The 110,517-nt window shown below is 41.1% G+C and overlaps 2 protein-coding genes across 2 annotated transcripts; both read left to right on the top strand.

Annotated features, from left to right (window-relative positions):
- The first annotated feature begins 8,494 nt into the window (after positions 1-8,494).
- On the top strand, positions 8,495-11,745 carry txnipa (thioredoxin interacting protein a). Its single transcript, XM_047604764.1, has 6 exons — positions 8,495-8,902; positions 9,255-9,330; positions 9,451-9,598; positions 9,761-10,120; positions 10,211-10,513; positions 10,672-11,745. Exons 1-6 carry the CDS (start codon positions 8,647-8,649, stop codon positions 10,717-10,719), a joined length of 1,191 nt encoding a protein of 396 aa, XP_047460720.1. The 5' UTR covers positions 8,495-8,646; the 3' UTR covers positions 10,720-11,745.
- Positions 11,746-19,305: 7,560 nt separating this feature from the next.
- On the top strand, positions 19,306-97,326 carry LOC125019835 (rho guanine nucleotide exchange factor 2-like). The gene is made up of 22 exons (XM_047604818.1): positions 19,306-19,512; positions 31,302-31,464; positions 34,965-35,032; positions 54,859-54,904; positions 54,985-55,117; positions 56,023-56,126; positions 68,256-68,399; positions 68,653-68,903; positions 69,127-69,252; positions 70,387-70,504; positions 70,941-71,017; positions 71,144-71,315; positions 74,748-74,824; positions 74,970-75,142; positions 80,254-80,321; positions 81,114-81,302; positions 84,053-84,139; positions 84,434-84,480; positions 86,382-86,432; positions 87,353-87,670; positions 90,079-90,250; positions 94,810-97,326. Exons 1-22 carry the CDS (start codon positions 19,450-19,452, stop codon positions 94,833-94,835), a joined length of 2,673 nt encoding a protein of 890 aa, XP_047460774.1. The 5' UTR covers positions 19,306-19,449; the 3' UTR covers positions 94,836-97,326.
- Positions 97,327-110,517: the final 13,191 nt, after the last annotated feature.

Genomic DNA, 110,517 nt, shown 5'->3' with positions numbered 1-110,517 from the left:
CCATCCACTTTAATCATCTAAGGAGGGAATTGAATCAATTAAGGAGAGAAAGGGATTCCAAGTTTTATAAAATTTGTCGGCACACCCCCTAATACTGTATTTGATTTTTTCTAAGTGTAGGAATGACATTAGATCCTTCAGCCAAGAGTTAGGAGAGGGGGGATTCTTATCCTTCCACTGGAGTAAAATATGTCTGCGTGCAACCAGAGATGTGAAAGCAATAACATTATTTTCCCTGTTGGTGAAGTGTGTGAATTCTTCAGGCACACCAAAGATAGAGGTTAACGGACTCCTGAGCACTGGTTTGTTTAGAGCTTTTGAAAGAGTATTGTAGAAAGAGGACCAGAATGAGTTTAATTTCGGACAGGAGAAAAACATGTGCGTGTGACTGGCTGGGACCAGAGAACATCTATCACATGAATCACTTGTATTAAAAAGTTTTTTAAGTTTAGCTTTGGAATAATGTATCCTGTGTAGGACCTTAAACTGAATTAATGTCAGACCGGTACAAGATGAGGTGGAGTTAACCCTGTCAAGGGCCCTCACCCACCATTCGTCTGACATGGAACAACCTAGCTCCCTTTCCCATGAATGTCTAGTCGCCAGTGGGGATGATAGTGATGACATGATCAATTTCACCACAACTGAGATAAATCCACGAGCCTTGGGGAGAGAAAGAATTACATCAAAGAGGGTGCAAGGTGGTTTATGGGGGAAATTGGGAAAATTACAACGAACAAAATCTCTGGCTTGAAAATATCTAAATAGATGAGCTTGTGGAAGGGTAAACTTAGTTCGGAGGTTATCAAAGGAGATAAAAATGTCCTTGTCATAAAGTTGATCAAAATTCACCAGCCCTTTGTCTTTCCACAGAGAGAAAGTTGAATCAAGTGCTGCGGGTGGAAATAAATAGTTTTCCCAGAAGGGCATTAGTGGGGAAAGAGAGGTGATTTTGAAGTGCCGTTTAAACTGCTTCAGGATTTTCATAGTAGACAGTACAATCGGGTTGGAAGTGACTTTAGTAGGGTATGCATTTAGAGGGGCACATATAAGCTGGTAAAGAGACAGGTTGCATGAGTAAGCTTCCATCTGGACACCAGTCTGTATTGGGGAAATTGTACCAGGTATAGACTTTTTGAATATTGGCTGCCCAATAGTATGCCCTGAAATCCGGCAGAGCGAGGCCTCCCTCCTCCTTGGATCTTTGCAAAACTGAGTACCTTGCCCTTGGAGTCTTTCCCGCCCAGATGAAATGTGAAACAATTTTATCCGATTCGTTGAAAAACGCTTTGGGCAAGTAAATAGGTAAACACTGAAAAAGAAATAGAAATTTTGGTAGAACATTCATTTTGATAGAGTTGATTCTACCTAGAAGCGACAATGGGAGGTTATTCCAGCGTAATAAATCCAATTTCACCTTTCTGACCAGTTCCACAATGTTATTTTTATGTAATAAAGGGAGACTATTCAAGATATTAATGCCTAAATATTGAAATCTAGAAAAGGCTAAGCGAAACGGTAGTGTTTGAGCCGGAATCTGTCTTGCTGTATTATTAAGAGGGAAGCATTCACTTTTTGTAATGTTCAATTTATAACCAGAAAAGGGGCCAAAAGTATGTAAAATGTCCAGAATTCTGTCCATGCAGACAGTGGGATTTGAGACATAGAGTAAAAGGTCATCGGCATAAAGTGATACTCTGTGCTCAGTCCCGTTCCTATATACACCGGTAAAGAGCGGTGAGCTCCTAAGGGCAATAGAAAGCGGTTCAATCGCAACGGCAAACAACAATGGTGATAGCGGACAACCTTGGCGGCAGCCACGTGTTAAAGGAAAGAAGTTGGACTGTGTTGAATTAGTTCTTACACTGGCAATTGGGGCATTGTATAGCAATTTAATCCACAAGATAAAATTTTGGCCAAAACCGAACCTATTTAAAACTGAAAATAAATAATTCCACTCGACTCTGTCAAAAGCTTTTTCCGCATCCATAGAGATTACCATTTCAGGGTCTTGTGTTTCAGGTTTGGACAGTATTATGTTGAGCAGACGGCGTACATTTGAGGATAGTTGCCTGCCCCTTATAAAACCGGTTTGGTCTTTTGAGATGACATCTGGTAGACAGGGGTTGAGGCGGCCGGCGAGGGTCTTAGCCAATAGCTTAACGTCACTATTGAGTAAACTAACAGGTCGCCAGCTGCTGCAATCTTTGAGGTCTTTATTTTTCTTGGGGATGAGTGATATTGATGTCTGAGTTAAAGTCAAAGGAAGGGTGCCAAGTTCAAAGGAGTCATTAAACATGTCCAATAATAAGGGAGCAAGTTGGTCAGAAAATTTCTTGTAAAATTCGGAAGGAAAGCCGTCTGGGCCTGGTGCCTTGCCGCTTTGCATTAATTTAAGATTGGCTTTCACCTCCTCCAAGCTGAGAGGGGCTTCTAGAGTGTTTTTGGAATTAATATCAACTGAGGGGAAGACTAAATTATCTAAGAATCGGTTCATTGAGGTAGTGTCTGATGGGGCTTCTGATTTATATAAATCAGAGTAATATGAAGCAAAAATATCGTTTATCTCGGTTGGGTCTGTAACTAAAGTCTGGGGGTTCTTATGAATTTGAGCAATGAATTGGGAAGAGGATTGCTGTTTTAGTTGCCTTGCTAGTAACCGGCTAGCCTTGTTTCCATATTCATAACAAGTGCCCTTTGTATGCCTTAAAAGGAACTCTGCCTTGTTTGTGGAAATAAGGTCAAATTCGGTCTGTAATTTGAGTCTCTCCAACTGGAGAGTAGGATTGGCTGAGGTGGAGTGTTGTCTATCAATTTGAAGAACTGCTTCCATCAGTTCAAGTTGCCTTTGCTTTTCACCCTTTCGAATCCTGCCGCTATATGAGATAATCTCTCCTCGAATTACTGCTTTGAGGGTTTCCCACAGAAGAGAGGGTCAGAGAGTCAGATTTATTGTTTTCGAGAAGACGTGAAATCTTGTCAGATATAAATTCACAGAATTTGTTGGACGATAAAAGCCCAGTGTTTAATCTCCAGGTTGAATGGCATTTGGTTTTAGGGGCTAGTTCCGAGTCTAATAGAAGGGGGGCATGGTCTGAAATAACTATCGATGAGTATTCACATTGTTTCACTGAGGGTAGTAAAATCTTATCAAGAAAAAAGTAATCTATTCGAGAGTATGTTTGATGAACTTGGGAATAAAATGAAAACTCCTTTGTTGTTGGGTGGTAAAAACGCCACACGTCTACACTGCCAATTTGATCTGTGAATACAGACAAACACTTAGCTGCTTTGGATTGAATTAATTTTCTTGAACAGGATCTGTCAAGCGTGGGATTGATAGATAAGTTAAGATCCCCTCCAAAAATGAGATGGTGTGTATCTAGGCACGGAATGGATGAGAATAGGGAAGACATGAAATTAGGGCAGTCCCAGTTGGGGGCATAAACACAAACCATAATGACAGGAGTTTGAAACAGCATACCAACAACAATAATATACCGGCCATTGGATCAGATATGACCTGTTCTGATGAGAATTGTACTCGCTTGTGCAGTAAAATAGCTGTGCCTCTCGAGCGACTATTGAAGTTGGAGTGGAAAACCTGTCCAACCCAGGGTTTTCGTAGTCTGGTGTGGTCGCAAAGACGAAGATGGGTTTCTTGTAGGAACGCAATGTCTGTTTTCATACCCTTAAGGTGTGAAAGTACTTTTGTCCTTTTAACAGGTCCACCAAGTCCCCTAACGTTCCAGCTTGTGAGCCTGATGGTTTGTAGCATGTCTCTCTGGGTCATGTCAATCATGAAATCAGTGATAAACTATCAATCCTGTAAGTGCTCTGATGAGATGGTGCCCCAGCCAGGTCAGCTTAGTAATGTAAAGCAAAGTAGCAACAACATATACAATGCCACCGTACAAGTCTGTGAAAAAAATGAACGCTCCTCTATCAAAGTCAAAAAGAAAAAAAGAGAAAATCCCCAATACAACAACAGAAGATGTCCTCAATGACACCCTCAAGTTTAAAACATACTTACATACTTGTCCTAACCTCATCTTTAACACAGATGAGCATGCAGGAACTACTACTTTACACAACCGATTGATTGGTAGGAGTTTGCCTCCTTTTCAATTGTGGAAATGTGTACACCTCTGACATTTACCATTTGACAGCGTAACAACCTCAGTGTTCCAATTTTTCAACACTTAGCAAAACTATGCTCTATATAAGAAATATTTTAACAAATGTTTAACAACAGCACAACCGAGTCTGTAATGAACATAACTGGATCTTACATATTAGGAGCTTAGTTGTGAATTTGTAAATAATCCCAGCTCGGGGCAAAGTCCTTTAATATCTACAGTCCAGTTTTCATAAAGAAAAGTTAAAGGAGATGTGTAAAGAGACGTCATGTCTTCACTTACTGCTGAGATCGCGGTAGAACCGCTCCGCTTCATCCGCGGAGTCAAACATGCGAGACTGTCCGTCAATAGTGACCCGCAAGCGCGCCGGGTAGATCAGCCCGAAGCGTATCCCATCCTTGTAGAGGAGAGACTTCACTTTGTTGAATGATGCCCGTTTCTTGGCGAGGGAAGCGCTGAAGTCCTCAAAGAACCTTATGGGATAACCCTGGTATGAGATGCCCCGTGTTTTCTTCGCCCATAGCAGCACTCGCTCTTTCTGGATGTATCTGTGAAAGCGCAGAAGAATGGGCCGGGAGCCCTGCGCCGGTTTCGGCCCCAGGCTGCGGTGAGCTCGGTCCAGTTCAAAGCTCGTATCTGGTAAAGAGTCTCCGATCACGTCCTTAAACAGCGTAGTCATAAAGAGACGGATATCAGTCCCCTCCGCTCCCTCGGGGATGCCAATCACACGGAGATTTTGCCGTTTGGATCGTGAAACCAGGTCCTCAACAGCCAGCTGCAGCTTTTCATTCATCTGGGTGGTGGTCTCCACCTTGGACTTCAATGTGGCCACTTCGTGCTGCAGAGTCGACAGGTCATCTGAGTGGGAAGAGAGGGCTGTTTCCATTGCGGAGATGGTAGCTGTGTGCGAGGCTACAGTATCGGCGATCTTTTGCAGAGAAGCTTGGATAGGAGCCGTGGCAGTATTCAGGGAGGTGGTGAGTTCACCTGTTACATCTTTGCGCAGTTTCTCGAGTTCACCGATGAGCATGTCCAGAGTTAGCGGTTGAGCTCCACCTGTTGCTACATTGCTAGCGCCTGCCTTGCTAGCGTCTTTATCGTGCGGGCTGAAGTGTTGAGTCAACTGAGGCTGACCTTTTCCCTGGCGGGTCCCGTGGGATTTACTCATTTCAGTTTTGGAAGTATTACGCTGACATGAAAATAAGTCAAAAAGTCTGAGTGTAGATATGTTAAAGTTATAAATGGTCAGGGAGCAAACGCCAGGCGTGTGATCACTCTGCCGCCATTACCGGAAGTCGATTTTGTTTATTTCTATGATGATTTCCTTTTTAAAATGATGATTTTTATTGTTTATCTTGTCAAAAAGTTGGTACTTTTTTTTGTCCTTTTATCTGTTATGTCCTTCACTTCTTGCCAATCTGTTCTAATTCTCGCTCTGTCTGTTGCATGTATCTTGCATTCCCTACAGTAGATGTAGCATGAAGTTATGTTTGTGTCATCTACATATTATCCAAAGTGCTATAAAAATATAAGACCATTTACTTACAGTGCATGCTTTTATCTGGATGCATGTATAATTTCGTCTGCTTGCTTGCTTAATTGGTCACCCCTTATGAGGGGGTTGTGGTGGGTTTGTTTTATCTGAAGGGAGATTTTCCTTGCTACAGACATCTCAGTACTTTAACAATGTATATACTACTGTGGAATATCATTTGCAGAAAACATGTCCTGCATGATTTACATAATATTGTGATATGTTTATTTTAGCATATATTGTGCTTTCATTGTGCACTTCTTAGGATCAATTGGTAATAACAAGAATAATACAGTTCATTTTTGCCTTGAGTCCAAGTTAATTCATCGTTGGTCAACATGAAATTATCATTAGAAAATACATTTACCCAAATACACTGCCTAGTAAAAAAAAAAGAAAAAAAAGTTGCATCTACTGCATGGCGCGTCTGGATTTCACTTAAGCCAGATTTCCATAGATGGCCTACCTCTACACCACATCTCTACCTCCCCAGGTTTTTTTTAAGTACCTTTTCCATTGCTTAGGAGTGACCCCCACACCCCCTCATTTAGAGATACATTCCACATGTTCATAGCAGTTAAATAATATAAAACTTCTTCTCACTTGTGAAATGGTATTCCCTGTCTTTCATGGGAACATCCGTAAACAATACAAAAATCTGTTATTTTAGTGTCAGTCAGATGCATTGACTACAGTCCGACCGCTGGTAAGAACCCCTGCCCAAGACGGCGGCCACGCTGAACATGTCTGACCAGCCAGAATGCGGCATCTAGTGTATATCTATGATCTGGTAGGGCGAGCACATCTGGCACCGGCTCTACGGACTGAATTGTGGGAAACCTGACAGCATTGATAGGGGCAGGGCAGGGCTTACTACGTGCAGGAGGCTTAGGCCCAATCCCAATTCTCCCACTTAGCCCTACCCCTTAGCCCATCCCCTTAATTTTGCGCTTTCATGTGAGGTGTAGTGGTGTCCCAATTGTACTTCTGATCTAAGGGGAAGGGCTACATAGCCCTAGAAATCAAGATTATCTGGGAGCTGACTTGAAACGAAGGGGTACAACAGATTTCCCATCATACACAGCTTTTGTTTATTCAACCTGCTTTTGTTTTGTCTTGTTCCATTTATTCCACTAATATCGCTAGTTATGTAGTCACCTAATGTTAGTTAACATTAATAGTGTACGTTAGATGTCGCTTCTATTTGCTGTTACATTACAATTATATGTTTTTTTCCCCCACACATATGTTGCAGACCAAGCCATTTAGAAACCATGAGTTCCATATTGTCCTATGTCTTCATGTAGATCCATGGTCAGATGGGAAAATTACATGTTTTCAGCCACGGTTCACATTCACACACGTTTGTTTTCACTCCGGTCCAAACGCCGGTAACTTACAGCTATGCATTAACGGGATTGTTTCCATTGCAGGTTCCTCAGATACCGTCGTCTTCTCGTACGTCTTCGGCTACATTTTGGGGCCAATTAACTTTTATTCAAAAGTGATAACATCCAGGGGGACAGTCCTGAAACTGAACTGCAGAGAGCAAATGCCTCTGCAATGGTAACAGGAACTGGGTCCTCATCAACATCATCTGGAAACAAATCACATTGATGTACACTGAGGAAGAAAAAACAACCATCCACAAGTACATAGCTCAACACAGGAGGGCCAGATCTTCAGGTCAGGAACTTCAGGGGGCACCTCGCGGCTGGACAAACTGATAAGGATGGCTGGCTCTGTTGTAGAGGCAGAGATAGAGTCCCTGACGTCTATGCAAGAGGCCAGGACGCTGACGAAACTCAAGTGGTATTGATTATGGTACCTCTACAAAGCACCATAATCAGGCAGAGATGCCTGAGGTATGGATCTGGGTAATTGTAATGGATTGTGAGCATTTCTCAGCAAATCTAGCACATATTAAGGATGGCTTTTGGAGCAGCACATGCTTATGTCAAGAACTGAATATCAGACATCAGCCTTAGGTCATGTGTCAGGCTAAGCTCCAGCATTAAGTTCAGTCCTCTTTTTCAGTCTCCCCAAACAAGGAACCATAAACATCTGTCTTGAGACAGTTTTTTTTTTTTTTTTAGCCATTTAGAAAACATGAGTTCCATATTGTCCTATGTCTTCATGTAGATCCATGGTCCTGGAGGAATGTCCTCTCATCTCAATATGTAATGCACATGCTATATATGTTTGAAATGACATTTAAAAACTCCTTTGACCTTTGACCTATTTAGGAAAAACAGAGTCCCCAGAATCCTGTCAATGCCATTTTCACTCTCATATATTCTAAGTAAGAGAAAATAATGTCAGACAGGTATCTTGAGAGTTTTAGGCATTTTTTTGTATCTAACATGAGGTCTGGCATGAACTATTTAAGAATAGCAAGACCTGTCTCCACAGTGATGTGTCAGGCTACACTCTTTCTAAACAGGATTTATTTATAATATATGGTTTTGCTATATGTGTATCCTATCTCCAGCTCAACTCGTACTGATACTACACTGTAAACCACTCCGGGGTGATTTCCAGGATCACTGAATGTGAAACTGTTGACTCATTCGCCAGGTCTTTCTTAAGTTCCAATGTGTTTACAACAAATGTGTGCTCTCTGAGTCTGTCTCAGACTTCCTGTACTCACATCTGCTTAGCACGCTCGACATTCTCACAGCCATGCAGTGTCCACGCGTCTGCTTTGTGTGCTGATTGGCTAGAGCACACACAAACAAAGGTTTTCCACCAATGGGAGCCGTGTGCACGCGCCAAGCCATGTTGTTCATTCTGGCTCCTCATGCCTGGCGGAGGCACGTCATATAAAACCAAGCCTAGAGTCTTTGTTTACAGCAGAGTACGCTGGAAGTTGGTGCTTCTGTTACCACCGGTCGCTTCAAGCGGTTTAGGCCTATAGAAGAAGTTTCGTTATATATTACGGTTCTTTTGGGTTCTGAGTGTTGGTGATCAGTCATGGTGGCGATGACGAAGAGAATGAAAACCTTCCAAATTATTCTGTCTGATCCGACCAAGAGTTTTTATTGCGGCGGGGATAAGGTGTCTGGGCGGATAGAAGTTGAAGTGAACGAGGTGACCCGTGTGTCCGCGGTTAAAGTTTTAGGTCTGGGCTGTGCCAAGGTGGAGTATGCAAAAGGAAAGCAGCGGTGCAGACAGGAGACGGAATACCTCAGATATGAAGAGGAACTGCGACTACAGGACCAGCCCTCAGGTAGGCTACTGACATTTTTTTTCAAGGTCGTATCGGCAGTCATCTTGTTACATTTTATTACAGATCTATTAGGCAGCGGTGTATTTATCAGTGCTAAGAGTTTTAATGAAACAGGAAATGGGAATAACAGCCCATGGATAGCTTTTCCATGAGGACCAAAAAGTTAACTCGCTAGAGCAGATTCAGAAAGTCCCCCACACTTGACGCAGCTATAGGTTAATTTCCATGTTGAATCAAACAGCTGTCACTCCCATCCAGTCCGAGAAGAGATAATACTCATACCTGCTTAAAGTCTACTTAAATTACATTGTGAAAAAGCCTGACATTGACAAATTACACATTTCTCTCTTAGACTCTGATGGGTCAGTCATCTTGAGGCCTGGCAACAAATATGAATACATGTTTGGATTTGAGCTCCCTCAGCAAGGGTAAGATAGCATTTTACATGCTACATATACACACATATATATATTATATATTATTGGTGCTTGTCTTTTGTGAGTTGTATTTTACTTTTACTTATACTTTATTGGCATATGTTCTCACAGGCAGCTGGTGTCATCATACAAAGGGAAGTTTGGCTACGTTCACTACTATGTGAAGGCCCAGATAGAGAGGCCTCAGCAGGCCACACTGGAGTGCAAAAAATCCTTTGAGGTAGAGGAACCTCTGGATGTCAACACTCCAGACCTTCTGGTAGGTTAACTGACACTGAAAATTTAGAGACAATTATCTATTGGAATATTTAGTAACACATCATCTACAGTGTTACGGCTTAAGCAGCCAAAGCATATCTCACATCTTAGTTTGTTTCCTTATCTGCTTGAGTATGACAGAAACCTTTCTGCATTTCCTCAGTCTCCCACAGGTGGCATGAAGGAGAAGAAAGTTACTTGCATGTTCATCCCCGATGGCCAAGTGTCACTGAATGCAAAAATTGACCGCCGTGGATTTTGTGAAGGGGAAGACATCTGCATTAATGCAAAGTTTGAGAATACTTGTTCCCGCATTGTGGTGCCCAAGGCTGCCATCATTGCCAAACATACTTACCAAGCTAATGGTCGCACCAAAGTCTTTCGCCAGAAGCTGTCCTCTGTGCGTGGAAATCACATTATATCAGGCATGTGTGACGCCTGGCAGGGAAAGACTATCAGGGTGCCGAAAATCAAACCATCCATGCTGGGCTGCAGCATCATTCGTGTGGAGTATGCATTGATGGTAAGATTTCAGTTTTTGCATGCAATTTGTGGCCATTAGAATTGAAGAATTGAAAATCAGGATTCTATGTGCTCATGATTTTTCTGCCAGATTTACGTCCACATTCCTGGCAGTGAAAAGCTGATCCTGGAACTTCCCCTGGTTATTGGGACTGCTGGTCTAGGAAGCCGCACCAACAGTGTGAGCAGCCAGGAGGGATCAGTCAGCAATGCCTCCCAGAGTTGGGTATCTCTCAGGATGCCCTCTGAGCTTCCAAGCTATTGTGATGTCACACGTGATTGCCGCCTGGACCAACCCCTCACGCCTTTGCTGGATGACTTTGACGGTGAAGACAGTCCCATCTTCATGAACACACCAACCTTCCAGTTCCCACCACCTCCAGCATACACTGAGGTAGGTATTTCACAAGTTGTTTCACTTAATAGCCATAACACTTTCTGTTAGCTAATAGCTAACCATAAGTAAACTAATGAGAAATTGCTTAAACTAATAAAAGAAGAAATAATGTATATTTTGACAATAGGTAATTTAAATGATATATATTCTTCCAGGCTGAGGAGGAGTACAATGGAAATGCTCGAATGTTGCCAGTCTGCTGAAGTCCAGCTGCTGAAATATTTGAACTGTGGTCCAGCTCTCAATGATCATTCATCAGAGGCACTTGGGAAAAAGCAGAGGATACAAACTCCAGAGGAGTTATGCCAGTGGAAGTGGACAGAAGTGTGCTTGTCAATTACATTTAACTGTCTATAATATGCTTCATAATCTATTCTGATTGTGATTCCTCCTCCTGGCCCTCTCCAGGAACAGAGAATTAGAGGTCAAGACACAAAGCTTAACCACATCACAGACTCTACGATGTGATTTATTCCTGGGTTTTTGAATAAGCTGTCCCAGACAGTAGTTCAGGGTCTCACTGTCCATTCACAGCCACTTTTTCATTCGGGCCAAACACTGTATAAGTCAGCCCCAAGCCTGCTGTGACATACTTGCTTCTCAGGGGGAATTTACCTTTTCCTCATAATGATTTGTCATTCCAGTCAAACCCTGTCTTTTTATGAGACTTCAAAAGAGGAACCATCCTGTTGGTAGGTTCAGTCCATGTGTAGAATGATTTTCCTTTGATGGGAACAGAACCTTATACAGCCTTGGTATGTTCATGTGCCACAGTGTCTGGTTTATTCCTTAATTTTATTGCACTTTTCATTTGCATTTTGCTCTACTGCTGCCTATGTGAGTTTATATTTGTTCATTTTTGTTTAAGATAGGTTTTGATGACTAGAGTGAATACTATAGGTAAAAATTATTGGAACATCACTTTTGATTTTTAAGTCCTGGATTGGTGACATTGATATTAATCCAGGTATTACTCTACACACGCTCCGATGTTATAGAACGCACCTTATGTAATCATTGTTTCTGACCTGAGGTTGTCCTAGACAACATTTCATTGTGAGATCTCTGCTGTGGTGGTTTCACAGCTTATTTTCTTTCAGAGTGCAAGGAAATCACTGTCAAAGCTTATTTTTGGGAAAGTATTTTTGCAACATGTCCTTGATACGGAAGTATTTTTGTATGAAACCTTAGGGTTTAGTTTTTTAATAAAGAAATACTGGAAAAATATACACCATGCTTACTCTTTCTTTTGTAATTTCAGTTTGATGGTATGGCCACAAAGCATACGTAGACCCTGTCTAGACCCTTCATAGACCACTGCAACAGGCAGCGACACAGACTGCAAGAGCTGTGATTGGTCCTTTTAGAAACAAAAATTAATGTGACTTGAAAAAAAAGACAATGCAGACAAGTTTTAACGGAGCAAGACAGACTTAAAAGCACAGAAGTATAAATGGCTTGCGCAGACTACGTGTGTAAGTTACTGCGTCTATTCAGTTCAATTCAGTTCTTTGTTTGAAAAGGAACACATTAACCCTTTAAGACCTGAACATTCACCTGCGCATAAAAAATAATTTACAGTATTTTAATTACAGTAACTCACAGATGGACAAAATTCAAAGTGTTCTTCTGGGAAAAGAAAAATTTGCCATAACAGTAATGACGCAAGACCGGGGAGCCCCAGGAAGAGAGAGTTGTTCGGAGGAATTTGATGGTAAAAATTAAGTTAGTTAAACCCTTGAGATGTGACGAAGGTCTTCCAGACAAAAGCAGAACTTCTTAGTGTTGAGCCACAGGAGAGCAAACAGTAATGCAAAAACCGAATGCTTCAACATATCACCAGCGATACATTAAGGCTTTAGAGTTATGCACAAAGTTAGCCCCAAGGCTAATCACATCGGCAGTCTATTTTCCAGGTGTTTTATGGCAGTTCAGAAACAACAAAAATGGCAAAAACAACATATACATAGTCCCTCTAAAGGAGAGCCATTAATTGTGTGAATATCTGTCTGTCTTTCTGTATCATCTCAGGATTATTCATGTAACATGTTAATGAAAGCAGATGACTAATATTGTGACAAATTCAGTTCAGTCATTGTGTTTACATTGTGCCCTGTCATTGCTTATATTTACATGCACAATATGTAGAGAAATGTTTCAAGCTAAAAGGCAGTATGCCTACTGAGTTTCTTACATGACTACTCCTTTAATATTCCCATTAAGATTGTTAATTTTCTTTTGGCTTACTTGTTTGACCTTAGCCACAGAGCTAAAAAGGTCAACATCTGTGGGAATACAGTTTCTATGGTTCCATAGTTTTCTATAGTTTGCTCCTCAGTGTAGCTGGAAGGGAAAATCCAGTTAAGTTACTTGGGTTCTGATATGTGGCTTTAGAACTGATTTGTTATATGAGGAAATGGCTAACCAGATTTTGTTTTGCAGATTGAAGTAGCTTTTGATTAAGTATGGCCTACTCAAGAATATATAGAAAGAGAGAAGCTGATATAAATAAGCTCCTCTTGTTTGACAGTGCTGAAAAGCCAAAACTAATAACAAAAGGGACCTCACTGATGATGACAAATGTGCAAAGTTGATAACCACACACCACTAGCATTATCAGTTGTAGTGGTAATCTGCTTGAAAAAACCTGAATTATTAGCAGAGACTGATAACATTCAACAGGTCTTCCTGTAGAGAAGGTATGGATACCCTCCACATCTGCGCCATTACCATGCCAACTGGGTTTCATTCCTCTTACCACACTAAAAGTACCCTGTGCTCCATGTGTCGTACCTGTCTCTCCAAAGCACCAGCCTGGCCTTCCCTGTGAACCATTCATCCAGTTGCCAGCCAGGTATTCAGGAGCATTAGGTACAACAAGTCAGTTTACTAAGCAGTGCTCACAGATTTTTGATCAGCATTTTTTAACTTATACGACTGATAAATTTAATTTAATATTATATGAAAAAAAAAAAAAAATTATTTGGGCTTTGCCCGCATTGAAAAGGAAGTCATCAATGTGTATTTCTATCAAGTGTCCTATTACTTGTTTTTCAGTTTCTTCATGTAGACTGTTGTAATATTGTAGGTCTACAGTCATAGGGCTAGGGAGATACAAATATGAGAAAGTATGACCTAAGTGATGAAGAGATTCTTTGTGGAGAAAAATGGTCTCATGGAGATCATAAATAGAATCAAGGCAAAGACTGGATATTCAAAGTACTATTGGAGGAACTGGCATCTGAGTATGGCAATCTGTTACTAAACACAAAATATGATGGCTCATTAGGGGATCATTTTCTGGCACTTTTTGTTGAAATGAAGAAGTACATGCAATCCAAAGGGAAAGAGTGAATATTTGACATTGTATTATCAACTGATATCACTGGGAAACTGAACCATTTGAACTGTGAGTTGCAAGGCAAATGTAAGACTGTCACTGACATAAGTTCTGTAAATACATTATAAGCTAAGATGAACATTTCCTCTATTTACAGAGAAAAAAAGTCCTGCACTTCCCCTTCTGTGCAGTCAGCGATAAATGCCAATGTCTCTGCATATCTGCAAAAAATTGCTCTCAAGTCACAAATAGTCTTGGGTAAGAGTTCGGACATGTGGACATGACATACATTGCTAAGCAACTAAGTACAACTTGGATGCTAGACAGGTGGAGATTACACTACTTCCAACACAGTAGCTTAGCAACAAGGGTATCAAAGATGTTGGTACTGTCTGGCAAGTGTTATCTGTCCTACCAGACCCCTCGAAGCTTTCCCTGCATAATTTTCCATCTTTAAACATGTGGTAATTAATTGCATCTTCTGCACAATGAACATCAGCTTCCTAGCACTCCAAGAACCTTTCTTTAAATGATCTGCATGTACCTAAATTCCAACACAAACAAAAATATGTGTTAAGTTCTAGAAGATGTGATTCACACTCTCACGCCCAGCCAACTACGTTACGTTAGTAAGCGTATTGCGTCACTTCTTGATTCTGCACCGCTGCTGTGTGCTTGCACTGTTTTAGCTCTGTTAAAATCACATAAACATTTTCTGTACAAGTGGTGAAACACGTGTTTTGAGTTTACCCAACCACCTGTCCTTTGTAGCTTCTTGTTAATTTCACATTTCATCTCAATTTAATCAGCTTTGGTGTATTTTGCGGTTAACTATGGCCACTCTCTCTCCCTCTCTTCTCTCTCCTGCTCGTCATGCCACATGTTTACCTACTCCTCTGCCTCCTTTAGTGTTAATGGTACCTACAATAATGTAGTTTATTTGTAGCTTTGGAGGCGAGGCTCTCTGAGTTGGAAGCACGGCTCTGCACCATTCAAAACCTAATAGCTAGCCAGCGCCCTGTAGCCGGTGCGGGTCGACCAAGCGCAGCTCTCGTTAGCATAGCTCCTGCTAGCTGTCCCCCTGTAGTTCCGGAGTAGCTGGGAAACCAGGGCGGCTGGGTAACGGTACAAAGGAAGCATAGTCTTACCCGGCCCACGGAGCACCACCAACCGCTTTACCGCTTTCCCCACTCAACCAATTCTGGTAATTGGCAACTCTATTTTTTTGGAACGTGAAGTTAGAAAAACCAGCGACCATAGTTTTAATGCATTTCAGGAGCCAGAGTGGGTGACACCAAATCTTACCTGAAACTGCTGGCTAAGGCTAATGCTAAGTATGGTATGATGACCAGTGAGGATATGTTTAGTCACATGTCGTCATTCCACCGCTGGTTATCTAGGTGGTGTCCAGCCAACAACGTGGCCTATGTTGATCATTGGAACTCTTCCTGGGGAAAGCCTGGTCTGATTAGACTAGATGGAGTTCACCCAACCTTGGCGGGTGCTTCTGTTATCTCTGGGAATTTATCCAATTTTATTAACCCCCAAAACCATCACAACCCAGAGTTCAGCCCAGGTGGCAGAGTTGCAGTCTTACATGCTTCTCTGCTGCTTCTCTAGTACTGTCTCACACCCATAACTCCCCAAACTCCATAGAGTTGCTGTCTGCTCCCAGATTTTTTAAATTGAAAAATAACCATAGGGGTTATTCATAGGAACCTTATACAAATCAACACAAATTCACTAGCAAAACAGAAAGATAAGAAAATTAAATGTGGTATTTTAAATGTCAGATCTCTCTCATCTAAATCTCTTTTAGTGACTGATTTGATAACTGATCATCAGATTGATCTATTTAGTTTGACTGAAACGTGGCTGCAGGATGATGAGTATGTCAGTTTAAATGAGTCCACGCCACCCAGTCATAGTAACTATCACAGGCCGAGGAGGAGTAGTGGCAGCAATCTTCCACTTTGATTTATTTATTTATCCTCGACCCAAACACAGCTTTAATTTGTTTGAAAGCCTTACTCTTTAGTCTTGCTCATCCAGACTAGAAAACACAAAAAAACAATTCTCTTTGTTGAGGTGCATCACCCACCTGCTCCTTACTCTGAATTTTTAGCTGAATTCTTTGAGTTTCTATGTGATTTAGTGCTTAGAACAGATAAAGTCATTATAGTAGGTGACTTTAACATCCATGCTGATGTTAGCAGTCTCAGCTCTTCATTTATGTCATTACTAGATTCAATTGGCTTTTCTCAGAATGTAAATGGTTCAACTCACTGTTTCAATCACACCCTAGATGTTATACTTACATACCACATAGAAACTGAAGGTCTAACAATATATTCTCATAATCCTCTTTCTTCTTATCATTTCCTTTAACATTTGAATTTACTATAAGAGAATACAATGAAATTGGAAAAAACATTTTGTTATGGTAGACACTTATCTGGTGATACTGTAACTAGATATAAGGAATTAATTCCTTCAGTATTTACCTCAGTGCCTCATGTCAGTGACGTGGATGTCAGCAACCACAATCTAACTCAATCACAAATAGAATATTTTGTTGACAGCACCACAGCATCACTTTGTACAACTCTAAATCTAGTTGCTCCTCTGAAAAAGAAGGTGATAAATTGGAAGAGGGTAGCTCCATGGTATAATTCGCAGTTGGTTAGTTCAAAGCAGGCAGTTCGAAAGCTGGAAAGAATTTGGCATTCCACTAATTCTGAAGAAGCTCGCATAGCCTGGAAAGCAAGTTTAACAGTATATATAAAAAAAACTCCCTGTAAGAATAGAACACCATATTATTCTTCATTAATAGAAGAAAACAAGAACAACCCGTGACCTGTAATTTTCTACTTTTAAACTCAGACAAAACTGAAGTCATTGTATTTGGCCCTAAACAGATTCATTATCTACCCACCTGGCTTTGTTGGATGGCATTACCTTGGCCTCCAGTACTACTGTGAAAAACCTTGGTGTTATATTGACCAGGATATGTCCTTAAATTATTACATAAAGCTGGCGACCAGGACTGCTTTCGTCACCTCTGTAATATCATCAAGATTTAGAACATCCTTTCTCAGAGATATGCGGAAAAACTAGTCCATGCATTTGTGTCTTCCAGGCTGGACTATTGTAACTCATTACTCTCTGGCTGTCCAAGTAGCTCTTTAAAAAGCCTCCAACTGATTCAAAATGCTGCAGCAAGAGCACTGACAGGAATTAGCAAGAGAGATCATATTATCACAGTTTTAGCTTCCCTTCATTGGCTCCCTTTGAAATCTAGAATTGAATTTAAAATCCTCCTCCTTACATACAAGGCCTTGAAAGGCCTAGCTCCATCATATATGAAAGACCTCATAGTACCATACTGTCCCAACAGATCACTACGATCTCTAAGTGCAGATCTACTTGTGGTTCCTAGAGTTTCTAAAAGTAGAATGGGAGGTAGAGCCTTTAGCTATCAGGCTCCTCTCCTGTGGAATCAGCTCCCAGTTTCGATTCGGGAGGCAGACACCATCTCTACTTTTAAAGTCACTCTTAAGACTCTCATTTTAGACAAAGCTAATAGTTAGAGCTGGACTTAACCATCCCTTAGTTGTGCTGCCCTAGGCCTAGGCTGCTGGGGAACGATGCACTGAGGACATGTCCTCTACTGTCTCTTCTCTGGCTCCTGTCCTCTAATATCTTATAATTTATTTTCTATTTATTTTCTATTACTAACCGCTGTGTCTCACTCTCTCCTCTTTGGCAGATGGGTTCCTCCATATGAACTGGGTTCCACTCAAGGTATCTTCCTGTTAAAAGGGAGTTTTTCCTTGCCACCGTTGCCCTCAGGCTTGCTCTGGAGTTTGCAGGCCGGTTTTTGTAAAGCGTCTTGAGACAATTTGTATCGTTATTGGCACTATATAAATAGAATATAGTGCCAAGAATAGAATAGAATAGAATAGAATAGAATAGAATAGAATAGAATAGAATAGAATAGAATAGAATTCTTACAAATGATGAAACATTTGTCCAGTAAGTGGCAGTATTGCACTCTACATGATGCAGACATTTCAAGCATTCAAGCAAAGTTGTATTAATATAGCAGCACAAAGGCAATGAAAGAAATGTTGCATGATAGCCAAACAACAGAACACTATGTTTGAAAATAAAAGGAGACAACCTCAGAAGACAACCTATTCATCACAGCCAACAACAGTCATGACATCTCCACTGAAGAAAAGCATCAGCAGGAATGGCCCTGAGTTGCCCACCTTTTATCAACCTACTCAACTTGCTCAAACAATTCCTGATGCTTATATCTGTCATGGTTACAACACATTAAACATATCCTTGCACTGTTGAGCAGGAGACTATAGCTTTAATATTTTTTCTCGTCTTACTGTGGCATGAAAATGTCAGCAATTTAATTGTTATTTAATTATTTCATAATAGGATGTAAAGAGCTATTGGTAGCTATCCGCTCTCTGGAGGTGGCATGGGCCACATGTGTCCGCATTCCTGCAGCATATTAAAGACCACCTTTAGTCAACAAGGGTGCTCCATAACTAACTAACTAAATAAATAAATCTAAGTAATAATTTACAAGTGAAAGTATTTAATTTAAGTACAAACGTCTGATTCCGTATTAATCATTGATGCGGTCATGTTGATGCAAGTGTGGTTAAGTATTTCCTCAATCACAGACTGTGATGCATATGGAAACGTCCAGGGTTGGAGTTATAATCTGAGTTTTGTGCAGGTCTATCTAATATCAGGGTGGAGATCAGCAAATAATAATGTGTGCCGAAGTCATGGTGCACACACATAAAAGGGCTGTTCTCGGTTTTGGATCCATTAGAGACACTTTCTCTTTCAGTATTCTACGGTTAGTGTTTATTTGCATACCGAACACAAATCTGAGATTAGATCTGGAGACGCATGTTAATACCAGGTGTCAACATATGTACCTAAAGCTGGTCACTTGCAAACGAATAGCTCAGATTGGATCTTAATGCAAGGTCTGGCCCATATATAGCTTGTGCACTGTGTGCGTGTATGTGTGCTTGTGTACAGCTATCTTTCTGAGGACCGGTTTGAGTTTTTTTAATATCGGAGTGAGGACATTGAAGACATTTTGTCTGGTCCTCACTTCTGTTTGAGGGTTAATCTACTTTGGTTTTAGGGTAGGGGTTACAATAAGGTTATGTTTAGAATTAGGGTAAGGATTAGGGTTAGGTATTTAGTTGAGATGGTTGGAGTAAGGGGTGGGAATGATTTATGTCAGTGAATCTCCTCATAAAGATAGTTATACAAATGTGTGTGTGTGTGTGTGTGTGTGTGTGTGTGTGTGTGTGTGTGTGTGTGTGTGTGTGTGTGTGCGCGTGTTTGTGATTGAGGGGGTGGTGATGATTCAGAGAGAAGTGAGCTTTCTCACAGGAACAGTCACTTCACTAGAAGCAGAATCACATTTCGGTTGGTCAGTAAGGAAGATTTGCTTTTGCTTTTGTTTTTGCAAACAACGCGTAAAATTGGATATTTTAATTTTATTCACTTGCTGAAAGCATTTTAAATCTATTGTGAAGAAATTAAAATGTCCAGAGTTACCAATCTAACAAAACTGCGACAAGAGCGTATGAGGGAAATCAATCTACGGGTGAGTTTGCATTGTGTTCCTCACTGAGTATAACATTAGCATCTGGCTAACTAACAAGAGAGTAACTTCACTTACAAAACACAGGCCTGCTCTGTAAGGCATGAGTACCACCCTCTTAGGCCAAGGACACTTAATTTCTATGTAGTTACATTGGTTGCACATCAGTTCTAATCTAGAAACACTCTAGAGTCTGCATGCATTACTGAATTTTGTGGTGTTGTGCATATCTGCTAGTACACAGCAGGCTTGCATACTGGACATACGAGTATAGCAACTGTTGCCATGGAAATGGTTGTGTGTGTGTGTGTGTGTGTGTGTGTGTGTGTGTGTGTGTGTGTGTGTGTGTGTGTGTGTGTGTGTGTGTGTGCCCGCGCTACAATTGATTTCTTGATTTCCTTTGAGAAAGTTGTAGGCCTCAAAATATGTCTGAAAGAGTATATAAAAAGCATAGCTTTTGCACAAAAAAAGATTTAGAAGGTTTGAGATATCTGCAAATATTATCATGAAAACGGTTTATGAAAACTGATTATGTAATCTACTCAAGCCATATTTTGTAGTGCCTTTGACCCATTAGTTGCATACTATTATCACTTCCTAGATGCCAGCCCATTTGCATTCATGTGTGGTTTAATTGCAGCTGAAATTACAGTCGAGATTCAGTTCAGTTTTATTTATATAGCGTCAATAACAATACAAATCGTCTCAAGATGCTTCACAAAAACCAGCCTGCAGCCTCCAGAGCAAGCCTGAGGGCGACGGTGGCAAGGAAAAACTCCCTTTTAACAGGAAGAAACCTTGAGCAGAACCCAGCTCATATGGAGGAACCCATCTGCCGAAGGCCAGCTGGTTAGAAACAGAGAAGATAGAGAGAAAAGAAGAGCAGGAGAAACAAGATAAACAAACTTCTGTCATAAATACATACATCAAGCGGAAGGAAACATGTAGGGTCTAGTTATATAACACATAGCTGATGAACTGTGACAGCTTGTGAGTATAACAGGAATTATGGGCAGGTTGGTGAATTGTTCATCTTGGTAGGAGTGGACAACTGGAGGAGGCCATGATGACTGAGACAGATGTAGTTTGTGGAGCTTCACAGGTCTGATACACAGCACTCCAGACCATGAAGACTGGGCTGGTTGATGAGGCCACAGCAGCAGATGTAGCTTAGAACTCCACATGTCAGATATTCAGCACTCCAGACCAGAGACCCTCACAAGATGATGGGGGGGGGGGGGGGGGGCGGAGGGGAGAGAGTAAGACACAGTGGTTAGTAAATTATAAGAGATAGAAAATAAAATGATAAGATATTAGAGGACAGGAGCCAGAGAAGAAAGAGGAGAGGACATGTCCTCAGTGCATTGTCCCCTTGCAGCCTAGGCCTATAGCAGCATAACTAAGGGATGGTTAAGTCCAGCCCTAGCTATAAGCTTTCTCAAAAAGGAAAGTCTTAAGCCTGACCTTAAACGTACTGTGTCTGCTTCCCGAACCCAAACTGGGAGCTGGTTCCGTAGGAGATGAGCCTGATAGCTGAAGGCTCTACCTCCCATTCTACTTTTAGAAACTCTCGGAACCACAAGCAGACCTGCACTTAGAGATCGTAGTGATCTGTCGGGACAGTATGGTACTATGAGATCTTTCATATATGATGGAGCTAGGCCTTTCAGGGCCTTGTATGTAAGGAGGAGGATTTTAAATTCAATTCTAGATTTTAAAGGGAGCCAATGAAGAGAAGTTAATACTGGAGTAATATGATCTCTCTTGCTAAGACAGTAACGAGTTACAATAATCCAGCCTGGAAGACACAAATGCATGAACTAGTTTTTCCGCATCACTCTGAGAAAGGATGCTCCTAATTTTGATGATATTACGAAGGGGAAAGAAAGCAGTCCTGGTCACCTGCTTTATGTGAGAATTAAAGGACATATCCTGGTCAAATATAACACCAAGGTTTTTCACAGTAGTACTGGAGGCCAAGGTAATGCCATCCAACAAAAGCAGGTGATTAGATAATGAATCTCTGACATGTTTAGAGCCAAATACGATAACTTCAGTTTTGTCTGAGTTTAAAAGTAGAAAATTACAGGTCATCCAAGCCTTTATGTCTTTGAGGCATGCTTGGAGTTTAACCATCGGATTAGTTTCATCTGGTTTCATGGATAAATATAGCTGGGTATCATCTGCGTAGCAATGGAAGTTTATGCCGTGCTTTCTAATAATATTGCCTAAGGGAAGCATGTATAATGTGAATAATATTGGTCCTAGCACAGAACCCAGAGGAACTCCATAGCTTACTTTGGGATATATACAACAGTTGTTGTTTACATGGACAAACTGGAATCTGTCTGACAGATATGATTCAAACCAGTCTAGCGCAGTTCCTGTAATTTTGATCACATTTTCAAGTCTCTGTAGTAGTATATTGTGATCAATAGTGTCAAATGCAGCACTGAGATCTAGCAGGACAAGTATAGAGACAAGTCCATTATCTGAAGCCATGAGGAGATCATTGGTAACTTTAACCAGAGCTGTTTCTGTGCTATGATGAGCTCTAAAACCTGACTGAAACTCTTCGAACAAATCATTCTTGTTTAAATGATCAAGCAACTGATTGACAACAACCCTTTCTAAAACTTTAGAGATAAAAGGAAGGTTGGAAATTGGCCTATAGTTGGCTAAAACATCTGGGTCAAGAGTGGGTTTTTTAAGTAATGGTTTAATTACAGCAGTTTCAAAAGACTGGGGCACATATCCTGTTAATAAAGATAAGTTTATCTGATTTAATATGGAGGTATTAATTAATGGATAAACCTCCTTGAGCAACTTAGTTGGGATGGGGTCTAGAAGACAAGTTGGCGGTTTAGATGCTGTAATAACTGAAGTGAGCTCAGGAAGATCAATTAGGGAGAAAGAATCCAAATATTGACTAGGTCCTACAGAGGTTTCTAATGCCACTGTACTTACATCTTTGACAGATGGAAGGGTGCTATGAATTTTATCTCTATCACTGTAGTATAATTTTCTGACTCAATCAATAGACAAACCCCCACCACTGAACTCACCTCTGCTTTACACTGTCGGCATTGCAATGATTAATTATATGCACTTCGCCCTGTTGGTATAGGCTTTAAGAAAATCAGCTTTGGTGCACACAGGGGCCAGGTTTGCATCTTCATCCCCCTGTGTCTATGGCTGAGACACAGTACATTGAGTATCTAACCCCTGAACTCCTCCCCAGGCACTGAACAAGTGGCAGCCCATTGGTCTGAGACACACCTTGTCTCGTTTCCCAGTGAGTGAACAGTAAAGAAAAAAATATTATTATTATTATATTCCTTTTGTGTCCTATTATTACTAAGAATCTCTAAATCAGCGTGGCCTACAAAGAAACTGAAATGTCAGTAGTGGCAGTAGACTACAGGGGTTCTTTCTCTCAGTGTTACAAATTAGCTACAGAGCCATCCCTTGCATTTCAACAATTAATGAGGTAACAGAACAATGGCCAAGCATCAATGAGAGGAAAACATTGAGCGTGTTAAAAGGAAAAGGTAATTTACTGGAATAGCTGCATTTCTTTTAACTTCACAATGCACAAAATCTGAATGTTTGATATGTGCCAAGGAATTGGTAAATTAAATAATAATCTCACTAGTAATTGAAAGAATTTCTGTCTGAATGTGTCTGTTGCTCACATGTAATCCAGACAAGTGTACAGCTGGGAAGAGCAGTTTGAGACTGTGGATATCTGGGCAAGTCATTATCATTATTTGGGGTATGGTTTGGGATCTTGTGATGTTGTCAGAGATTTGTGTGGGCATAGAACCGACTGCGACTGAGGAACAACTACACAGAGACACCTAAAATGGCAAAGCAGATGCTCACCTGAAACTGCCAATGCCAGAGCCAGTAGGAAAATATCTGGGTGATGCATGTGTATTAAGCATTAACGCAAACAATAGATTTTCCAATCTAGAGAGAGGGATACTTCCTAGTAAGAGCAGCAGGGGCAATTGAGGGAAGCAAACGGGAGCACTTATTAAGTTTAGTCTGGGAGGTTGAACTGTGCTCCCTTGAATCCCTCCCTTCATTGAAAACTGACTTGATAAGCACATCCTGGACACACTGCCATACCTCTTTTAGGCTTTTAGCTTCTCTGATTGCGATATGTAATGGAAGGGCCAAAATTGCTTCTACTTTAACAGAAGTACAGGTGTAACACTATTTGTTTAACACAAACTTTCATTTGTGCTTTTATTCTGGTCTGCATTTACAAATCTCCTCTGCATTTAGTTAATGTTGCATTACAACATCTCTGGGACCACATAACTAACATGTAGCAAAAATAATGGAATGGAATAAAACACGTCCTTTATTGGGAGGCCTGCAGGACATCACCAACTCGAGAGAGAGACCAAGAGACCCTTTCTCTACACTATAGACGGCCATCAGCTCTTGTCTGCAAATAGATACGACAGCCCAAAACAACCTGGAACTGAACACCCTCAAAACTGAGCAGATGAATGTAAACTTTAAGAGGAGGACCCATTATTGTTCTACATCACCGTCTCCAACAACTGCTTTGTCTGCAGTGGGAACAGTCGGGTCTCTGGGACTTAAAATGTCCCATCTCACAGGACTTAAAATGGATACCCAATACTCTATTGCCAAGAGCTTTTTTAGCCCTTTTGGTCCAGAAGAAGATGTACTTCCTGCACCAGTTCTGGAAGCTAAACCTCCCTTGGGTTGCAGATGATCCAGTGTCTTCTCTGCATATTTTTTTGCCTACATTTTTCCACACAGTTAAACATCACAGGGTGTCAATGTCAACTTCTCTCTGCATACTCTGCTTCCTGAAGAAGGCACTCTGTCTGTATCACAAAGGCTTCCTCATGGTGCAAGGTGTGCATCTCAGCTGACATAGCTGTTTGTTCACAACAACTTGCTTAATTTGATTCACCATGTTTTGTCATTTTCTTTGCCACAATTGTCTTAGTACTTGCTTTGTGGGTTTCATGGGTTCTTGACACAATTCTGGTATTATTATTATGCTATTTAGATATATATAATTATAAATAACATTTAACTGATTGATATTAGATTTAATCCTGGTTTAACTCTCATATTTCACAGTCACTATCGATTTTTTGCAGAAGAAAATGTTCTGCTCAGTTTTTTCATTCTGAGATTGTCAGCATTTCTTCACCACACTGACTTTATAGATCCTCATTCCTTTGTTTCTATCTTTAGCAACCACAAACACATTGTCATTAGCTTGGATGTTATGTACTGAAAGCCTGCAAAATGAAATTTTACAGATTGACTGTTAGTGAACTATTAAATTCATGGTGAAAAATCTAGTAAAGAGAGGTTTACTGTGGTTGATGATGCACTTACTAAGAAAAAACAAGTATTGAACCATAGCTGAGATGTGAAAATCCTGTCGCAGTCTGTCCATTTTCACTTCTGCTTTTACAGTTGTGCTCTTTCATGTGATCATAAAAACTTCTTCTTTTGAGAAAAAAAAATGGCAAAAACACATGACACAAAGTGGGTAAAAGTTAACTGCTTTGTCATAACTCCCAAATCGCTTGCAAAATGAACACACAATACACTCAGCTATCAAATGCTTAGGTCTTACAAAGTATTAAATAAACACTGACGTGATTAACTTAAAGTACTGCATCAATCATGTGCAGTATGTTTTGGCTTCATGAGCCCATGTCATTCTGTATATCCAGATGCACACAAGCTTATAGAAATAGGTTTCTTCTGTCCCAAAAACTAATTTATTTATAGAGTATGCAGGAAAACTTAATTTCTCCTAACTACACTGAGAAATCAGTACTCAGAAAGAATTACCAATTACAATTTAAATATCAATCACTTTGCAGCCTGCCGCGACCAGAGCCTGGAGGACGTCAACCATTTTCAACCAAAAACGCCTGGCATTGTAAACCCACCCATTCAGCTGTGTGGATTTCATTAGCATTGTTGCTTCTTTTTTCAGTCAGGCTTTTGCACAAATTTCCATATCACCCACATCTTCATCTGCGTTTGCAAAATGGATGTTATCATCCAGGACCTGTCTTCTTTGTCCTGTTGTTCTCCTGATGATAATGATTCATAAACATTAATATTAGTCAATGTGAGGGAGACCATTAGTTGCTTAAGAAATTACTCTGGGTTCCATTGTGACTTCTTTGACTATTATTCATCTTACTTTTGGAGTGATCTTTGTCGGTTGACCGACATCTGTGAAGGTTAACAGTCATCTTAAATGTTGAGGCAATAGACAAATACACAATGCAATGCAATATTTCTGTTTCATTTGTTTAATTGGACTCTCTTTGGAGTAATTTTTATCCAGAAATGTAGAAAATTCTGTGGTACTGCACATGTAATACTGTGAATGCTATTTTGGGACAAAAACCCTACACTTCCCCAAATAAGAAAGGAACCATATTTCCATGCACCTCAATGTATTTGAATATGTAGTGTGGCCTCATAAAACTGAGACATATGAACATTTGTGATTGCAGTGTTTTGATTTTATCATGCTCTATGGGAGATGAGTACATGATAGCTGTGAGGAGTTTTAGGTGGAAGGAATCAGTTTGGAGAATGTATGAACTTACTATACTTTTCACCAGAAGTATATAAAGTTATACTGATGGTTGAAGTAATCTGTATTGAAAAGTATGTAGCTTACAATTTTTGCAAATTATTTACATAGTCTTGTCCACGATCAGGAGCAGGTGATTTGCCTGGGACCACTCCACAAAGTCTGTGATCAGTGTCCTATACACCACCTCCTCCTCTCTGATACACCCTACCACTGCAGAGTCAGCAGAGAACTTCTACAGGTGGCAGGACCCAGAACTGTACCGAAAAATCAGAGGTGTCAAGAGTGAACAGAAATGGAGATAGGACAGATGAGCCAGGATGAGTCTTTCCAGGACCTTCATGACGTGTTTCATCAGTGCAACTGGTCCTAAATCATTGAGACCAGATGCAATGGGCTTCTTCGGCACCGGTACAATCCAGGATGTTTTCCACAGTACCAGTATCCTTTCCAACTTCAGACTCAAGTTAAACAGGTAGTGCAGGATGCCAGTCAGCTGTGAAGCCAAGGTCTTCAGGACCTGGGGGTTTACACGGTCTGGGCCTACTGACTTGCCTTGCTTGACTTTCTCCAGCTGTGCTCTCACTTGGCCAGGTGTCAGTCATAAGTCTGGTTTCCTCAGTGGGGGTGGGAGTTGGGGGTAGAGCAGAGGTGATAGGCAGCAAGATGTTGATGTTGAGTTGTGGATTGGCCATCTGGTGGGGTGTAAGGATTGCTCAAAGACATTCAGTTCATTAGCTCTATCTGGGCCACTTTCCTGTTGCTTAGCTTTGGTATTGAAGCCAGCTTCATGCCTCTCTACACGTCCCTGGTGTTGTTCTGCTAGAGCTTGGCCTCCAGCTTCCTCCTGTAGGTGTCCTTACACTTCCTCAGTTTGACTTTCAGTTGCCTCTGTATCATCCCTGTCTCCAGATCTGAAGGCCTGCTGCTTCTTGTTCAGAAGATCTTTCAGCTGGCTGGTGATTCAGGGCTTGTTGTTAGGATAACAGCAGACAATCCTAGTAGGGATTGCTGTATCCTCACTGAAGTTGATTAAAAAAAAATATGATGATAAAAAATGTTAGCGCTACGAGCTTTACTGAGAAGGACCACGTCATACAATACTGTACCGTCCGACCGGACTTTAATAGGATGGCGAGGAGTGATTTGTTGGTACAGTCAATCGCACAACAGCACAACACCTTTTTTTTTTTTTAAATTAATTTTACAATTGTGAACTTCAGGTTAGCTAACTAGTGCATGCAAGGGGCAAAATGGATCGATTTTTACTATGCTACCTCAAGTGAAAGTGAGAGAAGACACAGAGTATGGAAGAAGCAGAAAACAGAGGAAGTCTGAAATTACCAGAAGTATGCAGAAACACTGTGAAGGGTAAAGTTGCAAATGCAGCTTCTGCTTGGACACCCCTGAAACACGCAACTAACGTTGCATTACCTAGCGGTTAGCATTAGCATTAACATGTAACAAGAATCCTCTAAATATGGATTAACTTAATGTAATTTCAGTCCTGATTTCATCTAACCCATAACATTATCCAGGCTGAATCTGACCTAATCTGACCTGATATGACCAACAAGTGTGCATGTTGTTGATTGTCTCACTCCAAGCCTTAATCGCCAAAGCAAAACCGAAGTTGCCTACGACTGGCAGTGGCTGGTATGTGATAAAACTTCAAGTACAGCTAACATTTTGACGTCACAGTGGCCATGAAGGGGCCTATAGAATCTGCACCAAAGTTTAAAGACCAACACATGCAAAGAATCAACAATAACAGTAACAAGAGTAACCTCTAAAAAGTTTGCTACCTCTAAAAAGTAAAAGTAACCTCTAAAATCAAAACACTTGAACATGCCCATGCCAATTTGGCTATTAGCCACATTTGTTCTTGTTCTCGATGATGTCATCATGACATCATCAAATTACCAGCAGGAGTTTTTAAATAAGAGCTGTTTCTTATTCTAATAGTCTGGAGGTTGGGCTGGAAGGTCCAACCTCCCCTGCTCACTCTGGTCTGTCAAACCCATCAGCCAGATGATCAGCCCACTGTGGCTGCAGGTGGAGGTCTCAGCCTGCTCAAGACACCAAGCTCATGCTTATGGTGTAGCCCCCAGCAAATCCAGTGGAATGCCACTAGTGGCTCTTATAGTATTTTTGCACTATAATAATAGGTACGTTTTCTCTGTGCCTGTCTGGGTTTTCGAGCCCCACTCGGTCATGAGATACATAATGTCATGCCTCTTCAGACCTTGCATTAAGATCTGATCTGGACTATTGGATCGCAAGTGACCATCTTTAGGTGTGGTCAGACCTGGCATTAACATGTCTCCCATCTCAGTTTTGGGCTCTGTATGCAAGTAAACCTCGACATCACCTGGGGTCCAGTGGAATACTTTTACATCTGTGGTCTCTAATGGATCTCTACTGCTGCTCCAGAATAAAGAACAGCTCTGTTTTATGTGTGTGCATCATGACTTGGCACACACACACAACTTATTTTTTCTGCCACAATATTTTTATTTTATTTTCAGTTTTTAACACACTTGTAGACAAAAGATAAAAACAAACAAAACATAACACTTAACATAACACACAAAGGGATGCTCCTCCTGTTAAGGAAATTGGTAATCTATATATTAAAACCCATATATAAAAAATCAATATGAATCTGACAAGATCGGAATCTGCATTGTCCACAAAGACTAGTCTTTGTGGGTGGAGTTTGCATGTTCTCCCTGTGTGGGTTGTCTCCAGGTGTCCCAGTTTCCTCCCATCTCCAAAGACATGCTTGTTAGGCTGTTGGTGATTCTAAATTGACCCTAGGTGTGGCTGTGAGTGCAAATGGTTGTTTGTCTATGTGTAGCCCTGCGATGGACTGGCGACCTGTCCAGGGTGCACCTCGCTTCTCGCCCAATGACAGCTGGGATAGATTCCAGCAACCCCTGTGACCCTAGTGAGGATAAGTGGTTGTAGAAGATGAGAATATAATTCTTTGTTAATTGTTCTAGTGGCCGTGGGGCCCTAAGCAGGCGCTATGTTAGCATGGCTGAAGAAATGTTGGTGTTCTGATACAGCACTGTACAGGACATGTGAGAACAGTCAATATTAACATCAAATATAGCATTATATGCAAAACAAATCTTTTACTCGCCAGACAAAGCTTTCTCATTAGTAAAAATTAATGGGTAGTTCTCAGGATGAATGTCCAGGTACGGGTATAATAAATGGGCAGGGCTAATAAATTAACACCTGAAGTGTCATATCCAGGTTCAGAGCTCGTCATAGAAATGAAGAGAGTTAAATGTGTTGCACTGACACTTATAGAGTTAATTCACCAACACTCCATTTCAACAACAATTATTTGTCAGAGTTGTATAGAACACATTTAACTCTACAAAGACTATAATTAACTATACTCTACTCTTGCTAAGATTTCACCAACACCTTTCACAGAAAGGAAATTCCCTGAAGTTACCGGTTTAATAAAAAACAAGAAAAATAAAGGAAAATATTTTAAATAGCACAGCAAATAACACACTATTATTACTAAAATATAAAATCACAAAATATATATAAAATACACAGTAGTATTAAGTTAACAAAGTATGCAGTAAACAAACCAGATTATGATTTATATTTTACATTCTTCAAAATAGTCATCTTTTGCTTTGATGACAGCTTTGCATTGTCTCAATCAGCATAATGAAGAAGTCACATGGAATGGTTTTCATTTAACACTGTACATAGTCAAGAGTAAATTAGTGCCTTATTTGACTACTGTTCTAGTCTATATTCTGGCAAGAACCACTCAACCAAGTAAATAAAAATCATTTCAGTGACATGTAGATTTGTCAGATTTCAAATGACATAATTTATAACACCTTTCAACTTCAGCAGTTCAGAGGGCTGCATGAATTGGGTCTTCATGGTTGAATTGCTGCAGAGAAGAACAAAAAGAAGAGGACAATTACTTGGCCCAGTAAACTCAGAGTATGGACATTAGACCTGTGGAATTCTACACTTTGGTTCCATGAGATTTTTGGTTCCACTTGCCATGTTTTTGTGAGATACAGAGAAATGCGTCTTTCCACAAGTGTGGTTCTCGCTGTCAAGCATGGAGGAGGAGGTATGATAATGGACACGTCATCCTTCTGCTGTTTTGCACTTAGTGGGAGTATCATTTGGTTTTCAACAGGACAATGACCACAAACACATCCCCAGGCTATGTAATGGCTATTGACTAAGAAGGAGGGTGAACATGAACAAGGACTGTGTGTGGAGGGACTGTGTGTTGAGACCCAGAGGGAGTGTGTTGTGATAAGTCCTTTGTGTTTTGAGGAGACCTGGGTGCATATGGACCACAGTGCATCTGTGCCGGCTTTGGGACCTTAAGGGCGGATGGAGACACAGTCCTAGGTGTTGGAAGTTGAGCAGACAAGGAAACTGCATGCGACACAATCCATGCCACTATTATTATGCAACTGATCAAACAACCGGATCACCTTCACACTGTTTTGCCAACTACTTTGGTACATTTGTTCATAATGCTAATTCTGTAATTTTTTGATTACACTGTTTAATTGTATTTTAATCTAATCATCTCATTTTATTTTATCTTTCTTTTTACTTAAGATTTTTAAGAGTGTTTCTTTTATGTGCAACTAAGCTACTATGACCAAGTAATTTCCCTTGTGGATCATTAAAGTCTGTCTAAGTCTAACATGACCTGGCCTCCACAATCCCTATTGAGATGTTTTGGGATGAGTTGGACCCCAAAGTCAATGCAAGACAGCCAAAAAGTGCTCAACACCTTACTGTTGAAAAAGAATTCCTGATGGCTACCTCATTAAGCTGATTGAAAGAATGCCAGCTGTCATCAAAAGGTGGATATTCTAAAGAATCTAAAATATGAAGCATATTCCTTATTAACACTTTAAGGTTTTAATAATACCATAAGCACAGCAATGAATGTGGCAATAATGGTAATGCCCAGAATAAAATGCAGCAGCTACATTCCTTTTCACTCATAACCTACTATCAATGAGCAGATGCTATGAATACCCAGCATTTCAAGTTTTACCTGGTATAGTATATCTGATAGGATATGTAACATTTATAAATATACAAAAAAATGTTTTATTTCTGTTTTGTTTTTTTTTTGTTTTTTCAGAATAAAGACAGAGAACGTATGAGGGAGCAAGACAAAGTAGCAAGGGACAGGGAAGCATATTACAGAAATGGTCACCTCTTCGCTTCACTTGCAGTGTCAGGAACTACACTCTGTTCAGCATGCAACAAGAGTATTACGGCAATGGAAGCCCTCAGCTGCCCAAGTAAGTAACACATCCACAATTACATCCACAATGAGAGGTAGGTTGAGGGCTGAGTACCAAAACAATCCACCATTCTTGATGGAACATTATGAAGAACTAATTAGTTATTCTTTCACTAAACTAATAGACTCATGCTCCTGCAAATTCTCCCTATATGGGTTTTGGGACAGATAACTTGCTGAAGTTCAAAGTGAGCATCAGAATGGGAAAGAAAGGGGATTTAAGTGACTTTGAACATGGTATAGTTGTCGGTGCCAAACAATCTGGTCTGAATATTTGGAAGATTGGAAAAATGTTGCCTGGTAGTATGAGTCTCAATTTCAGCTGTGACATTCAGATGTCAAGGTCAGAATTTGGTGTAAACAACATGAAAGCATGGATCCTTCGTGCCTTGTACGAATGGGTCAGGCTTCAGGCAGTACAAATTGTGCATTGTTTAAACGCCACAGCCTACCTAGTATAAATTCTGACCACAGTGTACCCATCTTCTGACGACTACTTCCAGCAGGATAATGCACCATGTCACAAAGCCCATATCATCTCAAATTACAATGGGTTCACTGTACTACAATGGCCTCCACAGTCATGCCACAAAAAATTAAGGCAGTTCTGAAGGCAAAAGGGGTCCAGCCTTTTACTAGCAAAGTGTACCTAATAAAATGGCCAGTGAGTATAAATGCATGCAATCCTGGATGATAGAACCTATTTGCATATGTTTTATGAACTAAAAATATATTTAATTCACAGTAAATGGTCCTGATTTTAAATAGGCACTTTTATGGTCACATCTAACTGTTCGCTCACAAAAGCAGACACACACGCACACTGGAGGAATTGGGGGTTCAGCGTCTTGCTCAAGGACACTTCGGCATGTGGCACATTCCGCGGCTCAAACTACCTACTGAGCCACAGCCGCCCCTATAACTATGCAATTATAGCAATTACATATAATGTAATGAATGACGTGCAGTTTTATTGTACCTTCCAAGTTTATTTAGATTTGCTGGCAAGAGGCCAGCACTGGGGAGAACCATCGACTGGACAAACCCATCGTGACGTTACCTATTGGATTCTGAACCTTGAAACTGAGACCTGAAGTGGGCAGAGCCAGCAGTCGCCATGCTGGATGAGCTTTACTCCACCCACACGCAGATATTCCAAATATGGACGTGGGGTCATGTCAGACGTTCAGACCTGCCCACCTGCCTATTAGCTCAAAGCGGGAACTCTTTTAATTATGCAGAATTTTAAACCTTAAAAAAATTAACGAATGGGTTACAAACAAAATCACCCCCTGTACAGTTGTCATGAATAGAGAAATAAGCTGTTAATACCAAAACCTTTTTTTTTGTAGTAATATTATTTGATATATTAATATTCCCTTCACATCTGCCATGCGAGAGCTTAAAGATGTATTTATATCCAATTTTGTATATTAAATTACCCTTTATATGTTTTTCATGTGTGAGGTTACTTAGCTAGGTGACTGAAATGTATCTGTTTTATCCAAACACATTCACCCACCTCCAAAGACATGCTCCTTAGGCTAATTGGTGACCCTAAATTGACCCTAGGTGTGCTTGTGATAGGCTGGCGACATGTTCAGGGTATACCTCGCCTCTCGGCCACTGCTAGCTGGGATAGGCTCCAGCAACCCCTGCAACCCTAGTGAGGATTAAGCGGTATGGAAGATGAGATGAGACACTATGAAACAATAGTCAGGTTTACATGGAGACTTTTTTCTCATTGTGATTGAAGTCATTCCGATTGAAGGTTTCAGGTCAACATGTGAGGTGATCTATTCCAATATGATGTTTACATGTACCACTACTTTTAACCGGAACAGCAATTTTATGGACCTGTGACATGTGAAGATCGCTTAAAACATCAAGTTCTCTAGTCTAATCAGCAGTAGTTGCTATTGTTTTTACAGTTTTATTATCAAAGCAACCGCTTGATTCAGAAAGTTTGCGGGGTCAAATCCACTTTTGCTATTCTGTTTGTCTTAAAGTAGCCTGTCTTCAAAGTTTTCCAGCAGTTCCAAAGTTGTTCCACACTTCAGTCTATCATTCTTCAATGAGTTTTTGAAAGTTTTTAAACAGTTTGATATTTCTGTTCTCTTCTGATGTCTAGGTGTGCAATAATATCTAGTTCTTTTAAAGTTGTTATCAAAAACAATGACGCTGCAGACCAGTTGAGGAAGCGTCTCTCGAACGTCACCGCACATTTATGTCAGGACAGAGCATGCGCAGACAGAATGGAGCTTCACTTCATTCTGATTCACTGTTTACATGACTTTGATTGGTTTGGGAAAAGGAATATTCTTATGGGGCACGGTTTTTAAAATTGCGTATGTTAAAATCAACATTTGCAGCATGGCCCCACCACAACACTGGTCAGAATGAAGCTTGACAAATCGTACCTTCAGGTACAACCCCAACCCATAGCAATGACACTGCTTGATAGCAGCAGCCATCCCTAGCAGGATGCAAACTGATCAAGTATTTGTTTGTGATACAAATGCCCCATTAACAACATTTTATTACCACAGGACATCCTCAGAAGGTCCATGTCCATTCTCTGATGAAGCTTGACTAATCATACCTTCAGGAACATAAACTGTTTATCAACTTCTCTATCCACTTCAGGTCCCATGGGGTTGTGGACCCTGGGAACCTGAATGACTGAATTGCCCAGCTCGTCATAATGCAATGTTCCCCAGATCCCAAACTGATCCAAGTATTTGTTTGTGACACAAAGCCCCCCATTAACAACATTCTGTTACCAGACACCACAGGACACCCTCAGAAGGTACATGTCCATTCTCTGATGAGTCAGAACTTTTGGAGGCACAATGGAGACATAATATTAGGGAGGTGGTCATAATGTTATGCCTGATTGGTGTATAAAACACATAAACTACATAGAATATTTTGACTAAATTTTAAGAAGTCTTAAGTCTTGTACAGTCTATATAAAGGACCATTTTAGGCATATGTGGGGTCCTGGTCTCAACAACCTGGCCAGTCTTCATGGTCTGCAGTTACCTGAAGGCATTATTCTCTGATTAACTAATTTGGGGGCGGCTATGGCTCAGTAGGTAGAGCGGATTGTCCATGAACCGAAGGGTTAGCGGTTCGATCCCCTGAGTGTGCCATATGCTGAAGTGTCCTTGAGCAGGATACTGAACCCCCAGTTGCTCCCAGTGCAACTGGCGCTGGTGTGTGAATGTGTGTGTGCTTGTGTGAGCAGATGGGTGGATGTGTCTCTGACTGTAAAAGCGCTTTGAGTACCTTTGGGAAGGTAGAAAAGCGCTAGCGCAAGACCATTTACCATTTGAATGAAATAGATGAATCATACTTATTGTGTTTGTAATAGTCAATTTGTCCCTAGTAGGTTGTTTCAAGTGACTGGGTATATGCACATGAGGTTTGAACCGTTTTGGGCACCATCTCAGAATTTAATTATTTAATTTTACCTTTGTGTCTATATTTTTCCAGCATGCAATGTCACTATCCACAACCGATGTCGAGACACTTTGCCAAACTGCGCCAAAATGAAACAGAAGGTAAGACACAGTTTACACCAAAAATCATACTTTGTCCTATTACTGAAAATTCTTATTATTTCAGGACTTCTTTTGTGGAGTATTATTTCTACTTCTACTAGAATAAGATATAAAATTCAAATGGTTTAGAATTTTAATAATCAATGATGTGACTGAAATAATCTTTCTAAATATATACTCTAAGCAGTGTGGAGTCAGCACAGTTACAGCTTCCTTGAAAGTTTTAAATGATCTCATTGAAACACTTGATCTTACGACTTTTTTATAGATCTCTCAAAGGCGTTAGACACGATTGACTATGCAAAATTGATCAGCATGTTGAACAAACTCTGCATTTCTAACCAGGCATCTACCTAATTTACAGCTTACCTGTCCAACAAGACTCAAAAGGATGTGTTCAGGTGGCTAGTGTTACACCATCTTAATGAGAGATCAATAAAGGTGTGCCATATGGCTCAGTACTGGGACCTATTTTATTTTATATCTATATAAATGATCCTTGTATCAATATATCTAATACTGCCTATCATTTCTATGCTGACAACACTGGTATTTATTGAATTGAATTTATTAAGGGATAGCCCCTTGAGATGCAGCATCTCATTTTAAAGGGGGTCCCAAGTACACATACATTCAACAAAACAATAATACCAAACAAACAGTACAAAAACAGAAGAAATAAAAGACAAAAAAACAAACAAACAGACAAACAAAACAAAAAGAAAAACAGTTAGGTAAAATGTATGCTTGCACTCAGCTCACCACTCCCACCCACCCACAATGGTATTCGGAGAAAAGAGAAGATATTAAACTAAATATTATACATATAGTATTAAACTCAAATTAAAAACATGAACAGGTTATTCTGACAAGAGAAAATAAAGAAGATCTAAAACGATGAAGCGAGGTAATGGATCTCAAACGGAGAGGAAGGTTATTCCAGCCATATGGAGCTTTGTACTGAAAGGACCTGTGACCAATTTCTCTGAAAATTCTGGGAACAAAAAAGAAGGGGTATTGTATGTGCCTAAGTGACTTAGAAGAAATAAGTGAACAAAAAGCTGACTTAAATAGGAGGGACACCGAGAGTGAATACAGTTAAAAAAAACAAAAAAAAACAAAAAACAAAAAAAAAAACAATGAAATTGTCTTCTGTTGTTAAGAGTGAATCGTACATAAAACTGGTGGGTTTTAAAGGGACATCTCAAAATAAATCTGCATAAAGAATTATAAACAATATTGAGAGGTTTGAGATAGCTGTAAAATGTGTTCTGGTAAACAGTATCAGAATAATCAATAAAAGGCAAAATGGGTTAAGTGATTATTCTTTTTCTGACATCGAAAGTAAAACATTTAATAGAACCACACAGTTGACAAAGACATCCAAGGGTTTTCTTAACAATGGAGTCAATATGAAGTTTAAAGGAGAGTTCAGGGTCAAGCCAGAGTCCAAGATATCTGAAAGAGCTGACAGTCTCAATAGGTGAACCATCACCAAAAATAATATGCAAACTGTGAGAATGAGAGTGATGTGTATGAAATAACATGCTACAAGACTTCTTCATATTAAGCAAACGTTTGTTGTTAAAAAAAAAAAAAAACATTTTTGGACCAAATCAAAATCAGATTGTAAAGAATTCTGGATGTGAGATAAATCAGTGTGAGAAAAATAACAGTATCATCAGCATAAAGATAAACAGAACTTTGAGAACATACATTAGGTAAATCATTAATAAAGATGGAAAAAAGAAGTGGACCTAAGGTAGAACCTTTTTCAACAATTAAGTAATTGGACTGAAAACCCTGAAAAGAAACAAATTGACGCCTGTTCTGAAGATATGAATTAAACCAAAGAAGAGCATGTTGAGAAAAACCAATAGAGTAGAACTTGTCAAGGAGGATATCCTGGTCAGCCATATCAAAAGCTTTGGAAAGATCAATAAATATTGCACCGGTGAGTTGGCCTTTGTCAAAGGAGAACACATCATTAATAAATTTTAGGAGAGCTGTGTTTAGGGCTGGGTGATAGGGCCTAAAATCAATATCACGATATATTGAGCATTTCACCTCGATACCAATAAATGGACGATAACTACCACCACCCCTTGTGCAAAATTAAAAAATAAATGAAAAAAATATTTCTTCGAATTCAACCACATCATTGTATTGCAGGTGGTGGAAAAGGTTAGATGTATTGCCCTGGCTGGTGATAACAGTGTTTTTGCACAACTTACATTTTACGTTTTTCTGAGCAGTATCCTCCCTAGTATAACCAAAACACTGCCACATGATTGAAAACGCATTTCTCTCAGGAACAAGCTGCTGCTTTTCCTCCTTCTCGACTAGGTCTACCTCCGTCGCCGGCGCTGCAGATGCCGCTTCGATGTTTAAACACTTCATTTCGTCACCGTCTCTTCCCCTTCTTGTTACAGACTGGATGGGGTGGAGTCACGTGACTACATACGCTATACTACGTGTACAGCGTCTTAAAGAGACATGAACACAGCCTACCTACACACAGCCAAAAGAGAAAAAACACTTTTTCTTTTTTTAAATACTGAATATACTGACATGAGCAAAATGAATTTGGTTGGTCGTCGTAAATTTCGGTATCAGTACAATTTAGATTTATTGCCCATACCTAGCTGTGGTTGTGGAATACCTGGGTCTAAAACCTGATTGAAATTGAGAAAGAATATTAAATTTAAGTACTGTGATAGCTGAATAAAGACAAGTTTCTCAAAAATTTTTGCAACAGAACAAATGATAGAATCACCAGCTTTAAAAAGTGAGTAACTCTGGGGCATTTCCAAATGGAAGGAATTGAGCAGATGGTGAATGAGAGATTATGCAAATATTATATTATATTATGAAAATTGTGAGAAAGGTTATCTCTATAATAGTTGGATTTGGCATTTCTTGTTTTTGGTTTTCACAAATTCCTCAAACCTCTGTAGGATTCCCAGTCACCAGGATCTTTGGAAGACGATATTCAGACCAAGCTTTATCCCTTTGTTTAAGTAGACTAATGAGTTAAGAGCTTATCCAGGCGAAATGTCTGCCTGTGACTCTGATTGTTCTCATAGGGGCGTGTTTATCAATAACATTAGATAGTTCAGAATGAAATAAATTCGAGGCATCTTCAACAAAAGCAATTAGCTAAATTCTACTCCAATTAATATCAGTTACGTCAGAAACAAAACACTCATTATTAATATTCTTGCCTTATCTAAATTTGATATATTTAGGCGGAGAGCTAGGAACTTTGATTTTCCAAACACAAAATATTACAGAATGGTCACTTAAACAGTCAGACATAACACCAGATTTGATTATTCGTTCAGGATTAGTCACAAGTATCCAATCTAACAGAGAACAGAGAATACCAATTCTGGTAGGTTCTTTAATCAACTGGGTTGAATTCACACTGCTAAATAAGTTAAGATCGTTTTGTTCGGTGGAGGAACAATCAAGCCAATTAATGTTGAAAGCGCCTAGGATGGCCCCGGACCACAACACCTTGAGCATGCATTAGGGGTGCCCTACTCCTTCTCACCCCTGGGTTGACTTCCGGCCCTGAGCGGTTTACCCGGCTGGCCTCCCTCTCCCCCACTTGGGGTGGTGCTGGAGACTTGCCTGGGGTTCCCTGTGGCTTCGGCGCTTGCTCACTTTCCTGGGGTCGTGGTGTATCGGTGGCCGACTCTCCCTGGATCTCCTGGTGGGCCTTGGCGGTCTGGGCTGGCGGGCTCCCTGTCCCCTCCTCTCCCTCCCCTCTGCGGCACCCTCCTCCCTTCGCCCGGCTCCTCCTCCGGCCCCTCCTTCCTTCCGCTGGTGGCTGGGCCCTCGCTGGTCGTGGGGGGCCCTCCTGGGGTCCGGGGGGCCCCGGCGGTCGGGGCCGCGCCCGGCGCCTTGGGGTCAGAGCCTGAGGGTGTGGGGGGCTGCCTGAATACCACCCTGGGCATGTCCGGTCGCTCCGTCGCGCTGGGGCTGGGGGGGCTGCGGGGGGTGGGGTCTCCGTCCGCCTGGGGGGCACCCCTGCCACCGCGGGGGGTGGATGGGGGGTTAGCTGATGCCATTGCTCGGCTGGTCGGTGTTGGTTCTTCGGGGTTTCCTGGGGGTCTGTCGCATCCTGGTTGCTGTTCTGGGCTGGGGGCGGGGTCTGGTCGGGGGACTTCCTGAGTCCTGGGGGCCCTCGCCCCGTCTGTGGGTCCCATGGGCTGCTGTTGTGCCTTGGCCCTGCTGCCAGGGACTTGGCCCTCACTTGCCTGCCTCCTAAATTGCACTCACCTCACACTCCACCACACACTATGTCGCCCATTACAACCAAGGCTAGGCACACCACACACACCCATCCCAAGTTTTTAATGCACCTCACCTTAGGGGTCCACCCAGGATCGGTCAGGGTCAGGGCAGGCTGCAGGACAGTAGTGTGCTGCAGTTCTCTGACCCTCCTGACCCTCCTGTTTGCCCCCTGTCTTAATGCACCACATCACATCCAGGGTCACAGGGTCACGGTGTAGGGGCTTGCTTCCTCATCAGGGACTGAGGAAGCACAGTAATAGGGACACTGTCACTTTTCATTATCCCTTGGCATGGCTTGGGGGGCCTGGTCCCCGCTAGCAGGGGGATCTTGGGCTGGCGGTCTGTGGCCCCACGGCGGTTGGTAGGGGTACCTACCTAGGTTCTCTGGTGTCCTCTTGGCCTGGCTTTGTCTCCCGGTGCTGCGTGGCGACGGGTTCGTGGCGGCTCCCTTGGGTGCCCGGTTGTTCCGGTATCGACTGGTTCGGGTGGTGGCTTGGTGCTCTCCCTCTCCCTTCGATGGGGGGCTGGGGTCTCTCCCTGGCGGATGGGGGTTCCCTCTTCCCGTGGTCTCCCTGGCCTGGGTGCGCCAGGGGCATGGGGCCGGCACCTTGGCCCCCCTGCTCGGATGGCCCGTCCCTGGTTTGGCGCTCGGCTGGTGCCCGTCTGCGGGGGCTTTGCTGGGCTCCTGGGGGGGTCCTCTCGGCTGGAGAGGTGCCCATGGCTGCCCTGCGGGCGGGGGGTGGGGTCTTTGGGGGGGGTGTTGGCGGCGGTGGGTGGACGGGCTGCGGTGGCTGGGGGGTGTGGGGGGTATGGGGGGCTGCTCTGGCCTGCACCGACTTGTGCTTGCTTGGCGGGTCTGGGGGTGTTGGTCGTCGCTCGCCATCTGCGCTGGGGTGTGGCTTGCCCCGTGGCTACGGTGGTTCTCTGGTCCTGTCACCCATGCGCTCCACACTGGGGTGGAGGTTCTCGGGTGCTGGGGCTTCTGACCTGACTCTGGGCCCTGGTAATGGTCTCACTCATATTTAGGGAATGCCCACATGCATGTGTGTTGTCACCTGCCAGCCCGTGCTGGATCACATCAAAAAGAATTGATGTGTCCCCGGCTATTAAGGCTGGATTTTCGCTTTCACTCTGTCACTACGTGCCCTATGGCAGATTTCTCTCCTTCCATTGGACACCCTTACCCCCCCTGGACTCTCTCATCTGTACCCAGTCATACTTGAGTGAGGTGACTTGGGAAGCACAGAACCCTGTACTCCACTAGTTCCTACTAGCACCACATGTATCTCCTCCACTGTCCATCCTTCTACATCTTTTCTTTCCTTTGTTCCCCCCCTCTATTCACTGAGGTGTAGCACTGCCTCCCTGCCACACAAGGTCACTACACTCAATAAAGTTCAACAGGACAGTTCCCAGGGAGGCTGGTGATGGTCACACTCACGCACTGAAGTAATAAAGCTTTCAGCTGCAAGAATATAACTGCATGAACCTCATATAATGTTGACACCCTGTGGTGTTCAACTATGCAGACAAATGCAGACAAAAAAAAAAAAAAAAAAAAAAAAAAAAAAAAAAGCGCCTAGGATTATCATTTCATTGTGTTTATTAAGAGAATTGATAGTAGACAAAATACCCATTGTAGAGTCCCTTGGAGCAGATGGGGGCCTATAAATGTTGCCGATGGTTAAATGTTTATTGTCATGAAGAATAATATTATTAAAAAATACATTCAAAATGAACTGGCTCAACAGTAGGAGTAACACGCTCAAAGACAAAATTTGCAGCGACATATGTGCCCACCCCACCTCCTCTAGAAGCCCTATCAGCTCTGAACAGAACAAAATCATCAATTTTAATTTCATCATTACTATGTAGCCAAGTTTCTGAGATTGTGATGATATTAGGTCTGTACAGAGTAACCCAGGCAGGAAAGGAGTCAATTTTAGAAACAAGGCTTCTAATATTAAGATGAACGATTTTTAAACAGATTCAATTATGCCAGAGGAAAAAACGAAAGCAGCAGGACAGTAAAATAAAACAGAATACAATTAATTTAAGGAGAAGAGTGAGGGGAGTGGAAGAGCAGCAAGCAACATATGAACATATACCAAAAAACACAGAGAGTGTACACGGAAAACACAAAACCTAGACATACAAACGTAACGGTTAAAAAAAAAACATAAGACAAACACACAGAGACAATGAACAATGAAGTCAAACAGCTGACCGGGACCAATAAGGCCCATGGGTTTTGGATAGTGGGCCCAGCTTTAATAAATTCTTTGTTAGTGTTGGACCTGATCTAGCAGAGCAAATAACTGAACCAGTACCATCTGAGGAGCAGTCTGACTTCAATGTTCCTCACAGCAGTGGATGAGACAGAGATTTTAAATACTGTTGCCAAATGCACAAATAAGACATCGAATGACTGCGATGACATCAATATGAATGTGGCAAAAAAAAGAGCGATTGACGGGATTCAAATCCATTAACGTATATCAGTAACTTATCCTTTCAAACTGGTACATTTCCAGACAAGACGACAATAGCAAAAGTCATACCTCTGTACAAATCCATACAAAAAACTTTTCAATAACCGACTGGACAAATTCATAGAAAAACACAAACTACTCACTGAAAGTCAATATGGATTCTGATTTAACAGAGCAACATCAATGGCACTAATTGATTCAGTTGAAGAAATCACAAATTCAATAGACAATAAACAGTATACAGTGGGGGTATTCATAGACCAAAGAAAAACAGCCTGTGACACAATAAACCATGATATATTATTAGAGAAAATCACTGGAATGGATAAGGAGTTATTTATCAAACAGGAAGCAGTTTGTGACATTGGGTTGTGTTTGTTCATCATGTTTGGACATTTCTTGTGGCGTCCCCCAGGGGTCAGTGCCGGGGCCTAAACTTTTTTTTAATATACATTAATGACATGTGGGGTTTCCAAAGTATTGATGATTTTATTTGCTGAGGGCACAAGTATTTTTTGTTCTGGCAGTGACTTACACCTTTTAACACAAGTCATCAATACCGAATTGAAAATAAATAAATAAAATAAAATCATGGTTGCAAAGAAATAAACATTAAATCTGAAAAAAACAAGATTAATACTTTTTGGCAATTACAGAGCGAACATGCAACTACAAATTCAGCTGGAGGGGGCTAGTATTGAAGAGGTAAATGAAATCAAATTCTTAGGGGTGATAATAGAAGAAAAAATCAGTTGGAAATCTCAAGATGCATCGTAGTATTAAATAAAGCAAAATAGGCACTGGATCATAAATCACTCCGCATACTATATTGTTCACTTGTTCTTCCATATCTCACTTACTGTGCTGAAGTCTTGGGCAATAATTACACAAGTGCAATATATTCACTAAGCATTTTACAAAAGAAGGCAATACGGATTATTCATGGCGCAGGATATAGGGATCACACACAAACTACATTTAAGACTCATAAATTCAAAGATATCATGAAATTTCAGACTGCCCTAATCCTATTCAAAGCAAAAAAACATCTCCTACCACAAACCATTCAAAAATTATTTACTGGAAGGGGCTCATTATTTGAGGGGGAAATTAAACTACAGAACACTTAGGGTACACACAACAAGGAGGAGTTTTTGTGTTTCAATTTGTGGTGATAAACTATGGAACAGTTTGGAGGGGACCCTCAAGGAATGTTGAAACATAAAACAGTTTAAAAATATAAAGAAAGGATTCTTAAAGGTACAGAAATGAAGAGGAAGAGGAAAACATGGAGTGATGGGTGTTATTGTTATTATTATTTAGCTTTTGTTTGTTTTCTTGTTTGTTTTTTCACATATAAATTTTGGGTTATCTTTGGTAATGTGTGTATGTTATATGTGCGTGTGTGTATACTTATGTATGCATATATGTATATTATAAAGACTATTATTATTATTATTATTATTATTATTATACTGACAGGAAGTGAATAATATATAAATCATAAGTTATTAAAAGGGGTGGGATAAAATGTGTTTATACTTCCTCCCAATTATGGGATGACATGGACATGTGGAAGACGGAATATTTAATCTGTTATTTTATTGTTTAATTATGTATTTTCTCATTTACTGTTATTTATGTTTTATGTGATTATTTCTGTTTTTCTGTTTTGTCTAAAAAAATGAATGTAGCTTAAAGAAATCAAAGTTTAGGAAGCAAAAGCCAGGAGAGAAAGTGGGCTGTAACTGTGGGCAGATAAAATAACTCATCAGAGAAAGTGCAGCACAGAAACCAGTTTAATAGAAGAAGGAAAAAAAAAAAGTAATAATGAAAAAAAAAAAGTGATTCCGGTTCGCACTCCTGTGCAGTAGGTGGCAGTACAAACGCCAAAGAAGAAGCGGACAAAGAGAAAATACACATGAGTCTTTTCAATGTAAACAACACAAAACCAGCCGCACTACAGAATAAAACATATCTACACAAAAAGTCATTACCATAACCCAGGGGAGTCAGCAAAGACGTTGTGGCTGGATTACTGCACCAACTCCGTGGCAAAGAGAAGCGGACCAAAACAAAAAAACGTTTACCGTTAAGGGGCCCTGGGCTGGATCTGTCATCCTAACGGAGAGTGGGGGTGCAATGTGCTTTCTCAATGGCCGGAGGAGTTGAGAAATGCTCCTGTCCCAGAAGGTGAGGGATCAGGCGGGCCATAAACCGGAGCATATCATCCCCTTCGGAGGATTCAGGAATTCTTATGAAGCGGAGAAAGGAGGACATACCTATTATCAGTTTCCAATTGTTTGACATGGGTGGTGATTTCTACTCAAGACATCCTCATTTGCTCCAACACGGTGTTCAAGGTGAGCAATGTGATCTCCAAGAGTGGATAAAGAATTCTGGATACCATTCAATTTGGAGAATCCACTTTGGAGTCGAAGTATGCAATCATATCAGATTTAGACTGCAGGGTGGAGTCAGATACGATCTTCAACTGGTCGATGAACTGATCCATTGTGTGGAATCTTTGACGTAAAAGTTTGCAAGAGAAAAATTAATGATCAGTCAAAACAGCAACCATTAGTCCAATAGATGAGGAGGATTATTCAGAGATGATGAGAGTAGGAAACCATGTAGCACCATAATTTAAAAAAAAAAAAAAAAAAAAAAGGCAAGCATACAGCAGCTCAACAAACAACTTGCTCACTCAGCGGCTATCTTGATTTATTATTGTGTGTCCTCTGTTGTGTATGCATTTGAGCTGTTACAGTCTTTTAATGTAGTCCAGGCCCGCAAGTGAAGCCTCAAATTGGTTTTAAATGCCAACATATCTAAAATGATAGATTTCTACTACATAAATCACTTGTGTTTCTCTTTTTACCTTGACCTTGAATTCGCACTTCAACGTGCATCAACATTATATTGACGACCTGACATGACTGAAACCATCCTTGAAAAAGATAATTTGATGTGTATTTTAGTGTTAGTTCAGCCCAAATCCCATCCGCTAACATGGAGGAGGTGGAGCTTGTGACATGTACTGCATCCGGTCACCAGGAGGAGCTCTACTTGCTTTGGCTTCACTTTTGAGGAGCAGTTCTGCCATCCATATTTATGCAGTCTATGTTTTGGACACATTTATTCTTTCTTTGCGGCCCAGTACCAAACGGTCCATGGACCAGGACCAGTACAGGGCACATTGGTTGGTGACTCCTGACAAAACTGGAAAAGGCTGCCTTCCAGGCCTAGTTTTTTTTCTGGACTGTCATCAAATTTCAACAGTCCAGAGCTTGTCCATCTTGTGGTACATTAAGTACTTTGTTAGGTCTGTTGTAGCTGACAAACTGGAATCATTGTGGTCCTGGAGAACAGCTGAATTATTATCTTGGCAAAACTGGGAGTTTGGATCTTGAGTGGGTAGATACTCTGAGACAATGTCCTGAGGCCTGCATCACAAAGCAAGCTCAACTTACCCGGGGTTACTCCCAACCTATCCAGCTGAACCCATCCACATCAATGACAATCTGGGTAAGCGGTATCGCTGGTTATCAACTTGTTACTCAACCCAGGTTTGTCTTGTTCTGAATCGGTGAACACGCACATATAAAGGGCAGGTTCCAAGGCAGCAGACCAAACACAATCATGAGCGCTGATCCGCCAACAAAAGGGACAGCATACTTCTGCGAGGAGCAAAGACTGATTTTCCTCAGATATGAAGAGGAAAAAGTAAATCTCACTCGAAATCTCAAAAAGTCAAACACCGCAGCTGCATTGAAGAGACACCAAATTGCATGGCAAAGGACTGCAGATTGCACAAATGCATAAATTACACATCAATGGCTCAATTAGTTTACATTTAACAAAGCCACAAAACCCAATCACTGCACTGCATAGATGAATCAGTGTATGACAATTCGTCTCATTCCCCCAGATGTAACTCCTCTGGAGTAAAAAGAACATGCGACAAACCAAGCATAAAAACATAATTTCAGCTAGGGAGTTGGATTTCTTAATTCCATAATGTTACATGGGCTACAATAAAGCTGGAAACTGATGCCACTGTTACATCATATCAATACATCAAGTTGTTGGCCTGAATGAAATGATCCTGATTTTGATCTGTGTTTGAGTTTAGCGGGAGCAAAAATATACTCTTGTGTGGTTATCTCCTGGAAGATGCGTTCACGCCGTAACGCTCTTCTTGTGATTTGGGCTCTAATCTCAATCGGGTCTTCAATGAAAGTGCACATGATTCTTTCCCGAACAGCTGATTGGCTGGTGGGTGGAGCCTTTTATCAGAGTTAGATAAATCCTGAAAGTTACCCTGACCCGAAGCAGGTTTGTCGTTCAGAATAAGTTACCATGGTAACATACCTTGATAATAATTAATCCAGCTTTGTGATACCAGAAAACCCAGGGTTAACCCTGAAGTTATCTTTCTAAATCCGTAATCCTGCTTCATGATACAGGCCTCTGGAAATAACCTCAACGACGAGACAAGGAACTAAGGGAAGGCAGGGCAATACATATACATGAGAGCTAAGGGATGAAAAGACACAGTTGAGACAGATCAGGGAAATCACAAGGGACAAAACCAAGGGACAATCAACGGACACACGAGGAATCAGACAGGAAAGCCAGAACTTAACAAAATAAAACAGGAAACACAACATGACACAGACAGACAAAACCACAAGGAGGCACAACAAACAGGAAACTAAGAAATTTGACAAAATAAAACAGGAAACTCAAAACATGATCACAAAATAAAAGACAGACACAGAACTATGACATATTGATTAGCTGCCTTGGAGGATTTACCTGTAGTCTAATAAACTGTGATGTAGATGAGGTGGAGATATCCTGGTGTCTACACATTTAGGCTTGGCATTTGCACCATTTAAGCTTACAAGGTCTCCAGCACAGAATTCTTCCTCAGCAGCCGCCAAAATAATCTCAGCCTCAGCAGTGGTGGCAGTGGCTGTACTCTCCAACCACAGTGTACGTTCTCTGTGGCATGTTGAGAACTCTGCACCAATAACTGAGCCCATCACCGACTACCACATACCTCAATTACTCAGACGACACATACCGCTAAACATCGGGGAACATTCCTGTGAGGCTCTCAAGTCATGGTCATCATTTTTGAGTCATGGTACAAAAGTATATCGAAGCATTTACCATGAAAAGGAAATGGAAAAGGGCTCCTCAGGGTCATAGCCGCCCTCAATATTTCCTGATTTATTCAAGATTTTTTAAAATCTGACGGAGTTGACGGAGAGTGAGGACACACTTTTGATAGGTAATATTTTATGGAAAATAATTAGAAGTAGCTACACTGTATGTATTGTTTGATGTATTAATGTTCCTTTCCTTTCATTTGATATGTTCAGGTATGCCTTAGTAGTAGTTTTTAACACTTTTTTTGGTGGTTTGACGTTGTGACCTCTTGCTGAGGACAGGCTAAAAATTAGCAAAACGAAGTAAAAAATGAAAGCATATCATGCACATACAAAACTCATTTATATGTGTAGCACTCCTCTCAATATTCACACGAATGAAGGCAGTGCTTCTGGGTTCTTTTATCTATTTTCTTCTAACCCTGATGTCTGTGAAGGTTCTCAGTCATCCAGGTCATGGTAATCCAAAAAGCGTTAAATAAGGTCACCTGAACTTGTAGAATTTCTTGAAGATGTTTCACCACTCATCCGAGTAGCTTCTTCAGTTCTGATAAACTAGTGGGAAATTGAGGTTTAAATAGGAATAAACTGGGTAACACCAACCAGAAACTTGCTTGACCAGAGACCGGGGTCACTAATTACCATAATGGCTGGTACTTGACTGTCCTTGAATGGGGGGAACTGTGTGCCTAGGCTACTTACCCTATGAATAGAGCTCTAACGAGGCTATTGTCAATGGGAGCCTGGAGGCTCAAAGTGTGAATGTTGTTGAAACTTCTTGGCTTGGCAGTTTTTCTTTTTTTTTGGATTCTTACCCTGATCTTTCAGTATTTTAATATTGGCGTGGGTTTCGTTTTCCCAGTGCAGAATAAGCTTGAACTCACCTTCTAACTTACAGTTTCAATAAAACGTTTTTAACCTAAGTGTTTGTCTCTTTTAAACATGAAATAACTCTTGTAAATCAGGTAAATTCAATTCAATTCAATTCAGTTTTATTTATATAGCGCCAATAACAATGCAAATCGTCTCAAGACGCTTCACAAAAACCAGCCTGCAACCTCCAGAGCAAGCTTGAGGGCGACGGTGGCAAGGAAAAACTCCCTTTTAACAGGAAGAAACCTTGAGCAGAACCCAGCTCATATGGAGGCACCCATCTGCTGAAGGCCAGCCGGGTAAGAAACAGAGAAGATAGAGAGAGAAATAGAGCAGGAGAAACAAGATAAACAAACTTCTGTCATAGATATATACATCAAGCTGAAGGAAACATTTAGGGTCTAGTAATATAATATAATAATATGATCTGTGAGACAGTTTGTGAGTATAACAGGAATCTTGGGCAGGTTGGTGAATTGTTCAAAGAAAATAGAAATGAAAACACCCAACTCAGGTTTTTAGCAAGACAAACGTCAATTATTTACTCAAGGAAAGAATGAATTTAGTTTCAAAATAAAAAAAAAATAATGATATATAGGTCCTTTGAATCTTCAAACGAAATTTACCTGTTTCACAGGACAAGCAATGAGCATTAATACGTGATAATAATAACCGTAATACCCTTTTCAGTGATAACAAAAACCCCTCAAGTTACTCAAAATAAATTGAAATCCTCTATTTAGATTGGAGTTACTCTCTCAGTGGTATATTCAAACTCAATTCAGTGGTAACGTTATATCCAAACTCAATTCAGTGGGCCCACACTCAACACACTCACGAAAACATACACACAGCCGGCAACCCCAAAATAACACCGTTGCAGGCCTGATATTGTGTCGCTTGGGTACAAGGAGATCCACAGTTCCAAACAATCCAAGAACAGTAAAAGGAAAGTGTTATCTCCACTCCAAAGAGCAACCGTGTACCCGCTCCGAGTCTCTGACAGGCGGCAATGCAGCAGGTAGACGGGAAGCAGGTGGGTGAAAGGGTGAAGGAGCCTCACTATGCAGCCCGGGACGAAGTCCAACGACGACGAGTCACATCGACAGCAGCCGAGCTGAATCCTCCGGTTCCTGCGGTGAGACCACAGGGCACAGCCGATAGACGAAGCTGGTTTATCTACTCTCGGTTAAGTCCACTCGCTTTGCTAGCGAATGCGAATAATATATTCTAAATTAGCTCAGTAGCTAGTAAGCTAAACAACATGAGAAATATCGAGCAGAAACGTCTCAAGCTGTACACCAAACAGAAGTAGCTTCAATATTTAGCTCCAGAGTGTCGAGCAGACAGTCTCTTAAATAATTAAAACTCCAGCTTCACAACTTTTATCTTTGTAGAGTTACTCGGTTGCCGCCAGACGTCTCCCTCGTGACTCGTCAAGATCTCTTCCCCAAAATAAAACACACACACATTCTCGCTCTCTCTTCCCGTCTGACCCTGTCAATCACCTCTCAACCAATTAAATACCAAGATTACGCTTCTGTGCCAAAAGAGTTTGAATGTAAATTGCTAGGTAAATGTACTTTACATACAAAAAAATCAACATCCCAAAAGTTCAACCTCATAAAATTCAACAATAAAAAAATCATCCTAATAAAATTTAACATAAAAAAATCAACCTCAAAGAACAACCTCAAACTGTTCAACTTCTAAGCTTCAACCTCCAATTTTCAACCACAAACCTTCAACCTCTGAAAAGCTGGACTGAACTTCCGGGTGAGCAGGGAGAAGCAATCGATCCCAGTCTCTATTCATCCAACGTCTAGCCAAGGTTATGTCAGGTTATGCTCCATTGGTCATGAGGCGACACCGGCACATAGGACAGGTCAGCCATGGCCACCAACACGACTGATGGAGCTTCTGAGAGTACTATTGCGTTCGTGAAATTGTGTAATAGATATAACTTGATCAGTTGAACATTGACGGAAAGTATTAAACAGTATCTACACTGAAAAATTTAATGAAGTGGCGTTATTGAAAACTGCGTTAGAAACTAGCTAGTTACTGGCCGTGAGCATCTTTACCTTCCGCAGCTACAAACAACAAGCCAGTCTGAACTGAGCAATTCCGCAGTGATGCCTGTAATGCGCTACTTAGTAATCAGAGTAACTGAGTTGCTGATCCAACTCACTGTGCATTACTATTTGTCTACGCTAATTAGCTGGTGTTTTATTTCTGTGGTTAGGCTAATTTGACCTCGTTTCTGACATAGGCAGAAGGATGAGATGTCCTGGTCTGAGTTTAGTTGCATTCCCATCATCTGTATTACCTACTGCTGGTGTCTAGGCTAATTAGCTGGTGTTTTTTATTTCTGTGGTGAGGCTAATTGTATCTCGTTTCTGACATAGTTAGTAGCTGACCACTGGTCTGCTGGTTGGTTGTCCAGTTGGATCTGGCTTCTAAGGGAGTTTTGCCTTAGATCATGGCACAAGGGATTGTAACATCTCGTCCTGTGTGTTAAATGAATTTGTACATTTTCAGAGTAAAAAGGTATGTTATTGCTTTCCCCTTATGTTGACAATAAATGATAATCTAATCTATTCTACTGCATTCTATTTTATCGTCTCGGGACTGACGTAACTTATGCCACAGGTAACGTGTAACGTAATCAACAATACAGGGCGGAGAGATGCGCATTTTCCTGGCTGGATGTACGCCACTATTTTGAGTTGAGCTAAATAAATATATAAAGTTTCGCAGTACTGTCTGTTCTGGCGACAAATTCCTGTCTAGCTTCAAAAACGCTACTTCAAATTTGAAGAAACATTGGGAGGCAAAGCACGATTAAGTTAACACAATAAGTCTATATTTACTAGTTAACATTTAAGTCCCATCCAGGGCCTCATTTATCAACCGTGCATGTATGTGTGCGTAAAGAGAACATAAGCACATTCTGCCGCAAAGTATCGAATTTTATCAATTTGTACTGGTGCATAGAAAAAATATGTACATTTACGTTCTGACCGTACATGCACACAAAATCTAGTGGTAGAACAGTGGAACTACACATAGAACTCATTAAGAGAATCGCAGTGTTCACCAATCTCAAACTTCACACATTACAGCATATTGCCGGTCTCCTATCATAAAAATTGTCATTCAGTAATTTAGTAGACATTTTGAATAAATGGCATGACAAGCTATAAATTGTTGTGATAGGACAACCTGAAAAGAAAAGTTGAAGTACAAGTACCATTCATTATCTTGAGCGTTAATCTGTTAAACAGCACTTTCCCAAAAACATACTGATGGATTTCCGCCGTGATTTAAAATTCTTGTTGGAGCAAGACAGAAACCACACCAAGGCCATCCCAGTAAACATCCAGCTCTTGTCCAACCTGAGATGTTCGGCCACTGGAGTTTTTCTGCAAGTTTGGAAACAACACGGCATTTCACAGCCGATATTAAGCAGAATCATGCAGCAGTGCTGAATGAAATCATATCTCTGGCCTCAGTTTACATCCAGTTCGCATACAGACATTACCAACAAATCATTCAAGTCATTGCCAGATTCCCAAACATAATTTGGAGCCATAGATTAACTCACATCTCAATAAAAGCACAGGACAAATTCAGTTACGTGTATATGTGAAATGATTTTATTCAATGAATACCCAATAATGTGTGATGCAAAGTGAGAAATTTAATTTTCTTTAATTTGATCCAATTTCATATGTTATTTATTTAACATTTGCGATGCGCATGCATCAATCTGCATCGGTGAACAGTTTATTTGCAGTAAAGTAGTTGCGATGTTGCTCAGATGATCCTTCATTTCATTTAGGGATTTGGTGGGGTCTTGATTCTGCAACGATTTTGTTCCAAGGGCGGCTTGGTGGTTAGCAGTGATGTCTCCCAGCGAGAAGGGTCAGAGTAAAGCTTGGGCATTTCTGTGTAATATCCATATGTGTATTCGGTTCTCTGGGCTTTTCCTTTCTTCATTTATAACCTACTCATTTCTGTTCTTGCGCCTCATTTATCAAACGCTGCATAGAAAATGCTCTAAACGTGTACTTGTATCAGTACAAAAAAATCAAAGGTGTGGACACCAATCCCTTTAAGAATGCGTGAAATCCAACCCGGTACCATTTCACGATCCATGGGTTGCGAAATCATGGCAACGAGAAAGAGGGTCAGTCCCACTTGTTTGTTGTTTGTAGCTGCGGAAGGTAAAGATGCTCACGGCCAGTAACTAGCTAGTTTTAACTCAGTGTTCAATAACGCCACTTCATTAAATTTTTCAGTGTAAATACTGTTAAATACTTTCTATTAATGTTGAACTGAGTAATATCTATTACACAGTTTCACGACAGCAAGAGTACTCTCCGAAGCTCCATCAGTCGTGTTGGTGGCCATGGCGCATCTGTCCTATGTGCCGGTGTCGCCTCATGACCAATGGAGCGTAACCTGATTGGCTAGACGTTGGATGAATAGAGACTGGGATCGATTGTTTCTCCCTCCTAACCCAGAAGTTAAGTCTAGCTTTTTCAGAGGTTGAAAGTTGGAGGTTGAAGTTTAGAGGTTGAACTGTATGAGGTTGTATCTTTGAGGTTGAATGGAGAATCTGCCCCCATCTAAATCCCTATTAGCCTTGGACACAGAATATCACAGTGCATTGAGGTTCTTCACGGGTTTTGATCGCCTCACACATCATTGTCGGCTCTACGTCGAGTCTGGCTGGCCATCTCTGAGCACTCGGGGAGAATCTCACTGAATGCTTGTGATCTATAAGGCTCTCCTCGGTCTGGTCCCTCCGTACTTATGTTCACCCCTCCAAAGAACAGAAAAGCAGTATGCCTTGCGATCCAGCGACATTTATTACTTAAGCATTACACGAATTCGGACTGAACTGGGGAAAAGGGCATTCAGTTTTGCTGCACCATCCACATGAACTTATATCTTTTAATGACTTCGGTCATCTCCTAAAAGATCAGCAGCAAGCATCAATTGGACAGTGCCTCAGCTTTTAATTATCCTATCATCATGACCCCTTTTGCACTTTGTTTTATCTATGTTTAATTGTTGCTTTATTTGTTGTGATGTTCCTGTTTAATGTTTGTTGACGACATGTGCTGCTGCCTTCTTGGCCAGGTCACCCTTGAAAAAGAGATCACGATCTCAATGGGATTTTATCTGTAAATAAAGGTTAAGAAGAACAATAATCCACAAGGGAAATTACTTTGTCACGGTAGCTTTATTGCATGAAAAAAAAATAGAAAGGGATTAGATTCGAGTAAAATAAAAATAAAAAGTGTCATCAAAAAAATTGCAGAATTATGAAAAAATATACAAAAAATAGTTGCCAAAACAGTGTCACTTTGGTCAGTTGCATTTCAATAGTGGCATAGATTGTGACATCACATGGTGTTTCACGTCAATGGTGTTTCCTTGTCGTTGTCCACCCGTGAAGTATGAAGCTGGGCACAGACATACTGTGGTCCTAAGCCAGGTCTCCAAAGCTCTTCTCAAGACACATTCCCTCTAGGTCACATCAAGCGCACACAGTCCATCCATCACACCGCCAAAGGCCTTGCGTTCCCATGTGGACAGACGGCAGCGCCGTCCTGAACCTCCTTCTCCGCTCCTCCACCTCCAACTCCAGTCTGTCATCACCAGCATCTCCTGAAGCTCAACATGACCCTCACCTCACACCGGGCAGCTCAGGGGACACAGACAGCACTAACAGGAACATGCCAACGGAACACAACGGACTCCACAACCAACGACACAGCCAAAAACAAACAAACAAAAAAATAAATAAAATAAAGCAGAAAAAATGACCAAAAACCATTTGACTGGTTCAAGGCACAGAAAAACAACAAGTCAGACAAAAAAAAAAAAAAAACATTTTAACACTCGGAAAATAACCTACTACTATTATTATAAATACATGTATTTATTTATTTATTTATCTTGGATGGATCCAGACATATTCTAGGTATCAGGTATCATGTATCAGGTTACATGTTGAGGTGGAATGGTCAGAGTTATCTGGTAATGTAAATTTTGATGACCAAGGAACCAATTTATAGCATTTATATGCTTTCTACAAACCAACATTTTAAGGCAGCTTCTTGTTACTATCACTTTATGTCTTACACAAGTGAATATGGTTCATGCATTTATATGCATTTGACTGCCACACAAACAACACTGAGAGATAATAATTGTAAATAAGCCTGTAACTAAAAAAGAACTGAATATGTAACACAGAAAATATGTAGTATTCACAACCCTTTTCTTTTAATAAAGTATGTCCTGTTGAACAGTGATTATAGAGTTATATTAAGTAAGTTATAACGCATACACTACTTAACATATCTGTACATATCTGTGCTGAGGTGAACATGGGGCACAGAGTGGTGGAGGGGAGGAGGAGGATCTGAAGGAGCGTACTGAAGGCAATGTGGGGTCAGACAGATATGGAGGGGATAGGTTGTGGATAGCTTTGAAAGTGTACAGGATTTTCAATGATGAATTTGTGTGACTGGGAGCTAGTGAAGTTACTGTAGGATGGGGGTGATATGGTGGGAAGAAGAGGTTTTGGTGATGATTCGTGGAGCAGAGTTTTGAACCAGTTGGAGCTATGGAGGGGGACAGAAGAGGAGAAAGTTGCATTAATCCAGACGGGAGGTGGCGAGACTGTCGACAAGTGTGGGGGTGAGGGAGGGATGGAGTCGATTTATATTTTGAAGTAAAGTGGGCAGATTGAATGGTGTTATTGATGTGAAATTGATGTGAGATTTGAATGATGTGCTTATAGTGCAATCCAACTTTTTAATCCCCATGTACTAAGATGCTGCTTCACATTCTGACAAGTCCATTATATGGGTGCCTAGCTTAAAGTATAAAACTATTTATATGTATTTATAAAAGTCTATAATGTTACAGTAAATTGTGTCATTCATTAACACGACAGCAAAAGATGGCCCTACTGAGGAATAATGTCACCCTGCGCACAAAACGTAAGACTTTTTCTTAATTACAGTTGAATACAGTGTCCCCTTTCTATCTCACCTCACCTTGAAACTTCTTCCTTTATCAGCTCAAGGAATGCATGAACGTCCAACTTCAGCCATCTACCCTTCCAATAGCTTTCGTCAGTCTCTGCTGGGATCCCGTCGTGTTCGCTCCAGCCTATCCCTGTCTAAGAGTGTCTCCACCAACAACATTGCAGGGTAAATGTCACTTTCATTGGCCAGTATGAGCAACACACTACAGTACCTCACCTGTTTTTGTTTGCAGTATAGTTCGGATTTGAATCATTTTAGTAAATAATGCAACTTTCAATTCATATGCCTCCACTGACCCTGGATAAAAACTGAGAAGTGAATGTGATTGAGCACTGCTTATCTCTTGTTTCTAATCGTCCCACCTAGAAGAAATTCCCCAGCCTAATGGCATCACCTAATCTCCTACTATTTTCCTCTGCCCCTTCACCTGCAGCGAATGGGATAGTGGAAATGACCTTAAAAGTCAAATTCAAGCCCATTATGAAAGTCACCAGCAAGTATGGCAAACTATTTTGTCCCCTCTGCTGTTCTGCATAGATCTAAAACTTCTACAGAAATGACACTGGAATGTCATTAAGGGGATACAGTGATCAGCCACAACATTAAAACCACTGACAAGATGAAAAAATAAAATTGACCATCTTGTCACAATGCAATGTACTGCTGGCAAATGTTTGGAAATGGCATTCATTTGGATCTTACTTACACCAGCCACCTAGACCAGACTACACATCCCACCCCAAGCAATGGCACTCCTTGATGATAACAGCCATTCCCAGCACAATGCAGGCACACACACAAAAACGGTCTAAGACCACCTTAATAAAAAACGAAAGAGTTGGGACAATCCACAGAGGCCCCTCCGCCCATAGGACCCAAAGACCCCCACCGACAACATTCTATTACCACAGGACCCACACACAATATAGAGATTTCGTTATAATGTTATGCCTGATTGTTGTAATACTACCATAAAGAAACATGTATGGTAGTATGATGTTAAGAACTGTAATACTGCAGTCTGCTATGCACAGTCATTACAAGTACCTTTGAAATAATGTGTGTTGCAGGAGTCTAAATGATGACCTGGGGCTCAGCAAAATACTCTCGCAGTCCACAGACTCCCTCAGCTTCAAGACCAGAGCTATCTCGGTGGAGTCACTCAATGATGATGGTAACATACAAACTATAACTAACAGTGAAATGGCTGGGGTAATTGGCTACCTTATTTTGTGTAAATGAGTGATTCTACCATTATTTCACCGTCATTTTTTGCATACATAAAAAGCGAGTTGCTGTTTCTTCTGATGCAAATAGTGAGTAAAAAATGTAAAGAAAAGTAAAAACAAATCAGAAATTCAGAATTATAGGTAGAAAAGAAAACGCCCCTCCAAACCCCACATATAGACCCACATATGCACACACAGACACACACTCACACACATGCATACAGCACATAGTAAATTGTCTGGCAGGCAGTCTGGTAATTTAGTAGGGCAATGAGGATCCAGGTGAGGAAAAACACCTAAGGGGCGCCATCCACATCAAGAAGCACGACAGAGACTGCCACAACCCTGATAGACCAGGATAGACCAAGATGCAGAGCCCCTCAGTCCTCTTAATACTTTGTGAATTTTGTCATTATTATCCTAATAATGATAAAATTCACAAAGGCTTAAGATAAAGAATTAGATAGAAATAAAAGCACAGAGATTATGAACAGTAAAATAAGAGAAATAAAAGACAAAAAGAAATTTGTTAAAAGCTAGATTAAAAAGATGACTCATAAGACACCTTTTAAAAATCTCCGCAAAAAGTCTCTGCAGTCCTGATGTTTTCTGGCACGCTTTCCCATAAGTGATGCTAAATAGCAAGTTTCAGGAGCAGGACCACATCCCAATTGTGCAGAGAAACTCCAGCTTTGCTCGCCAGCATGGACTCCGTTTCCCCATTCCCGTCAGACGACAACCGGTTCACTTGAGTAAGGAGGATCACTGCTTCGGTCCCGGAGATGCTGGTTTCCACAACTTGGGTGCAGTGTTTTGCTCTGCTATCCTGTGCAGACTCATCTGAGGTCCACGTCTCGCCTAGCTCACCTTCGCTCTCCATACAGAAGCAGGCTTACAGAACCAAATCAAGAGACAGCAGAATAATTCATTATCATCATCATTCATCACCACAACAGTAAGTTTTTTCCAGAGCCTCCATCATCTGTTTCATCTGCAACAGCTGCACATTTACTCCAGCCCCCAACCAGAAACCTGGCATTGGGATGCCAGCATCCTCAGTCTTTCTCCAGCATTACCAGGAGCTTGCCCTCACTGGGTCAGTGGGGGCACTGGGATGCCCAAGGCCCGCGCTGCACAACACTCAGTGCGTTTACATGCACAGCTTAATCGAGCTACACTCGAAATTTGACTTCCTGGATACCATCCTTGTCCCAGTTTACATGCAGTGAAAGAAATCTAATAATTGAGGGGATTATCTCCTCCTTCTCCACACCAGGGGGCGATATGTGTCTTCTCTGCAGGTTAATACCATGTTAATACAACCCCCTTTCCGGTTGACCTATTCCGTCATATAGTAAACTAGAGTTGTTCACGCGGCAGACAAGCATTTCAAACCACAAGTTATATAATAGTACAGCTTTTTTAGTCTCGTACGTAATGCGCATTCTACTTTTGGTGCACATAAGATGCGCGTTATTCCATTAGGTGGTTCTTCTACCAGTTCTGTTCGCCTTCTTCTGTGACTGACTTTCTTGAATGTTTTTGTCCTGGTGTCATACACCAGCACAGCAGTTTTGGTGCATGTGCACACGTGTCGTTCAGTTAAAAGTCCAATTAAGCGTATACATGCCAGAAAAAAAATCTGATTTTTGTCAGAGTAACGCATTGACATGCACTTAAGTTGTGCTGTTAAAGTCAGATTAAAGCAATAATAGTTTTTTCATGTGCATGTAAAGGTACCGACTTAGCCACTCAGCCGGCTGACACCGACGGCTGCACGACATCCACAGCCATATCAGCCTGCTTTCATCGTTGTGTCTTGCACTGGGATGCCAGGGTCCCCGCTGCTCAACATCTACAGTCACATCAGAATCAGAATCAGAAAAAACTTAACGTCATAAAATAAGAGCAGCTGAATAAAATAATAAAAAGAATAAAAGATTGCAAAAGTAGGCAAAAAACAGCATATAATGTACAATGGCAGGCCTGCTGCCAGTAACAGGAGAGAGATGAATTGTGGAAAATAATATCAAGGCCAATATGTAAAAAACTGTAAAACAGCAGATAAAGTATGACAAATAAATAAATAAAGTGAGGTGTGGTTAAAAATTACAAGTGACTTTGTAGTTAAAGTGACATAGTGGTATTGCACAAGAAAACATGTGATAACGCAGGAGGACTTAAGTTGTTGTAACCGTCGTAGTGTTCTTAGAGTTCAGGAGGAGAATAACATTGGGAACAAAGGTTACTCTCCTCCTCTGGATCTTACAGGCCGGACAGCGGAGCCTGCGACCAAATGGCAGCAGTTCAAATGCCGGAACAAAGCATGGGTTGAGTTCTTGAGAATTTGACGAGCCATGCCGTTAGCCTGCTGTACACAGTACTCAGGTGGCAAGCAGGGAGTCCAATAATCTTAGAACACATCTTCACAATATTATGCAGGCAGTTCCTATCCTGAACAGTTATGGAGTGATACCAGCAGCATATGGAGAAAGTTAAAACGCTTTCAATGAATGTGTAGTAGAATGTCAGCAAGATGTTCTTACTGACAGAAAAAGAGTTCAGTTTCCTTCGTGGGTACACCCTCTTGTGGCACTTCCTCAGGATCCCTTCGGTGTTGGGGTGCGTAGATCTGCAATCATCAGTGTACAGAATGAAGAGCAGTGAAGAGAAAGCACACAGCCTTGTGGGGAGCCAGTGGAGGTTGTGAGGAGATCAGACAGGTTATCGTTAATCCGGTCTCTCTGCCAGGATGTGCGGTTGCAGGGTGTTAAAGGCCAAGGAGAAGTCAGCAAACAGGAGTCTGGTGGAGGTGTTGGGAAGCTCCAGGTGTTTGTGGATAGTGTCGATGATGAAGGCTTTGGCATCGTCAACACCTTTGTGGCTTTGATATGCAAATTGGAGCAGGTCGAGGGAGGGAGGAGGGAGGGAGGGAGGAGGGAGGAGGGAGGAGAGGGCCACTGGGCGGAGGTCGTTCAGGGCCCTGGGGGGGCTTCTCTTGGAAATGGGGATAATAGTCGAGTGTTTCCAGCATTTGGGGACAGTTCCTGTGTTGATGGAGGTCTAGAACAGTTTCTGGAAGACACTCCCTAACTGGTCTGCACAGTGTCTGAGGACCCGGCCACTGATGTTATCTCTTATATCTTATCTTGGATCTCTTTAGGGCCCTCACTACATCTGTGGTGAGTAAAGAGATGCAGGGGATGTCAGGAATGAGGGTGGATCTAATGTCATCTCACTGGTTGAAGTTGTTGGTCTCAAATCTGGAGAAGAAGGAATTGAGGTCATTGGGGAGAGATGCTGGTGCTGATGGGAAGGTTAACAGCCACCATTCTCTTCAGGCCCTGCCAAGCTGAGCGGAGGTTTCCATCAGAAAACTTGTCTTCCACTTTGTTCTTGTAGTTGAGCTTGGCAATCTTAATTTTTCTCCTTCTCTGACCCAGAGAAGAAGATCCATTTTTCTTGTTGATGATAGTATAAAGCTCCTTGGTGACCCAGGGTTTATTGTTAGGGAAGGTGGTGACAGTCTTGGTGGGAATGATGTTTTCCTCACAGAAGTTGATGTATGATGAGACGACATCCACCTGTTCATTTAGGTCATCAGAAGAGGAAAGGAGGTTGGTCCAGTTAGTAGACTCAAAGCATCCCTGGAGGATGGCTGCACTCTTGTTAGTCCACTGCTTGATGGTCTTGGTAACCTTCTTAATTTTCCTGATGACTGGAGTGTAGGCAGGAGCGAGTAGGATGGTGAGGTGATTGGGCCAAGAGCTCAATGTCTGGGGTGCACAGCTTCTCTCTGACGTGGACAGTGGAGCACCACCGGGGGTTGACATAGAAACACACCTCCGCCATGTTGTTTACCGGTGATGTCACTGTTGCTGTTGAGCCTGATGGGGGGCCGAATCCATCGATGTCCAGCGCTTTGTTGTCATCGCCATGATTAAGCCAAGTCTCAGTAAATGCCAGAATAGCATTTCTGTACTCATGCAGATGGTTCACATTAGCCTGGAGTTAGTCCGTTTTATTCCTTAGTGAGCGGAGAATGGCGAGGATGACTGCTGGCAGAGTCAGCTGTTTACCTGTTGCTCGCCGAAGTCGTGCTCTGATACCTCCCTTCTTTTACCCCCATGTGGTCGTCTTGTGCAGTTTCTGTTTGGTGTTGGACAAATCCGACTTGAATGTCCGTTTCTGAATCTCCTCAGGAAGAGTGTCGGGGGAGAATGGAGTCAGACTGAGGTTGAGACGCAGCTGCAGCTCCCGTGAGTATGTAATCCTTACTGTCTCCGAGGGTGAAGCAGCGATCAAATAAACCAACATGTGGAGAGCTGCCAGAGTGTAAATGATTCCAGGAACATACATTCCGACAGTGTAATAAAACAAACAAGACAAAACACAGACAAAACAAAACATTTGTAATATAAAAAAGTAGAAATAAGAGGAAGCCACTCAGCGCTCCAACCGGTCAACCGCAGAAGCAGTGACAGGGAACCGGGTCTCCTTTCATCAAAGTGTCCGGCTACGGGATGCCAGGGCCCCTAATGCACAGCATCCACAGGCACATCAGTTGGCTTTCATCAGCGTGTCTGGCACTGGGATGTCAACATCTGCAACCACCTTTGGCAGCTTTCTGTCTACCCGGCCAGCCTTAGGCATAAGGGTCCCTCCATACAAGTTGGGTTCTGCACAAGGTTTCTTCCTGTTGTAAAGCTTCTTGAGACTGTTTGAATTGTTATGGGCGCTATATAAATAAGATTGAATTGAACTGAGTGTCTGGCAACAGGATGCCAGCGCCCCTAATCCATCCTCAACTACAGCAGCTAGCCTTATGTCTCACCACCGCATCGCAACCAAAATTGGTCTGGGTCTTCGACACAGAGACGCCACCCACTCTTTCCTCTCTCCCTCCTCTCCAAACACCTCCGGTCCTTTATCACCTTTACAATCCCAGAGGGTATCGTGCACCTACATACTTTGGCTTTGGCTAATCCTCCCATGGCCCATTCTACCTATTTTTTCCTCCACCCCTCCCCAGGTTCCAAGTATGTGTAAATCATTATTGACATTATTATCGAGAATTAACATTTGTCTGTTCCCTTTTCAGGGACAATCCATGCTTTCATTTTCTACCTGCTTTCCTACTTATCTGTAACCCTTATTCTGGCCCTGAGCCTTGGTGGTAACGGATTTACTAGTATCATGTCCATTTTGCATCAGAAATTGCAGCTTGTCTACATCAGTTTAATTGTTAGATATACTGGTGCAGTCCGGTCAATATTTCAGTGGCGTTTCCATACTCCTTATGCAGAGCCCCGTGTCACCCAGCCTCTTCTTACGCCCCCCTGGGCTTTGCCCAGGCTTTTTGAATTCTGTCATATGATAGTGGTCTATAGTCTTTATCTTGTCCTCCATCACTCTCAACTTTTCAAGTTGTGCCGAGATCCATTTTTGGCTCCAACTTCTCTCCGATTGGAACGGGACTTCTTTCTTTTTCAAGAACCCATTGACTCACCTTCATGATATTGGCCTTTTCATTGACTGGTTTTGGGGGGGTTTCAACAGGAAATTGTTGTAGGTCAGTGTTAATTCAATAGTGTCAACGATAATCCAGATTGACTCAAGATACTTTATAGAATGCCTAACCCTCAGACTAAGCACCAACGCTTTGGTGACATGGAAGAACTCCACTTTAATAAGAAGAAGAGAGGAGGAAGAGGGGACGAATTCATATATACATTGAAATAGAGTATAAATGTGGCATAAAAGCAAGAGCAAAGGATAAAGGAATGTTGTCACAATGCAGTGAGGTTTTGTATTTGGTCCATTTTTGTCTCGTGACTTCCTGTGTGATTTTGAAAAGCAACTTTCTCTGGTTTCAGGTCAATTGCCCTTCCCTCGTATGTCACCGGTCTGACTTCCCCAATATCTGCTTGTTTCCACCTGTTCCCCATTCCCGTATGTTTATATGTATTGTCTGCGTCTCCCATATCCTGTGCCAGTGTTTCATCTGTTGTCATGTGATCACCCCAGCCATTCATTGTCCTTGATTTCTCACAGCTAAGTGTTCTCGCCTGTTTTTCCTTGTACATCACTTTGAGAGATTTTTGGTATCCCTCCTTTCACTGCATGAAAAGACCTGTATGTGGGCCTGGATACAGCCACACACTTCTCAGATATTCAGGCGTAAGAAGGAGTATTCAGGTATATCCCTAATGTAATGTGGGAGCCCAGGAATGGCTGTGGGGTTCCTGCAAAGGTGCCAAGTATCACACCTTGGGCTCCATGAGGGTCAGTTACCATGGAGAATAATCCCCTGGTTGCTTGTAAGGGTGTATTTGCATCTCACACCTGGGACATCATTGTTACACTGGATTGGTGGTTTTCCCCACACTGGTTTTACCAATACTGATCAAATGTGAAGGGAGAGGCTTATGTTTATTATAATTTAATTTGTACTACAACTGCTTAAAATTCACAACAGTGCATTATAAAAAATAGTATAAAAACATGCATCAAAAGCACAGAGAAAACAGAAGTCTGAGCATGGAGCACATTAGATAGATTATCTATAGTTAAGATAGTTTTTAATGTTTAATTAGAAACATTTTGACATTTAAAAAAAATGAAATTACCTATAAATATGGTAAATAAATGTTGTAATACAAATAATAAGCTTGAATCTACATAAATCAAAATGTGTTGCTGAAGCTTATCCTAGTTGTCATTGGGTGAAGTACACCCTGGCCAGGTTACCAGTCTATCACAGAGACAAACAACCATTTGCTTATTGCAGGGGTTGACAACCCGCAGCTCTAAAGCCACATACTGTTCTTGCGTCCCTCTCTGCTGTGGCTGTCTATAGGGTATATGTGGAGAAAGGACACTGATCCAAGCCCTTCACTTCTCCACAATAGAAAAGCAACAACCATTCATTCAGCATTTAAGGAGCAATAGCTAAACAACTGAATCGCATTGATTGCCACACCACTCACACTTATGGTTGTACCATCAACCAAAAACCCCAAACTCCCACAGTGCATTGCAGCACACACACTCCTTGCTATCCAGTATTTAATTCAAATGTATTTGATTTTAGTTTGTTAGTTTTTTAAATGAAATTCTAAATTACACTTTTTTACAGTGCATAACTGTTGGTGATGTCCCTTTGATGTCCTTTTATAGAGTCTTCTCACAGTTTCCTGTAAAATGAAAAAAAAATTTAAATTCTGAACAACATGTAATAAATTTGCTTAGATAATGTAAGAATCACCATATACAGGATGTCTCAGTCAGACAATAGTCACTTATTGAAATAGTGCATTTTTCCCCGCGTTTTATCCTTTTTTCTCTTGACTGCAACTGTTTCATCCTGCACCCTGATTGAGCTCATTAGGGACACTCGAAGTTTTTCGTGACCAAATCGAAGAAAACAGCCTAGTTTCTAAAACAACTATATTTGTACCTTGACATAAGGACTGGGGCTAGTATGTGTAGAACAATACAATACAATAGGAAAACATCCTAAAATTTCTCTCAAAATTTCGCTCCTTTGAAACAGAGCTCAAACAGGGCTACAGCAGGGCTGTAACCGGCTGCAACCTTATCACACTCACTCAACTATGTAATCTTACATAAAATTGTAAAACAAGTTCTGATTAAAATTTCAGAGATATCTTCCAATACAGCTCGATGTACATGTTCTAGGCAGTGTAATGATCAAAATATTTAAGTAATTTTACTTACTTCAATCTGATAAATCCACTCCAATAAAATTAACTGATGTTGGTCCTTCAGTGATTTCTTAACCTCAGTGTTGGCCATATATTCAAATGTAAAATCAAGCATTACTCTGCAAACATAGTTAGTTATCTCTCCCAATGACAATGGTAATGTGGCAAACAAAAAAAGACAGACGTGTATATCATTCTTAGAATATAAGATGTAATTCTTATAAGTCTTAGATACCTATATAAGAAAAAAGGTTCTCCAGTGAATAAAACTACCAACTATATTATAGACATATAGACACTAGTAAACAGTATATATATACTAGTAAACAGCGACTAAACAAGATAAATAAAATAAGATAAATAAGATAGAAATATAAATGACAAAAAAGCAGCATGAATAAATAAATGTACACCAGAATTTAACAGTTGAACACACTTGAAAAAAAAAAAAAAAAAATATATATATACAGTATATAACCTTAATTGGTCTTCTTCAACTGGACAACTTAAGAGCGTGTAAACTTAGACCTAGACTTAAAATCATTTTTATTAATCCCTTTGGGATTACTCCTTCAGGGAAATTTTATTTCTAGTAGCTATATACAAAAAAAAAGAAATAAGAGAAATAAACAACATACAATAAATTCTGAACCGATTAAATTTCAAATTACAAATATTGCACAGTCCTCTATGGTCTATTTCATCCTCCCCCGAGTGAGGAGTTGTAGAGCCTGATGGAATGAGGGACAAAGGAGTTCCTTAGTCCCGCACTTGGGAAGGAGCAGTCTCTTACTGAACAGGCTCCTCTGGTTGCTGATTATGGTGTGCAGGTACACATTATTGTCCATAATGTCCAGCAGTTTGTTCAGTACTTTGACTAAAATTGGAGTTCTCCTTACCTCCTCCTCGCTGCGCTGTGTTATTTCTCCAGCTCAGATCATCACTCAGGTGGACACCCAAGGATTTGTAGCTGGAGACCACTTGGTGGAGGGGGAGGTGACTGCCTTGTCGGAAGTCCACAATCACCTCCTTCGTCTTCTTCACGTTGATGCAGAGGTTGTTTTCTCTGCATCAACTAACCAGGTGTTACACCACTTGTATGTAGCTGGACTCATCCCCGTTGCTGCTCATCCCCACTGCTGTGTCGTCTGCAAACTTCACAATATGACAGCCAGGGGTATCTTGTTGAGCAGTCATATGTGAGCAGAGTGAACAGAAGAGGACTCAGCACACAGCCCTGGGGGGAGCCAGTGCTGAGGGTGATGAAGGAGGAGGAGATGTTGATAATCCTTACAGTTTGCGGCCTATTTAACAAGAAGTTCAGATGAGGAGCTCAGCCCAAGTGAATAAAGTTTATGAACCAGGGTCAGTGAAATTATTGTGTTGAAAACTGATGTGAAGTCCAAAAAGAGCATACAAACATAGGCGTTCCTGCTCTCCAGGTGGGTGAGGGCAGTGTGAACCACAGAGGAGACTGCATCCTCCGTGGACCAGTTGCTCCGGAAAACATACTGGTGTGGGTTCACAGTGTCATTGATGAAGGTTTTGATGCAGGTCATTACCAGTCTCTCAAAGCATTTCATGACTATCGGGGTGAGGTCCGCTGGTCGCTAGTCATTCAGTCCTGTCACTGTGGGGCTCTTTGGAACTGGGGATGATGGTGGCAGTCTTTAGGTGGATGGGGATGGTTGCCTGGGTAAGGGAGGAGTTGAAGATATCCGTCAATACCCCAGAATGTTGGTCTGCACAGTCCCTCAACACATGCCCAGGGATGTTGTGCGGGCCAGCAGCTTTGTGTGGGTTAATTCTCTGCCTCTCCTATGTACTTTGAGACTTAGACCTGTCAGTCTTTCCACACTGACAGGTCTAAGATAGCCTTTATGATATCCCACCTGTCAGGCAGAACCCAAGCATGGGCCATGGAAGAGTGGTCCCGAGGCTCATTGCCCTGCAGTTCCCTCACAGACTTTCAGAAAGCTTTACAGAAGATTTTTTACTTGCTGGATAGAAGGTTTGGTCACTGAGTGGGTTGAAACAAGGTAACCAAACTATCTGCGATTATGCCATCTGCTTCTGTACCTTGGAGGGAGAGAGTGGGTAGAACTCTACCTCCTTGTACGATGTGTTCTTTAAAGGGCTGGCCATTCTTGGATTCCCTAATTGCACTAGCCATCTGGACGGATAACTGGGTCCTTGAGCGCAAATCAGTATCCAGCAGCAGTTCGACAATGATGGGGAAAAACCCAAGCTTCCATGGTCCCTGCCATTCACCACCAGAGCAACATTTTTGCTTTCCCATGGAAGAAGAGAGGGAGCCCATGCAGCTAGGTAGGACTCGGCTAATGCAGGAGGAGCAGTGGCGCCGACAGCAGCATGGACACTGCTTTTACTGCAAGGACCCTGGTCATCTTGTCACTTCATGCCCTGCACGAGACAAACAATGGTGAGCCACTTCACAGCTCCTGGCTCCACATCTAAGCTCACCACTATCAAGGTAATGCACCACGCCACCACACACCTGGAAGAGCTCATAGACTTGGGGGCTGACGAGCGCATGATGGGCTAGGGGTTAGCCCTAGAGAAACTGTGACTGAAGATTCAACTTTTAAATAAGCCCATCAAGGCTTGCACGCCTATTACACACACAACAGAACCTCTTGAACTCCATGTTGATGGGCATCAGGAACAAATTAACCTTTTCGATTCAAGTTATCCAGACCCTCAAGCGGCAGTTGAGGTGGACACTTCCCTTGAGGTGATCTGGGCTGTTCTATCCTAACGGTATCCTAACGGTCTGTGCAGGATGGGAAGATGCACCCCTGCGCCTTGCGCCAGGAACAAGGGCGTCCTCAGGTTCACGTATGCCCATTCACTCCAGGCAGATAACTCCATAATCTTCGCCACGGGGCTCCTGGTCTTGTGAGGTAATACCACTGTCCTCACAGTGGTAGACAGGTTTTCTAAGACGGTTAGATTCATGGCTCTGCCTTAAGTGCCTTCAGCCAAAGAAACAGCTGAAATCATGATTAACAACATTATCAAAGTCCGCTGGTTTCCTAACGACATCGTCTCTGACCCGGGTCCCCAGTTTGTGTCCCTGTTCTGGAAGGAATTCCACCAACTCATTGGAGTCATGGTCCGCCTGACCTCAGGACACTACCAGGATTCCAACGGCCAGACTTAATGCCTTAACCAGCAATTGGAGACCGGGATCTGGCTTCTGATGTCCCAGAACTCTTCTACCTAGAGCAAACAACTGCTCTGGGTGGAATAGAGCAGAGTTCCCTACCCACCTCAGCCACAGAGTTCTCAACCACCTGCTTTTGCAGATAATGAGCACAAAGTGTCTGTGCTTTCCACCTACACTATCGCCGCATCAGGGAAGCCACTGGGTGGGTGCTAATCTGCCACAGAGATTGGGTCAAGAAACCTGTGGATGGCAAGATACAGCCAGGATGGCGTTATATACCCAACTCTAAAGGCCTAGCTTCATTATATAGAGACTTCATAAAGACCTCATGGTATATCTCTGAAGCCGGATTTCCATACACGGCCTACCTCCACACCGCCCCGCACCGCCCACTTTAAATCGCTATTTCCACTGTTAGAAGGTGGGCGGAACGAGGCCAAAGGGATACTTTTCTGGGTACTTTTTAGTACCCCCTCTGTGGTGAAATGGGTTGGTGTAGGTGAATTGGGGCCGAAAATGTGACGTAGAACGCTGCACCAGGTACAAAGCAGGATGTTTTGACTAGACATACCGTATTGACCAGTAGTAAGCTGCTCACTTTCAACTTTCTGCTCTCATGTCGGTACATTTTTTTAAATGATGGCCACAGACCAGGGAGCGCCAGTAGGGAAGCTTGCCTTGAATCCATTACACTGTTGGTGCCTTCCTCTGGTAAGTTATTATCTTTTATTACGTTCATTGTGTTCTGCTTGAAAGCTCATAACTGTATAATGGTTGTTTTCTTTCGTTCGCTGGTTGTTGGAACATAACTTTACTGTGTAGCCCGCTGTTGCTAGTAGCAACAAGCGTGGTTGGGGAGGTGTGGGGCGGTGTGGAGGCAGGGCGTGTATGGAAATCCAGCTAAAGTGCAGGCTTATTTGTGGTTCCTAGAGTAGAACTGAGAGATGGGAGGTGACTAGTTTAAATATTGGTCAATCCAATCATTAATATGCTATTAGCCTGCTGAAGTATCACTTCTGATGGATGTCCAACACTTTAGTGTTCTTTCAGGAACAGACATTTATTACTGTCACAATTGCTAAAAGAGACCAACCTTATTGAGTATTAATAAAAAGACTGTCTTTAATACTTTATGCTGGTGTTTTTCTCTTCCTTAGGAGACATGTACTTTACTTCAGTATTGGAAGAGATGGAGCTTGAGGCCCAGGACTTTAAGGCTGACTCATGGAGCATGGCTGTGGACAACAGTTACTTGCAGACACTGTGCAAAAATGTCATTAAGCGGCAGGAGATCATCTATGGTGAAGAAAACATTACACAGCAGTTGTTTTTTGGCCTTAATCACACTACATATTACAGCCTGTCCACCCATTGCTAATGCCAACAGTCAATTTAATAGCATCAGAGCTTAAGCCATAGCTGAAGTCCTCATCGAGCTCAGTGAATGCTAACTAAGACGGGGTTGAAAGATCAGATTCTCCTCATTACATTCATTATATAACTGTTACACTTGGTTAATGACTGAAAAGTCTGATGTGTCTGTGTCTTCCATAGAGCTGATTCAAACAGAGCTGCACCATGTGCGCACATTACACATCATGGAAAAGGTGTTCCGACAGGGCATGCTGGAGGAGCTTCAGTTTGACCTCAGTATTGTGCATACCATGTTTCCCTGCCTGGACAGGCTGATCAGGTTACATTCCCAATTTCTGGAACAGCTGATCCTGCGGCGCAACAACAGCTTGCAGTCTGGATCCAGCTGTAATTACACCATTCATAAGCTGGGAGACATATTACTAGAGCAGGTGACTGCTTCTTTCTATTTTTATTTATTTTTAATTTTTTTTTTTTTTTTTGAGGATGACGTTGCAATCAACTATTATGGTTTTGATTTATTGAATTCAGTTGTTAACAGGTCTGAACTGTGAGCTTTCTTTTTCGTGAACTAAGGCCTTTCTTTCCATTTGTGCAAGAAATGTTTATCACTCATTTTCTTAGAAAGAACTTGTTTGTATTTTTTTCTGTCAGTTCTCAGGCCAGTGCGCAGATGACTTGCAGAAGACCTATGCTGAGTTCTGTAGCTGCCACTTGAAGGCCGTAAAATTATACAAGGAACTGCTGGCTAAAGACAAGCGGTTCCAGTTCTTCATAAAGGTGAGAGACACTATACTGATACTAATACTGAGTTCATTGCACAGCAGAATAAAAGATTTTACAAAAGACAAAAACAAAAGTAAAATATTATTTTGCACCTTTCAAAACAGAAGAAATATTTTTGACCGAATAGTGCAGAGGGACATAACAAAGGACTACTAAGACAATGGTGGTTGTAGTAGAGTAGAGTTAGTGGACAGATAGTCGGAACTTAAGGTAATATTTTGATGTGGGATTTCAAGCGTTTTAAATATTAAAACGTTATAAGGATTTTCCTGTTGCTGTTTCTTTGTGTGAAAAACTGTGAAGGGGTTTTATCTGATTTGTGCAAAGGCATTGTTTTCACATTTTCCTCAGTGTTTACAAACTCATTTTTAGAACTTGGATTAAGGAACGTTCCAGTCTTAAGGACTGAGTCCAGCACTGTGTCTACTCACCTGGTAGGAAGTCTATGCCTGTTTTGTTTTTGACGTCACATAAAAGAGTGCTTTCCCCGTCCTTTACTGTCAGGCAGGAAAGTCACCCTTCTCCTTACTTGGAGCTGCTTAGTGGGCCAAGCGCGTCACTAGGAATCTAATGTCTATTGTCTAATGTCTGAATCATAAGGCACCAGGTGCTGCTTATAAAGATTTTCACTGTATATTGAGCATGAATAAGCTGCATTGCTTATGTAGTTTCAAAGTATTTTATTTGTCCTTTAAGCTCCATTGGCCTGAGAGTTTTCTGTTAAACTTATGTTAAAGACCCACAATCCACCTCTTTGAACATACTCTGATCAGACACAACATTATGTACACTGTGCTGTGTAGACCCAGGGACCCCTCTCTTGATCATGTTCATTTTGTATACCTCAGTTATCCATAATAACTCTGAATCATACAACCTGTTCTCTAATGATTCTGTCGTGCTGTGGTTAGAGATTAGAGTTGAGCAGGAATCTGTGCATTTTATGGAGTGATGTAGCAGCAACCAAATGCTGAACCAGTGGGTATAAAAAATCACATCATACAATCATACAAATCACAGAACTTTTTGTGATGTAAGAAAAATATAAGACAAATCATATAAGAATACAATCTTTCCAGTGCCACTGAGAACCATTATGACATATTTCATATTTTTCTCTCTGGGCAGCGGGTGAGTCGAGGTCCCTTTCTCCGTTGCCATGGTGTTCAGGAATGCATCTTGCTGGTGACTCAGCGGATCTCTAAGTATCCTGTCCTTATTGAGCGCATTCTGACCAACACCACTGGTAGATCATGGCAGTCATGATGGCTATATGCAAAATAGCAAAATAAAATCAAGTCAAGTCATGGTTTGCACATTTACGTAGTACCTACCAACTAAGTAAATCCAGGCAGCAATATAAATGACACCACAGTACATTTTATATATCAATAAAATTTATTTAAGCATTTATCTCATGTTGTGAGTTCAAAGAACATTAACTTTTAAACTTTAAAAACTACATTTTACCAAAGCTAAAAATGTATGATTGCTTACATATGACAGTCTCTCAGAAATATTTTCGAAATTTGTGCAATGGTAAATTCATTAAATAAAAATTGAAAAAAATATCATTAATGGTGGTTGAGTAATACTTCTTTTTTTTATATAGGATATTGTCATAGTGGATGTTCTAGACTCTTGTACATTCACTATGACCTTGTATGTTGTTTTTCATCTAGATGATCACGAAGAAAGACACTCTCTGGCACAGGCTCTCTCAATGGTCAAAGAGCTCCTTAGTTCAGTAGATCAAAAGGTATGACAATTTCTGATTACTATAAGCTGAGTTCTGCTAAAAGTTTAGGTTAGGAAGTTTCGTTCATATTCACCAATACATTATTTTGGATTTCAAATACAAAATAACTTTTGTTCTGTTTGGCAGATGGAGGAACTGAAGAAAACACAGCGACTGCAAGAGATCCAGGCCAAACTGGATCCAGATGCTAAGGCTAGAGCAAGGGACGGGCAACTATTTAAGCCCGGAGAGTTGCTCCGGAGGAGACTCATCCATGATGGGATCCTGCTCTGGAAAACTCCAGGATCCCGACTTAAAGGTACACAACACTGTGAAAAGATTAGCGTGGCAGTTAAGTGGTGCTCTCAAAGTATGTAACGGATGGCAGATTGCAGATGGCAGATTTTCTTTTAAGACGGGTGACTTGAGACTGATTAGCTCATCCATGGGTAAATTACATGGACTGGATGTTTCTTCTTGGATGTTTGTCTAAATCATATTTGGTACTTGACACATACTCTTTCATATTCTGGGTTGATTTTGACTGTTGGTTGGATATGGTTTTCAATCAATCCTCTTCCACCATCCCTGGTTTGGCGAGTACGACAGACCATTTTACTCAAGGTTTTCTCTCCAGCTGTGGCATACAAGGTTCTGGCATTCTTTACTTCTAAGTAATAGAGAATACATGTACATGAAAACATTTCTAGAATAGACTTATTAGAGAAATTATTTTATCATTCACTGCAGATTAATGGTTCACATGCATGTCTATCAAAGTACCTATTGAAGCAATGTTATTTCTACACAGCCAGATCAAAAAAAAAGCACATAGGTACGAGCCTCCTATTGGATAATTACTGCATGGGCAACAAGTTATTTAACCCCAACTGATGCAATGAGTAGCTTCTCGCATCTCGTAGTTGTGGAAAAGATGTTAGTCTATTTGAGAAGGGTGAAATCATTGGTGTGCATCAAGCAGAGAAAATATCTAAGGGAATTCAAGCAGAGACTTCTAAAATTAAGTTAAGAATTGTCCAACATACTACTAAAAACTGGAAAAAAAATTCCTGATTGATCGTGACCAGCGATCACTTAAACGTTTGGTGAAATCAAATTGAAAAAAAACAACAGTAGAACTCAGAGCTATATTTAACAGTGAAAGTAAGAGCATTTGCTACAATGCGAAGGGAATTCAAGGGATTGGGAATGAACAGCTGTGTAGCCTTAAGAAAACCACTAACCAGTGAAGCTAACTGGAAAGAGCTTCAGTTTGCTAGGGAGCATAAAGACTGGCCTCTGGAGCAATGAAAGAAGTGTGTTCTGATGAGTCCAGACTAACCCTGTTCCAGAGAGATGGGGCATCAGGGAAAGAAGAGAGGCAGATGAAGTGATACCCCCATCATGCTTAGTGTCTACTGTACAAGCCTGTGGGGGCAGTGCTATGATCTGGGGTTGATGCAGTTGCTTAGATCCAGGTTCAGCAATATTATGCCCCTCAGCTGACTGCCTGAATTTACTGACTGACCAGGTTATTCCATCAATGGATTCTTTCTTCACTGATTGAATGGGTATATTCCAAGATGACAATGCCAGGATTAATCAGGCTCAAATCGTGAAAGAGTAGTTCAGGGATCATGAGACATGGATTGGCCACCACAGAATGTAGACCTTAATCCTATTGAGAATGTTTGGGGTGTACTGGAGGAGGCTTTGAACAGTGGTCAGACTCTCCCACATCAATACAAGATCGTGGGGAAAAATTAAAGCAACACTCGATGGAAATAAATCTTGTGACATTGCAAAAGTTTACTGAAACAATGCCACAGTGAATGCTGCTGTAATCAAAGCTAAAGGTGATCCAATGAAATACTAGAGTGTGTTACCTTTTTCTTTTGGTGGCAACTTTTTTTTTTTTTTGACCAGGCAGTGTATTATGGCCGTCTCACACCTCCTTCAGAGGAACATGGTATGACAGTTCAATTTTACCATGCTTTCAGATGACAATTTTGTCCCCTTTATGTAGCAAGTATCCTTGTTTGTCACTTCAAATTTGTTTAAAACCTTTAAAACCTACCATTGTTGTCAAATTGTTGCATACTCTACTTGAACAAAACAGATGATCTTACTCATTAGATCAGAGAGAGACTGACAAACAGTATGCTCAATCTGAATGTTTTATGAGAAAATTTGAGAATTTACAAATCAGTTCGACCTACTTTACTGATCAATTGCTTGTTGTTTAACTCTCATTTGTTTAACTCTCTAATGCAAAATAACATATCTTCCAGAGTGATGTGTCAAATAGTCAAGTTATTTCAGATCACATAGAAATAATGGGGCTTGTAGAGAGCCCATCTTTACACCTTGGATTATCAGACATATCTTTAAGAAACTCTCAACTTTTAAAATTACCTTGAGCTTCTGAAACTTCAAGTAAAGTTAAATGAAAAATTGAAAGAGCCCATATCCCAGCCAAAAATAGCTATACCCCTTATGCAGCCACATGATTGTCCATGCCCTGATGACCTGCCAGAATTTTTAAAAAACATTTTAATCGCTCCTTTTCCCACAGAACACCTTTATGATACTGTGTAGAAACTCTCGTTTCCCGTGCATCCCACAGATACTTGATCAATTTAGAAACCAGGGAATTTGAAGGTCAGGTCAACACCTTGTGTTGTTGTTTTTTTTTTTTTTTTGTCTTCATGTATTTTGAGTGGTTCCTAAACTTGTGTGTGTGCGTGCCTGTGTCAGACTGCATCCTGCTGGGGATGGTTGCTGCAATCAAGGAGTGCCACTGGTTTCCCAGCAGAACATTGGATTGTCACAACTCAAAAATATGGTGGTCAGACGTTCCATGAAGATGTCAGCCCAATTTGGAAAATTTGGAAAGCTTGTCTGTCCTAAGTCCTACTTCAAATCATTTGACAAACTGTTTTTTTCAGTAATGGTGTATGAAGGGAATCACTGGGTTGAAAGATTTGTTGCTTTGTAATACGATGGAATCATTTGTGCACTTAGGTGAAATATTAAGCTTCTTGAAGATTTAGTTTTTTCCAATGGTTCAGTACAGTATCAACAACTAAGCATTGTTGATACTGTGCTTTGTTTAATCAATTTAAGAAAAAGTTCTTCCTATTCCTTAGACTCTCTACTCGCTTGGTAAGCAATCATGCTTAAGTGGAAGGATACTTTCCTGACTACAGATGATGCCTGGAACACTCACTTCATCATTCTATGTTGATTAGTTTACCCTACTTTGCAGCAAAACTTTCACAGGGTAACAAAAATTGCATGCAAATGAGTACGTGTGTATAATGTATCTGTCAGTGTTTGTGGGTGATATAGGACCCAAGTGCAGGACTCAGGAGATGAGGTTCAAAATAACCTTTAATGAAAACAAGGAAAAACAGAAAGCACTGCAGATGGCAGATAATCAAAAACACAAAGAAAAAAAACACAAGGAGTAATGAACATGGCAAGAGGACAAAAGGGCAAGAAGACAAAAAGGTAGGATGACGGAAAAAAATGGCAAAACCACATAACAGAGAACAAAGGGAAAGGCAAGGCTATATTTACACACATGGGCAGAGGGATGACGAGTCACAGATGAAACCAATCAGGGCGGAGCACACAAGGAGAAAACTATAAGGGAAGGGAAAACACAGGGGGTAACACAGCAGGAAACCAATGAAGAACTTACAAAATACCATGACAGTATCTTATTTCCTAATGTGTGTCTTTGTAGATATACAGGTCTTATTGATGACAGACATCCTGGTGTTTCTGCAGGAGAAAGATCAGAAATATATTTTTCCATGTCTGGTAAGAAAATACAGCCACACAAACACAACAGCACATTGAAAATGAAAAAAAAAAATAATAATAAGATAGTTATTTTATTTGGTTGCTTTCTCACATTCTTTTTTTCTGTTACATTCTCCAAACAACACTACGCTGTGTGTATCAGGACAAACCCCCAGTACTGTCCCTTCAGAACCTAATAGTGAGGGATATAGCCAATAAAGAACGAGGCATGTTCCTCATCAACAACTGTTCCCCTCCTGAGATGTATGAGTTACATGCTGCCAGCAAAGAAGACAAGAACATCTGGATACAACACATCCAGCACACCATCAGTAGGTGAGTCACATGCAATATATATATATATAGTTTCATCTGTCTAAAAGTGCTATTCCAGAAATGACAAAGTCTAATCTGGCCTTTCTACTTTTGAGGCTGATTAATGGTTTGCATCTTGTGGTGAACCCTCTGTATTTACTCTTACAAAGTCTTTTGTTTATTGTAGTATAAACTTTTCTATATTGTATTGTTTTTTTGGTTTTGTTTTGTTTGTTTTTTTGCCTCAACTGCCTCAAAGAATGTTAGCATGTCACCACCGTTTTGTCTGTTTGCAGTGCTTTTATTCATTTTTTTTGTCTGGACATTTGTTGTTTGTGGAGTGGTCATCCTTTAGAGACCTGAGTTTTCCATTGCACTTCAGAAGAAGTGCTGGGGATGATGTGCTGGAAGGAAAGTGAAAGACCGAAGAATAGGAGGTTCAGACCAGTGGTACTTTCTGTGCTCATGGGGAACATGAGGTCTTTAGCAGGCAAGATGGGCAAGCTGTGTCTGCTTGTTGGGACCGGAGGGAGTGTGCTGTGAGCAGTGTTTGACTCTGCAGATGGATGATGACAGGTTTTTGGGAATTGAAGTTTGTGTCCCTCCCTCAACGGATAAGGCAGCAACATGCGACAAGATCCATACCATTGTTGCCATGCAATAGTCAAAACAACAGGATCTGCACATATGTTGTAAATGCACACCATTTTCTGTTTTATTTTTCCTTGATATTACTTATATTTTATTTTAATCTAATCTTATCTTTCTTTTTACTTGTGGTTTTTAATAGTGTGTCTAAGTCTTAGTCTAATACACCTACTTCCTGAAGAGTGTTCTTCTCTTGGTTGGATATTGTGAAGGGGTTTTTCTTCACCATGGATTTCCTTTTTTTCAGCCTAAGGATAGTCTGTTATACTTTCATTGAAATCTCCCTTAATGAATGTTGTTGTCGGGATGTTGTGGGTTCACAGCAACAGCTTCCAGATGCAAATGCCAACCCTGGAATCAGACTTTTTATCTGCTTAAATGATGAGATATTAACAAGGGAATAGCCCATGCAGCCTATGTAATAGGTATTGAGTCAATGGTCCCTACTTACTTTTGGTCCCTTGAAAAAGAAGCAGCTGCATATTAAAGAGCTTTACTGATTATATTGATTATGTAACCGCATCTTAAACTTGTTTTGGTAAACAGCTAATATAACAAAATGTGTCTCAGTGTCCAAATATATGTGGAATAACGGTATACAATTGCTGACAGCAACTTGGTTATGGTGTTCCATGTACGCCCTACCATCTAGCATCCTACAACATGCTGTTATTTATGTATTAGTTTATGTAAAGGCTGCATCCTTGAATTGTCAGCATTTCTTTAGAGGGGTCATATTCCTGATGTACTTTGTAGAGTAGACGAAAAACTTCTTCAGAAAGCAAGATCAGAGAAGGCCTTAGCTTTTCTGGGTTCTCCTGAAGAGAGGACAGTATAATAAGTCATACACTGATGACCCAAGTTGCCTCCAAGCTTATTTCTCCTTGTATACCAAAAAATAATTTGTCCCTTTGGTCATGTCATCACTTGGCCTAGCAGTGGCTGCATTCATGCTTGCCTCAAAGTGATCCACTGCTTTTGCCCAGAGAGCAATACCCTGAAGTAGGGCTACACGATAAATTGTTAAAAAATCGCGACCTCATTTCACACATACACATGATTTCATTTGGAAACACAACGATTCTTAAGCATTTTATTTCACGAGTGGCATCACAAACAAATGCTCCTCCACAAGGAGGATAAATGAGTGATTATGAAGTGGTTTGAGGTAGGTAGAAAAGCACTGTATAAATGCAAGTCATTTACCAGTTTACAAGTGAACACACAAACATTTAGGCTTCACGCACAAACTATTCACAGATGAAGTTAACAAATAATCCATGAGAACTATCACACGGCACCCTAATACTGAGACTCAGGGATGACGCCAGGAATTTTGGGCCCCATGTAAGTGATCATATATGGTTACTTCATTGCCCTTATGTGGTAAAACTAAGTCCAAGAAGTTATGCATGAGAAATACAAGAAACACATAGAAGGTGAAAGTAACCTGTATCTTACAATATTAAAACATCTGATGTTCAAACTTTTTTTCAGCATTAGAATAAAAGTGCTGATACGGACACTTGTAAACATACACATTATAGAAACATTGTGTCTGCACAAATACAGATATTACCCACCGCCTGTGATACTGAATGATGCTGTTACGCTCAGCGTTCATGTAGAGATGGACCCTACATTTCACATTTGATCTGATAATGTTGCCTGAACCTCTCAGTTTGTGACATCAGGTAACAACTTGGACCCTGGTCTCCATGGCCCCATAGTCTTTAACAGACAGAACCTCATGTATTCCAATATAAATGAGGATGACCATTTCTGTCCTTCTGTGTGGTGTACAAATAGATTTGATACATGATATGCCCAATTACCTCAGGGCCAGAGTACCTCACGGTGTACACTAAGTTGGGCTGGGGGTCCAGGTCTGCCAAATCATCATCGTCGGGGGGGGCTGGTACAAGACCGGTGTCCCCTTTTTTGCCACGAAACTGGCATGCACACAGATGACAGAAATTGAACACATGCAAGAACACATAAACAATTATAAGGTCATAAAGAAAAATTACTCATAATTACGATGTATAGCTTGACAAGAATCTAGAAATGGACTGTTTTTATGTGAGGAAACACTGGATAGTTTTTGTCTGGGTTGATGCTACGGTGCTGGAGAAAGTTATTTCTCAATTAAAACCAGCAACCTACCTTTTAGATCCGATTCCTACACCATTTCTTAAATTCATTTGTGACTTTTTAGCTGAGGATGTTTTAAATATTTTTTTATTTAATTATAATTAAATAATTATTCTCTTCAGACATGAGTTTTCCTAAGTGCTTTTAAGACAGCCTTGGTCAGGCCTCTTCTGAAGACGAATAATTTTGACACTGCAATGCTGAACAATTACAGACCAGTATCCAATCTGCCATTTTTAAGTAAAATTTTAGAGAAAGTGGTTTTTAACTAGTTGAATGATTTCATGAAAACTCACAGTTTGTACGAAACGTTTCAATTTTGTTTTCAGACAACTCACAGTACTGATTTTTTTAAATGATTTTTGAATGAACATGAACAAGGGGAAACTCTTTGTTCTGGTTCTACTGGATCTGAGTGCAGCATTTGACACAAGAGACCACAATATTCTTTTAAGCAGACTGCACAACATGATTGGCCTCTCATGTACTATTTTTAACTGGTTTAAATCCTACCTCACTGACAGACAATTTTACGTGTCTATAGATGAACCCTCCTCTTCTGAGAAATACAAACTGACTCAATCTTAGGTTCAGTACTTTTTGATTTGTATATGCTGCTACTTGGCGAAGTCATCAGGAGACAGGGAATAAGTTTTCACAGCTATGCTGATGATACATAGCTATACATCACCATGTGTCCTGATGACCCAGGACTGTATTTTAGATATTAAGAAATGGATGCAGCTCAACCAGGACAAAACTGAAGCTTAGTTATCAGTCCTGAGGCTCAGAGAGAGAAACTTTTTGGGCTTTTGATCCTTTAATCGAAAGTACAGTACAGACAGACAGGAAATGAGGAGGCAGAGAGGGGGGAAGCGACATGCAGGAGAGGCCACTTGACTCAGGGCTCAAACCGGGGGCACCTGCAGTGAGGACTGTAGCCTCAACACATGGGCGGGTACTCTGCTCACTGAGCTAAACACCGCCCCAAAAAAGAGAGATATTATTAAACCATCATCATAAAAAATATCATTTTGAAATATATATTGTAAAATGAGTTATCTCCTTGTTTTCACTTGATTTTGACAGTAATGGTTAAATATCTGCTAATCTTAAGGTAAATAATATTGACCAACCACCCCTCAGGGACCCTTTGAATTTTCCTAACTCCATCCCGCCCTGCGGAGCCACTACTGAGACTTGTGCCACTGTGTCCTCATAGAACCCTTTTACAGTGTGAAGATATTTTTGTTTTGCCAATCAAAGATTTTACAAAAAGAATGATTGAATGAAACCAAACTTCGGTTAATTGTAGCCTGAATTAACACATCTGTACACACAGAGTAATGGAAAATTATGAGAATACCGAAGTAAATGGGTTTAACAAAGGTGAGAAGTATGGACGAAAATGAGCTTAATTTCTTAAATTAAATTTTCAGATTTGGTTAAAATCTTTCTAATTATCATCAACACTCATCATCTCTGCTAAAATATAAAGGTGATAGTGTTCTTACGGAAACTCCTAAAGCTGACCAACCTCTGGTTAGCAACTCACCAGGGTGTGTCATGTTGTTACGAAACTGCTTTTTTGCGCCTTACGATGATTTACATATCAGTGCTTTCATAAGAGAGTATTAAGTAATGGTTGTACTTCTCACAATGATAAACTCAGAAGTAGGATGAGAGCGACATGAAATCAAACACTTTCAATGAAACATCATGTTGGCATGAAAACACGTTATCATAAACATTCATTAGGGCTACGGGGCTTTGCAGGGTTTCTCCCGAGGAGTAGTGGGAAGAGTAGTGGGATGCACAAACATGCTAACTGTGCTACTGTGCTAACTCCCATGCAGTATGGCTCCATGGTAGAGACTTATGATTAAACTACTCAAGGGCTAACTTTATCAAATTTCGAGCTAGAAAAATGAACAAAACTGTAAATTGACACAAATCACGAGCTGAGTATAGATTAAACATTGTAATTTTGGTTACAAGTGTACATTTACTAGTTTGTAGTTTTAGTCAGAGAGAAAGATCTTGCAGTTCTGAATTATTTACAAACTTTATCTGCCACAGGTGGTCCAAGCGCCAAGGAGTCTGGTTGTTCTTATCTGGGAGAAATGAGAGAAAACTTTAAATCCTTGTTCATTGGCACGGGAATGTGCATAAAAGCTTGTTTTATGGTTTTGTTTTATGGTCTAAGAAATCTGCAAAGGAAAAAACAACAGTCCTGTCCATTATGGACTGTCGGACCAAGTGACCCCTCCTGGTGGGTCAGAGTGAAAAATAAATGTACAATAATTTGTGATCCATGCTTTTGTGTTCAGGTGCCCATCAAGAGAGGAGTTCCCCCTCATAGAGAGTGAGCACAAGGCCCATCTGAGGAGACTCAAAGGTCAGGAGATATGCATTAATCACACAATTACAGGACAATAATGACACTTTACACCAGTGACCCAGTCATTATATATTGGCAACAGCATTTTCCCTGGAGTAGTTTGAGAACATCTAATGCCAATAGGTAGATTTATTTAAATCTATTGTCAACTGAAAAATTCCTGGTACCACTTTAAAATAACTGCATACTATGAAGTATTAGTAAAGCAATAGTAAATACTTCTAAAGCATTACTCCTACATTAATAGACATTAGTAAGCAGTTAATAAATGCAGTCATGAATGCTTCATGCTTCATTTATAAGCATCTCTATAGTAAGTGTTTAAGAACTATATTTCTTTACCTTGATAATGATCAGTTTATCATTTATGAAATAGATCATAATAATAATAAATAATGCATCAGTTTTAGATAGTGCTTTATCAGATATAATAAATAATTTATAAAATTGTATTTTCTAATTAATGATTTATTCTGGCAGTTATAAAATGTTTATTTGATCGTCACTGAACTATTTTTGTGCGCTCATCTTAAGACTATCCATGCCTTGTATAGCATTCATAAAGGAGATCATTTAAAGCCTCACTTGTCTTCTCAACAGGAAAACAAGACAAACACAACATTGAGTGATACAAAACTATTTAACAATTTATTTCAACTGAAAACTTAATGTAAAATGAAGAAAGAAACTAATGCTTCATAGTGTGCAGTTTTTATGAAGCGTTACTGAAATACTGGATTTCTCTCCTGTATAGAATTATATTTGTGTTGCATGACTTTCCATCTACAGCTGATCTCCAGCAGAAAGACCATGAAATCCTGGAGCTCCTGCAGGAGAGGGTGACTTTATTCTGTGAGATGGCAGAGGTGGCAAGTGGTCAGAAGGGACCACAGCCGCCCATCAGTCGTTACTTGTTCAGGGCAGACACACCTCAGGCTTCCCGTGCAGAAAAACTCCTTTTGGATGCCACAGCTGAAGGTAACTCAGCCAAAGTTTGATGTCAGCAGAAAATTGGACCTATGGCCATGGCACACTAGGCACAATCAGCAGAAGGGACAACCAGAAGCTACTCTAACATACCCAAAGATGACACCAGGGGTTGTCCACGAACCAAAAGCTTAGCGGTTCGATCCCCGGAGTGTACCATATGCCGAAATGTCCTTGAGCAAGACACTGAACCCCCAGTTGCTCCCAGTGCAACTGGCACTGGTATGTGAATGTGTGCTTGTGTGAGTGAATGAGTGGATGTGTCGCTGACTGTAAAAGCGCTTTGAATGCCTTTGAGTGAGTCTTGGTGAAAAATGAATAACAACAGCAACACTGGATGTGTGTGAATGCATGCTATAATCAAAGACGAGCGAACAGAAAATTATTGTGTGCCAAAGTCATGATGCACACACATGCTTTTCTTGGTTATGGCAACTGATGTTACAATTTGCTACTACGCCACGAATGATGCTGGGGATTTTATATGTGCCAAGTGCGAAACTGAGATCTGGAGACATATTTGGAGACGCATGTTAATGCCAAGTCTGAACACACATACTTAAAGCCAATGGTCGGTAGAAAAGCGCTACATAAAAGCGAGACCATTTACCATTTACCATTGTGCAGAAAAATCAGAAGCTGACTCCTCCACCCCAGACCTTCCTGGAGAAAGCTCATTTTCTCTTAATCTAATGTTCTCTAATCTGAGTGGCTGCATGTCTAAGTAACGTCAGGGAGGAGAGCAATAACAAGTCGCCACCTGGATTTAACTATGCAAATAGGTAGGAGGCTCCTGTTGGATAATTACCACGATTATCTTTCAGTTGACAACAAGTTATTTAACTCCAACTGATGCAGAGGTAGCCTCTCATTTCTTAAACAACCACATAGAGATGCCGGACAAGGCATTGTGCAGTGGTCTATCATCAATACCATGTAAACCCCCAGGTCCTGAAGACCTGTGCTTTCCAGCTGACTGGCATCCTGCACTTCTTGTTTAACCTGAGTGTGGAGTTGAAAAGGATACTGATGCTATAGAAAACATCCTGCAGAGTACTGATGCCGAAGAAGCCCATCCCATCTGGCCTCAATGATTTCAGACCAGTTGCACTGACATCACATATCATGAAGGACCTGGAGAGACTGGTCCTGACTCAGCTGAGACCCCTGGTGGCCCCTGTCTTGGACCCTCTTCAGTTTGTGTATCAGCCTCATGTTGGTGTGGATGATGCTGTTATCTACCTGTGGCAGTGAGTTCACTCTCACTTGGATGGTGGGAAGGGCACTGTGAGGATTTCTTCAGTGCTCTTAACACCATTCAGCCCTTTCTGATGAGTGAAAAATTGCTCTGGGTGGGTGTCAGCTCCTCCACTGTCTCCTGGGTTGTTGATTACCTGTCTGTCAGGCCTCAGTTTGTGCAGCTGGGGGACTCCCTGTCAGATACCGTTATCAGTAATGTGGGGGCTCACAGGGGACTGTCCTATCTCCATTTCTGTTCATTCTTTACACCTACTTTTCCAATACAGCTCTGGGTCCTGTCACCTGCAGAAGTTCTCTGATGACTCTGCAGTGGCAGGGTGTATCAGAGATGGACAGTTGATGGAGTATAGGACACTGATCATGGACTTTGTGGAGAGATCTCCGGCAAACCACCTACTCCTTAACGTGAATAAGGCCAAGGAGCTGGTCATTGACTACAGGTGGAAGAGGACATCAGTGGAGCCCATCACCATCCAGGGCCTGGAGATGGAAGTTGTGGACCACTACAAGTACCTGGGAATCCAGGAATACCTGGGAATGTTAAGGGCAGCTATGGCTCAGTAGGTAGAGTGGGTTGTCCATGAACCGAAGGGTTAGTAGTTCGATCCCCTGAGTGTCCCATATGCTGAAGTGTCCTTGAGCTGGTGTGTGAATGTGTGTGACCGAATGGGTGGATGTGGATGTGTCTCTGATGTGTCTCTGTAAAAGCGCTTTGAGTACCTATATAAGACCATTTACCATCTGTCTCAGTGAGGGATAGGGTACGACATTGGATAACCTGCTCTCCGTTATGGACAATCCATCCCATCCACTATACAAAAACTTTGAGGGTCAGAGGAGCTCATTCTCCAGCAGACTGATTCAGCTCTGCTGCCATAGTGAATACTACAGAACTTCCTTTACTCCTTATTCTATCCAGCTCATCTTTTTGTGTGAATTAAGCTACTATGACCAATTAGTTTCCCTTGTGTATCATTAAAGTCTGAGTCTAAGATCTTGGTGAAAAATTAACAACAACAGCAACACTGGATGTGTTATGACAGAAGCCCACAGTGAATGCATGCTATAATCAAAACTGAAGACGGGTGAACGTAATATTAGTGTGTGCCAAAGGCATGACGCACACACATGCTTTTCTTGGTTATGGAGCAGCAGTAGAGATCCATTAGAGACAATTGATGTTACAATTTACTACTGTGCCACGAATGTTGCTGGGAATTTTTTATGTGCCAAGTGCGAAACTGAGATCTGGAGACATATTTGGAGACGCATGTTAATGCCAAGTCTGAGCACACATACTTAAAGCCAATGGAATAGGCCACATTGGCTCTTAACGTAAGGTCTGAACAGACCAGGTTTCAGGTCGGGTGTTGTGAAGAGTCTTTAGATGATTTGTTATTGACATATTTATATATAAATAACAATGAACTGAAACTGAATAAGGAATTGATTGATCAGAATATATTCCTGTGTTTCCACAGGGGAGAGGTTGACTGAGCTTCTCCTGGGTACAAGCATGGATATCCCAAAGTTGCACCCCCACAGCAGCTTGGAGCTGGTAAAATCTAGTGAGTCCGTGAAAACTCATATGTTTCTTACATTAAATCCTATTAGATGTGTTGAAACATAGGTACACATTCGATCCTAAATTGTCTATGTGAACAAGAGAACACAAGAGATGATCACGGAAGCAGAAGCAGCTACAGGTGCACATGGTGTTGACACCATAAAGGTCTTTTCTAATATTGAGCACTGCAACACAATGCTCATAGTATTTACTGAACATTTAAACTAAACAAACAAAGAGTTTAGTAGACATTTTACAAAAGAGCTTTTGTATGGACTAGTTTGTCTTTTTTCAGGTGAGCAAGATCTGCTGGTCAATGGAGCCAATCATTCCTCTTACAAGGTGAGCTGGGGACCAAGGTGCAGATGGCGGCAAAGGGGTTTTGGAGGGGTATGTCTGACGGGTCTGGGGTTGAATGCTTTCTCATAGTTTGAAAATTATCAGAATCTCCTTGAACTCTAAAGCAGGCATGTCAAACTCAGTTTGGCTCTGGGGCCGGATCCAGACTTTCTGTTCTCAGGTGGGCCGGATCAGCAAAAGAATGTCAACTCCAAATATTTAGCTTTGTTTTTCAGTACTATGCTCTATCATTCAGCCTACATTTGTAGCCTACCCTACATATTATAATCACGGATAACAAGGGATCTTTTCTAAGCACAACACATTTATTCAAAACCAATGGGAAAAAAATGATTTTTCATGTTTGGCCGTGAATGTGTTAACAACTGGTTTATTTTAACAGTTGAGTGAATGCAGTTTTACACCTGAACCAACTCACCACACTAAACAAACTCAAGTGGGAGCTATAAAAAAAATATTTTCGCCTTAATTGTCATACTGCTTTGAAATAAATGAAAAAAGAAATACAAAATAAAATAAAATAAATAAATAAATAAAAAAGTTATAGCAGTGCATGGGCAATAGGATTAGACTACATCAGATCAAACTACTAGGCTGGGCCTACTGAAGTTGAGAATATACTGCACAATATTAATTGTCTTTAATATGACATACTTGTCTTTATGATGAGTGGCGCCGAATATTAAACTCTTTGAACACTGCAACTTGCTGATTACATACCAAGCACACTGGTTTTGCATTCACTTCTGTGAATAAATACTTCTCGGTCCATTTCTCCTGGAAAACTCTGCACTCCGTGTCCACTCTTCTTTTTTTTGACAGTGCCATTTTGGGAAGGGTGTGTTGACCGATAACTTGTTTAGTAGTGGTGAATGGTGAAGCAAGATTGCCGGTTTATTTTTACTTGGACACATCACGTTGCGAATGTTTATTTCCTGTGACTAACTCGTGTCAGTGCCGCATGCTTGACGTGAGCGCTTTTACACATTTACTGCCCTCTAGCGGCCGGAGGGAGCATTTGGTTTGTATTTATTTTAAAAAATCACAACTTTTAATAGAAATTAGCTAGAGACTCGCTTCTTTTTTTGACATACTCAGAAATTTATGCCGGGCCGGATTACATGACCCAACGGGCCAGGTCCGGCCCGCGGGCCGTATGTTTGACATGCCTGCTCTAAAGTGTGAGTGTGTTGATGTCAAATGATACCCTATTTTGTTTGCATTGCTCTGCATAATGTTAGTCAGTGTCAGAAACTTACAGAACTTACTGTCTGCTGATGATATCCCTTGTTTTCATTGTACTAATCCTGTAGACCAGGGTTTAGCAAACTTTGTGACATGGAGTGCCACTTTGAAATTTTCTTCTCAATGATTATCATCTCATCTCATCTTCCATACCGCTTAATCCTCACTAGGGTTGTGGGGTGTTGCTGGAGCCTTTCCCAGCAGGCATCGGGCAAGAGGCAGGGTACACCATGGACAGGTCGCCAGCCTATCGCATGGTTAACACAGAGACAAACAACCATTCGCATTCACATGCACACCTAGGGTCAATTTAGGTTCACCAGTTAGCCTAACAAGCATGTCTTTGGAGGTGGGAGGAAACTGGAGTACCCGGAGAAAACATGCAAACTGCACCCAGAAAGACTTGAACTCAAACCTGGACCTTCTCGCTGGGAGGCATCAGCGCTAACCACTGAGCCACTATGCTGCCTGTGCCATTATCAATAATGTGTTATTATATCATAACAAAACTGTGTGTGTGTACGTAGAAGCCAATGCACACAGTAAGTAATGTTAAAGGTTTTTCACTGGGTCACTAGTACACTGTGTGTGTGTTTGAGACAACCAACAATAGAAAGTGTGACATTTATGTTTCACAGGAAATCTATCAGGGGCTGGTGGATCTCAGTGTTTGTCTCCATGTACTCCAGGTAAGCGGGTTTCCCACTTCTTTAACATGCTTACATTATATTTAACACCACTGCCTTAACATTCTACAAAAATTCAAGAAAATAATTAATTACAGTTAGTAAGTGGATAATGACCAATAAATTAATTCTTCATGTCAATGAATTAAAAACATAAAATGTAAAATCAGTAACTGAGACAATAGTCTCATAATTACTAAAATGGAAATGGAGTGCAGTGCAATGTGTCTTCAGACACTGGAGTCTTCCTCTCTTCCTCATGACTGCAGAAGAAGCAAGAAGAAGACTTGAGAGGAAGATCTCCGAGATATCTTTGACTTCTCTAAAGCAGTTAAAATCTTCAGCACCTGAGATGGGAGAAACTCTGCATAACTGTTGCATAGAGGCAAAGCATTATGAAAGGTTGGCAAAGAAAAAACTTCTGTTTAAGAAAGGCCAGCCAAAACCCAACAAACACATCAACCCTATGTAAAGCATGGTGGTGTCAGCATTATGCAGTGAGGATACTGTAGAAGTGCAACTCTTAGTAGGAATGTAAATAATGAGGTGTAGAAATGTACATTTGAATAGTTTATTAATCATTTACTTACACTTTCTTAATTATCTTGTGAACCACATAACTATTTAATAAATAACTTGTAAACACTTTAATATTAAATTAATAAATAAACTGATCATTTGTAAAGTGTGAACAAATGATTATTAAAATTAAGATTAAGAAAATTGCAGTTATTAAACATGTTATAGAGATGGGTAAGAATAAAGCATTTATAAGTGCATTTATAAACTCCTTACTAATATCTATTGATGTAGGAGTGATGCTTTATTAATGATGAATTTGCTTTACTAACGCTTCATAGTATGCAGTTATTATGAAGTGTAACCAAAGCTTTGAAAATGCATTGTGTCTATTTGTCCTGCAGGAAGCAGTAATCAAACAAGACTCAGTCGTGGAACTACTACTGCAGCCACAAAATAGTGCTCCAACAAGAGCATTCTACCCCTTGTGCCGAGATGCTGAAAGTCAAGAGGTCACTGTGGGGTCAACAGTTGGAGAATTGGCTCTCTTACAAAGACAACACAGTCTGCTGCAGGAGGAGTTGCTGAGGCTGCGGGATGCTGAGAGCCGGTTCAAGTACAGTGAGAGGGCCCGAGCTAAGTTGGAAAAACAAGTTCAGTACATAAAAGGCTGCAGTGGGGTTACACTTTCTACCCAGCCGCAGGGGAAACATGTCTCTGAAGTAAGAATTATTTTATTAAATTCAATTTTATTTATATAGCACCAATAACCATACAAATTGTCTAAAGACGCTTTACAAAAACTGGCTGACAAATGTAGGTCCTACACAGGTTTCTAATGGCACTGTACTTACGGCTATGGCTCAGTAGATAGAGCGGGTTGTCCATGAACCGAAGGGTTAGCGGTTCGATCCCCCGAGTGTGCCATATGCCGAAGCGTCCTTGAGCAGGATACTGAACCCCCAGTTGCTCCCAGTGTGTGAATGTGAGTGAATGGGTGGATGTGAATGGGTGGATGTGTCTCTGACTGTAAAAGCGCTTTAAGTACCTTTGAGTAGGTAGAAAAGCGCTATATAAGAGCAAGACCATTAACCATCTTTGACAGCTGAATGAATTTCATCTCTAATGCCAACAATTTTATCAGTCAAGAAGCTCATGAAGTCATTACTGCTGAGGGCTGAGGGAATGGATCATTCAACAAAGCTGTGACTCTTTGTCAGCCTGGCTACAGTGCTGAAAAGAAATCTGGGGTTCTTCTTGTTTTCTTCTATTAATGAAGAATAATACGCTGTTCTACTATTACGGAGAGTTTTTTCTTATAAGTTAAACTATCTTTCCAGGCTATGTGAGCTTCTTCAGGATTAGTGGAATGCCAAATTCTTTCCAGCTTTCAAACTGCCTGCTTTGAACTACGCAACTGTGAATTATACCATGGAGCTACCCTCTTCTGATTTGATCACCTCCTTTTTCAGAGGAGCAATCAGATTTAAAGTTGTCCTAAGTGATGCTGTCGTGTTATCAACAAAATAATCTATTTGTGTTGGAGTTAAATTGTGGTTGCTGAGGTAAGTACTGATGGAATTAATTCCAGCAGTGTCTACCATAACGAAATGTCTTTCCGATTTCAGTGTGATCTCTTATTGTAAATTCAAATGTTAAAGGAAATGATCAGATAAAAGAGGGTTATGAGAATATATTGTCAGACCTCCAGTTTCTATGCCATAAATTAGAACAAGATCTAAGGTGTGATTGAACAGTGAGTTGATCCATTTACATTCTGAGAAAAGTCAATTGAATCTAATAATGACATAAATGAAGAGTTAAGACTGTCACTGCCAACTTCAACATGGATGTAAAAGTTACCTACTATAATGATTTTATCTGTTCTAAGCACTAAATCACATAGAAACTCAGAGAATTCAGCTAAAAATTCAGAGTAAGGAGCATGTTGGCGATACACCACAACAAAGAGAATTGGTTTTTGTGTTTTCCAGTCTGGATGAGCAAGACTAAGAATAAGGCTTTCAAATGAAGTAAAGCTGCTTGGGTCTAGGATTAATACATAAATCAGAGTGGAAAATTGCTGCCACTCCTCCTCCTTGGCCTGTGCTTCGAGGAATGTAAAAGTTACTATGACTGGGTGGCGTGGACTCATTTAAACGGATATATTCATCATCCTGCAGCCACGTCTCAGTCAAACTAAATAGATCAATCTGATGATCAGTTATCAAATCAGTCACTAAAAGAGATTTACACGAGAGAGATCTGACATTTAAAAAGCCACATTTAATTTTCTTATTGTCCTGTTGTACTACTGAATTTGTGTAGAGGAGTTACTCATAGGAATCTTATACAATAATGTCCCTATGAATAACTCCTCTATTGTTATTTTTCATTTTAAAACATCTGGGTGCAGACAGCACATCTACGGAGTGAGACAGTACTAGAGAAGCGGCAGAGAAGCGTGTAGACTGCCACTTGGGCTGAACTCTGGGTTGTCATGGTTTTGGGGGGTTAATAAAATCGTCCAAATTCCTAGAGATAAGAAAAGCACCCCCCAAGGTGGGGTGAACTCCATCTCGTCTAATCAGGCCAGGCTTTCCCCAGAAAGCATGCGACTAAACATATCATCACCGGTCAGATTGGGCAGGGGTCCAGAGAAAACTTTAACTTCTCTAACATCATGTTCCGCAAAACAGATTGGAAAATTACCAGAGTTGGTTTCTCAGCGGGTGTGTCAATGAGTGGGGAAAATCAGTTTGAAACGTAAATCGCTGGTGGTGCTCCATGGGCCGGGTAAGAATCACAATGTGTATCCATAACCAGTAAGAAAGGATTAAAATTGATAGTCTAAAATATCATTTTTACCCCCTAGGGACACATTTCATAGAATTTCATATTTTATCTCAGTAGCAGGTTTCCTTTCACATGCCCTGTCTAAAACCACTGGTGTCTCACAAAGAGAAAGCTGCTGCAGGCTCAACATTTTAAAGTCTTGAGAGTTAAATTGAGAGAACCCTAACGATGTCACAGTAATCGTATAGAGGCTAATAATAGCAGAGGCTAACTCCTTGACCAGAATTACAGTAAAATGCATGTAGTCCATGTTTCATCACTCTTTTTTTTGCAGGCTCAGGCTTTAATACTACAGTCAGGAAGGATCAGAACTGACACCACACATGCCACATATGACTATCAATCAGATGGCCCTCAGGAAGGCAGTGATCTAGAGACAGAAGTTACTTCAGATGATGATGATGATGATGATGACGATGATGGCAATGCATCTGAAAACTCTAAAGGTCAGTAAACAGAACATAAAATAATTGGCTGCGTTGAGATTTAGCAAACAGGTACTCTTTGGCCTCTATCCTCTGGTGCACTATGAGAACAACTTTCAAATATCACATTTTGTTATGCCTGGTTCTGTGTAGTTGCATTGTCAAGACGGTAATTGTGTAGTTGCATTGTCAAGACGGTAATTGTCTCACGGCCAGGAGTGACTTACTATGTCCAAGTTACTTCTGTGTTTGTACACAACGTCTCCACACTTGCCACTTTATTAGGTACACCTGCTCAATTACTTGTTAACACAAATAGCTAATCAGCCAATCACATGGCTGCAATTAAATGCATTCAAGAATGTAGATGTGATCAGGACTTGGTGAAGTTCAAACTGAGCATCAAAATGGGGAAGAAAGGGGATTTAAGTGACTTTGAACATGGTATGGTTGTTGGTGCGAGATGGGCTGGTCTGAGTATTTCAGAAACTGCTGATCTACTGGGATTTTCATGAACAACCATCTCTAGAGCTTACAGAGAAAAAGAGAAAATATCCAGTGAGCGGCAGTTGTGTGGACAAAAATGCCTTGTTGATATGACAGGTCAGAGGAGAATGGGCAGACAGGTTCAAGATGAAAGAAAGGCAACAGTAACTCAAATAACTACTCGTTACAACCAAGGAAAGCAGAATACCATCTCTGAATGCACAACACGTTGAACCTTGAAGAAGATGCGCTACATCAGCAGAAGACCACACCAGGTGCCATTCCTGTAAGCTAAGAACAGGAAACAGAGACTACAGTTTGCACAGGCTCACCAAAATTGGACAGCAGAAGATTAGAAAAACATTGCCTGGTCTGACGAGTCTCAATTTCAGCTGTGCCATTCAGATGGCAGGGTCAGAATTTGACAACATGAAAGCATGGATCCATCCTGCCTTGTATCAACGGTTTAGGCTGGTGGTGGTGGTGTAATGGTGTGGGGGATATTTTCTTGGCATACTATGGGCCCCTTAGTACAAATTGAGCATTGTTTAAATCATAGGTCTTCAACAGGGGTTCTGCAGGGGGTTGCAAAATCTTTGATTAGACATTTTTTCACTTTAGAAACCCAGTCCAACTGGAGAACCGACCAGCAGACCAGTGGTCAGCTACTAACTAGCCTAGCAAGCAGCAGTAGGTAATAGAGGTGATGGGAATTGGACTACACTCCAACCAAACATCTCTTCCTTCTGCCTATATCAGAAATTAGATACAATTAGCCTAGCCACGGAAATAAAACACTAGAAAACACCAGCTAATTAGCCTAGCCACCAGCAGTAGGTAAGTGCAGCTGACAAATCTGCAGCAACTGCGTGATGCTATCATGTCCATATGGAACAAAATCTCTGAGGAATGTTTCCAACACCTTGTTGAAAGTATGCTACCAAGAATTAAGGTAGTTCTGAAGGCAAAAGGCAGTCCAACCTTTAATTACTACTCCTACTTTTTCTAGGAAGGTGTACCTAATAAAGTGGTCTGTTTATCATTAATTCTTTTGATATTACACTGAAAATCCATAATCAACAAAATTGGGGAGGCTGCAGCTCATTACGTAGAGTGGGTTGTCCACCAATCAGAATGTAAGAGGTTTTATTCCCTGTACGACATGCCAAAGAGTACTGCAGGAAGAATCTGTGTTATTTCCAGTGCTTGGCACTGGTGTGTTAATTTGTGTATGCTTGTATCAATAAATGGGTAGATGCATCACTGTAACTGTAAAAGAAATTTAAGTACCAGTAGGTAGAAAAGCATTATATAAATATAAGACCATTTACCAGACCATTTAAAATGACCAGTGTAATCTTGAGATTTTATTTTTCCAATTTTTGTGACCTGGAAGTTATTTAGTGAATTCATTTTGAGTTTCCTTTGCATGGTATTGAGTGGACTCTCAAATTTCAATTTCATTTTGAACTATTACTGTTTTTTCCAAGCAAGAGCTGAGTTGTTTTAACAAGCATCTCACTTGCTGGTGTTGTGTGCAGTGAGGAATTTGCAGACTTGCTCACTGTAGAAACAAAACAACCCCTTCATAAATGCACACCTCAACACAGAGCTTGGGGAACTTTACACCTCAACTCCCTATCAGACAACTGAACAAAGTACTTGGATGAGTTTTTCTGATGAACAACTTGTCATTCTTGGTAATAGCCATTTTTGTCCATCAAAACTAATATCCTCCATCTCTATTTTGGGGAAATTTAATTTGCCTCCTACAGAGGATACAGAGAAATGTGAGAAAGCCAGAAGACTGACCAGCTCCTCAGTTGCAGCATGGATTTAATGCTTTGACAGCATCAAGACCAGTACAATGATACTGTTGCTGATATCACGAGGGCTGATTTTATATTTATTCTTTATTCAGTTGAATTTGAATTGCCTGACAATTGCCTGTTGTCTGATAGACAGTGTGAGACACATAATAAATAATACCAATTCTTCTCTAAAACATGTAACATTAAACTGCATTAAGGAGATCTTCAAATGTCGATGTTGAAAGGTTCTGGTCAAGCATGTACTAATGAATGGGCAATGACTTCCAGGTTGCAAAAAACAGGAAAATTAAATATTGTGCAAAAAATTGGTATCAGTATTTTGCATTTTTAAAAAAAATATATTTTTTCGCTATCAAAATCATAAATAATTATGAAAGAATTTTCGATTTTTTGATTTTTGATTCATTACGGAATATCAAATGAGTAATTTAACAGCTCACTTTATTGACCCTTTGCACGTGATGTCACATTCCAATCGAGCGCTATGCAAATGCCATAACAGACAGCAGAAGTATAGTGGACATCAAATTTAAAACAAGCAAATGTCCTGAACTATAGTTCAGGACATTTTGTGTGGGAGCACGTTTCCAATGCCTGTTTTACATGTATAGTGGCTGCACACAACAATTCCAACAGTTCCTTCTTCAAAGACAATCATGGTTTCAGTTGGGTTGCAGACAGAGCCTGACTATGATGAACCTGAAATTACAGATAGTGCAGGCACTGTTTTATTCAATAGCTGTAGCAAGACTGTGCAGTCGATTTGAATTTTGATGGCATCCTCGGGGAGCTTCCCAACACCTTCACCAGAGTCCTGTTCACTGACTTCTCCTTGGACTTTAACACCCTGCAAGTGCACATCCTGGCAGAGAGACTCCAGCGGAACTTCAACTTGAGCAGCCAGCTCATCCTCTGGATCCTGGCTTTCTGACCAACCGAACCCAGTGAGTCCAGATTAACAATAACCTGTCCGGTCTACTCACCACCTCCACTGGCTCCCCACAAGGCTGTGTGCTTTCTCCGCTGCTGTTCATTCTGTACACCAATGAGTGCAGAACCATGCACCCCAACTGTCACCTGGTGAAATTTGCAGAGGACACAGTTCTCTTATCCCTCCTGTCCTGCCCCTCCCTCCACCATGGACCCGCTCTGCAGCAGTTCATAGAGTGGTGTGAGTCTTCCTGCCTGAAGCTGAATGTGAGTAAAACGAAGGAGATGGTGGTGACCTTCTCCAGCAGCCAAAGGGAACGGGTGGCAGCTGTCACTACAATGATCCACGATTCTCTATTTGAGACAGTTGAGGAATACAGATACCTGGGAACTATCCTGGACTGCCAACTGAGGTTCTCTTCCAACACCGAAGGGATCCTGAGGAAGTGCCCCCAGAGGATGTACCTACTAAGGAAACTGAATTCTTTCTCTGTCAGTAAGAACATCTTGCTGACATTTTACTACACATTCATTGAAAGTGTTTTAACTTTCTCCATATGCTGCTGGTATAACTCCATAACTGTACAGGAAAGGAACCACCTGCATAACATTGTCAAGTCATTTTCAGTCTTCTAAGATTATTGGACTTCCTGCTCGCCACTTGAGCACTCTGTACAAGCAGCAGGCCCTCCTAATTGCCCTTCGGGAATAAATAATGTTTTTTCTGATTCTGATTCTGATAATGCTAACATTTTGGGGACAGCTTTAGCCGGGGAACAGGTCATCCATGATGGGGACTGTCCCCAGAAATCGGGAATGTGTAGTCATTCTAGATTATGAGGTACATCCCCCTGCCGCTAGTATTCAGTAACCCAACCAAGGGTAGGTATCAGTCAGTAGCTCACTTCACACGACAACTCCATGACATTATTCTGATTATTGATAGCCATCGCTTAAATTTAAAATACTCATCCGTCGCAACATTTTGTTTGTTTTGTTATCACTTTTGCTATCACTTTCTGCCCTCCACCATGTCTCCCTCGTCCCTCGTGATAATTGTGAAGTGTCTGCAAAGGGTCAATAAAGAAGTATATTTTCATAGCATATAGCCAATAAGAGACTTTTGATATGATACATCTGTCCAGGCTATATTCCACTTCAACAATTCCTTGACGCATGAACAGAATGTAACAGAACGCTGTATTGTAACTTGTGACAGATGTATGAAATTGAAAAAGGTGGACACACTGCTAAAACCTGGACACTAAAGAAATGCTATATTCCTGTAGTTTTATAGGAACAGGACTGAATTTTTGTTTGTCTCATTTTCAGATCAAGATATTCCAGAGGAGATCTGATCTTTGCCATAGTTTCATAGAGTGTATTTGACTACGATCTATGCAGAGTAACAAAAACCAATTGGGACTTTAATTGGGAAAATAGTCTGTGCCTCCCATGAATTGTTTTACCCTAAACTAAGAGCAATGTAAATGTTTCACGCGAAAATATGTAAGACATGCATAGCAGTAGATAGAGTGATTAAATACATACAGACTAAAGTCTGTAGTACCCTTTAATCAAGACCATATGGTGGCAGACAGAGATCAAGGTACTGCGACTTACTACATGCAAACAGACAAAACAGAAGTAAATTAAGTGTCTTTATCAATTTTACAAGACAAGCACAGCAAATGCAACACTTTCGAATACAACACAAGCAAATTAGTGAATGTCGAAACATAATGCAAATACTCACAATAACAAATTCCAAAAGATGTGGAAAAAAACACACTGCAAAGGAAGTGTTTGCAGGGGACCCCAAAAAGATGAAACTGACATTTGTTGTAGATTTCTAACTTTGAGTTGTGTTAACATTTGTTACTCATCAGTGGTCTTGGACATTAGCTTGTCTGTTTTATTTTACTTATGAGCCTTTTGATTATAATTATCTTGTCCATTCAAATGATCTGACTAAATACACAATTATTATTAGCAAATTGACCACATTAATAATATTTAAATATGTATTCCAGCCCTTTTTTTTTTTATCACCTTTTGGGGTCAACTAGAAATATTTTAATTGTTCTTTGTGCTACTTGCATTGTGTGTCTCTGTCTATTCCTGTTGTATTTGCAGCGCATTTCTATATTTGCTGTTTTGATTATTTGCATTGAGTTTCTGAATATTTTGTGTGTTGAGTATACACAGCACATATATCAGTCAGACTGTTGAAGACGGTTTTGTAAAGTGCATCGCATGCTCTCTTGACCACGAGAACAGGGCTTTCCCACTCTCCTCTGACTTTAGACTCTGGCACTCCTGGACCTCCTGGACCTCACTCCTGGCCAGCAAATTACAGACATAAAGTAACTATACTTCTTGCAATGAGAACTTCTTCTAGTCAATCTAGTTGCCTTGGTGCACCAGGTCTTCGCCATTGGACAAAAAGAGGAGTATGATGATTTCACATGTATTCTGTACCACGATCAGTTTGTATATGCTGCCATTCATCATGTATTTTGCTGCCTTGCTGAACAGCTTTACACAAATTCTCTGATGTCATATCCAAATCTTACTGGTGGGACAGGAATCTGAACAATTTGTTATTTTCATCTCTGTTTTATACATATTGCATTATTTTAAAATCCATAAGATAGATAAGATAAATTACTTACAGGTACTGTAAATGGTTTGTATTCATGTGACTGAGAAAAAAATGCACAGTTGTCCTTTTTCTTCTTGCTTCCTTTCTTTTTTGCAAGACAATCCTTCATCTTTCATTGTGCAAAAGACAGAAACATTTACCAGGCTCTTGTATCAGTAATGTGTGAACTTGTATGACATGTATGTAACAGCCATTAATTCATACTATGTTTGCCTCGAACGAGCAAACAGATTTGACATGTAACAGTAATTTTTCAATGTAAATATTGTGGAAAGTGCTGAGATGAAAGTTTTTTTTTTCTTCATTTCTTCGTTGTTTTGGTTATAAACAGAATGTGGGCATTTTTTTTTTGTCATTATCAGTGTATTTGAATGGACAAACTATGTGTTTACTTTACTTCTAGCAGTCTATTTTAGTCTAATCCAATTATTATTTCTCTAATTTAAACCAAACATAATGGGGAAAAAAAAATGAAAAAAGGAGTGCTTCTTTTTTTTGGATAAATGAAAAAACCTCCAAGGGGCTCTTTGGTGTAGGGGTGATCAATTAGCAAACTAAAAAAACGGTGACCAAGACACTCTTGTGATCGAAAGTTTAAAAAGCCTTTATTAAAAGTGGCTAATATATTGTAAAAATTAAAAAGCACCTACTGGTCACCCTGATGAAGGCTATGTGCCGCAATGTGTAGGTGCTTTTAATAAACAATACAAGCAGTCACTTAGTATTATCATGTCAATACTAACTGACGTTTATCTGTTTATCTGATCTGTTAATGGGAGGTAACAGACAATGAAACATAGTCTCGATAGACTGGGATATGCATAAGAAGGCAAAAGGTCAGGAATATGTCCCTGGAATACCTAGGCAGCAGTTCTACACTATGTCAAAACTCATTGGAATCCCCAGCTCACAATGAGTTCCAGACCCTTCATGGCGCTGTAACAGCACTGGGCAATGACCTTAGCAGCTGAGTGCTTCACCCGCGCTGTGTGAAGGAGCATTATCACAAGTCCTCCTTTCCTACCGCCGAGAGCCCATAGAACTAAGTAGTCCTCTATGTATAACATTGATTATTTTTAATTAGCTGTTCTGTTGTGTGCACTATCCTTTAAACTGTATGCTGCTGTAACACTGCAAATTTTGCCACTGTGGAATAAATAAAAAGACTGACTTGTCTTGTCTTATCTTGTTTTGATGTATCTAGCTCTTGCAATACACCACAGAGTTACATAGTAATCCCATCTTGCGTGAATTAACAATGTTTGAATTGCAGTGCTATGAACTCATACTAAAGAGCTAACAAAGATGTATAACTTTTTCCGAATAATAAAGCATAATGACTTAGACAGGTTTCAATGATCCACAAGGGAAATTAATTGGTCAGAGTAGTGTTGTATATTGATGTGCTGAAGTGTGCTGAAGAAAGAAGGGATCACTGCTGACAAGTCTTATCTTGCATTTAAAAAGGTTTGTTACAAGAAAGAACAATGTCAAAAACTCTTGCTGAATCTGAGAGAGCTTCTGGCCAATCGTTGAATCCTCTCTCTCATTCAGCTCCCACAGTCACCTTATATATGGTTCTCATCCCCAAGAACCCCCATTCACAAACAAAACTTATCTCCTTACGTCTAGTTAGTTTTACAAACTGAAATTTGGTAAATGACCCCTTGACCTTTAAACTTTATACACACTTCACAAACCCCAAACACAGGAAAGGGACAGAAGAGAAAAACAAAAAGATAATATACTACAGTAGCTTAATTGCCATGAAAAGATGAGCTATTATACAGCTGGAGAGGTACTATTCCCCCAACAAACCACAGCAAAGAACACGGCACTTGCTACAACAGACTGGTAGAAAGAATCTAGTAATTCACTGCACACATTGAAAGACCTGAGATGTGGACTCCCAGGCACTTGAAGCGGCCCACAACTTCCACCTCCAGGCCCTGCATGGTGATGGGCTCCACTGGTATCCTCTTCCTTCTTAAGCCAATGACCAGCTCCTTGGTCTTGTCCACATTCAGGAGTAGGTGGTGTTGTATCAAATTGTATCAAATAGGAGACCTTTGTCAAAGAAAGACCTTGGCAGCTGACCAAGCCAGCCTGGTGGAGTCTTCTCTTTGGAGTCTCGAAGAAATCATCAGGAGTCTGCATTCAGAGCATTAGAGTGATCTTTATTGCCAGCAACAAAGGAGAGCAGTCTCACAGTGCAAAAAAGGTCACTGCAATCCTACTGTTAAGTGTAAAGGCCTTTGTTCTCGTCTTTTATACTTTTGGGGTCTCACAGGTCATACCTTCTGTCCATCCCCTACATTTGGGGCACACTCTTATACCATCCTTCATTCTAATCAATCATACCATTAGAAATTGTCACCGTCACTGTTGCTGAAACTTGTGACCTTGGGTGCCAGGTATTCTTGCTGTGTTGTGCACCATCGGCTGGAGCATCGTGGCCCTGAGAGCGTAGTGTTTCACTCTTATGCAGCACCTTTGTTTATTCCAACTACTCCTGCCTTTTTTACACCCTTATATTCTTATCCAGTTCTAAGCTTACTTTTAAAATGATAACGTTAATTGCAAACAAACTGTGAATCTTACCAAGTGCAACTATCTTCTATATATTGTGTGCCCTTATACCTGCTCTTGTGTGGAATACAGTAGATATACTTTTGATTTCAGTGCTCTTCCTCTGTGTCCCAGTAGCACATGCCTGGTGAAGGCCCATCATATCAAACATCATATTATAATCAATCTAATGACATTATAATCAGTGTTACGACTCTAGTCATGGGCTTCATGAGTTTTTTCCAGGTGTGTGCTGCGCGGAGGAGATGATTGGTGTGGGAGGCTCCTGTCCTGGACCCTGATTGGCCACAGCTGATAGAGGACGCCTATAAAAAGATCCAAGATTGCGGCCGGTGCTGATGGCGGGCTTTCTCTCATCTCCCTGTGCTCCCAACCAGCCACAACATTTGGTCGTTTGTGAAGTTGTAGGGGTGGACTGCCATTTTCGTTATCATCTTTTCTCCTGTTTATTTAGTTACAGTAGTAGTAGTAGTAGTAGGGAGGTAAGTGTTGTCATTTGTTTGATTTTGTTAGGTTATTGAATTAATTTCAAGATAGGGTTGTTTGGTTTGTTATTTTGGCCTTGGTCCACCCTGAAGCCATTATTTCATTTGTTTCCCTGTTGTAAATAAATAATTTAGTTTACATTATAAATCTTTGTTTATCTTGGTGGCTACTTGGGACAAGGGGAAGATGGGAGCCTAATCATGTTGTGTCCTAGACACCCCTAGATGGGGCATAACATCAGAGATATCATTGTAATCAATATAACATTATAATCAAACATGACCTTACTGTTATCTGTTTTTCATTTATCTTCTTAGTACATCACAGGCTTTAAAATTAAACTACAGTGGTTTGCCTGGGACCACTCCACAAAGTCTGTGATCAGTGTGTTATACTCTCTCCAGCTCCAGTCTCTACCTTCATGACATGTGATGTCAGTGCAACAAGTCTGAAGTTGTTGAGGCCATACAAAAATATTAGTTCAAGCAGAGAACATATGAGAAGAAAAGAACAACAAACAAACACCTGCACATGCACCCTCAAAGAAAAACCTACAACCCTCATCGCTTGATACTATAGTGTTACATCACATCCAGAATGCGCCTGGCCATGCACAGCTGCACCCATCGAGGCAAGCATGAACACTTAAGAGCATCCTTTCTCCTGCTTGACTCTTTTGTCATCTATGTTTATTCTCAACCTCTTACACGTTCTCACAGAATTAGTCCCTCTGTTGGGGCTCAGAAGTTGGGCTGGGCCATGAATGACAAAGAACCACCTTAGAGTATTGATAAAACTGTTTGTCGGCAGGGCATTCGTCCATTTGTTCTATATGAACTTCTCTAGTGGACATAAATGTAACAAGTGCAGCCCAGCATTTGATTCTAGATCCCATCCAAACTAAATTGCTCAAAAAGATTTTTAATTTTATTCATTTTTATTACTATGTATTAAACCAGAGCACTCTATCACTCATGTCTAGTCTTGTCGTTCACTTGTACTCACCTTTTCTCTCTCATTTCAGGCACTTCCTTCAGCGATTTTTCCTCCACTATGATTATCTCCCCAGTCCCTGATTCACCTCACCTGTGTTCCCCGCCCTCATGTATAAATAGTCCTTGTCTCCCTTTGTCTTGTGTCATGTGAGTGTTGCCAAGTTTTAGGAAATACCAGGGCGTGACAAACAATCAAGGTGGGTGTGGCAAATGGTCAAGTGGGCGTGGCAAACTGTCAAGATGGGCGTAGCAACGGTCAAGGTGGGCGTGACATTGGGGTGTAATTTTGAGTTATTAATATCATAAAGGTCAAGATGGGCGTAGCAACGGTCGACCATTTGTCAAAAGGTGACGAATGGTGCTGACTAAGGTGTTTATGGATATCCTGTGAAGTTGAGATGATTAATTCGGTTAAAGATCTGTTAGTATTTTGATGATGGTATGTGTAAGTGGCTAGGCCCACCCCTCCCCTTGAGAGCCAGGACAAGCTCTCACACACGCGTACAGACCCCCAGTCACACACAGGCACACAGACAAGTAGTACATGCCTAGACATGTTTCTATGAAATTCACGTGATGCCATCCGACCCCACCCATGCTTTCGGCCAAGTGAAAAGCTAATGATAACCGAAGATCGTTCCAGTCCATTCTCTAGTCCACGCCAGATTTGAAAAATAAAATGAGCAAGAGAGCTTACACTTCCAGGACCATTAGTGAGACGCCTGTGAGCGTCATTCAGGAAGCCTTGCCATGGAAGGCGCTGAGAAAACTGATGGTGTTTAAGTGCAGATTCCAGCAGCCGCCAATGGGCCCTCTCCAGGAAGAGTGGTGTTTGGAGACGGGTGAGAAATGGGGCTATTCTTTCAACTATCACACCGCTGAAATGTGTATGTATCATCTCTATCCGGGACAAACCTTCAGTCCTGACATACCAAAAGCCATAATCACTTCAAATGACTGGGAAGTACTGAACAATTTGGTGGCCACATGCATGAGAGGCGAGAACATTCCATCTTGTGTCCTGCTAAACGAAGAGGGAGAAGCCCATTTGAAGGAGGAGGAGGTTCCCTTTGAGTTCCATGAGGGAGAAGAAATCAAAAAAATCATCAAGATAATATGGGAGATCAAATCTGACAACTCCAGTAAATGGTTTTACCAAGTAAATTTGGATGATGCATGGGAAGAAAAGTCCAGCCGGCCACCTGGTGCTGGAGCGTTTCAGCTCTGAAAATGGGGTATTTTTCAGGAGCTTGCATGTGTCAACAAGTGTCGATGAGTGGATGAAGATGCTGGATGAATCGGCCGATCGCATCACCGCACTATTCCAAAACAGCCGCCTCCGGAAAGATGTGATGCTGGTGAGAAAAGACATTTCTCATTTGTTGTAGGACCACGAGGCCACTCCCCCGCCCACTTCCCTGACCACAGCATAAATTTGAACACCCGAGCCCCAGGCCCGAAAAAGAAACCAACTTCAACTTTGAGCAACATGTCTCTCGCCTTTGACTCAACTCCACCTTCGTCTCCGTTTGTAGAGGAAGAGGAGACTCCACCATCCACTCCACCTTGATCTCCTTTCGTAGAGGAAGAGGAGACTCCACCATCCACTCCGCCTTCATCTCCTGTGTCAGGCATAGAAGAGGAGAGCTCTGCGGCGTGCCTCCCCGAGCCTACTACTGAAGACCAGCTGGATGCTGGGTTGGTGTCTTCCACCCTCCAAGAAAATATTAAAGCCGGCATCATTCATCTGCTGAACATTGTCCTACAGTAGTTTCGTTGTGAGATCTGATTGGGTGTCAGGTAGACCACCCTAGCCAGACGAACCATGAGTGCCTCTTTGAGGTCCCCCGCTTCTTCTGCAGGAGTCACTTTCCCTGGCAGATGAGGAGACTCTGGACACCGAAGTTTATACCGGCCCTGCAGCAACTACTGACTACCCTTCGTTTCTCTGTCGATAAATCCAGAATTCACGGCACGGCTGAAGCCATGCTACATGACCTGAGATCCTGTGAGAATATCTTCGAGACATTCGGTGAGCTGTACGATTCACTAGTTGGAGAGGACGTTATGAAAATAGCTCTACTTTGTGTGGTCGCCGATACCTGGAGAGGAACCTGAAAACCGCTGGAATAAATTCCTTATTTAGAACGCATTTACCATTAGATTACATTTTGAGTTTGTGTTGGGAAGCTGACCGGAGCGGCATAAGTAGGAGGCAGACTCAAGGCCGTTTGGTTAGAAAAAATCACCACAAGGTGTTTATTTACAGGTGCTTCCAGATTTGTTTTGTATCAACAAAAGTATATACAACAGAAAAAAAAAGGTAACTGAACCGTTAACCGAGTTGAACTAAAGAAAACTCAACTCATAACAAACGCAAGATTCTACTTAAATCATGTGTAAATTGCTACACCTGATAAGCACACTGTTTTTCTCCCGCAGCAGACAAAAGGCCTCTGCTTAAATAACCTCTCTTCCTCGTAACCCAGCCTCCCTGGCTGTACCACTACGGGAGGAGAGTCCACTGGCTCCTAATAAAACCATTTACAAAACTCATCTCTGACCTGACTACAGTAAAACACATTTACCTACATTACTGATGATCCATATTTAACCATATCTTCATTTAATAACAAATAAACCTAAATAATACTTTTTCAGTAATTTCCCTTACCCTTACCCATTTGGACTAGTCCAATGACCTGCCCCCAATCATGTTACCTGAGTATAAAAGTAGGAAATATGGCTGCACTTCCTCCTTTGACTCTGGCCACATGGTGAGTATGGTAAGTAACACAAATGAATATCTACATAACTTATTTTAACAAGAAGTAAATCAATAAACTTTAACTAAATCTAACAATATGTGTAAGTCTTTATTTTAACCAAGATGTTGAGCTACCAAATATAACCAAACATAATACAAAACACAAACAAACCCGGGATAGTCTGTATCTGCAAAATGGTGATTACTGATGGCAACATAACTGAAACAAACAAGTATGGTTAAACTAAAGATGGTAATGAGACAAATGGTCTGACCCACTTTGTCACAGTTTGTATGTGCATTTATCCACATCTTTGTTTGTTTGTTTTTTTTTACCATGGGGAATTGTTTGAGAATAGTGTTCAGGGCTGTGAGGCTGAGGTACATCATGTGGGAGCTATGTGCTATATTAGAGCAAGCTGTTGCCAATAAAGTGAACGATGATAAAAAATGTAAAAAATTAGAAATCTTTTTGGATTTAGTACGTGCTCGGACTACAAATGTTCAATGGGAAGTGCAAAAGGCTATAACATCACACTCTGATGGATACATTCTGCGGTATAACCAATGATGATGAAACTGTTTAAGTGAATGTGTTTCACCTGTTGGCACTTTACGCTCTGATTGTCGATGCATTGTCTCATTACGTTCAAGATCAGCCCGAGCGATGATATCTTACAAATGCTGCAAACATTGCATGTTATTATACATCATAAATTCACATCCGCTGTTCTTATCCAAGCCTGGAAAATGTTGAAATAATGATTTCTTTTCTGCCGTTGTCAATAAACTATAAAGTCGAAAACAGTAAAGAGGTCTCCTCATTCTTTAACGTACGAGGGTGAAAGATGGAGAAAAAGGCCTGATGAAAATCCGGGAAGTTTTGGAGGGGTGGAACGGTTTCAGAGAGCTGTACAGGACGAAGGTGGGGCTAAAGTAAAAATTGATCGAGTAAAAGATTTTTTATCGAAGCAGGATGCCTACACTCTACACAAACCGGCCAGGATACATTTTGCTAGAGACAGAGTATTTGTATCACGACCCCTGAACCAGTTTCAAGCGGATTTATGTGATATGCAAGCTTTAGCAGAGTTCAATGATGGGTATAAGTATTAACGGTCATTGATATTTTTTCAAAGAAGGCGTACGTTAGAGCACTGAAGATAAAAACGGGAAGTGAAGTGAGCAGGGCTTTTGCCTCTGTGTTAAAGGAGAGCAAAGTGCCTGAGAAGTTACACACGGACGCGGGTAAAGAATTCTATAACAAGACTTTTAATGCTCTGATGAAGTAGCACTGTTTTACTCACTTCTCCACCGCTAGCGATCTCAAAGCTTGCGTCGTTGAGCGGTTCAACCGTATGCTAAAGACTATAATGTGGCGATTTTTTTACGGCCAGAAACACGTTTCGATATGTAGATGTTTTGCAGCATCTGCTTAAAAGTTATGAGAGCTATCATACGAGTATAAAAATAAAACCGAACGACATCACAGCCGAGAACTCTCCTGCGGTATTTCAAAACTTGTATGGGACATTTCCTCTTCGTCACAAAAACACGTGGAAAATGAATTTAAAAGAGGGTGATGTAGTGAGGATTTCCAAGCTGAGGGGAGTGTTTCACAAAAAGTATGAGCAGAGTTACACGGACGAGCTGTTCACCGTATCAGAATGTATTCCCCGCCTTCCACTGGTGTACAAACTAAAAGATTATGATGGGGAGCCTATCGACGGAACCTTTTACGAGGTCGAAATACAAAAAGTAACCATTACCGAGGATAAATCGTACCAAGTGGAAGCCATTCTGGATGAGCGGACTAGTCGTGGTAGAAAACAGGTTCTGGTGCGTTGGAAAAACTGGCCTGAGAAATTTAATAGCTGGGTAGCCACAGGTCAGCTGATTGATGTATAAAGTCAATGCATGCGACAGTCTCCGTATCACAAAGAGTCATGGACGGGAGAACAGAATAGGGTTTTTACCTGACTATACCCTCTAACAACCAGTCTCAATGTGTTTACTGAAAACACTATAGCCAGCTACCGAGTGGATTTAGCACAACATCTCCACTTGGAGGGTCCATGGCAGGTGGCGCTGACGGAGATTTCCTACCCACACACGTGGTATAATACTGCTAAAGACAACTCTTTTTTTCATTGGATTGACGCGTGGGAACATGGCGCCCCGGAGTCGATTGAACCTATTATCGATTTGGACGAGAAAAGATTTACCCTGCACGTCAAACCTTTTGTAAGTGGATATTACGACGACAAAGAGCAGATCATGAAACAGATAAAGGGGTTACTCAGACAGTCTTCTCGCCCCGCTGATATAAAAGCGGGGTTTTATCATATGTTATGTTATAGCGACGCGGTTCAGCATCAGACGGTGGGTGACGCTTATGCCCCATTCTTAAGAACGGTTCAAACTGAGGGTAAATTTGGAGATTCAGCCCCGCCTACTTACTGGTAGCGAAAAGACAAATTGAAAACATCAGCACTGGTTGAGCTCAAGACCGATCAGAACTGGCCGATAGATTTCAGGTTCGGGAAAGTGGTTGTGACGTTACATTTTAAACCGTGTAAAACAGTGAGCTGAAAATGGTGGTGGTGGAGCCTCACCCCGGTCTTTATCGATTTGTAAGTTATTATGAAGATCAAGTGGGAAGCGAACTGCCAGGATTCCACAGAGCCATTCCACGGTAGGGTTCTGGAATCAATTTTTTCAAAACTATTTAGGTTTGTGATGGCAATGGTTAAAAAAGGTTTTACAATCACAAAACCTCATCTTCAAAACCCCGCTAAGAACATAGCATCTGATGTAGTCAGCAGGGTCATTCGGCGCGTGAGAGGTTCAGAGGAAGAGAATCAAGAAGGATCAGGACTTATGCTTCTCGCTCGACAAGAGACCCCCCGGACGTAGTGTAGCAGCTCATAAAAAGCGCAAGTCAATTGCTAGTAGTAATTCAGTACGGAGAGGAAGGTCCAAAGGAAGGAAGTCCAAAGATATTTTCTATATAAAATATTCCATAGGCCTATAGAATTTTTTATCCTGGGCAATGGAGAGAAATATCTGGATCTATCCGACACTCTGCTATTCCTGCGTCTACAAATTATTAACGAGGATGGGACAAACTTGGCACAGGACGCTCGTGTGGGTTTGATCAACTATTCCCTCAACACCATTTTCTCGCAGGTCGACGAGTCCAGCGCTACACACCCCTACAGAGCTTTGATCGAGCTTTTATTGAACTACAGTCATGAAACACTTGCTAGTCAGTGTTCAGCCGGTCTGTTTTATACAGACACAGCCGGTTTTATGGATTCAACAGTGGTAGCGGCTGATGGTCCGAATCGGGGTCTGGTTAAAAGGGCTCAGTTTAGTGCTGCCTCGAACGAGTTTCACGTGATGGGTCCGCTGCACGGGGACATCTTCTTTAGCGAGAGACTTCTTCTGAACAGCGTCGACTTGCGGATTAAACTCACCAGGGCGAGTGACGCTTTCTGTCTGATGAGTCAGGCCAACGCCAACTTCCGCCTCAAAATACTTCTCTGTTTATGAAAAAAGTAACTGTTTCCCCCACAGTGCGATTAGGTCATTCAGCAGCTCTGATGAAAGGCAACGCCCTCTACCCCTTGTCGAGAATTAATGTGAAAACCTACTCCATTCCTCAAAACTCCAGACTATGCAATCAGGAGAACCTGTTTCTGGGTGTCATGCCTAAATACGTTGTTCTGGAGATGGTGAACCACCACGCCTTCACAGGAAGAAGAGATCTCTCGCCTTTCAACTTCACTCACAATGACGTAGAGTACCCGGCTCTGTGTCATAACGGTCGACAAGTCCCGGCCAGAGCTTTCCAGCCCCAATTTAATAACGGCGTTTCCGTGAGAGAATATTATAAACTGTTTACCACCACTGGGAGACATTTGAAAGACTTACCTCTGTCCATCAACCGTGAAGATTTCAAAAGAGCATATACTTTATTTGTTTTCAACCTGAGCCCCGACGAGGCTCTTTCCCCAGTAACCAGCGGTAGTTTGAGGCTGGAAATGAGATTTCGAGTCCCCTTACATCACACTCTGACCCTGGTTGTCTATGCCTGCTACGATTCCGTTCTGGAGATCAATTCAAAACGATAGGTGCTGGTGGATTATTGTTGAAACAATGAATTCTACTGAGCTGGAAACACTCCTGAGTGGACTACTGGGTAGTGTATTCCATGGTGTCTGGGCTTCAGATGAATTACCCTCCCTACAACCCTCGCTGCCCGCGTACTATATCGTGAATACCCACCCTCGTCATCTGCCACGAAAGTGCTGGCTAGCGCTCACTGTGGAAAAACATGGAAAGGCCACATTCTTTGACTCTTTCGGAGTCAAAGAATATTATGAATATTATCTGTCAGGCCGAGACTCAAAGCAGGACTCAGGATGCAGAGATGACAAAAAAGGCTTTAATTGGATTGCTCAGAGATCCCTCACAGAGGGACAAACAAATGGCCAAAAATACCTATACGTAATCTAATCAGTGAAAACAAAAATCTCTCCAGAAGAAGGAAATTCTAATCGAAGAAAAAAATCACAAAATTAACACAAAACACTCTGAATGGAGGAAACCTCAGGACTGAGGATATAACTAAGAAAAGACTAAACAAACCAAAACTTTCTCTCCGAGAGGTTTCGCAGGCTTACTTGAAAATACCTAGGTTGAAGACATGAAGCAAAGCACGAGAATAGGTTGACGACGATAACACTCTGGCACGAGACAAGGGGAACACAGACTACTTAAACACATGGAGGGAAATAGGGGACAGGTGGACACAATCAGGAATCAGGGAAGACAATCAGACTGGTGACACATGAGGAAGGGCAAGTGACCTGAAACAAGAGGAGAGTTACTTTTCAAAATAAAACAGGAAATGACAGGACAAAATAACCCCAAGACAAGACACCCTCACCACGGTGTGACATTATCCTACAAGCATTTGCGTTTCCTGGAACGTCAACGTGAAATAAAACAGATCCTGCATCACAATCGTCAGCTCCAGCATGAATTATCGGATGTCTGTGCATATTATTTGTGTCTGAGAGGAAGCTGCCTATTGTACACCAACGTGCTATCTCACTATAAAGACGATCCTGTCCGTACCGTTGCCATGGTATCTGAATTTGTTAAAAAATATCAGAAATGTCTAGCACTCCCCTGCAGCGGGAATTCTAACCAGCTAGCCTGTTCTCTGCAAATGTTTAAAGATTGTTACCGTTTGTGAAATGAAAAAGTCAGTGACTGATTTACAGAGTCTTTATTGTCGTACAATAATTGCAATCATTTATTTATTTTTTGGTGATCTTAAGGAGAGAAATCCGTCCACTCCCCCTCATTCGATGAACAGAGGGGGACTCTGCAACAGCAGCAGCAGTGTGCGTCTGCAGGGGGCCAGAGTTTTTGAGTCTCCTTAACTGCTCATGGGCCTGGGGGTTAGTCACAGAGCTCTCAGGAATATTGAGCTCGGACAGAGTACTTAGAAACTCGATCCATCCTTCCGGTGGCTGATCATTCACTTTCTTATAGGTGCAGGTTAGATGTTTTACCAGATCGAGCATATGAGAGCCTCTCACGACTTTGCCCCTATAGATAAATTGACCTCTCAGCGTCCAGCTACTGTGGCTCTTGGATAGTTTTTTCATCACATACTGCGTTTTCTCGACTGCGTGTCGGAAGACTTTTAAAAACATCTTCCTCCTCCCCCACCTCCTTTGTCCCGCCTTTCACCTCTGTGTTCTCTGCCTGATGCACGTCTTCTTGCGGTAGACTCAAAGTTATTGGTTGAAGTTCATTCTCCCCTTGTCTGCTGAGGCTGAGATAGCATTGGAGCAAAGCGTTGTACTTTTAATTTTTTAAAATTTTTTCATAAGGATTCAAACCTCTCTCCTCTAATATCTCACGCATCTTTACATCCAAATCTTGCTGGGCTGTTTGCCTGATGGTGCTACCTGTAGCAACTGTGGGTTGACTCAGGCGGTTTAACTGATGCGGGGACACCAAAAACATTTTCTGCGTCGTCTTCAGAGCCATGGGAGCAGGAGGGAGGGTTATCGTCTAGCGAGTCCTCCTATTAATTCCCCGATTGCCCGCTGTAAGCAGAGGGAAAAGGAAGCCTCCTGTTTGTAACACCCTGCGTTTACGCTTCACAATGGCTTTCTTATCGGTGATGAGTCTGATATTTTTCTTTTGTCTTTTTAACTTCTGGTATTGTTGCTGTGAAAGGGGTATATTCCCATTCAAAAGATTCAGCGCGATCTCACACAACGTCTGGAGAAGATCTGGGGAGCAGCCCCTTAATATATCTTTCCGTCTCTTTGGTGTGGCCTTGGCCAGAACTTTAAGCAAGGGTGCGTTTCTTTTCAGACGAGTGCTGGTCATGATTCTTTCTGAATGTACACAACAGGCCACTCATAGGGTAGTAGCCCCATTCTCAGTCTGAACCTGTCTGGACAACGGTGAGTTAAATCCAGTAATAAATAGGAGTGCGGTTGACTAGTGGCATCTTCGAGGCTTTCTAAAAAGTATTTTTTTCTGGAGGGAAACATCTGTTGAGCTAGTATATTCATCTGCAGTTTATCTCTGGGATTTTTGAACAACACTAAATACTTGGCGTTTAGACCGATGGTTCGGCTGAATTTCCCTTGATGAAAAACATTCTGAGTGAGCATTATGACGCTCATATTTCGGTGATGCCGGTGTTGGAAAAAATCCTTACCACCTCTGGATGATCAGACGCTTGAAAGATGACATCATCCAAAATAACCAAGTGTGTCTGGTCGGCTGGAAAAAGAGACTCGTCTTCAAAAGAATCCGGTAATCCTTGAATAAATCTTATCTTTTTATTTTTCTTCTGCAGTTCAGTATACAAAGGTTGAAAAGAAGTATAAATCCATACAATATGAACAGGTGCCTCATTCATGACATGTTCACAGTTTTCCAAAACTTTTTTACAGAAACAGTTTTCCCACATCCGCTGGGACTCACCACCAGACACGTAAAAGGAAACTGCAATGTGGAGACAAACTCAATCTCTTCTCCTAGAGAATGTGACCTTTTCAGATTAATAACCAAAGGGTTCAGTTCGCTCGCCAGCTAAAAGACGCCTTTTGTCATACACCACACTGAACCTCTTTTGGAATGAAGAATTTTTCAGGGTGAAGCTTTTTTTTTTATCTCGCACGATGTTCTACTGAGGCACTGTAATGACGGCGTCACTAAGAGGATTCTCAATGTAACCCTCTACCAACAGATTAATGCTGTTGAAGTTAATTTCTTCACCACTCTGACGGTTCAGTGTGATACCCTTCACGCACAGTGACACTTTACCCCCTCTGGTCTGATGGCATAACTTGGCATAACTTTTCAATTCAATTCAATTCAGTTTTATTTATATAGCGCCAATAACAATACAAATTGTCTCAAGACGCTTCACAAAAACCAGCCTGCAACCACCAGAGCAAGCCTGAGGGCGACGGTGGCAAGGAAAAACTCCCTTT

The sequence above is a fragment of the Mugil cephalus genome, chromosome 14 (genome assembly GCF_022458985.1).
Source record: "Mugil cephalus isolate CIBA_MC_2020 chromosome 14, CIBA_Mcephalus_1.1, whole genome shotgun sequence".
NCBI lineage: Eukaryota > Metazoa > Chordata > Actinopteri > Mugiliformes > Mugilidae > Mugil > Mugil cephalus.
The sequence above is the reverse complement of the archived record's forward strand: the minus strand, read 5'-3'. Positions and strand labels throughout refer to the sequence as shown.

Coding starts and splice junctions, on each gene's coding strand:
- LOC125019835 (XM_047604818.1), top strand. CDS start 19,450: ATGTCCAGAGTTACCAATCTAACAAAACTGCGACAAGAGCGTATGAGG. Junction 31,465..34,964: donor GGAAGCCCTCAGCTGCCCAA/GTAAGTAACACA, acceptor ATATTTTTCCAG/CATGCAATGTCACTATCCAC. Junction 71,018..71,143: donor TTAGTTCAGTAGATCAAAAG/GTATGACAATTT, acceptor TCTGTTTGGCAG/ATGGAGGAACTGAAGAAAAC.
- txnipa (XM_047604764.1), top strand. CDS start 8,647: ATGGTGGCGATGACGAAGAGAATGAAAACCTTCCAAATTATTCTGTCT. Junction 10,121..10,210: donor GTGTGGAGTATGCATTGATG/GTAAGATTTCAG, acceptor TTTTTCTGCCAG/ATTTACGTCCACATTCCTGG. Junction 10,514..10,671: donor CACCTCCAGCATACACTGAG/GTAGGTATTTCA, acceptor ATATTCTTCCAG/GCTGAGGAGGAGTACAATGG.